General features: G+C 29.8%; 9 protein-coding genes across 13 annotated transcripts in view; 4 read left to right on the forward strand and 5 right to left on the reverse strand.

Moving 5' to 3' along the window:
- LOC123298100 (MFS-type transporter SLC18B1-like) overlaps window positions 1-2915 on the reverse strand; it is a 13311-nt gene extending 10396 nt beyond the window's left edge. The window contains exon 1 of the mRNA XM_044880008.1: window positions 2720-2915. Coding sequence (XP_044735943.1) covers window positions 2720-2830 — 111 coding nt within the window. The 5' untranslated portion in view covers window positions 2831-2915. The remainder of the gene's footprint in view (window positions 1-2719) is intronic.
- Window positions 2916-25998: 23083 nt separating this feature from the next.
- Window positions 25999-54891, forward strand: LOC123298021 (phosphoenolpyruvate carboxykinase [GTP]-like). 2 transcript variants are annotated; one of them, XM_044879897.1, is made up of 5 exons: window positions 25999-26111; window positions 51333-51596; window positions 52124-52308; window positions 52619-53013; window positions 53729-54891. In XM_044879897.1, exons 1-5 carry the CDS (start codon window positions 26083-26085, stop codon window positions 54806-54808), a joined length of 1953 nt encoding a protein of 650 aa, XP_044735832.1. In that variant the 5' UTR covers window positions 25999-26082; the 3' UTR covers window positions 54809-54891. The 2 variants fall into 2 exon arrangements, with proteins under 2 accessions (XP_044735832.1, XP_044735823.1); XM_044879888.1 differs by lacking the exon at window positions 25999-26111 and adding an exon at window positions 50254-50388.
- A 3364-nt stretch (window positions 54892-58255) lies between these two features.
- On the forward strand, window positions 58256-85231 carry LOC123297892. 3 transcript variants are annotated; one of them, XM_044879722.1, is made up of 10 exons: window positions 58256-58307; window positions 60075-60960; window positions 61723-63510; window positions 66938-67180; window positions 67625-67712; window positions 81800-82120; window positions 82186-82513; window positions 82573-82794; window positions 82918-84402; window positions 85093-85231. In XM_044879722.1, exons 2-9 carry the CDS (start codon window positions 60106-60108, stop codon window positions 84368-84370), a joined length of 5298 nt encoding a protein of 1765 aa, XP_044735657.1. In that variant the 5' UTR covers window positions 58256-58307; window positions 60075-60105; the 3' UTR covers window positions 84371-84402; window positions 85093-85231. The 3 variants fall into 3 exon arrangements, with proteins under 3 accessions (XP_044735657.1, XP_044735648.1, XP_044735666.1); XM_044879713.1 differs by having other exon boundaries at window positions 85089-85225; XM_044879731.1 differs by lacking the exon at window positions 81800-82120 and having other exon boundaries at window positions 85089-85225.
- Window positions 85232-94813: 9582 nt separating this feature from the next.
- LOC123298413 (V-type proton ATPase subunit G) lies at window positions 94814-95607 on the forward strand. The gene is made up of 3 exons (XM_044880411.1): window positions 94814-95010; window positions 95077-95276; window positions 95366-95607. Exons 1-3 carry the CDS (start codon window positions 94929-94931, stop codon window positions 95462-95464), a joined length of 381 nt encoding a protein of 126 aa, XP_044736346.1. The 5' UTR covers window positions 94814-94928; the 3' UTR covers window positions 95465-95607.
- Window positions 95608-97146: 1539 nt separating this feature from the next.
- Window positions 97147-102228, reverse strand: LOC123298008 (ATP-dependent RNA helicase Ddx1). 2 transcript variants are annotated; one of them, XM_044879876.1, is made up of 11 exons: window positions 102089-102228; window positions 101923-101974; window positions 101671-101861; window positions 101376-101601; window positions 101100-101316; window positions 100251-100430; window positions 99992-100181; window positions 99341-99672; window positions 99091-99270; window positions 98399-98773; window positions 97147-97425 (listed from the first exon to the last, which is right to left on the reverse strand). In XM_044879876.1, the coding sequence occupies exons 1-11, from the start codon at window positions 102102-102104 to the stop codon at window positions 97192-97194; spliced, it is 2193 nt and encodes a 730-aa protein (XP_044735811.1). In that variant the 5' UTR covers window positions 102105-102228; the 3' UTR covers window positions 97147-97191. The 2 variants fall into 2 exon arrangements, with proteins under 2 accessions (XP_044735811.1, XP_044735802.1); XM_044879867.1 differs by having other exon boundaries at window positions 101376-101861.
- A 4713-nt stretch (window positions 102229-106941) lies between these two features.
- Window positions 106942-113701, forward strand: LOC123298043 (probable aminopeptidase NPEPL1). The gene is made up of 8 exons (XM_044879922.1): window positions 106942-107138; window positions 109834-110007; window positions 110083-110265; window positions 111026-111337; window positions 111661-112188; window positions 112368-112544; window positions 112616-112726; window positions 112955-113701. The coding sequence occupies exons 1-8, from the start codon at window positions 106971-106973 to the stop codon at window positions 113093-113095; spliced, it is 1794 nt and encodes a 597-aa protein (XP_044735857.1). The 5' UTR covers window positions 106942-106970; the 3' UTR covers window positions 113096-113701.
- A 2477-nt stretch (window positions 113702-116178) lies between these two features.
- On the reverse strand, window positions 116179-120119 carry LOC123298072. The gene is made up of 4 exons (XM_044879972.1): window positions 119987-120119; window positions 119150-119349; window positions 117970-118804; window positions 116179-116729 (listed from the first exon to the last, which is right to left on the reverse strand). The coding sequence occupies exons 1-4, from the start codon at window positions 120072-120074 to the stop codon at window positions 116194-116196; spliced, it is 1659 nt and encodes a 552-aa protein (XP_044735907.1). The 5' UTR covers window positions 120075-120119; the 3' UTR covers window positions 116179-116193.
- Window positions 120120-121338: 1219 nt separating this feature from the next.
- LOC123294140 (histone-lysine N-methyltransferase PRDM9-like) lies at window positions 121339-122409 on the reverse strand. Its single transcript, XM_044875236.1, has 2 exons — window positions 122294-122409; window positions 121339-122221 (listed from the first exon to the last, which is right to left on the reverse strand). The coding sequence occupies exon 2, from the start codon at window positions 122209-122211 to the stop codon at window positions 121339-121341; it is 873 nt and encodes a 290-aa protein (XP_044731171.1). The 5' UTR covers window positions 122212-122221; window positions 122294-122409.
- A 7578-nt stretch (window positions 122410-129987) lies between these two features.
- On the reverse strand, window positions 129988-139031 carry LOC123297868 (serine-rich adhesin for platelets-like). Its single transcript, XM_044879681.1, has 3 exons — window positions 135505-139031; window positions 131719-134763; window positions 129988-130685 (listed from the first exon to the last, which is right to left on the reverse strand). Exons 1-3 carry the CDS (start codon window positions 138950-138952, stop codon window positions 130630-130632), a joined length of 6549 nt encoding a protein of 2182 aa, XP_044735616.1. The 5' UTR covers window positions 138953-139031; the 3' UTR covers window positions 129988-130629.
- Between the last annotated feature and the right edge of the window lie 2134 nt (window positions 139032-141165).

Consider the following 141165-nt stretch of genomic DNA (forward strand, 5'->3'; position numbering starts at 1 on the left):
GAAAATGTGAAAGTGTATTCCTGGTGTATTTTTAAAGAGGAAACGAAAGTTCTTATTTAAAATATATAAATGTTATTTTTCGATAATTATTAATTTATTTTTCGCATAAATACTTCTTACTTTTGCTTCTTCTTCAAAATATTTCAAAAACTGAACCAATTCTAATGAAGCAACATTAAAGAAATATGTATCAAACACTGATATTTGTATCTATGTCATTTTTTTTAAATAAATATGTAAATCATTGTAATTACAATCTACAAATTCGTTCAAAGTGTAATTTGTATCTTACACAATACATTGATTACACCTAATTAGCAATATAATTACAATTCTTATATTTTTTGGAGAAAAATCATTCTTTACAACTAGTGAAATTTACAAAATTTAAAAAACCCACAAAATTTTTCGGCTACGGGACCCTAAACTCGCATTTGACACATATCTAAAAATACTCTCCATAAAACTGCCTTTTTCATTAAAGTCTTTTCCAAACTGAGTCGATTTGGATGATCAAAAGCAAAAAAAAATCAAAATCAGTTTATCCGTTTAGGCGATACGATGTCGCAGACAGACAAGCACACACACGTAGCGGTCAAACTTATAACACCCCTTTATTTTTAGTTCGGGGGTTAAAAAATACAAAATAATGAATGCATTTATTTTTTGTAAAAAATTCGTCCAAGTAGACACCTTTTGCCAAGGTCTGTTCGCTTCAATATTTTAATTCCCATGAAATTTATTTGATTCAAACTTGAAGAGTCTCTATAATGATACTGTGACATAAATACTTATTTATGTGACATAAAAGTGTAGCGGGGCTCATATTTTGAAAAATTTCCGCGCGAAAATTCCATTGTAGAGTAAGGGAGCTAGCCTAAAATGTGTCTACCAAAAAAAAAAAAGATGAAGCAAATGAGGCTAGCCATCTCTCTGAACTATGTGTGATTAGACAAAGATAATTATCTTTTATTATTTGTTGCGTAACATATTTCGTTGTGGCATGAGCTAAGGAAAATAAGTCGACTATCATCAAGCTTGGGCTAGTTGTATTGCCAAAGTTAGTTATTGCTACAACACGTCAATAATTAAAATTTGGAGTGATCTTATTCCTCTATTGCAGCGTAAGAAACGTTAGATTGAATGCCGAATTTTAAGTATGAATTGGGCTTTTGTTACAAAAAGCGTAGAGTTCAGAGGGTAATAACTGTCCATGCAATGTTGGCAAAAATTTTGTAGAAATAATCAAACTATAATCAAAATATTAATTATGTTATATTTTTAAATTTTTGTTTAATAAATGCGTGACAAACAATTCAAATGACAGATATTAATATTTATTAAATTTAATATTAAATAAAATACGATTGAGCAAAAATTAATTACTATTTTGTATTGTAAGCGATAATTTTGTAAATTGTTTTTTTTTTTTTTGTGTAAAAAATATGATAAAATTGAGTAAATTCAATGACCTTAGAGTTAACCCTTTTTTTAAAAAAAAAAAAGCAGAGCATACGTGATACATTAATGTATAAACATTACTCATGTAAATGGTTTCATATAAAATTGTTTTGACTATACATAAATAATAACAAAAAAAAAGTTTTAGGAAAAATTTGCACGCACAAAATTAAGATAAGTGTAATATTTGCTCCAAGAGCGGATGTTGGAAACCAAAGAATATCCCAAAGACGCAAACATTGAAATTAAAGCTATTAAGCAGGTGTTGACTGTGAAAACAACAAACTATGACAAAGACAGCGTGATACCTTGGCAGGGTTTTTTTTAAAATGAAGGATTACACGAAAGAACCATATTTTTTTTAAAGTTTGGCAAGTTTATAAAAATAATGAAGATTTTTATCAAATGGGGTGTACCTTTGAAAAAAAGTCAGAGAAGCCGTATCCAGTGACAAAAAAGAAAGCTGTGTCAACGGAATTTAGCTATATTTATGCAAAATGATGTTGAATGATTTATCTAATGTTATAACTTGTTTCTTCCGTTAATTTTGGGATATGTTTTACTTTACAACCAGTGGGATTCCATAGTTATTTCTTGAGATCCAAATTGGTCCTTAAAACTGACTTGAGACTAGTCTCAAAACACACTAGCCTCGCATCAAAGCCTTAATCTCAAAGCAGTAGTTTCCCTTTTGAATAAAATAGCTACATCTATGTCTCATGGGGGGGGGGGGGTGTAAAAAGATATTTTCTATTCGTATATTGCTATATAATGGCGGTTTCCAATAAATGGGTAATTTTTGTGTTTGTGTTTTCTAGAACCTCAAAAATAAAATTAAAACAAACCCTGAACTCTTGCAACCGCGTCCGATCGGGACACAAAAATTCAAAACTCCAACTGTCGCAAAATACGCCAGTTTTCAATAAGTTTGCGAAAAGTTACATAAAGTTTTCTTTTATTCGGTAAAAGTTTGTGTTTTGCTCGTTTAGAAAAAAACCGTCACAATAAGATAAAATTTTTGGATCCTAAGATAAATTTGCCAAGGAAGTTTCGTATAGGAGAATTCTAGACAAAGACATGAAATTTCTTGGTTCAGTCAGGCTTGGGTGCTTTTGCCGTCTGCAATATTCGAAAATTTTCCCGAATATATTTCTAATTTCTTTCTAGTCTTGTGTTGGTATTAATAATTAATTCACCATATGGCTCACATACAACTCAAAATTAAAGAAATAATATAAGAAAATTTTTATGTTTTTACCTCGTGCGGATAAAACGGCGCTTGTAAGGATACACATATTGCGTTACAAAAATCTGCTATACTTATAACGACCAGCGTATACCATTGCCTTTTTGAAAATTTATCCATCATGCTAGGTAAACGTAAATAAAAACAAAAATCCAAAAAGAAACCGAACACAGAAAAATAAATATTACCGAATATAATAATTATATAATACTTTAATTAAAAAAAATTGTTAAAAGTTTTTATCACACACAAATAATTTTAAAAACAATATTTCAATTAAAAAAAAATGGTCACAAATCGATTAAAAATAATTTCCGTGGAATCATTTTTAAAAATCACAAAAAAATTGCAAAAAATTAGGAACTATAATGAACTATAAAAGCTTAAAACTAAACAGTTGCAAGTTTAGATTAGTATAGCTAATAATTGTAATACATAATTTGGTTTGTTTTTTTGAAAAAAAATAAAAAAACAAAATGTTACTATAGCACAAAAATTATATTTTAATAATTTATTATATTTGATTAGAATAATATTTTATATTTGAAAATAATAAATTTCAAAAATTTTTTGATATTATTAATATAATCTGTTTACATTTATTTCGTATTGGTGATTTAATTGAGCGGCAATTTAAAATGATGATATATGATTGGCTATTAAAAGAAATGGTAAATTAAATGAATTATTGAATGTTAAAGGTTATTTTTATGTTTGTGATAAGAAAAATTTCATATTGCTTTTGTCTTTTAAGGTCTTTAATTTATATAAATTTAACTTTCAAAACGTTAAAATTCGTATCGATACCAAAAGAACTTTATAAAATCCCATGGAAAAAGAATAACTAATTGATGTTAGAAAGCTATCGTCAGATTCACTTGTTTAATCTCATGTTTTTCCATGTGGCCAAATTAACGGCCCTGTCTTCAAAAAAATCATTCTTTACTTGATTTTCAATGCGATTTTCGAAGTCTCTATAACCCCAAACTTATGATGTATAAGTATTATATATTGTTTTATATAATTAGGTTTCAATTATAATTCAATTAAACATTGAAAAACATTCGATTTGCCAAGTTTCAAAATACTTAAAATGAGGAGAAATGCGATAATGGCATTGAATAATTATCTAATTAGCAAACTAATTAAGTCGAAAAACTTATCCAATGAAAAAAAAAACTTAAGTCGAATTTTTTATTCACTAATCGATACTATATATTTTAAGTCAATAATTACTGTACGTAGTCGATTATTAAGAACATCGATTTATTTCCTTAACATCGCCCATCCATAGGCATAGAAAATGAAATGCTTTCTCGATCTAGTTGTCAAATGAAGTTTTACAAAAAAAAAGATAGTCATGGGGACTGTCGACAGGAGTGAAATTTAATGCCATTGAATAACTAATTTTTTTAATGAATTTGAAAATTTTATAATTTGTAAATTGAAACTATTAACATGCAGATTTTTTGAATGAATTTGAGTCCAGCAGCGATACCACTGATCCACCACGTAGGTTTAATTTTTAGCGATTAGTTTCGAACGGAGTGAACGATCACGCGAATTCAGTGCTTTTTCCTCTTCAAAAAAGTTTTCAACGCATCTTAAATGTTTTCACTTCAAAAAGGGATCCTTCGATCAATATGTTTCAAGGATCTCCAAAAGGTAAAAAGATGGCCCAATGTGTGCGTCCATCCAGTAATACGTGACGATCATGCAAATTCTGTGCTTTTTTCCATCTCAAAAGTTCCCAACGCGTCTAAAATATGTTCACCTCAAAAGGGGGCATTGTGATCATTATGTTCCCAGGATCGAAAAAAAGGTATAAAGGTGGCCCTGCGTCTGCGTACATCCAGTTAAAATTACTGGATTGAATTATACAATTTGATGTTCTTATAACATTTAACATTAACTATTTCTCAATATACGATCGATACTTAATTCGTCTACAATCTCAATACTTAATTCAAGAAAATAAATGTTTGCTTAAAAATGTTCTTGAAACAAGAAAGTATTTACTTGCTACCAAGGTAAAAATATTTATTTATTTTTTTTGGTACGAGTACGTACTTTTTAAATATGAGAGCTAATAATGTACAGAATGTTACTATTTTTTTAAGAGAGTATCTCTAGAATATGCATTTTTCATCGAGGTTTGTTTTGATTAAACTATTTCAAATATGGATCAATCAATTCGTAAACATATATTATTTAAAAATAGATAAAATACTAGAAAGTTTATTATAAATAAATAAATATTTAAACATTGTATTATAACAGTAAATATTATTATAATAAAGATGATATAGATTACAATTTAAAACTAAAACTAGAAAATTCTAGAATTTATTATGCATTACTTATCACTTGTTTCATAGAATTTGATATTAGATAAGTTATAATTTTTACCTCTATGTGTTCTTACAAATTAAGATATAAAATAAGTTATTAGGATTGTTGAGATAATATGATGGAACCAATAAAAATGTGTTGGAACTTGCAGTAAAATTTACGTAAGAAACAGTCAAAAAAATGTCGTTCCTTTTCACCTGCCTCTAAAAAAAAAACTATCCATCTATGTTTAAAACGAGATAATAACAAAACAAATTTTCCAAGCTTTAACATTGATTTCAAGGCGAATTAATTGAAAAATAATGCCTACTAGACGCCACCAAAAGATAAATAAGTAAAAAAATACCTACTAAATATTTTTGCGTTGAGAAAATATAATTTTTTAGCTCTAAAAATTTATATTTATAAAAAATTGACCGAAAAATTCATATCCAAACATTATTTCGAATTTCAAACTTGGGAACAATATATCTTATTAGAACTATTACTTGGATCCGTTTCTGAGTTTGAAGTTTCCGAGATATAACAGCATTTTCGAAAAATAAAACCTAGGTAGATCGATTTTTCGCCCCAAGGGCCAAAAACCCTCTACATACTAAATTTTATGAAAATCATTGGAGCCGTTTCCGAGATTCCAAATATATATCTATACGTATATATATAAGAAATGCTGATTCAAATATCTAAGATAATACGTTATTAGAAACGTGAAAGTATTTAGATGGTATAGAAATAGATGAGATCTTGGGAAAGGATATAGGGTCCTTTTTGCTTCGAAAATAAAACTTGAAGGAGGTAAAAAAGGGAGGTGAAAGTTTGTAAGGGGAATCAAACATTTCTCAAGTTAAAGTTATTCACAGTATTATAGTTTATATATCGGAATAAGGTAGAGAATGCAATAATCATAACTGTAATAAAATAATCCTGTCTCATCATCTCAATCAAAGTCATAACTTCCCGAAAAAAGGAAAAACACCCCTAAAACTACCCTTTTCAATTTCTATTAACGCTAAAATGATTTTTTTCCCATTCAATGCGTAAAACTTTTTTAGATATTCGTTGCAACCCATCGAAAATGTGAAAAACACCTCCAAAATTACCCTTTTACCTACTATGAGTGATTGAATTTGCGTTTGTATATGAATTTATTTGTATAGTGAAACATAACTGTGAACCGAATCACCCATAGAAAGTGTACGAAAATTGCAAATACCCAATATATACATTATAACATTAGTTACAATTTATAAATGCCGTCTGCCAGTCTGCGCAATGACCCGCAAATAATTTGACCTTACAATTAATATTCTGACATATATATTTAGTAAAAAAAATTTTTAATCACTCTCAACTATTAATTAATGTTGTTATTACAAATATGTAAAGTCTGTTTTCATGGCCCGTAGATCATAAACAATTATATCCATAACAATTTTGGGTAGTGTTTAGCAAATTTCTCATAAGCAATCATATTCCAAAAGTGTCTAACATGGCCCGTAGATCATAAACAATTATGTCTATAACAACTTAGTGTTTATGCAAATTTCTCATAAGCAATCATATTCCAAAAGTGTCTAACATGGCCCGTAGATCATAAACAATTATGTCTATAACAACTTAGTGTTTATGCAAATTTCTCATAAGTTATCATATTCCATAATTGTCTAAATTACAATCCTTGTATCCCAAACAAGAGTTCATAAATCCAATTTGATCTAAAAGCTGGTAAATATGATAATTGTACAAAAAAATTAAAAAAAGACATTATAGAAAAAAAAATTGAATATCTAAAAAAAATCTGACCATTCAATTCCGAAGATTTCGAATAGACTCCCAACTCGAAGAATGAAAACTCTCAACTGTCTATGTAAAGTCTTAATAATACTTATGAGACTTAATGTGATAAGTAGGTTTGGCCTATCGATCCCCGGTAAAAATATCCACAAAAAATGTTCTCGCAAAAAGACCCTTTGAAAAAAAAATAGGTGAACAAATACAAAAAATAAATTATTTTTTATTACTCGATTTTTATATTCAACGCGAGGCTGTTTTTATGAAACTTTCTTTCGAATTTTTTCAAGGATTTGTAATCTTTTTTTATTAGTTAATTGATTCAATCAGCTATTGATGTATACCTTGTCCCATATGATATAGGATTTACACACGATTAATCACTAACCTTTAGTAATAGTATGATTTAATTCAATTTTTTTGTGTTTTTTATAATTCCTTGAACTTCTAGAGAATATAAATGCGTTCATGTAAATCCTGACAGGATTATTTTAATATAGGTTAGATTAAGTGAGAGTCTTTTTGGTAGGACACACTCATAAGATCCGTTGTGATACCGAAAAGAGGGTTGGCAATTCCCCGTCACTATTCTAAGAACCATTTGGTGCTGTTTAAAAACATAAATAGGGCATTGACGTCAACGGACTTCAGGTTTGGGAGGTCGTCAAAGAAAGATCAAGTGAGTCAATCTTCCTGATGGTAAGAGGGACATAGAAGATGAGACATCCTTTCTTACTCGTCCCCACTGTGTCAGCTCCTGCAATAATCGTTATACACTGGCATGCCTAGTCGTTCAGCGTGTCGTCCAGCCAAGCGAGCCTGCCAGCCTAACCAGAGATAAAAGCTACGGAACACCTAAATTGTACTTACTGTATTATACCATGTGTGTTTGTACTATCTAGGCATATACATATCTGTAGTATGACAGAATACATCCTTTTAGTAATGCATCTAAGTGAGAGGTATTATATATATATTTTGTAAGTAAGATACGATACGACAGATCTTCTGTTGTATGCATGCAGAGAGTTGGAGTTTTGATGAACTTACTAGTTATCTGTAATTAAAAAACTCCCACTCTCCAAGCATCTTCCAACTAATGTTCAATACATGTATATAATACCTTTCGCTTAGATGCATTACTAAACGGATGTATTCTGTCATTCTACAGATATGTATATGCCTAGATGGTACAAACACACATGGTATACATATAATAATGTAATGAAAATTTATTTGAACTTTTCTCTTTTCTTAAATTTCTCTATAATTTTTATTTTTAAGATATGGAAAATATTTTTTTTTAATTGAAATGTATAATAAAATTAATAACAGCTTGCGTTTTTCGGATTATTTTATGTATTCTACATAAAAATCGAAATAACTATCAAATTGTAGACTATTCAAAGAATGATAATGATACGAAGTAATTTCATATAATTTAAATTAAAATTTTTGACTGCGTAAAATGAATCCAAAAATTTTCCTTACCAAGATTGGAGTCTAATAATGTACAAATAAAAATGCGTAATGTAATATTCAAGTATATAAACAAAAATGTATATTACGCCTTATTTTTATACAAACAATCAAATTTCAAATTGATTATTTTGTCTGCACTTTTTATATTTTCATATTAATTATGTAAAATAAATCAATTAATAATAATAATTTATCAATGAGTAATAATCAATATTCAATTCTTTTTTTTTTATTTTGTTTATTAATTTTCATATACAGACTATCACAACGTAATAGGCTATTATCTAAGATCGGTAAAGTAAAGCATAAGTAAAGTTTTGGGAACATTTATATCGATTTTTTTTTTTTTTTTTTGCTATAATAAAAGCTCATTCAAGTAACAAATAGAAAAGAATAATTATTTTTTGAATAACTATAAAAACAGCCAAGATAAAACCCATAGAAGATTTGTTTGCATCACTTCTTTGCAAAACAATTTTTCATGAAGTTCTTAAACGTAGGATATGATGTTAAGCACTGTGACCGATTTCTCTGTCGATATCATCCGCGTTTCTTAGCCGATTTTAATTTTATTTCACTTTTTGTCATCACTTTTACGATGTTTTCATATTTTGTTAAGAAATGCGAAAAATGTCGTCGATACTCCCTATGACGTCCATGTTTCGGATCGGATACTGATAAGCCGTATTTTCTTTGATTATGAGCATATTTTTGTATATAGAGAAATGATATTGAGATTACGGTAGAAATTAGTAAGAAATTTTTTCCAGGAAGGTGTTATAATTATTAGGAGGTGACGTCTTATTTTTTGGATATGAAGATAAATACATATTTCTGTAAGGGGTAAATAAGGTTTTATCTGACTACACTTTGTAATTTAATATGGCTAAGCTCAAAAACTTAAATTACGCAAAATTAGTTTTGTAATTTTATGTATTATTTCTCTAGTGTTCTTTTCTCTGAATCCGCTATATCTTCCTTATTCCTATATCAAATTCCATGATTTGCCCCCCATTTTAAAGCTTATCGTGCTGGCTAATGACGAAACTAGACTCACAGTCTAATAATGATCCGCTTAGGAAAAAAAACAGGCTAAATACATAATATTAAGATTTAATTTTGTTTATTATGCAATTTGTATATCATATCTGTGATAAAATTGCCTATAAATAAAAGAAAATAAATCATTCACTTATTTCCTACTTCTCTAGCCTGTTCTTAGCCTCGAGTATCTGCGGAATTCCTCACGGTTCGAGCTAGTTAATTAAAGTTAGTTTTGTGTACTTCAGTAAGAAATGCGTTTACTTATTCAACATGCGTTAAGTTACCCCGTAGCTTAGGGGTGATCACGGCTACCCTCAATACGAGGTTAATGAACACATTTCGGATTTCTTTCGTTAAATAGTTTTAATTTCTTTAATTTTCTGTTTTCTTTTTTAGACAAATAAATGCTCTATCTAGCATATGATGTGATTTTGAAAGGGAAAAGTGAAACTAGTTCGACTGAAACTATTCGTTAGCTTCGAATGACTGTAAAATGTAAAAAACGGAAAAAAACCATTCAGCCGTTTTCACTATAACTTATTTGCGATAACTATCATAATACATTCCCTCAAAAATAAATACAAATAATGATAAAATTAATCCAATAAATAGAATAAAAAATGGTATTAAAACATGATTTACTGTTATCACAAAACTATCTTCCTCATCTAACGAATCATTATCATCGGATCTTTTCATACTTAAACGTTCATAGTCCCTTGTCAATTTTTCAATAAAACCTCCATTTTGTAAACATAATAACACACGATTAAATTCATCGTATAATGGATGTCCTTTTACCATTAACATTGTTATGGGAAATGTAAAAACTTTATCCTGAAAGGAATAAAGTAGACTTTTACCATCACGATTTGTATACAATTTTGATATACTAAACGACATGAATCGTCCACCTTTTGCAAGAAGCATTTCTCGCTTATATGCTGTCCGATTCATACATTCTAGTGCATTTAATTCGCAGAATATTTCATTTTTTAAGATTTTTTCTGCAATTGTGGAACGCTCTGATTTAATTAATGCATGTAAGGCTACATGATAGCCATATTTATAATTAGTTTTATTTGTTGCATCGATAATATTACGAATTTGTTCCTCGTAAATTGGCGTTGTTAAAATACTAATTAAATTCGATTGAAATGAACTTGTTATAATAAGCACATATAATAGAAATAACGCTAACATTGAACGTAATATTTTTCGATTTGGTTGTGGATTATTGAATGCAAGACCCAATATTATAAATATCATTTGAATTGGGTTCGATTGATGGACTTTATATTCCAAAGTAATCCAAATACTCGTGAATATAATTATTGAAAATAGTATAGTTATCCAAAGATTAAATGAAAATATATATGCCATATTTTTCCATTGTGCAATTGGTTGTGCAACGGGGGCAAACCATCCAACATTATCGACTAAATATGAAAAAGTTTCATCGAAATCTTTATTCTCTGTTACGTTTGAATGCCACATTCCTGTAAAATAAAAAAATTAATGTGAAATTTACAAAATTTAAAAAACCCCGACAAAATTTCGTTTATGGAATCCTAAACTCGTATTTGAAACATATCTAAGAACACTTTCCATTAAATTGCCTTTTTCTTTAAAGCTTTTTCCAAACTGAGCCGATTTGGAATATCATCGAAAATTTTTAAACGAAACATTAAATTCGCACTTAAAACAAAGCTAAAGAGACTCTCCATGAAATTACCTTTCAAACAAAACCAAAAAAATCAAAATTGGTTCATGTTCGCTACGATGCCACAGACAGACACACACAAATAGCGGTCAAACTTATAACACCACTTTTTTTAGTTCGGGAGTTAATAAATGGAATAGTTTATTTTAAAACGAATGCTTATTGAAATTGTTAATTGCATACGAGAGTGGAAGTGCGAACAATGCGAGTACTTTTGCATTAAAGCAGCCACGGATTTATGTTTTTTTAAGCAGAACAAGAACTTGATCATGGAGTCTTCTCTCTCCAGCGTTTGCGATAAATTGTTTATATAAAACCCACAAATATAATAAAGTATGGCATGTTTTTGTGGAAAAATAAAAACCCTTTAATAAATTAGTACTCTTTAAAATCTATTTGCTAAAAATTCCATCCTATTTTTCAATATTTTCGTGGGCATATGCAAGAAAATTACATAGAATTTATCATTTCATACATACCAATAAAAACATCAGCTTCACCATTTTGTAAAATTGAAAATGTCAGAGTGTATTCCTTATTGAATTTCGCACCCCAAGTTGTAAATGGATTGTTAAAAAATTCCATTTTAACATTTATTTGTTTCGTTATCATGCGAATTAAATCGACTTCAATTCCTGCATGATGTTCATACCGTAAATTTATTACGTAAGGTACATACGGGACAGTTAACACACGCAACGTTAAGAATTTATAATCGGTAAATTCCCGCTTTGGAAATAAACTTAACTGCAGATCAATATTTTTACATGTTCCAAGTTCTTCAATAAAACTTTGATTTGATTCATAAATTCTTGATAAATCTGTATGATTCCAAGTTAATATTTCTAATTGATGATTAATAATTATAAAATTATTAATATAATTTTCTTTTAAAAACATTTCAAAATCAATCTTAGTATTCTTTTCGTTTGAAATAAAAATAAATTTTGCACGTGGATTCCAATATGAGTAACGTTTTAATGTAGACATACGTTTTATATAATTACCATTTAATTGAATTACATAAATTGTTGGTTTAATTTCTTCTAAATTACTATTATTTTTACACGCATTGTAAGATAATAATGAATTGTTATTAAATAATATTGCCGGATAATCGTTTTCGTATTCACAGTTTTCAAGAACAATTGTATCAAAAATCGTTGAATGTATTTCTATAATTTTTGAAATACATCGGTATATCACTAAATTATTGTTTTCCGAAAGTTCTGAGTAAATTATTGAATAAATTACAGTATAAAATTGAAATAAAATCATTAAATGTTTTAGAAAATACATAATTTTGTATTTAATAACATTAACACGATATTCCATGATTTTATATGAAAATAATAATTTGAATTATAAATTAATTGAACCGCCTTTCTTTAATTTATTATAAATGATTCAAATTTATCACAAACATTGCTACTATAGTATTCTGATTCATGTATAATATAAGAATATTCGAGACAGCTAAATGTACATCGCTACGGTATGCCGAAATCGATAAGTACGTCTATTAACGAATTCATAAAATAAATGACTTCGGCTATGGCACATGCACGGATATGGTAATCAATTTCTATGCCTATACAGAGAATAAAAATGCAGAGTTAGTTGACCATATTTTAAGTATCGAATCGATTAAAAATAGCTATTGATTAATGGAGAGGGATAAATCGAGTTCCAGGTAGCTAAATGTCTGTATCTGTATGGAACTCCGAAGTACATTTTCAAATTCAGTAAAATAAAAGTCTTCAGACATGGCACATACCCGGCTATAAATTTCTATGCCATACAGAGAATAAAAATACAAAGTTAGCTGGCCATATTTTCAATATAGAACCTCTAATCGATTAAAAATTACTATTGATTCATGGAAAGGTGTAGATCGAGTTTTGTTCCATGCAATAAAAAACTATTAATCAATGTTTGTTCATATTTCTTAGACGAAGTGTTGCTTTGAGCCTTTAACACGATTTTTCTTTCATTTATAATTTATAGATAAGCACTTGTTTTTATTTAAGGGTATTCCCAAAAAATTACGTTTTCTTGGGATTATCTTTAAATCGTGTATATGCATTCTCATTAATGGCCTTTATAAGTTGGCCAATTTTCTTAAGATTAATTTGGAAATCTAATATTCATTGGTTAAAAGCATAACAAATATTTTCCTATATAGAAAATTATAACAAGTGTCACTCGTTTATCCATAAAATACATTTAAAGTAATGAAATGAATGGCATTTGTGTGTTATTTCTTCTATAAGTGATTTTCTCCAAATCTTTTGGCATCAATAATTCAGAAACTATAAATTTTAGAATTAATTTTCCTTATTTTTTCAAAATTTTAACAGAATCCCACCATGAAAATTTGTCTCAAATATCTTCATTCACTCTTTTTTTTTTTTGTGAACGTCCATAAGTGACTTACAAATTGCTTCGTAAATTGTATTAGGGATAGACTTATGTATATTTAATTTATATGTTCTCTATTTGTAAGGATTTGCATTCCTTATATATTTGACTTCTAAGTTGAATTGATAAATAATTTAAATTATATTGCTTGATTTTTATTAATGATTTTTTTGTTTTTATGACTTATTAGTTAGTTTGACTGATGTAATGTACAGTTTGTTAATGTTATAATTTTATGTACCTTATCACACATCCTTAACCGAATCACTTTACAAGTGATACTCGTGAGGGCGTATTATCATTAGTACGAGGTACCGACTATCCTGCCTATGGTTTTCAATGGGTTTTCATTAAGTTTCATTTCCCCTAATCCACTTTATGACATGTTCTGTACAATGAATTAATTGAAGTGAATTGTCCATTTGAATTATTAAAATAAATTCTAAGGGTTTATTTTATTTCTCGTCGGGTCATCGGGGGTTCCAAGTCCAACCCCCAGAACTACGTTTTTTGTTTTGTTTGTGTTGACAATCTACGGTTTGCTACAATCAAATAAAGTAATAGAACTACTTCTTTTTTTGTTTGTATCTGCGATGGAGAAAGTTTTCATACAAAAGTTTTCATTGGATATAGCTTCAGTAGTGTCTGAAATTACTAAATTAAATTTTATAATTTAAAGACATGATAGAATTTACTAAAAGAGGCAAAACCAATCATGTTGATTTGCCATTTGTTTTTGAAAGATTTCGTACTTTGAATTTGATCGAATTTCTATCGTTCGTTAACGAAATTTATGATTACTACTTTGAGTAGTGGTATCGGCAGACGTATTCGTTTATTTTATTTTTATTAAATTATTAAAAAACGTTACAAAGTACGGTAACTAATAATTTAAAATAAAAAAATTCATAACCAATAATTAAAGTTTTTGTTAATGTTCACTAATACATTATTAAGTCACGAAATTTAATACTACAGGATGATCCAAATAAAAATAACCATAAAACGGTTGTTTGGTAACAAAACAACGGTATCGACCCTTTAGGATTTTTATTGTTTAAATTATTATTTGGTTTGCTACTTCAATCATCATAGTCTTTTACTTTGGAACATACAATCAAATTTTTCGATTTACGAATCGAGCCAAGTATATGGCGACCGTCAAATGAATAGTAGTAAAATACAAAGCAAAGTTATTTACCTCAGCTTAGAGTGAGTGTATTTGGGTTCATTTGGCTTAAATTCACCTTTAAAATAATAAAAATAAATAAAAAAGCACGTATTTTTTATGATTTTAAGATGTACCTAGTCGCTCTATTAGCTCAGTTGGTTACGGCGTAACCAATTCCGATGGTGGTGTGTTGTCCACGAAGGACACACTTAGGCTATAGAGCCCATGTGATACCATATATGTGTTTTACCACCTTCCTGCTGATAAATTCTTTTATTAGCTCCTTAATTTCAGAGGCCGAGTGCACCTCCTTCATGCATATACCATGCACTACACCAGCCTATCACAACTATTAATTAAGTTAATTTTGTTGCGACGGCGGGAATCGAAATCGCTACCCTAAACATACCGCGGCCGGAATTGGTTACGCCTTAAGCAACTGAGCTGATAGGGCGACCGCGAAGGTATTTACAGCATAATAATTTACAGCGAGTTTGAAACGTATTAAACTGAAATTGGATCACCTTTTAATTCAATGGAAAAAAAAACATACCTAGCTATAATTAAATAATTTTTTTACAAATAATAACATTAGGTAAATAAACATATTAAGCATAAAAACAAAACTTCGTAAGAATTTATTTCACCACAAATAGACCCATTTATAAGATATATAGACAGTGTTGATTACTCTATCACATTACACATACATATATGTCACACATATAAGTGATATACCCATATAATACTACAATTTGCGCATAATATGCGCTCTCACGGATAAACAGTGATGTTTACGAAAAAATGTTTCAATAAAAAGAGTTGTTTATTTTTTTATAAGGAAGATTTTTTATATTTAAACTTTTGTTCTATCTCTAACGGTTTACAAGATGGGTCCTACGAACTCAAGACCCAATTTACGTATGTTTCACATTAACAAACTCGACCTCACCTTTTACGTCCTCAGCACGCTATAAAAATTTCAGCTTGATATCTTTTTTCGTTTTTGAGTAATCATGTTGACAGACGACAGACAGACAGAACAGACAGACAACCGGATATGGACTAATAAGGTGATTTTATGAACACCTATACCAAGATTTTGTTCATAGCATCAATATTTTTAAGCGTTACAAACTTGGGACTAAACTTAATATACCTTGGTATATTTCATATACATGGTATAAAAAGAAGAAATTAAATAGTTTAGAAATAAAACTTTAATTTGTGATATCATAATAGATGTTTATGCAATACAAAGGTTCATATATGCAATATTCATTGCATAAAGTGATTGCAAAATCTGTCGAAATCGTCAACAATAACAAAATGATAATCATAACAATACTAAACTTTTTACAAACTTTTATTTATTTTACCTGATCGTCGTTTGTAATTAAATTTCAAATTTGATCCCCTTCCCGATATTCCAACTAAGCTGAAATTTTTCATGCATGTGTTATTTACATATCGCTATTTGCCCGTCGCTTCCACCATATTATATATATATATATACGTTTTTTAATTTTATTGATTACAAATAAAAAATACTTTTTTAAAGGCAAGCTTATGTTGTACTAAAAAGTAGAAAATAATTTTTCACAGAGTCATACTATGTTTAAAAGCCTTAGGGCTCGAGGCTTTTTTCAAATAGTCATGTATGATTCATATCACACGTGTTACATAATAAAAATCATTAAGTCATTCACAAAGTAAACTTTACTATGTTAAGAATTGAAAAATTAAATGTCATTGCGTTGTAATTAAATAAAGTTTATATATATTTGTGTCAATTTGAAATAATTACAGTAATTACATTAGTAGAAGTAACATATTTCTAATATAAATTTTTAAACCTTCGACTAAAAAGAGGAATGTTATAATTTTAACGTATCTGTATATATTTGTATCTGCGTGTCTGCCTGTGATATCGCGATGAGCCTATTTTGAATTGAATCTAGAGTGTTTTCAGCTATGTTTCAAGTACTAGCTTAGAATTCCGTATGCGATAGCAATTAGAAAAGAGGTGATGGTCTTCTCAAATTGCAGAGCAGATTTTTCTTGAAATATAGCTAAAACCGTAAAATATAGCTTTCTTACCTTTTACATTTTTGAACAGCAAATATGAATCACAAATATTTAATTATATCAATAGAAACTTTATCATTAAATACTAATAAATAAAGCACAAACCTTCGTCTTCAATACAAAAAAAAAACTTACTTGCATTAACAAACACAGCAAACGTAAATTGAATGACACGGTAAATCGAGAGCAAATATAATAATAACATGCATCTGTAATAGCAGGTAGATTGCGGCATACAAAACAAGCGAAGGCGAGATAAAGGTAACTCAAATGACCTGTTTGTGATGGAGTTATTTAACTACACCAAAAAACAACTTTCAATGCAAAACAAAAGAGTTGAGTTTTCTGACTTTAGTCCAGAAATTTGGTATAAATACTCCTCTGTGCGATGACCCGAATGAGTATGCTACAAATGAATAACTAGATACAAATCTATGGGCGTATAAAGAAAAATATAAACTAAAGTAATAAGTTAGTAACTAAATTACTAACCAACTTGCATAATGTTGAAGGCCAACTTGAAGAAAAACATTAACAAGCAAAAAAGTTAAAACTAAAAGCAATAAAGTTTAAGAGGTAAATCTTCCTAATTCCACGGCTCATATCGGATTTTTACCCAAACTTCTATTTTCCAAATTTTAAAAAATAAATCCTTTCAAAGATAAAAGCAATAACCGCAAATACTAAACCAATAAACAACATGAAAAATGGAATTAAAACATGATTTACTGTTAGTGCTAAATGATCTTCATCATTTAACGAATCATTATCTTCAGATTTTTTCATACTTAAACGTTCATATTCCGCCGATAATTTCTCAATAAGCCCACCATTTTGTAGCCATGACAGCAAACGATTGAACTCATCATACAACGGATGCCCTTTCAACATTAACATTGAAATTGGATATGAAAAAATTTCCTTCTTAAAAATATAAAATAAACTTTCACCATCCCGATTTGTATACAATTGTGATATGACATACGTCAGGAATCGATTACCTTTTGCCATAACTAAATCACGTTTATATGCTGTTCGATTCATACATATTTCAGCATTCATTTGATTACATAATTCTTCCCGTTTTCTTATTTTTTCTGTAATTGAATTACGATCAGATAAAATTAATCGTCGTAAAGTTACATGGTAGCCATATTTATAATTAGTTTTGTTTGTTGCATCGATAATATTACGAATTTGTTCTTCATAGATTGGAGTTGTTAAAATACTAATTAAATTCCCTTGAAAAGTATTTGAGATAATTAATATTTTCAATAGAAATAAAGCTAACATTGAGCGTAACACTTGATGATAGGGTGGAATATTATTCAATGTGATACCCAATATTAAAAACATTGTTTCAAATGGGCTTGATTGATGTAATTTATGTTCCAAAATAATCCAAATAACTGCATAAATAATTATTGAAATTATTGTCGCTATCCATAAACTAACTGAAAATATATATGCCATATTTCTCCATTGTGCAATTGGTTGTGCCACTGGAGCAAACCATACCATTCTGTCGAATAGATATGAAATAGTTTCATCGAAATCTTTATTTTCACTTACGTTTCCATGCCACATTCCTAAAAATCGTTTTTATTATTAAAATTTTATTTGCTGAATACTGAAGCTATGAAATGAATGACGATATATTGGACTGAAAAACTGATATAACATGAGTCAAAATTAGTGGGTTTCATATGAAAAGAATCAAATTTTCAACTTTATCAAAATCCAAAAAATTTGATTTTGTTCTATGTCATCCAAATTTTATCCTATTTTGTTAAATCACGGATGTATTTCTACTAAATTTGGGTCATACTTTTCAAATTTTTGATCCAAATTGACCTAGCTCTTACAGGTTTCAAGAATGTGGAGCCCTGGTCCCGGAATTCAGCACATATGTGATAGCTAGCGAAAAACTGACATAACAGCTGAAAAGAATAGCCCAAAATTAGTGGGTTTAAAAAAAAATTCCCATAAGATTCGTTCAAATTTACCTGTCTTCAAAATCCAAAAAATTTGATTTTACTCTATCTCATCCAAATTTTATCCTATTTTGATAAATCAAGTATGTAATTCTATTAAATTTGGGTCATACTCTTCGAATTTTTGATTAAAATTAACCTAGCTCATAGGTTTCAAGAATGTGGAGCCCTGGTCCCGGAATTCAGCACATATGCGATATTTAATGAAGAACTGACAAAACAGCTAAAAAATATGACTCAAAATTAGTGGGTTTCAAAAAAAATTCAAATTTGATCTACCTTCTTTTAACGAGGTCGCCCCTCCCCCCAATTTGGGCAAAATTTTAGTATGTTTTTTAAAAAAATAAAAAAAAATTTATACATACCAACGAAAACATCAGCTTTACCATTTTGTAAATACGAAAAAGTTAGAGGATATTCTCCATTATCTTTGTCACCCCAATTTCTATATGGATTATTTAAAATTTCCATTTTCACATTTAACTGGTTTGTTAACATACGTGCTAAGTCAATACCAATTCCAGGACTTTGTTCAGATTTTTCGTTAATTGTGTAAGGCAGATATCGAAACGTTATCACTCGCAACGTTAAAAAATTATAGTCTGTAAACATACGCTGTGGAAATAAACTTAACTGATCAATATTTGTACATGTTCCAATTTCTTCAATTTTACTTTGATTTGATTCATAAATTCTTGATAAATCTGTATGATTCCAAGTTAATATTGCTAATTGATGATTAATAATTATAAAATTATTTATATAATTTTCTTTTAAAAACATTTCAAAATCAATCTTAGTATTCTTTTCGTTTGAAATAAAAATAAATTTTGCACGTGGATTCCAATAAGAGTAACGTTTTAATGTAGACATACGTTTTACATAATTACCATTTAATTGAATTACATAAATTGTTGGTTTAATTTCTTCTAAATTACTATTATTTTTACACGCATTATAAGATAATAACGAATTGTTATTAAATAATATTGCAGCATAATCGTTTTCGTATTCACAGTTTTCAAGAACAATTGTATCAAAAATCGTTGAATGTATTTCTATAATTTTTGAAATACATTGGTACATTGCCACTGCATTACTATTTTCTGAAAGTTCTGAGTAAATTATTGAATAAATTACTGTATAAAATTGAAGTAAAAATATTAAAATTATTATAAAATTCATTTTTAAACTGTGACAATGAAATGTTTACCGATACCATGATCTTATAATTTTATAGGAAAATTTTGAATAATAATTAATTTATAATATTACTAATTATTAATAATTTAATATTAAAGAAAGTTTTAGAATAAAAGTTTTTCGCAAATAAATTTTTTTAAGATGTATATTATACAGGATGATCGAAGACGGTCGCGGTAGCGTGAATGTTGCTATCCTTCTGTTTCAATTGACAATTTACATAGAGGCGTGGCTTAATAAATATGGCCGACTATAGGTTGCAAATTTAAGAACTAGATAACATGTGTTTTATATGAGATATGATATTATTTACAACTCTTTTGTATAGAATATTTAACCACTTTCATTAAAATGCAATGAACAAACCCACATTCTGAGAAATACATCCTTTAAATTCAAAGCATGTTTCCATGCTTTCCTTGATTTTTATAATATACTAATTTTTAAGAGACTTACCTCCAAAGAATCTCAGCACAGATAAATGTAGCTATAGAATGAGTTCGAGCAGTCTGGGGCACTATTTCCATTTTATTTTAATTGATTTTATTTATAATCATAGAATAAATCTTATGTATTGACAGCATTTTATGCAACTTTATTGTAATTTGCACCTTTCAACTTTGATGATGAATTTTGTTTTAACTTCATGAATGTGGATGAATTATAAGAAAAAAATTTTTCGATATCGGGCAACTCCCTCTATAATTTTTAGAATTGATTTCGACTTTTGTTATCCTGGCGCTCGTGCATCCTTAATGTATGCTGTGTTGTTTCTAGGTCTTTAAAAGTAACGATAAATTGAGTACCTGTATGTATTCGTTACTAAAATATTAATCAGTACCCGTTACTATCGTACCGTTACGTTACTCGTTACTTTTGATTCATATTACTGTAAAAAGTTTTGGGACATACGACCCCTGACCGAATGCCTACCCTAGGAATAATTTCTAGCTACGCTAATGAATATAATTATCACATTAACCATCAAATAAAAATATTAGGTACAAACAAAACTTGATAACATCAAAAATATATTTATTAAAAGTTTTAGTTATAAATGTTTTTGGCTAACTTTTATTATATAATTATATCATCGTATATAATTAATTTCAGTAAGTATCAAATAAAAACATTTATAGCTAAAGCTTTTAATTTAAAATTTAGGTAACTTTTATAAGATAATGATGTTTTACTAAATAATTATTACTTTATTAGTTTATTTTAAGAAAGTTTGGTTTTTAGATTCATTAATTTTTTATTAGTTTTATTTTATATGCAATTTGTAATGCATAATAGTGGAAGCAGTTGCCTTTATTGTGCAGTATACAGAATGGATCAAACCTTTGAACCAAACACAAATTGTGCATTCGTGATGATGTGCTAAGAAAAAAATCCTTTAGCACTTTTCGATCTGTTACTTGTATTAACGATTATCAATCCTTTAATTATCACTCTTAAGCTTAATTTTTAAGCATAATTGTAAGAAATAAAGTTTACAGTAAAGTTTATTATCAGCAAGAGCATAAATTTCTCTGTAAAATTAAACATACCGAAATATGGTTTGATGATAAATTGTAGTAAACTTTATTTCCTATAATTTTAATTATTATTGAAATAAATTTTCTAATACTAATTGAGATTTTTTTAAATAAAAAGCGATAATTAGCTTTACTAACAGAAACTTTACAAAAGAGTATGTCCTTCATCCGACACCCTAAAAATAATTACCTTTTTAATAATTTTTGAAGGTACTTGGCCTTTCGTTTCGTTTTTTCCTTAAAACGCATAAAAGTTTGATATTGATTCAGTTTTTATGATATTTTTAATAATAGAATTTTTGCAAACAAAAAATGTGTTTATTCTGTTCTTATCTAATCGCATGGGTCACAATAATTATATGTAAACTTTACATTTATAAGCTGATTTTGGTATTATCTTTATTTTTACGTCAAATACTAACTAATTCTTAGAAAACTCTCAGGTGATAAAATATATCTCAAGCCAAAAAGATTTGCAACAATTTCTGTTGCATTTGTTAAAATCAATTTAAGAGAAAGTTGATATTAAAAGCTAACAAAGAAAGAAAAGGTAGATTTATACTAACTTGTTGCAAAGGCACGACTAAAACAGGCCTAATGAAAATTATTTTTTCAAGAGCAACCTTGGAAGCAGTTTAAAAGCCCCTTTTTGCTACCTCGTTGCACAATTGCGTGCAAAACTACTTTTAGTCTCTTGCCATTAGATGATATATTATATGGTATATACATCTTTTGAGAGACAGTTTGAATAATGTCTGGACGACACGAGGTGCCAGACTGCTATATCGGTCAAATAAAAGTTATTATACTATTCAAAATACAGGTGATCACTTCAACAAGGTCATCGTCTATTACCATACTAAAATATTCATTCTTGTTTAACTTTCGCGCACTTTTTACTAAATCCAATAAAAGAAAGAAAAAAAGGGTATGCATTTAGGTAAAACAAAATTCGTTAAGCCTGCAACTAAACTGTGTATTCAAATATCTTTAATAACAAGTATAATTTCATTTTTACCAAGTATTTTACTTATAAACAACTAACAAGTAATATAAATCCCATGCAGCCGCAAGTACCTAGATATGTCAATATTTGTAAAAACTTTTTAGAAATATCGCCATGCAAGTAAATCAAAAGATGGTTTATAGAAATGGCTGCCAAAGTGGCGCTTACAATTTTCATAAGTTTCTTTTTAAATAAATGAAATCAATTTCAAAAACTTTAACTTTTTTAAGTAAGGATAAAAATTATGGTGGAAGCGCAAAGAAATGCAGATCTCATTGTAAGTTGTGATATATTGAGTAACTTAACTGCGTTTCCACCATTTTTTTTCAGCTACTTGAATTTTGTTAAATATAAAAATTACATAAAACAAAAAATTATTTTGCGCTTAAACTATTCGAGAAAAATTTACGCAACGCTGAAAATCACATGGTTATTAATTTCGTAAAACAGAAATTTCTAAAACACACATATGCCATTGGAATAGTACATTATACCTAGTTTTCGATAGCCTACCGATTACTACTTTACCAGAAATTTCAGTATTGAGAAGGTCGAAGAAAAGAGCTTCCAGTTATGTGAAAATTGGGAAGAATATGCTAAATGACTGCTCCACAATGTCTCGTACCTTGAGCTTATAAATAACAGCGGATTAAAGGCTGTGTGTGTTCAGTATGTGTCGTTGACACCGCCATTGTGAAAATAGTGGCTTAATATAAACTTTAGAGACTTTTTTAGAATAAATTTGTTATTTTGAGAAAATATGTTTCAATTAGGAATTTAATCAAAATGCGTTCTATAAAGAACATTAAGATACTGCGATTTACTGCTTAAAATCACCACAATTAGGATAAAACATCTTTTTTTATAAAATAATTGCCTCGCATATTACCTCTTATCGTAGAATAAGACCACTATAAACGTACAATTTTTCCTTCACAAGAGATGAGTGTTTTATCTACGGACCCGATTCCAACAACATTAAAATCAACAACCAAAGAACAACAAGCCAAAAAAAACTTGTTTTCTTTTTGCCATTTTAAAATCCAAAACTGGCATGCATCCATCCTCCATCTATAGTATCAAATCCAATGCATTAAAATAATTTTTTTTTAATATAAAATTCTACTAGATTGACATTATTTCAACTTTAGACCATGAGCACATAATGAAGCGAAATTTCTATGATTCTTTTTGCGTACCATTTGTAAGAATGATAAAGGTAAGTTTGATAATATAAATGGTGATAGGTCAAACCTCTGGACCTACTGCAGCAGTTTATTCGCAGGAGGTAATTTTCCATGACTTTTCGCAAGTTACGGGGAGTTATTTCGACTTTAACTTGGTGGATGTTAGCTTTAAGGTGCTTCAACATTACTGGTTTGTTGATATAGACGCGATTGTGGAAAATGGACTAATTAGGTGATTTTATGAACATCTATACCAAAATTTTTTTGTAGCGTCAATATTTGTCAGTATACCTTGATATATGTCATATACAAGGGCGTATTTACGGGGGGGGGGGGGGGGGAATAGGGGTAACTACCCCCCCAGAAATCATCAGGAAACAAAAACGAAAATCGGGTCTCAAATAAAATTTGAAGTTTGACAAAAACAATGGAATAGATGAATCTTAAAGAGAAAACAAAATCAAATCTTCGGTAGTAGTTAGTTCCCAGAGTCATAATTCAATTATTGTATCGAAAATCAGATTTAAATATCCTTCCAAGTCTGTTACGAGAATTCCGACTTTCCCATTCCGCGCATTTACAAAATTACGTTTATGTTACTTTATTATTAATAATTTTTAATAACCATTATGTTCCTTAAAACCCTAAAGTTTATTTTTGTAAAGTGTTTTTATTTTACATAGAGATTTAAAATTACAAATAATAAAGTGTTATTAAAAAAGTGTTTGTTTTAATTTTTTTTCCTTTAACCCTCTCTTACAGTTACAAGGCGACTTCTTGAAGTTATTACCCCCCCCCCCCTAAGAAAATGTCGTAAAGACGCCACTGGTCATATACCCATTTCATAACAAAGCATAAAAACAATTAACAGGAATATAAGGATAAATTTTTGTTGATTTTGAGTGAGGCATAGTTATTGAAATAAATACCACGATACTCGAAATAAAGTTATATCGACAAATATCGATATTTAACGAAATGTAGCAAAAAGTTTGCAACTGTACAAGAGGTCGAAAAATTTCATTTTTCAGCCCCTTCAACAAATACTTTTCTGCCATTTTTGCCAAACGAAGTCATCAAAACATAAAAATCGAAAAAATATATATTTTCATAAGACGTTTGTGAATCGAGTCACATTTAAAACCTGATTTCTTCTTTATTACCAAAACCTACCTTTATCAATTCTCCAAATAGTGAAATTTCGCTTTGTTATAGGCTCACAGTCTACTTATAAACGCTACAATTTTTATACCATGTATATATGAAATATACATAGTATATTAAGTTTAGTCCCATTATACCATGTATATATGAAATATAAGTATATTAAGTTTAGTCCCAAGTTTGTAACGCTTAAAAATAATGATGCTAGGAAAAAAATTTTGGTATCGGTGTTCATAAAATCACCTAATTAGTCCATTTCCGGTTGTCCGTCCGTCCGTCCGTCTGTGGACACGATAACTCAAAAACGAAAAAAGATATCGAGCTGAAATTTTTACAGCGTACTCAGGACGTAAAAATTGAGGTCAAGTTCGTAAATGAGCATCATGGGTCCATTGGGTCTTGGATCCGTAGGACCCATCTTGTAAACCGCTAGAGATAGAACAAAAGTTAAAATGTAAAAAATGTTCCTTATCAAAAATTAAATAACTTTTGTTTGAAACATTTTTTCGTAAACATCACTGTTTACCCGTGAGGGCGCCAATTAGGCGGAAATTTTATAATATGTACTATACTTGATAATCAGTTATGTATATGTGTCACATGTATGTATGTATGTGTAATGTGATAAAGAAATCAACACTGACTATACATGGTATTTCAACAATTAACTCAGTCAATTATTTGTTTTCACTTGTTTACTTTAAGACGACCATATTGTAATGCACTTATTCAATGATGTTGTCTTCACCAATTAGTAATAATAATGTAAACAACATAACTGTTAGTTTATTATTGACAGTATACACATAAACAACAACGTTGACTCCCATTTTAATTAAATGATAATAAAGTATAATTATTTTTTATAATATGACCGTCTATTCGGAGCGCATTATTGGTACTCACTACAACATACTAAGTATAAAAGATACGAGACTGATAATGTGTACATAATATGTTTACTAAAAGCACACACTAATATATTTTTATTAAACTTGAATGGTTTCATTGAATTTAATACAGGGAGCTAGCTGATGTGTTTAATAACAAAAATATTTATTATCACTAAAATAAATTTTTTATGAAATCGTGCAATTAGTATAAAAAGAAACTCATTTTTTTTGTTTTTTGAACATTTCACAAATCCAATAATACAACAGTGTCTTCAAAGTGTTTTTTTTTTTTCTGGAAAGTGAAGTGATATAGAAATAATGGCATTTTTGGTAATTTTATCAAGAAGGTATGTTTAATTTTGTATAATTATGTAAATAGCAAAAAAATTTATACCGGTATTGTGATCTTTGTTTGTGTTATTGTATCAGATAAAGATGGTTGTCGTCATATTTTTTAAAAAGATGAATGTCAAATATGTTAAATTAATATGATTATTGATACTGTTGACGTAATTTCATCTCTATTTATAACAATTTTCGTTAATAATTTCTAATTTTATTTACAAATAATAAAATAAACAATTTTAAGGAAAAGTACAAATTATTACAGATAATTCACGGGACTGAGTATGCACAAAAATTTGAGATCGTTAATTTTATTTGAATATGGAATTCCCCCCTTTCCCGCGTTACAGTTTCTCATAGCTGTCTTTTATTACTAGTGAAAATTCTGTAATCATAAGTTCAATTCTTTCTAGAAACATCTATAATCATTTAAAAATACTGCATTTAATAATAGAGCCAGATACGTCAAATTTTAATCGTGTTAAAGAATTTTATTGTGCTTATTTTCAAAACTTCTTGTATCTTGAAAATATCGCTTGCTACATTATTCTCAATAACATTTAAGATAATATTTATTTTAGCGAATCACAAATTCTAATCTATCGCTAGAAACTTCTTGATTATCTTTTGAAAACATAGATAGCAATTAATTTTATCTTCGAGCTTTTCAAAAATCACTTCTGGTTTCACTACCTTTTGGCAGCCTCGCTTTATAAAAAAATAAAGACAATTTTTAGGGACAAGCTTTTATTGTATACAGCTCCGTTTAAAATATCAATGATTCAGAGCGACTGAAAAATTTTTTGTACAATAAAAGCTTGCCTCAACAAATTATTTGTTATTAAAATTTTTTATTTAAATCTAAAAAACGTACATATATCAAATATGGTGGAAGCAATGGGAAAATCAGGTTATACTTACTCAAAAGTGTATTATCATCCCACTTATGAATACATGTAAAAGTTCAGCTCAATCGGAAACCAGAAAGTGGGACAAATTTTACTTGCAAGATTTAGTAACAACAGACAGGTGAAACTAAATAAAAACTTGTAAAGAAGTGGAAGTTTAAGATTGCTTACTCTACAGCAAAATTCATAACACCTAAAAACAAATGAAGTGTTACTGAAACGTGTTTTTGTCCTATTAATGAATCCCTGACATTTTAGATGGATGATGAAGTCGTGAAGGTTGATTAAGGCTTAGAACACATTATATAAATTTATTTGAATCCGAAATTCTTACAATTCTTACATACTTATTCTTTTAAACATTTGTTTTCTAAGAAATTCTTATAATTTTTTCTCCGAGTGGTTTGTTGTGATCTGATGAAATTGGTAAAAAATTTGGAGGCGCTGAGAAAAGTAACAGATTAAAATTTTTATATTTGTAAAAACTTGAATTAAAAGATCCAAAAATATTAATTTCAGATTAATAATTATTCGTTAAAAAAATTTTCCAAACAGATTGTTATTGCCATTAAAATATAAATATAGCAATTTGAAGAAAAAAACTAATATTTACTTTATAATTTTAGACAAAATTAATTATAAATAAAATATTGATTTTAGTAAATGTATAATAAGTAAAAATATTGATTTTAGTAAATGAAAACTATCGAAATAACTGACATCTGGCAACGGAGCTCGATTAAAAACGCGAAATAAAAAAATTTGCTTACCATATTTACTAAATTTTAGAAATGTACTTCAATAAAATTTAATTCAAATTGTAGATTGATTAATTATATTATTTTATATTGTATTCAAGAAAAAGTAATCTATATTTCTCTCCTGAAAGTTTTAATCGATGGACAAGTACATACAGACACCACCGCTTTATATTAAAAAGTATCGATTGCATAACGGAATATATTTATGCATAATTGAACAGTTAGTTCAATTGATTGAGATAAATATGTTTGCAATTGATAAACAACTATGTATTGATATTTATAAAAGAATTAAATTTTTTTTTTTAAATTAATCATTTTGTATCTTATCTATCAAAATAAAACATAAAAATAAAATAAATTAAAAAAAACAATAATATTTAAATAAGTTTTTGTTTCTATGCTAGAGAAATCTTGTTTAATTAAAAACTATTAAACAAACAAAAAAATTATGATTTGTTTTGTTTGTTTTTGTATGTTTCAATCAAAAAAACAACATAGTTCAAAAGTTCATATTTAAAAATAGTTAAATTCAAAGTTTATTTATTTTATAATTATTATAATTTACATTGAGGTTTAATATGTGATAAAATATTAATATAATTAATTTTTATTAGTTTACGAAATACAAAAATGTAATTTATGATTAACAAAGGCACTTTTTATTGTTAACAAAAGATAAAACCGAGATACATACAACTTTTACTACAGATATGTTATAACGGTTGCCTAGTATAGTAAAAATTTCATTATAAAGTTTTGAGATGATTATTTTTACCCGACTGTCAAAGAGTGGTTATGTTTTTCACTCATATCTTTAATGTATGTATTTATATTTGTTTGTAAATATCTTGATTACCTCATATCTTTCAAACGACGGAAAAAAGAAAAAATAACGGATTTTTAGAACGAAATAGTGATACTTTTATTAAAAAAAAACTAACCAAACCATCAAGTTGGGTATAAAAATAATAAAAATTAAAAGGGGATTACAAAAATATAAATAGTTATATGTTTAAATTTTATTAAGAATAATAAATTGGTTTTAAAAGTTTTAATATGTTATAATAAGTTTTTTTTAGTGCCGGGACACTAAAAAGTCTAAAATAATAATTAAAGAAAACAAAAACCCGACTGCCTTAAATAAAATCTGAATAGAAAGAAACAAGTCCAGTAGTTTACGTAGCGACTTTAACAGTCGGAACCCATTTAAATCTAGACCGGCTCAAATTTTCCCAATAATGGACTCCGACTGTTAAAGTTGGTACATAAATTACTGAACTTGCTTCTTTCTTTAATTATTTATTTTTTATATATTCTACATACCTTAGATATGACGGCTCATACCTTAGATTTAATTGGCATTAGTTAAAATATTTTGCATAATTAAAAAAGGTGATAATGAATCACATGATACTGCACCGCATACACGCTGCAATGACGGAAAGTATGAGTGTATCAATGGGAGGGGAGATCAAGGTAACTGCTCCTTTCTGGGACTGGCATTTTCATTGATTTAGTTGGCTAAGTATGTGTTTATGACAAAACGAATTAAGGAAATTTTTTGGCAAGTTTTCTGGTTTGTCTTCTTCTCTATCAAAATTCCTACCCCCCCCCCCCTTTGGACCAAAAGCTGGATGCGCTCATGACGGAATGCATACCTTATTAAACCATTTCAAAATACATTCATACATTACTATATACATAAAAGGCATACATGTTGCATATACTAAATAGTATTTTAGTCTAGATTACCACCTAACTAATAACTTTAAAAAACTGATCATAGATGTCAGTAAAACCAATTAATTAGAAAAAGAAAATACAGTTAATCAATCTAATAAATAATGAACTTTGAAGGTTACATTATTGACGTCAATAATTTTATTATAATAACAAACAAACATACTTTCAATTTTTTATTCAAAATGTAGGCATGGCATGACGAGCCTCCAACATTTACACCAATCATATATCAGATATTAATCAGTTTATTGTACTGGGATCATATATTACAAAAAAATATAATTATTTTAATAAAATATACTTACATGCATATTATATTTTAAATAAATTTACTAGCAATATATTGAATTTATTTATAACTTTCGTAATCAAGATTGTATATTAAGTGTATGTCATATATTTATTATTTGCATAATTACTTCTATTGCAAATAAATTTATTCTTTTTCATTATTAAAAAAACTGATCCCAGTAATTATTGTGATTTTTGAATGACGAAATTTTCAAAATATTTTAAACAACTTTTTAATGTTACGTTTATATAGAATTTATCAAAATATCACATAAATAATTTTTCTTTAATATCCTTTGCCTTCTATACCAAAAAGCACTTCAAAATATTTTCAATTATTAATTATAATATTTCTAATACAAAATTTTGAATTTTTTGACACAGTGCCCATAGTAAGACAAATACCTTAAGAATAAAATATTTTTGTGTGCAGTAAATTTTTTGGTGGAAACGCAAATAAACTATATGATATATCGATTATAACTATGTTTTATTCAATTATTTGCGCTTCCACCAATTATAAGTTTTTAAAATGGAAAAAAATTCATAAATATTTCTTTTCCGAATTTAACTTTATACAATTTTTTAGCAATACTTTTTAGCCCAAAAATTTTCACGATACACAAGATTTTGATGAGACACAGGATATATAGCATAGCAGAAAGACTTAATATTGGATATTTCTTCTTTTATTGAAATTGGGTTGAGATTAAATACATCTCATGAAGGTTATAAAGAAGGAGAAAGATCGCTATGTACTAAAGCATTAGCGCACCTGTCCCTGAAAATTTGTAGAATTTATAGTTCATTGTTAAGCCACCAGCCCGCTTTTATTGATACTACTTAGTGGTCGCAGCGCCTCACTTATTTTATCCATATTTCGGGGACAATATTTTCTATAGCGATCGTTCTCCTTCTTATAAGCTTCATGATACATCTAAAACATGACAGCAGTTGCGTTTTAGTGTGTTTATTTGTTTCTTCTTGACAGGTGATAATTACTGGTTTTAAAATCACTTAAGGCTATTTTTTTCAACCATTTTTCATGTCTTTTATATCAGTATAATTACCAGACAATTTTGCCATAGGTACAAGAATACACGAGATACTATTCTGATTTCTGAATTTTAAATTTTCCTCAAATATTATTAAATGTGTATTTCGGATATAATGTATTCATCATCAGTATGAATTAGCACATCGTAATTATTATTCTGGGAAATATTACTCGTCGCTAATTTTTTGACTGTTTCACTGAGACATTGAGGCTTACTTATAATTCTCCTTTGAGATCTCATAAATTTTATCTTTGATAATTTTACTTTAAAAAAAAATTGGTTTTCAAAACAGTTTAATACGAGTGTAATTTTAATATGACTGAGTTTTATAAGCAAAGAATGTAATTTTTATTTGCCAAATAGAAATTATAAATGACGCAAGCGCTTTCAGACGTACTTCATCCCTAGCTTATTATACTGAGAAAAGGGATATCAAAAATTCAGTTGTCTTAAAATTCACACTGGATAACTTTACCAACGCTCTTACCAGTAATTAATTTTCAACAGGTATTCGGCCTCTTATACTAGTAAACAGTATCTGTAACAAACAGTACATATGAATTTATTATTGATTTTGAATTAATGTTCAAAATATTTACATTAAATTATACATATATCTAATGTAACCTTGTTTCCTGTAATTAAGTCAATATCTAAGTATCCAAATTTTGAGTATTTAATAATATTGATTTGAGTATTAATAATAATGATAAAATTGATTGCCTAAGCATTTAATTTATTAAAATTCGTGTAAGCATATTTCAAATTCAATCATCGTTTAAAACTTGTTTACAATATTGTAGGAAGACACTTTGAATGGATTTTTCGACAGATTTGGCCAATTTTTTTCGCATACTAAGAGCATAATGTTAGCTGTGATACCCACAAAGTTGCAGAATTTAAAAAACTAGTATTCTTCTAGAGATTTTATACGATACTAGTAGATACCCGCCCGCTTTGCTGCAAAATTTCTCCTTTAGACTATCACGTTACAGCTCTGACTTATCTACCCTTTTGTTCACAATTTTATGGATTTTAATTTTTTGGTGGAAAACTTTTTTGAAAATGAAGTTTTGCCCATGATACTCGCTGACATTGTAACTTTCTATACGTCCAATCATTAAATTAACCTGATTTTTATACTTTTTGGATCAAAATTACCCCATCCACCAAGTTTCATTCAAAATTTTTTTTGCTATTTTCTCGATTTTATCAAAGGGGTACCCCTTAAAAAAATTGCAAAAAAATCGAGAAATTTTAAAAGGAAAACTCAGTATATAAGGAAAATTTGAACCAAAAAATACAAAAATCGGTTGCATTTGATGATTGGTCAAATAGTTTTTGAGAAACGGACTGAAATCGAACCGATCATTGCGAAAATCATTTTGTAAATCGGTTAAGTAGTTAATTCATAAATGACGAATTTTCATAAAAACTATCATCCCCTTTTCACCACCAAAATTACAGAGTTTTATATAAACTTTCATCTCCAATTTGACCCTCTTAAAGAATGAAGAAAATTCTCTTATTAACATGGGTTTCCGATATACGAAATTCACATCCTCTTTTTAAACCCTTATAGGGATTAGAAATAAAAATAAAAATTTTAGATATTAATTTTCGTTTTTGAGATATTAATTTTGACGTAGATTGATCAAATTTGGGAACATAAGCATTATTTTGTGTTTTAAACCGTCAAAATTTCTGAAACTTTCGGATTTAAAAGTAAGCCCTATTAAGTTCTTATAATTTAATTTCCCGTTTAATTCGTTCGAATAAAATTTTACCATAGCTTTAGCATAAGAACTGCAAATACCATGCTGGCAATACCTTAATTGGACTTTGATCTGCAAGGTTTATATTTTCATAAATAAAAATTAAAACTAATTATAATTCTGACAACACATATTAATAAATTTTTTGTCATTTAATATTATTGTTAGAACAATACTTAAATGAGATACGAAGACATTAAGCAAGTCAACGTGAGACCTTCATAATAAAATCCAGTTTTTTTGATTTAAGTAAACTCGTGTGTATCTTTAAATAGCAACCAACACAAAGTAAAATCGTTTTGAAAATTGATTATTAAAAAAAAATCGTGGTATAAAGCCGTGCCCTCCACATATTTATAACACACAATGTATATACGTAATAAGTTTTATTATTATTGTTGCTATTTGCTGGTGGTAACCGATAAAATAATACAATTTCTGATGTCAGAATTGCATCAGATTTCTTGTAAATATATATCCAATATGTACAAGAAAGAATTATTTTTTATATGTATACATATTTTTATTACTTAATTTTAAAACTAGGAAATTATTAATTATGTTTATAAAAGTTAAATATTTTAATAAATATGTTAATATTAGATGAAAAACCCGTCGAATAATTTAACGGTATTCCGGTTTTTTATGCAAATTTGTTTTTTTCTTTTGCACTTCAATATCATTTATAAAAGGTGTAATGCACGAACCCATATGTGAAACTCGACTCTCGAGTGGAAAGGGTAGCAGGAAAAAGACGCCATATGGGTGAGGTCTAGTTCTCGGTCGTTTTGTGCTTTGTACTGCGCAACAAGCTGTCTTTTCTTTTCAATCAATTGAAAGTGATTGAAAACAATTTCAATTGTGTAAACATCGCTGCCTCTCTCATTCGAGAGAAAGACAGCCTAATGCGCAGTATAAATTACGCAACGACCGATGACTAGAGCCCGCTCAGATAAGCACCGTAAATTCAGCCACGAGCGCTTAGAGTTCGGCATAGGAGTTTCTCGACCTTGTTATATGGGTTCTTGGTGTAATATTATCTTAATTATATTCTATGATGTCAGCCAAATGACCGCCTCTGGACCTTATACAGAAGTTTATTCGTTCGAGGTAATTTTCTATGACTTTTTGTATGTTTTGAAGGGTTATTTCGGCTGTAGCTTGACGGATATTAGGTTTTAGTTGCTCCAAGTTTACAGGTTTGTTGATATAAACGCAACTCTTTAGAAAATCCCACAAAATGAAATCCAATGAAGTATACTCGACTGACCGCACGTTATGATGATACATACGCCTTACCCTATCTTTAATGCTTTGACAGTTTCCTCGAGCTTTGTCACGAGGATGCAAATTTTTCGATCGCTAGGACTTAAAGAATTGTTATTTCTGTAGAACAAATAAACAATTTGAGCATAGGGCTTTTCATTTTAAAATCACGATTCACATTTGTTTCGTACTAAATGATTTATAACCAATGTGATAAAATGAATAACAAATATCTTCTATCTTAGTCCTACTTATTGCTGTCAGTACGAAAAAATAAACTCTGCACTTGCGCTTATGACATGATGAAAAGGCCTATTGAGCGTTGGTTAAACGATTCATATCGTAAAAGGAATGTTTCTAACTAAAATTTGACATTTGAAACAAGCAAAAGTATTCCCAGAATTCTATTTAAATTCTTATAAAGAAGATCCTTTATATTTTCACTACAATCCTTTTTGAAGTCCCGACTCTTCCACATTTCGATTTAAAAGGATTTTTATACGCAATTTAAGCACAAATATTTCTACTAAACTTTCTTATTGTCAATGGTTCGAAGTATTATCGCCCACTAAAACCGAGAAACAGCTTTCGGCATAGCTTTGGGCTTCAGTTCACACATGCATACATTATTTCCCTTGCTTCTAAAATTTTCTAGTGGCTTTTTAAGCACTGCATGTAAAATAAATGAGCTTTTGTATTATCAGCAAGCTAGGCAAGCTCTATTCCTGTTTAGATGTAAAATTTGATTGCCTTATTTCAACTTCTTAAAATAACATCGCACATCGAATTTACAACGAAATAATATATAATAATATATGATGATTTATTTTATCTTATGTTTTGGAAAATTACAAATATAAGAGTTGATGTGGGGTCTTTATGTTTTGATAAACATTGGACTGTTGATATCAGTCCGAGCCAATGTTTTTTTTTTTTTAATTTAATATTTTAATTTATGTATTTTGACTTTTAATCTATGTTATATATGTGTTTTTATTTGTATCTTCATAATTAATACATGTTGATAAGATTGACAATTTTTAGAGCAAAATATTTAGAACAAACGCCCCTTAAATTATTGCTAAATGTAAATTATTTTTTCAATGATATTTACTTTTAACTGTTAATGATTGGCATTAATTCCAAGGAAATTCTATTATTCTTATTTTAATAAACATAATCGTAAAGATCGGAATCGGAATCGGTCGTTCTACTGTAAGAGAAATTAAAACTTAATCTCTAAAGTTATTGCCATTAACTTAAATTGCAATTTTTTTGTGTTGGAATAACAAATTTGATATTTAAGTATCGAGTTTTAGTTTTTTTGAAAGTAATACTGGCTGAAGTATGATGCTAATTGACCTAAATAACAATCTTTAACTTAAATAGCAAAAAAAAATAGCAGAGAAATTTTATTAAGTTCATTAAAATGAAAGCTTTTAAAAGCATTTTTATACCACGTATATGAAATATACCAAGGTATACTAAGTTTAGTCCCAAGTTTGTAACGCTTAAAAGTATTGATTCTATGAACAAAATTTTGGTATAGGTGGTCAAAAAACCACCTAATTAGTTCATTTCTGGCTGTCTGTCTGTCATCTGCCCGTCTGTCATCACGATAACTCAAAAACGAAAAGAGATATCAAGCTGAAATTTTTTATAGAGTGCTAAGGACGTAAAAAGTGTGGTCGAGTTCGTAAATGAGCAACATAGGTCAATTGGGTCTTGGGTCCGTAGGACCCATCTTGTAAACCGTTAGAGATAGAACAAAAGTTTAAATGTAAGATAGAACGTTAGAGATAGAACAAAAGTTTAAGCCTAAAAAGTTTAAATGTTTGAAACATTTTTTCATCACTGTTTACCCGTGAGATCGCAAATTATGTGCCAATCGTATAGTATGTATTATATGGGATAATCAGTTATGTATGTATGTGTAATGTGACAGAGTAATCAACACTTTCTATACATGGTATTTTAACAATTAACTCAGTCAACTGTTTATTTTCATTTGTTCATTTAAATTTTAATCCTGTACATGTAGAATATAATCCTCTATAAATTTATTAAATTAAATTTTCATATTTTCAAAAACTAGTCATGTAATTACTTTTGATAAAATTTGTATACACGTAATCATCAAAATCCAAAAATATTATATTTTAGCTGATTTATAAATAATTATGAATTTTGTCTACATATACAATGATATTATGAATATTTTATTATAGACTTTCGCCCCTGAGATAAATAACAATTTGTGTTCTATACACTTGTAAATATTGTCAATAATTTGGTCACGTTTTTGGACATTTGACAAAAAAAATTATGTGACTTTTAAAGTATAATATGTTAATCATATGTTTAGTGTATTTATTTATATTGGTAATAAAAATATTCTGTTCAATTATTGTTATTATTATTAATATTTCATTTATGATATATTAATTATTAATATTTCATATTTAATTTAGTATTTTGGTTTTTAGTCATAAAATAAAAACTTTCTTCTTTCTTTTAAAACATATTTTTTACTTAAATGTTTTTACACTTTTACCCCAACATGTTAAGAACCAAATTGGAAAATATGTTTTTTTTTTGCAATGTCTGCAAACAATAATACTGTTTTATAATAGCGTTCCTCCAATTATTCTATCGAACGAATGAACGAATTCGTATAAAACTTTCAAGAAACGCTGCTTTTCCATTTGTTGTTGGTTTTCAAATTAAAGTGATATTTTATTTTCATCAAAACAATAATAATGGATTTCCACAAATATCACCTTATGGCTAATTAGACTGTAGTAAATAAGTTTAATATTATTTTTTTTGAACTTGTTTTATAGTTTTAAACTGTCTACTTATAAATATAGATTAAAATTCCAATATTAAACTTTAAAGTTCAAAAATAATAACACAAGGAATATTTTTGCGCCCATTTCAACTCTTAATAGTGCAGTTTTCAAAAATCAAAATTTACTTACCCAAACCCAAACCTTTTTGACCATTAAATTTGAATCTATTTTACCTCCTGAAGAGTTACAGTAAACTGAATTTATTTATAAATATTTAATAGTAATTTTGTAAATAAATAATTATTGGTAAATACTTCTAAAAATTTTACTCACATGCTTAGCATATGACAGACAATTAATCTTTTAATGCATTTTACGGTTCTGTAACTTTTACAACTAATCAGCTTTTAAACTTAATATTAAAATTTGGAATACAAAGTAAAATATAATGAATTATTATTTATTAGCTCCTCTTATAGCTAGCGAAAACTAAAACCAAAATTGAATATTGCGAAATTAAAATATTTTTTAACTACCTGATTACATAGTTATAGTAAAATCAATATGAGCTTGTTACATATAGACTATAGAGTAATAAAAAAAGTGATAGTCAGTCATTGGGAACTATCACCAAATGTGACAAATAAAAACTTTGGAATAACTGCTGACAGTCCAGCAGTGATACTATCAATCCATCAGACAAGTTCAATTCAAATTACATTTTAAGCATTTAGTTTCAAATTTTTTGCGTGACGATCACGCGAGTTCAATGCTTTTTCCCCATCCCGAATGTGTTCATCGCGCCTAAAAAAGTTTTAACTTCAAAATTGCCTGTGGTATTTTGGCAGAATTAAATATGAAAAGGACTTTTAGAATATAGATTAATTAAAGTCTTGATAATTTATGTTATTTTAAAGTCAAAGGATAATAGTACAGAACCCCAAATGAATAGATTTGGTTAACACTTAATAGATATTTATTTTTTTAAATTTTGCAATACTACTTTACTTTAGGTAATGCAAAAATTATATAATTCTTTTTTTTAATGATTTTTGCAATGTATTTTTAACTATCTAATTATATATTTACATTGTTCGTATTTTGCAGAACAAACAAAAAATAATTAAATAGATTTAGGAAAATTCATTAAAAATAATTTTACAATAAAAGTCTGCGTTTTAAGAGCTAACGTATACCTTTAAGGAACTGATAAGCTCAACTTTGAGAATCCTTTCAATTCTTTTATAATCTTTGCTCATTAATAAATATTTTTTCTCATCTCCGTGCAGAAAGTGTCAGCTTTTGTCCCGCTGTGCAAAACAAAATTGTCGCTTTCTGAACAGGAATGATGTTCTAAATCCGATTTATAATCTATAGAACACGGTTAAGGGGATTTTAGGAATGTCCGATATATATTTTTTTACGTTTCTTTTTGGCACATACGTATGCCCTTTTTAGACCGAATGAGCTTAAATAGGTACATATAGTTCGATAGGTACACTGTCGATTTCAGTAATTTGGAGGCAGCTCATCTTACAGCTATTTTGATGTAAATATTTTATGTAATAAGAAAAGGCAAAAAAACAAAAGTTTTTATACATTTCAATAGAAAAACATAACAAATAAAAAGCCTAATGAGAGATAAATATGACCTTAGTGATAGACCTCGGCTGCTCACAAGCTCTTTTTTCACTTAAAATAGTTACTAAGGCAGAATAATATTAAAAATGAAAGCATAATAAAAAAAAATGTCTGTGAAAAAATAATTGAGAAAGAAAAACCTTCAAAAATGTATAAATATATGAGTTGGTTTGTGGACTTTGGAACACATTTAAAAAAAATATATAATTAAGTTTTTATCAATAAAAATAGTTTGCATTTATAAATCATCGCCATAATTTATTTAAATTAAGAATGATAAAAATTATGCGTAAAAATATCAAACCACGAATTGATAAATGTCGCGATATTCTGTCGTGGTATTCATGTTCAGCGACCTCAAAAACTCCCGAGTATCGAGTTTGGACACATGTATATAACGAATTTCCACGGAAACTCTGGGAGACGACGAGGGCACCATTTACCCTGAATATCAGGTATCTCGTAGATCAATTCTGACGCGTTATTCGTGATCAAAGACCCCTTAAGCTTGGAATCATTTTCATCACCATTAACCGAATTGTGAATTTAGTATATTTACGGTTAATTTAAAATGCAATTATAAAATGCATATTATTTATGCAAATTACATATTTTTAATTTCGTATAAATCCATTTAGGTCACAAAATTCCTGACGCTCTAACGAATTGAATGCCGAAAACCGCATTCAAATCCGACTTATTATTCAAATATTTTTCGAACTTCATTGCTTCGTTCCTGCGATTACTGATAAATTTTTATTATGTAGACAGGCATAAAGGAAAAAATTATGAATCCGCACATAATTTTTAAATTTGATATAATAATATAAAGAAGAACATGTGTAAATATATTTCATTTATTGTGATTTCATTAATTTATAATAAATTATTGATTATAAAACATATTTTATTATATGTAATAATAATATACAGAGTGTTTCAGGAATTGTACAGCACTATTAATTTAAGGTTTGTGTTCCTTAACAAAAAGTTAACATCACAGTTTGTGTAAACATATACATCTCAAGTTAAATTACTACCGAGATAGGAGGGACAATATAAGATTCCAACGCAAATAGTGGATGTTTTGATATGCAAAAATATTGGGTCGGTGGGTATTAATTAGAACAAATAAAGTTTGTAACCGTAAGGTACTCTTATTACTTTGTGTGAAAGAGTGACTATCTTCTTTACTTACTTACATGACGTTAAAAAACACATGATTAAGTAAACACTGTTTATACATAAAGAAATATGTCTACAGTAACACTGTCTATACGTGTATCTAGATCTTCACTTAGCTAGAAACAGAACACTTGTCCTTAGAGTTATCGGTATTTCTTTGCACTTTGTAAAATATTTCAGCCAGCCTCATACAAACCAATCGAGCGGCGATAAATTGAGAGATTCTGTTCAAACTTTTTGCAAAAACAAAAAATTTAAACGAACCTTTTTTAAATTATATGTTAGAGAACACATATCTAAAATAAGGCCATGCAATTCTGAAACACCCTATATAATAATTATATATATATATATATATATATATATATATATATATATATATATATATATATATATATATATATATAGCAAAAATTCCTAGAATTATTAATTACAATTTATTGAATATTATCTATTACAATAATTAATAATACCACAATAGATGATAATAAATATTTACAATCCATTATGGTTGGTTAGTTGTTAACAATAGTTTATTACAATTAATTTAAAAAAAAATTGATACATTAGTTTATTTGATACAACAATTATATTAACAGGCATACAAAAAAAAATCTATATGAATCCTTCAAAACCTCTGTACACATATCAAAAAAATTAACAATCATGTAATACAGGCACGGTAGCAAAGAGAAGCGGGATCAACAAGATCAACTGTGCCGAACTCCAAAAGTTGGAGAGTTAGATGTCTAAATTGTAGGCATTCTTCAAACTATGATTACAAAAAAATGAAAAACATTTTTGTAGGCATTTTTCAAACTATGATTATAAAAAAATGAAAAAAAATTTTCAAAAGATATTTATTGACATTTTAGATATATAATAAAAAATTGTAAAAAATTAAAATTTCTTCGAAAAACTGGTAGGCACGTTTTCCAGTCCTTGTAGTGTCCAAGTCCAAGGTTGAGACGATAGAGAGATTTTTAAAGAAGATTCCCACCATATTTCAAAAGAATCGGTCGAGTACTTGAGATATCATGTCAGCCATCTCGAAAATTGTAGTTTCCGGCAGAGAAACTCGGATAATAATATTACTCACTTTGGATTAATTGGGATTTGGCGTGGTGATTCCAAATCCATACATTGGGTCGTCTACTACTTCATATGTTATGCCTTGCAAAGCTTTATTTGAAAACCGAGGAGCCGTCTTTTGAAGCAGCAAAAGCTCGCAGTTCAAAGCGATCAATTCGAACTTCGTTACCAGAAAATTCGCTGTATTACCGAAAATAATTCAAATTTTAAAAAATCCATTTAAGGACATATTTTTAAGGGTCTAACCTTTAAAAATATGCGAAAAACGATTTTTTCAAATTTCTAGACCAGAATGAATACTGCCTCAAAAAATTTAGTAAACAAACATAAATAAGTTTATGTTTAAACAGAATAAATATTAAAATTCGCTGGGTTTAAAAATTTACACGTTATGCTCTTGGTATAGTGTGTATTTTTTTTAATTATCTTTAATTAAACATAAATCCCTTGTCTTTAATAATAATAATAATAATAATTAAAAATTAAGTCTAGTTGTGTCAGTCATATAATCATAGTTAGAAATTTCGCAATACTATTGAATATTCTGTATATAGATGTAAAAAATATTTTTCATTTGTTACAAAGTACATTTGTGGTATTATAAAAAGCATTGAGAAATTTCTTATCAGTTTAACTTATTCATTTTTACAATGACAGACAATATAGACAAAAAATATAAGTGACAATAGTCTAAATGAGTCTTTCATTCTTGACTTGTAATCTTTGGTCAAAGGTTTCAAATAAAAAAGATGTTTAGAGTATTTTCCTATTTACTTAATTATCATGCCTCTTTGTTATCATATTTATAAATATTCGTCAAAACATTCTTCACTTACAGACATGAAGCGGATTAGAATTATTAGTAGTATCATAGAAATATCTGCCTAAGAGGGAAAGTCGATACAAGATAAACATCCCAGTGTATTAATGAAAAAATTAACAAGTGAAATTTACAAAATTTAAAAAACCGCCGACAAATTTTTCTGCTACGGAACCCTTAACTCGCACTTGAAGCATATCTAAGAATACTCTCCATTAAATTACCTATTTCCATAGAGCCTCCAAACTGAACCGATTCACACACTTGAAATATAGCCAAGAACACTCCCGATTAAATTACCTTTCAAATGAATCAAAAGAAATCAAAATCGGTTCATCTGTTTAGGTGCAACGATGCCACAGACAGGCAGACAGACAGACACACATACATAGCGGTCAAACTTATAACACCCTTTTTTTTAGTTCGGGGGTTAAAAATACGAATTTTGTCTTTAAATTAATTAACTTTTTCTAATAGCTATTTTCAAAATTTTTAACCGTCTCTAACGCTAGGCAAAATATTAAGAATCGGCCCTGTATGACTGTGTAAAATTTCAAATCGATATTCCTATAAATAACGAATATATGCGGGTGTCTTCATCTTAAATGCGACCCACTGTATAAGATGATGGTTGATATTTCTGCCATTATTTCGCTGAAATATTAATTGTAAAATCCAATAATAAATAATTTTAATACGCATATTACTCGATATGGTTGATTAGAACTTAATATTAATCAAATATGCGTAAATTGACCTTTAATCATTTTATTGACACTGGCTTAATTTTTATCAAGGTATAAAAATTGCAAAAAAAAAAAATAATATTTTATAATTTTTTTATCCCGGATATTTATGGCTCAATAAAATTTGTTCCACTATGTTCAAGGCTCGGTTTTATTTAATATAAATTTTTTGACCTACATTGGGACACAGCCAATCAATTCAATCATTTTTATCAATCATTATTAAAAAAGTGTTCAAAACAGAATATTTTTTCTATGAAAATTTGGCCAGAGCATTATTTTCCAATCATTCGAATCAAAACTGGTTTTAACTCAAGTTCTAATCGAAACTTTTCAACTTCTTTCGAGACGGAAGTAAAAACAGGTGGCTCGTTGATCTTACAGTCATGATCTTACATGATCTCGCTCATGATCTTACAGTCTAATAGAATAAAGTCTAAATCAAACCAAAATATATCATAATTACATAAATAAAGAGTGCTACACAGTAGGCAGCGATTTTGAAAACGCTGTAAATCATATCACTTTTTTTTAGTTATTTCCAGTTCTCATATTCGCTCTTTTAATGCTTATCCTAATATATTTGCCCCGGATGTAGAGGGAGGGGGCAAATCAATATGCCGCCCTTTACACTCCTATCATATAAAGGATATTTTTTTAAGCTGACATATGCTTGAAACTCGATCCTTCGTTAAATCAACAGATGAAACCGATCTAACACGAAAATATTCAAAAGATTTGAATGCAGTTGATTTTTGCAAGTGCATTCGACCTTTAATAACATGCAAACATGACTTGCAAGAAGCTTTTCCTAATGTTAGTGTAGTTTTAAGCTACAAGCTGTGAGCAAAGCTTCAGCTAACTAAAAATCATTAAAAGCTATCTGTGTTCAACGTTGAGTCAGGAACATCTATCTGGCCTCATAATCCCAGCCATTGAATATAAAAATGCCTTTTAGGTGGAATTTAATGTGCTAATTTTTTCGCAGTGACGAAAGCAAGCCATATAAAACTGTAGTTTCCTGGTCATGTTTTCTGTGTTTAAAATTATTAGCAAACAGATATTTTATGCTCATGCTAATTTATTTAAAGGTTTTTATTTTGCCACAGAAAAATCTGGAGAGAGGGGTGCTTCAAACGGAGCTGGATAAGCTCAAATAAAAAGACTGCAAATTGTCGTAGATTCAATTAATTTATAATTTACTTAAAAATACAAATTAAGATTTAGTTAAAAATACAATTATTTACAATTAATGTCATTTTCTCATATCCCTTTTTTATTGTAATAAAGTGTTCAAAAAATAATTTGCAAAAATTGTTGGGATTTTTTTTATATAGTTTTCAAAATTGCTCGCTACTCAGTTCCACCGATTATTTTAATAAAAAAACGAGGTGTGTTTATATTATTGTAAATAAATAATTTATATTTGGACTTAGGTGTTTAAATAGATATCGATTTTATCTTGATATTATCAAACCTTCGTTCAAAGTCTAAAAACAAAATACACAATTTTATTTATAATTTTCATAGAATTTCATACTTTTATACTTTAGAATTTCATAAAAAATTTATTAGATAACGACGAGCTTTGTTATTATTAGAAACAATGCAATTAATTTCTAAATATAAATACCATTTTATAATTCACTAAAATTAATTAAATATTTTCAGATAGTGACTTAATTGTAATTATTTTGCCCTTGTTCATTTTACTAGACAGATACTTTGTGTTACTACACATGGAACTAAAAATATGATAATAGAGAAAACAGCCCTTAAAATTAAAGAAAACTTCAATATTGGGCTAAGATTTTAATTAAACACAATAAATCAGAAAATAATAGAGGCAGTATTTTGCTTACTTATAGTAAACGACTTTCGATCAAAATTTTTGAAACTATGGATTCTGGTGCTGCAAGTAGATCAGAATTTAATCACGAGATACCACCAATCCAACTTCCAAAATTTTCTTCTCTCTTATTGCATTACCTTAAAAAATTGACTGTTTCCTTAGAAACTGGAAGTCCAATTATATTACAAAAGAGAAAGTTATAGATTAAAAAGCTATATGTTTCAAATCTCTTGAAATTTGATCCAATTTATTAAAGTATTTAGATGGTAAAGGCAAAAAAACAGTTATTTCCGTCAAAGTAACGGCTTACGTACACTTTTACACAATTATTCTGTTGAAATTTACAAAAATAATTAATGAGAACTCAAAGTATTTGAAATCAAATCTAATCCACCCCAATTCTTACATCAATTTGCATATAATAGCCGCGCATTTCGGCTAAATCGTTGTCGTCATCAGCACCGATTAGATAATTATAATTATTTTCCATAGATATAGTTCTCGTTATTTCGTTTTATTGAATTCAAAATGAGTACATTTGTAATACACAAATCGATGATTGTTTTGGGGCGGATTTGAAACTAAGTAATGGAAAAACAACTAGAGCAAATTAATGATAAAAATGATATCGATGTTGAATTATTTTTGAAAAATAATTCTGATGAAAATTTGTTGTATCATTTCTCGGAATTAAAAATTTAAGAATGTTGACGAGGTTATCATGAATTTTATAATATAAAATAACCGTCTTTTATTATTTTAATATCATCAATAAAAATTTGTAAACAAAATTCATATAATTAAAGATAAGCATAAAATATTATTTTCAAAATATCACACACCCAAAATATTAGCCAATTACAAACAATCTAAAAAAATTTCAAAAAAAAAAGTTGTTGGCATACGTAATAACTTTATTGACATCGTGTTTTGATGTCCCCAATTATACTTCCAATTTACTATATTGATTTATTAGATGGAAAATTTATTTTTTGCATTTTTTGAGTAGTAAAATATGGAATTAATGTTAATGTTATGATAAAAAGTGAGAAGTTGTCAAGCGCGTCTTGTGCTATATTTATACAGTGCGTCCAATTAAATTTGGCACCACATGGAATACTTTTATTATACCATGCATATATGAAATATACATAGTATATTAAGTTTAGTCCCAAGTTTGTAACGCTTAAAAATAATGATGCTAGGAAAAAAATTTTGTCATAGGTGTTCATAGAATCACCTAATTAGTCCATTTCCGGTTGTCCGTCCGTCCGTCCGTCTGTGGACACGATAACTCAAAAACGAAAAAAGATATCGAGCTGAAATTTTTACAGCGTACTCAGAACGTAAAAAGTGAGGTCAAGTTCGTAAATGAGCATCATAGGTCAATTGGGTCTTGGATCTGTAGGACCCATCTTATAAACCGTTAGAGATAGAACAAAAGTTTAAATGTAAAAAATGTTCCTTATTAAAAATTAAACAACTTTTGTTTGAAACATTTTTTCGTAAACATCACTGTTTACCCGTGAGGGCGCCAATTAGGCGGAAATTTTATAATATGTTATGTGTACAAACTATACACTAAATGTCGGTCGGTAATGCAGAAACCTATAAAGTCATTTACATATGTACTATACTTGATTATCAGTTATGTATGTGTCACATGTTTGTGTGTAATGTGATAAAGAAATCAACACTGACTATGCATGGTATTTCAACAATTAACTCAGTCAATTGTTTGTTTTCACTTGTTTATTATTTGTTTTATGAAGAAAAGCTATTTTTCATAAAAATCCATGGCCTAGATAACAACAATATAAAATAATCAGATGTCAATTTTTTGGGTTCGTTTACGAAATTTGATGAAAAATGTAAATTCAAGAGTAAAGTGTACCTTTGTATTTTACACATTCGACAAGATTTATTGAGAAAAGTTGATCCTGATTGAAAACTACGTGTAGACAAATTGACACTACACAGAATTTGTCCTAGATCTGTAGACATAAATTATCATAAGAGTTAGTAAAACTAACAAAATCTGTTTTTTTCTTGGAAGATGGATATTTGATAATAGAATCAACTTTTTTTTTTGTAAAATATAAATATAGTTTACTCTTGATCCAAATTTACATTTTTCAACAAACCCCTTATATGAATGCAAAAAATTGATATCGGATTAGTTATTGAAATAAATACCACGATACTCGAAATAAAATTGTACATTAATAAATTTTATTTATAAAATATAATATTTAAAAACATACAACACATTTAGATTTCGCTAAATATAGATATTTCGATTTCAATGCAACCATTGCTAGTAGCTAAATTTATTTATATAACACATTACAAACATTCTTTACAAAGTTAAAAGTATATATGTAAAACATCGAAATTTCGATATTTAGCGTAATGTAAGTCTGTTGTGGGGAATAATAAATACCATCATGGTATTTATTTCAATAACTATGTCTCAGCTCGAAGTTAACAAAAGATCATCATAATAAGATATCTGATTATTGCATATTGCGTTCTAGACCATGCATTCTTTTTATGAAGAATAACTTTTTTTCTCATTAAACAAATGATAAAAAAGTTTGCCATATGGTGTCGACTTAATTGGACACACTGTATAATACATATTGGAAGTATCAACAAAATAATCTGAGAAGTAGACCACCTGAGCGTTATTAAATTTGACAAAGTGTGTTTTAATCACGGATGGATTCAAGCCTCACTTAAATAGTGCTATCTGCCCGACCGGTATATCGTTCGCTGCCAATTTCATTTTAATTTTAGCTTAAACTTTTTCGTTTTTTTTTTTTTGAAAATTTTTTGTTATTTATAGGCGGAGGTTTAGAAATTGTAAATTGATAAGATTTTTTTCGTCATTTGCTTTTAATAAGAAGCATCTTTCAAGGGTAAACGAAGATTTAATACATAAATTATTATTTATTAAATTGATATTAATTATGAAAAATTCATTTTTGGAGGAAATTTCCTTAAATATTCAATTTTTATTTATATCTTAAACGTGATTTCTGTGGTTGTTAAAGGAAAATTGTTAGATTATACAAAATGTGTATTTTATTACACTAAATTTATTATGTATATACCTACACATAAAACATAAAGAATCTCTGCCTGTCAGTCTGCCCGTGTGCGCTTATAACTCGAATACTTTGCTCGAATACTATTGATCCAATTTAGTTTGAAAGCGCTATGTGGCTAGGTTTCCTTATTCATTTAGTTACAACAAGTAACCTAGGGTTAGGTTAGGTTATATTGACTATCCACGAGGGACACACTTAAGCCATAGAGCCCATTTTCTGTTCTACCAACTTTCCGCTGATAATTTCATTTATCAGCTCCTCGATTATTTTCAGAGACTGAAAACACATCCTTCATGCGTACAGCATGCTCTACACCTGCCTATCACAACTAGAGTCGACAAACCTCGGGTTATTGATATATCATTTTAGTGAGAATATATGCCAAGCATAGCTAAGGAAGATCGAAGAGACGTTAAGGAGGTTCAGGATTCAAAGAGAAGCAAGAGGACGAAAATATAACACAGTCTTATTTTTCTATAAAGTTGAAACTATCCTGCGAAGCGCTCGGGTAACGGCTAATGTTTATTGAAATTATGAAATTCTAACAAAATAAAAATTATTCTTCATAATTTTCCTCGAACACCTGAAAAAATTAATTCATTTTTCTTTAAAATTTTCCTTTTCAAAAATTTTATTAATTACTGTGCAAGTAATATAACATTCATCGCGCAGGAGCTTCGTAATGATAAAAATGGAAAATATTGTTTTTTAAATACCATCGTATTTTCTAAACGGATTATCCGATTTTTTTTAAACGGTAATTTGATCAAGGGTGTTCTTAGCTATGTTCAAGAAAATCTACTCACCCATTTGAAGATCATCGCCTCTTTTCTGCTTGTTTCGCGTATGTAACCCTAAACTACCACTTAAAACTAAGCCAATAGCACTCTCGATCAAATTATCTTTCAAACAGAAAAAAAAACAAAATAGGTTCCACTTACGAGATACGATATCACAAACAGACACACAGATGCACAGGCACGTTTAACTTATAACACCCTTTTTTTTTAGTCGGGGGTTAAAAATTGATTACCTGAATCATTTTTAAACTGGAAAGTTTTGGAATAATCATCTCGTATAAGTGTAACCTTTACCTTACTTCCAGGTAAGGTTATAAAAATAGTATCTCTGTTCAGTTTGTACATAATTTTTTTTTTACATATTTTGTGGGCATAACCAAATGAATTAATTTTACCTTACTTTGGGTACAAAACAACATATTAACCGAACGGCATGTGTTATAATTTCCCCAAAATAAGCCACCTAACGGGCATAACGTCCAACACCTGTTAATAAATGAAATAACTGCCACGAAAAGTTCGTAAATCTTCCGAGAACTCATTTCTCATTTTCGTTGAATATCAGTATGTCTGATTTTGATAGGAAAAACAAGGTTTCTATTCACATCATTCTACAAAATTTACAAATTGAATCGAATTCACAAACTGCTAGAATTTAGAACTCATATTAAGCCAAAATTTCTTGCTTTCAGTCAAAGAGCTGTCTTATGTTCAGCGGTAATTGGATTTCATCAAAAAGTAAAAAATAGGTAGCTATGGTTTTGGTCTTTGTGGAACCAAAGAGGATAAAGAATTTCCTTGGACATTCAAATGATTCGAGACATCTATCAGATAAATCAAATATTAATTATGACTACTGACGAGATTTCTAACAGACTATTGTAAACTGTAACTTAGAGAATCGGATGCTTTTGAGTTTATCAAATTTCGATTGAAGGATTACTGTCTTTGGACTCAGTTTAAATTCATTTCTTCCAGGCTTGGATGTAGTATTTTAAAATTCTACCTCCTCAGCAGATACCAAACGGGAAAGTTCAAAATCAAATTACACCAAACCTTCTTCACATTTGCGTTCTTTTATGAGACCGTCTATTAAATATTTTATCAAAGAACCTAACGAGTTCAAGCTTTGATTATTTACGCTTTCACTATACCCCATACCAGAGTTTTTAAAAATGGGCGCTAGAGACCTACAGATAAAATACGAGTGATGTAACACGCTTTGGTATAGAAATAATTGATTGAGGAACTGAAAAATAATTAATTAATAATAATAATAATAATGGGGTTTAACCTCCGTTTCTCTGACATATACGCCTATAACAGAGGCCACCCACATCATTATTTGTTAATCTTTATTTATTTAATTACAAACATATTTACAATTACATTTTGATATGGGTGGAGTCGGTTACTTCGTTCTTATCCAAGCGACGACAAAGTGATCAATTCTGCACTCCCATTAATTATAAATTGTTCACACTGCCGCTGCCTAAATGGAAAAACAGACAAAGACGAACGCCTTAGACCACTCGGCAATTTAGGCTCTAAAAATAATTAATTCTCGAAGTGGACGGTAGAGAAAATAGGTTTGAGATTCTCTGCCCTATAGAATCACCGCGATTTTTATGCTTAGGCCTATGAGACTCGGCCTTTAATCTTGAGAGTAGGTCCTAAAATTCGAAAACAAATTTATTTAAAAAATCTGCAAATAAATCAAAGAAAGATATTCTTGCGCTGTTTGTGATAAGTAATGATCACATTAAAATTTAACAGAAATAAGGCTCTATTCTTGATTGAATACTGTAGAAAAAGTAAAGAGGCAGAAACTATAAATTTATCATAACATCAGCGGCTTCTGTTACATGCTGTAAACTCTTTCAAAAATATCGATAAAAATCTGAAATCAAAACAAAAATATAATTGCAATTATTTTTGATAAAATAGATACTAAAAAAAAAAATATCAGCAAAATAATATTATTTTTAAGATCCATAATAAATTTTGCTATTTATTATTGTACTTTGAAATAATAAATTTTTCCCTCTCTCCAAAAAAAAAAAATATATTTTAGAATAATAACACACAATATATATGAAGTATAATACTTTTAAAATCCAGTATATATAAATCAAGTATTACTTAGAAACCATAATTATTTCAAAAAAGGTGTTTAGTACAACATAAATACATTTTTGAATGAATACCATTGTTGAATATTTTGTTTCAAAAATTGGTTATATATTCGTGTATGGTTATTTTTTAATGTACCATAAAAGTTATACTTAAATATTTTACAAATTTTAAAATTTGATTTGAAAAATCAACTCTAACCGAAAAGTATTACATTTTTTTTTTAAATATTGAAACGCGGTTTTTATTGAAAACATTATAAATCATGCCTGATTTCGAGAAAAAATCTGAAGAAAGAGAGTAAGTTTTCGAAAATTTTTTATTTATTTATTTTTAAACTTTTTTTTTTGTTTTTGTGTTTATATTAGCCAGTTTATTACTATGCTTTAAATTTACAATTCCTTCGAACATTGTAAACAAATCTTACAATTAACTTTTCATCCACTATTATGTTTAAAACATAGCATTACATTTAAAAATTATTTTGCGCTTTTTAGACCATATTTAAAAGTAACCGTTTTGATCTTAAGTTTTGAATACGCATAATTTTTGTATAGTAATTAATAATTTTTATGTTAACTTAAGGTTATTCATTATTTAATATGTTAATTAATAGTGTATTTAAAAAATTTATTGATTTTTGAGAAAGATATCTAATCTATATGAAGTTTTGTTAGAACAGGATATTTTAGTCGCATTCAAAAATAGTTTTAAAAACTTCCAAATTATCAAAAAAAAGTATTATCACATAAAGTTTTAAAGATGTGATACAAATATTCCGTGTTTAATTATCGAAATAAGAAAATTATAATTTGCTGTAAAGATATCGAACAACCTTAAAAAATGCCACTGTTTTTAGGTTGTTCATATCTACACTAATATTATAAAGAGGAGAGACATTTGATCTTTTGTTTGTTTGTAATGAATAAACTCAAAAACTATTGGGCCAGAAAAGTTTTATAAATGTCTATTTTAAAACTCCTTTCATCCAAATAAAGCTACATTATCAGCAAGTAACATGAGCTGAATTTTATTTTAATGAAATTAGGGTTCCGGGCCAAAAATTTTAAACAGAAATTGAGAGCAAAAGGGAGCATAAGTGAGGATAAAAAGTTTTTTAAAGTTGAAATTGCCCAGCGAAGTAAATAGCCGGGTAAATGTTAGTAATGAAGATGATAGTCCCCAGTGATATATTTTAAATAAAATCAAAAATATTAATTTTTCGTTATTTTATTTTTCCACAGATATACAAGAAATGTGGGACAATTTGCCAAGAAGTTAACGCAACCGAATGTTGGATTGTATAATCATTTACGTGGTATTTCAGTGGTTAATGGTAATCTGGTGAATTTACCAACAAATCTACGTGAATTTATTGAAGAGAATGTCTCATTATGTCAACCGGAAAGTATACATATTTGTGATGGAAGTGAACAGGAAAATGCACAATTGTTGAGATTAATGCAAAAGAATGGTACAATTGAACCATTACCTAAATATGAAAATTGGTAAGTTTTTGTTTTTCGAAATATTTTATTATTTTCTCTTGAAATAGAGAATATTTGCTATCTCGTTGAGGCAATTATTCGACCTTAATAACTGAAATATTGATAAACTCGTATTTTTTTCCCATTTATTCCAAAACAAAAATGAAATCAGAAAAAACTTCTCCTTTCCTCTAGAAATTAGATTATTTTTTCGAAATATATAGAATCTAAAAATCCAATGAAAAATTTGTTTTTCTTTGAAAGCCATAAATAAGATTTCGATGAAATTTTGTGGGTGGCTTAAGATTCAAGTTAACAAAAATTGATTTGAATTTGTCTATATCGAAACTTGTTTTTACATAAAGAGGTGTATGCAATCGTTGTTACTTATCAGTTATAGCAGTTGCCTATAAACAAAATAAATAGCTTAACTTTTCAAGTATTTTACCAAAATAATTATTTTACAAAACCAGTAGCTGGAAGAGAAACTTTCTTCAACGTGTGGTTATTTTATACGCCTTAAACTAAACTTTTGAATTTTTTTACAGTTGGTTAGCACGTACAAATCCCGCTGATGTTGCTCGTGTTGAAGGAAAAACATTCATTTGTACACAAACTCGTAATAAAACAATTCCAACAACTAAAGATGGAATTAAAGGTACATTGGGTAATTGGATTTCACCAAATGACATGCAAGAAGCGATTAATTCACGATTTCCTCGTTGCATGAAAGGTAATTTGAGTATTAAATCGTTTAACATATCCCAACTGTTTACAATAATATTTAACATTTGTAATCATTTAACATTTAATTAATGATACGACGTTTCGTTTCTTTTTACAAACTTCCCCAGGATTCTTAGCACGTACTGTAGTATATTATAAGATACGAAACTTTAAAAAGTTTGATTAAAAGAATAAAACTTCGTTTCGTTACCAAATATAAGTAATTGAAGAAATTATTTTCTGAAAATTTTAGTTTGGTATTTGTCTGTTTAAACATTTGTCTGATTTGTTTTTAATCCATCCTTTTTATTGCCTAGGTCGAACTATGTACGTAATACCTTTCTCAATGGGACCAGTTGGTTCACCATTATCAAAAATTGGAGTCCAACTAACAGATTCAGCATATGTGGTTGCATCAATGGGTATTATGACCCGTATGGGTAATGCGGTACTAGAAACATTAAATAACAATAATGAAGAATTTGTAAAATGTTTACATTCCGTTGGAACACCGCTTAATGGAATAAAATCTCATCCACATTGGCCATGTGATCCAGAACGTACCATTATTTTACATAGACCAAAAACAAATGAAATTGTATCGTATGGAAGTGGTTATGGCGGTAATTCTTTGTTGGGAAAAAAATGTTTTGCATTAAGAATTGGTTCTACAATTGCCAAACGTGAAGGTTGGCTTGCTGAACATATGTTGGTAAGTAATTCGATAAATTCTAAATCGAATTCAAATATTAAGACCAATATTTCTATTTATTATAATTCAAGACAAACTATCGGCCAGAGAAAAATCTTTTTTAAGAGATGTTTAAAAAAACTACTGAAGATATCGAAATTTGATTTTTGTAATTTCTTTGCAATACTTTGATAGTCGTTTTAATCTGTATTTATTCACAACATGACCACAAAAAGTCACTATATTCAAACTATAGGCAAAATGTACTGCATTCATGTAAACTTTGTGCATTAATCTACTTGTTTCGAATCAATTGTACGATAAACACCTATAACATTTTAATTGTCCAGTATATTGAACCAAGCCCAAGCGAAGAGGGGAGGGGAGTTAGGTGTCGACAGTAAAGGGGGTTGGAAAAGTTTTTTTCTGTACCTCTCAGAATTAACTTATTCAAAAATAGTTACTGAATGACACATTTTCACTGAATAAAATATTCCACTGATTGAACAAACATAAGCCTAATAAAATTTGATGAGCTTTTCTTGAATGAAGACGAGTTAATACAAAGTTTGTTTGTATTCTTTCTTCATTTTGGAAATTGAATTTTTTTAAACGCTCTTTTCTTTGCGCTGATTAGCTAATTTTATTACTTCTAAGATATTCGGTTAATATAACTAAATTTCCATTTCCCTGCAACGTTATTATAAGTAAAAGTTAATTTATAAATTTTTTTCAGATACTTGGAATAACTAACCCACAAGGACAAAAGAAATATATTGTAGCTGCTTTCCCTAGTGCATGCGGTAAAACAAATCTTGCGATGATGAATGCAACATTACCCGGTTACAAAATTGAATGTGTTGGTGATGACATCGCCTGGATGAAGTTTGACAAGAACGGACAGCTAAGAGCAATTAATCCAGAAAATGGTTTCTTTGGTGTCGCTCCAGGCACTTCATATAAAACGAATCCAAATGCTATGGAAACTATTTTTAAGAATACAATATTCACAAATGTGGCTAAAACTCCCGATGGCGGAATATATTGGGAGGGTTTAGAGGATGAAGTACCAAATGGCACTGTATTAAAAGACTGGCATAATAATGATTGGGTTAAAGGTGAAACAAAAACTCCCGCTGCACATCCAAATTCAAGATTTTGTGCTCCAGCTAAACAATGTCCAATTATTGATCCACAATGGGAATCTCCTGAAGGTGTACCAATTAGTGCAATCTTATTTGGTGGGCGAAGACCAAAAGGTGTTCCTTTAGTTTATGAAGCATTGGATTGGGATCATGGTGTATTTGTTGGAGCTTCAATGCGTAGTGAAGCAACAGCTGCTGCCGAGCATCAAAGTAAAGTTATAATGCATGATCCATTTGCCATGCGACCATTCTTTGGATATAATTTCGGCCATTATTTATCGCATTGGTTAAGCATGAAAGAAAAATCAAATAATTTACCAAAAATATTCCATGTCAATTGGTTTAGAAAAGATAATGCTGGTAAATTTTTATGGCCTGGTTTTGGTGAAAACTCTCGTGTCTTGGATTGGATTTTACGACGTGTAAATAACGATGATTCATGCGCAGTAAAAACACCAATTGGCTACGTTCCTAATAAGACAAACGGTCTTAATTTAGATGGTTTAAAAGAGAATATTAATTTGGATGAATTATTAGACGTTCCACGCGATTTTTGGTTACAAGAAATTGAAGAAATTGAAAAATATTTTGAAGAACAAATTGGTACCGATTTACCAAATGAAATTCGTGCGCATGTGAATAATTTAAAAAGTCGTTTAATTAATAACTAAAATGTGTATTGTGATTTTTTTTTCAAGTATTGTGATGATCAATTTTAAATCTCTCCCTTAAAACCATTTTAAATATTTACTATTTTTTACTATTAATTTTAAAAGAATTGTATAAACTTGAATGTATTTTTTTATCATATTTTAATTTATCCTTATTGTATACAATATTATTAAGAAATTCAATAAATTTTATAAATTTTACAAGATTTTCTTCTTAATTCCTAATTTAATTCATTGAATTAAAATTCATTGAAAGGGCAAGCACTTCATTGTCCACTAGGGTTGCCACCTGCTCGGATCTCGATCGGCAGTGACGGGCTTAGAAGGTTTTGTCGGGTGGCCGAGTTTTTGAAAATTTTGCCGGGCCTCCGCGTGTTGGTCGAAAAAGCAAAAATAAGCATTATGATTACTGAATCGCCACCACGATGGATTTGACCTCAGCAACTAGAGTAGTGGGAATTGATTTTGTTTATGATTTTAGTGTTTATAGGACTTTTCAGCTTATTTTGTTGGTATCACGATAAGAAGTTAGTTGTAAAACTTGTTTGTTCGTTTTGTCCGAATCATGCTTATGTAAAATTTGTATGTCTGTACCTTTTGATTAAGTGTTGATAGATATACTCAAAGATTAATGCCAAAACAAACTGACTGATAATTTTCGTGCAAATAAATGCACAAATTGTGCAAATTTCTATGATATTTATATTTCTTCATACTTATATTTTTGATATACCTAGTTGAATTAAATTAAATATTACGAAATTGGACTTTTTTGAATTTTCCGCTTCTCACTACAACCTCCCCCCCATACCTACCCACTACACCACTTTCATAATGTGCCGAGCGAGAGACCTGACCTAGGTGGCAGCCCTAGAAAAGTTGATATTAAACCAAAAAAAATGTATAGTTTTCATTACTACCCTGCAGAAACGAAATTTTTATTACATTATATCAATTACAAAATATCGATTTATCGAAGCTTTAAAAAATATGAGTACTTAATTGAAAAGCAAATAATTACTAAAATAAGAATTTAATATTATTTAAAATCAAAAAACAAGTTTTAACCTTAAGGTATTTAGGTACCGAAAAAATGAAAATCGACCAAAAAATTTTTACCAATAAAAAGGACACAATTCTCATATACCGTACAGAAGAGAATCGATATGAATTTTTCACAAATACAAGGGTGATTAATTGATAAAATACAACACCAATGCTTCCAGTTATCTCTGCTTAAACCGGATAGTCTAGCATAAATTTTTAATATAATACGAGCAGTATATTTGCGCATTCATAAAAATTTCTTAAAAACATTTATGATGTCGTGAGCTGTATGTGGGCCAATATTTAGAAATTTGCCGCCCCTAGGCCCTCAAAACGAAATAATTATGGCTGGGGTTTACAAGCCATTTGAAAATTACTTAAAATAGCTAGTTGAGCTTTTTAGTTTTTTGAGGGAGTGTATCAAGAAAGTAGAAACCTAAACTTCCCTTTATCTTTTTGCGAGATAAACCTTTATTTTAAAGATTGAACTATAAAGAAAAAGGTATGTATTTATTTATAAGACATATATTAAAAAGTATAAAGATAATTAGATTTGAATAAAATGGAAGCCAAACTATAACCAATAGAGAATTATAAAAAGAAAATGATAATAATAACAAACAAAGGCGCCAACAGAGGAAGCCTTCATCTGAAATGGAAGAAATTATCAAAGAGCATAGGGTAGAGGAGAAGCAGCCCATATGAGCAGTGTTGTCAACTTAGTAGTTTTACCACTAAAACTAGTGGTTTTTTTCTACTATTTTTCTACTTTTAGTGGGAAAATAATTTAAATAATTTAATATTTTAATATCATTTCTGGCAATATTATTGCTCTCTACTTGTTTTTTAGTGGTTTTCTATCGCCTGTTTAGTGGGACTTAGAGTTGAAAGTTGGCAACACTGCATATGAGCTAATGTAAAATCGTAGTATACGAGTTTCAGCGCCTCTACCGAGTCAGGCTTTCAAACTTAATAGTTAATAGTCACCCCCGCAAAGTAGTCAAACTTAATAGTCATACCCGCAAAGGCCTACAAACTTAATAGTTGATCGCCTCAGACTCCAGATGTCACTTATAATTATACTTCTGCTTCTTGTCTATCCTATAGTCTTTGGAAATTATCTTTGTATTGTTAATCGTGTAGGATTCGTGGTAAGCAACTTTTGTTTAGTAGTTCCAATGATAAACAAAAGATGGCAGTATATATAAGACAAATGAACAAATTTTGTATAACATATACAAAGCGCACAATTTTAAAACTAAAATAATAATAAATTGAAAATATAAAAATTATTAAATGTTTGTAATCACAATTTACAAATTACAATGATATTTGTAAACAGTAAAATTATAAAATTTGTTTTATTTTAAGCTCATGAGAAATTGAATATTGTACATAATAAATATATAAAATTTTACCATAGAAAATTACAAATATTATATTACTAAAAAGTAAACAAATTACGAATATATTGAAAAAATCATGATTTTGCAATTAATGTATTCTTCATATTTTTGATGATTTGTAGATAAATCCTTTTTATATTGAAATCATTATTCATGTATAGAAAAATTTGATTAAAAAAATGATATTTTTATTCTTGACCTTATTAAAATTTTTTTTTATAAAACAATAAACTATTTTCAAATTTTCTAAAAACAACATTAAAATAACACGCAAGATAATTATAAATTTACTGATCTTTGAACCTTTTTAGAAGATGGGATATTATTTTAAATTATAGTTCTTTAATTTAAAAAATTAGTTTATTTTTTATAATTTTACTGTGTTTACAATAAAAAAAATTACTATTAATGAAAATTACAAACTTTGGAAAATAAATATTTTCAAAAAATGTTGAAACACTTGTAAAAGTAATTCATGTATAAATTAAAAATAAGAAAATAAAGTATGCAGAAAAAAAGAAAAAGTATTGTATAAAAAGTAAAATAAATAAATGTTTTAAAATAAATGTTAATTATTTAAATAAATATTGTTCAAATAAAATTTATCGTATTTCCTTCATGTTTACTATGAATTATGGGTATTGTTCTTACAATATGGCTGAAAAAGATTTCGTCGATTCCGAAATGTGTAGGAAACACATTGACATTATAATATAAGATTTTTTCAATATTTTTGTAATTAATAACAAATGAACAATTTAAATTTATAAAAAAATATGTAATTAATAAATAAATATAATAAACAAATTGTGATTAATTAAGAAATGTGTATTATTAAAAAGTGAAATGAAATACAAAAAAGGTTCAGCTGTGAATTCTTACAAAACTGATAAGGAAAAAAGTGTGTTGTTATAGCCATGATTAATTAAAATTGAAAAATTTTGTTAGGACTTAAGTGTTAATTTTTGTTTTTTTGTTTGTTTTTTGTTTTTATTTTTTGGAAAGTATGTGTATTTTAATTATTTGTACGACCATTTAATTATGGTGTAAGTTGTCAAAATATTTTTTTTCTTCCATCAAAAAATCTTGTAACGATTGAAATTTTGATAAATTTTTGCCTATTTGTAATTAATTTTAAGTGCTCTTATTAATAATCGTTCAATTTTTTTGATGCAATGATTTTTTTTGCAAGTACTTGAGTGATTATTTTTAAAGGTGTATTTTGAGTTATTTAAAAGTATTATTAGGTTAAGTAAGAAAGCCATTGTATGTATGTAGGTACTCTTAAAATTTCACTTTTGATAGTAAAAATGACTTTTCATTATATAAAAACTTTCATCTTTTTAATTATATAATGAATTTATTTTCATTTTTGTTAGTTTTGAAATAGAGGTTACGTTTTTATAATGCTTTTCCGCAATCGTATTTTTTTTTTAATTCGACAGCGCTCGCTACTTAAGCATATGGAATTTATTAACATTATTTTATAAATATTTCATATTTTCTTCCTTCTATCAAATGATAATTTTATAGCCTAGAAAAATTTTTTCATATGTTTATCAATAATTTTTGTCAGTTGCAAATTCCCATTTTGTTAAAATTAATTTTCCGGATATCATGACTAATTTAATAATAAAAACAACAATATGAATTATATTATTAATATTTTATTCTCAAAGTTGAGCTTGTTTCCTTAAGTTATTAGTTTCTCTTTTATGAATTGTAAAAACATGAATTGTTTTGAAAAAAGAATTTTTGTAATATTATAACTAAGTTGTATTTGCATATTTTCCTGGAAAAATGATCTAGTTTTTCACTTAATCACCAAATTATGTTTATTAGTTTTATAATTAACAATAATTTATAAAATGTTTACTTTCTATGCTCAAATTACATTAACAAAAATCATGGATTTTCCAAAACCACTTTTGTGATTCAAAATTCAAAAATAGCCTAAAAGATAGATAATTTTAAAACAAAAAAAGGAAAATTTATTATTTTATAGTCTATCAACGCTTCACATCCAACAAGCTTAAAATAATTAGAGTGGGCCTTTGCCTCAATCTATCAGATAACTAGGTCTATAATAGAGGCCATCTAAATTGTTCAGCCCTTAACACTATTATTATATTATTCTTGATGTGGAAAAAGAAAAGGGAATTATATAAAGACTAGGAATTAGTAAGTTGTGCGGCTATAGTCAACCTTTCGATGAGAACTAACTACACCGGCTGGAATTCGGTAGGAGTTTCCTTTTCGGCTGGGAAATGCCAGTTAATCTAATCGTTTCTTATAATTGATAAACTGTCACTGCTGGAATTATTAACCTCTTATTTTCTAATAAACGAGCAATGTGCTTTTGCCCACTCACACATTTGACTGGAAAATTAAATTGATTTCATTTGTTGTTAATTGGAAGTCTTGCTAAAATTTTTAACTGGTTAGATTAACTTAGTTGGCTTTAGGATTTCTAACTTCCAATTTCAAGTTTAATTCATTTTCAACATGATTTCCTTACCTATTTTTGATTTATTGGTGTCCAAATGTCGAACCGAACTAATTTCCTATTTCTACGTATTCGAATTCTGGATCTTATTCTTCATAACTTTGCTAGAAACGTCTACATTGTGGAAATTCAGAATCCAAAGATTTGGCTATAAAATTTTACATAAAGTAATTTTATCCGCATACTTTTATCTCTTCCGTTTTGAGTGGTCAATTGCTTCGGTTTTCGAAAGTTTGCTTGATTGATTAATTTTGAAATTTTGATTTACACTGGAAGTAATAATTTGCATTTTTCCTTTTGATTTCAGTATTTAACACTACAAAAACAAATTCCATATAATGATGGAAAAAAGTTATATTCATACGTCAACGAAAAATGATTTAAATATGTCTAAAGATGTTTCAAATCCAAATGATTTCAAACAAAACCCAAACACTAGTCTACCAACAGAACAAACTCCACAAGAAACAAGCCCATCAACTAATACAATACCGACAACGAATAACACAAATAATTCAAAACCAATACCAAGCCGCCGGTTAAGTACGAAATCATATACAGAAACACCAGAAAACGTATGTTTTGTATGTGGTAACAAAGGACACAGTGAACAGTATTTATTAGCCGTAAAACCGTCACAAACTAATGTAAACGAACCGTATTTTCCTTTTTTGGAATCACACGAACCACCCAGTGGATATGTTCCAATTAAAAGTTCAGAGACACCGGAAGAAGGTGAAAAAACTGAAAATTCCGTGGTTACAAGTTGTAATTTGTGTTATTCCTTATTAATGCAACAATGGGAGAATTACGAACGCGATGGGAGGCCACATTGTCAACGATTATATTGGTTAAAACGAGTTGATAATGGACCATATACAGGTGCTGAAATGGGATTGCAAGGTGAATATGCTGCACAAGTGCTAGGATTGAATAATGAACATCCGATTGGCGCCGTCAATTCGGCTACGCCAAAAAGCTTACATTATCCACCAACGACAACATATACGCCGCAAATTGGAGGAAATTTTATGGAAAAACCATCACCAATGATTGTTGATCGACCACCGTCATCGACAAGTCTTGTACGACCACCATCTGCAACTCGGGGTGATGAAGAATTGAGAAAAAGTCAAGACTTATCAAAGAAACCTGTTGCAAAATCACCAAGACCTTCATCGCGTCAAAATCAGGTAAAATATTTTTTAACTAAGCACCTTCTAAGAAATAAATACGTTAAAAAAAATTCAAAATCATGAAAACTTTAAAGAATTATTTTCTAAAAGGTCATTTCTTTAAATTTCATTCCACACTTCCATACCCAGGTCTACACAGAAATCAAGAATACTTCATTGTTCTCTCAATTTAGATTAATTTTAGTTTGCAAAAGCTTGAGGAAAAGATTTCCAAAATTTTTTTGTACAATATAGAGTACACTTATCGACTTGCGACCCATTATGCAATCCTAATTAGATTTTAATGCTAAGATGTCAGCGCCACGAGTAAAAAAAATATAAACCATGCCAGTTTGACTAATTTTTTTATTGAATGTAAAGGCAAAAGATACCTACTTCATTATACGTTTTAATGTGTTCTTGTGTTTTTCTTCGTTATTTTTCCAATATTGCTGTGATTTGATTGGAAATATTGTTGACAAAATATAATGGACACAGCAAGCTGTGCATTAACAAAAATGTCCTATATATGAATGTTTAGTTGTTTAGCAACGCAAAATAAATAGATTCAGTTGTAAATGTTTTTGAATACGGGTAGGTCGAAATTTAATTGAACTTCGTAAGTAAAATTGAATTAATAAAAGAAGCTACAATTGCTTAATATTTATTTAATACGGCGTGTTTTAAAAAAGCAAATTGTATTTTGGCTGTTACTTATAAAAATAGAAATAATTTTTTTTTTGTCTTAAAATAACTGATTTTCATTTGTTGTGTTTACAGGTGATTGATCCAGCAGTTATACCTCAAGTATATCCACAGTATCCACCAGGTTCAACAACATTCATCCAAACTCCCCCAACGGTATTGCCAGCAATTCCAACACCTTCATCGACAACAACCGATACACAAACTGGTGTACTCGATTTACGTCATACTCCAACACCGAAAGAACCACCGCCAAGTACTTACGTCACCACAGCTCCACCGACAGACATTTTAGATTTATCAATGCCGGATAAAAATTCAGTTACGGAAGTGTGTTATGTGTGTGGCGATGAATTCAAACGTGGTAGTTTAACTTATATTGTTGCTAAACAATTACCTAATGCACCTCATAATTTATCCACTCAACCATTTTTTCCATCGTTAACATTGCATCCGAGACCAGCTCGATCACGTCCAATGGATTCAATGGGAAGAGTTCAAGCGTGCGCCGCATGTCAACAGCATTTAATCATGCAATGGAATCATTTTACATCGCAAGCAATACCACACGTTGATCGTAATTATACGTTACGAAAACGGTCAGCTCCAGCTTTAGATACAACGACATTCATTTGTTATACATGTGCATTAGAATATCCATCGAGTTCCATACGTTTACTATACTGCTGTCCAAATCCAGAAAATGAGGCCTATTTTCCATTTATTACTACTTTAAAAGCACCTCCTGGTGCAAGTCCAATTAGTCCACAAGGTATGGTGCAAGTATGTTCGATATGCTATAAATCCATACCACAAAAACATCAAGTGTTCGGATCTAGTGATACATTAGCGAATAATCATAATTTTTCGATGAACGATATACAACAATCGCGTAGCGTTAGTCCACAAAAAGATATACGTTTTAAACCATACGAAATAAATAACTCAAAAACTGTTATAAATAAAAAGAAAATGGCGGCAAATGAATATCGTTTACAACAACAAGAAAATAGTCGAACATCATCACCAGAAGTAACAAATAATCATCAGAATGGTACATCAGTTACATCGGCAACAAGTGTATCAGCTCCAACAGCCCCAGCTCCAACAGCAACCCCAACAACTGCCGGTAGCACTCAAAATGGACATAATTATTTGTGTTACATCTGTAACGGTTTATTTCCACGTACACAAATGGATTGGCTTTCAACAAGTGCTGAAGGCATGAACTCACATGCAATGCATTTTCCATGTTTACGAAATGTACAACGAATATCAGAAAATGCGTGTATGGACTCACACGGTCGTGTACTAGCGTGTTCAAAGTGTGTGAATTATTTAGCGAAACAATGGGAGAATTTAGAATCAGAACGTGTACCGTTAGAACGACGTCGTTATGAATTACCAGCACTAGCTGATTCTGGTGGTAGTAATTCGGGTAGTGTATATAATGGTGTATCATCATCGGAACGCGTTATACCGACACCACCGTCAACAGCTTCGGAACGAACGCTAAGTTCAAATCCCGGTTGTTCGTCAATATATTGTTTTCTATGTGGACTTCATAGTGATTTAACATTAGCTAGAGTATTGTATAGTCGACCTCAAGGTCGTAATGCACCATTCTTTCCTGGCTTGTTGAAGCATGTTTCACCACCAAATGCTGAACAGCTACGGGAAGATGGTTCAGCATTAGTGTGTACATTTTGTTATCATTCATTATTGAGTCAATGGCGGACGTATGAGTCTGCAACGGGTACACAGGTGCCACCTGTTAAACGTGAATATAATACCAGGGATTATTGTTGTTATGTCTGTAGTATAATTACATATCGTAAACGAGTTCGAGCTCTACTTATCAAGGTAATTATTTTGAAATAAATTTCTATATAATATAGCTCAAAAATACGTCAAAATAATACTAATAATATATAGGGTGTATCACTAATATTACAAAAAATTTAATGTGGGATTCCTTTCTTCAATATAAGTTCATGTAAAAACCTTTAAAAGTCTTCAACTACAAATTTAAATGAAATTTTTTCTTATTTCTGTCAAAGGAATCTCACATTAAAATAAAGCATTATTTACTTGCTATTTTACTATTCTTATTCGAAAGTTCATTTTACATGCATCTCGAAATTGAAAAGTCTTCGATGACAGGTTTATTTAAATACTTTTTTACTCACTTTTATGCAAAGAAAGTAACACTGAAATTTTTGGCAATAGCAATGTTATTACGTTTATGTACAATTAAAATCTGTTACAAAATAACTATATTATAGTATATTCAAAGGCGTATCTAATTACCGGCTTTGTTTTCGATTACTACTAGCGATAAATGTCAGAGTCGAGGACCCTTATCCGGGGACTCTTGAATTTGAGGGAGCTTGTGAACGGCACCCTCTAGCCCTTCGGTAGCTACGCCACTAATAAGGTATATTCTGGTCTAATGTAAATGGCTTGGAAACTTAATCTTAATCGTGTGTCCTGTGCTTTAACGTCCGAAAATCGGGTATATTGTAAAATTGGGTTACCTAAGGCTAAAGTCTCAACGATATCTTAGAGTAGTTCACACAAACGTCAATTTTAACATATTTTTAAGCTCTATTTAACACTGTGCGCTCTGAAAAGCGTGCGTTTAAACTGACGATCGTGTGATTTCAACCTAAATGTCCATAGTTCGCATTAATACTTTAATAAAACTTAAACAGATTTCATTTCAAATTAATTGTATATTGGGAAATCGATCGTTTAGACCAAGGTCATATAAGTGTTAATATAATCGATTTATTTCAACGCTAGTTGTAACAGGTAACCATTATTTACTCTTCGAAAGAAAATAGGAATTAACGTGCTTTGAAATCGTTCATTAAATATTTAAAATTTAAGATAGTCGATTTTTTATTTAACCTAAATATATTTTACGTGCTATTTTTTCAAATTCTTTAAAATTATTTTTAGAATTTATTTTATCAGTCTGTTTATTTATTAAAATAAAACACGTGATGTCTTATATTGAGAAGTGAAATGCAATTTTCTCAAATATCAAATGATAAAATATTTTGAATGCAACCAACATGGCCGCTGCAAATTGTAAAAGCATGTTAAAAATAAACAAACTTGTGGAACATTATAAATGTACTCTTCGATCCGTTATAATATTTCGAAAATTGCCGTAAGATTCTGAATTTGTAATAAGAAACTAATATGTTACAAAATGTGAGCGTCGCAAATAAATATCTTTTCATGGTTTAAGCGAGATACTTACCTATTGAAATTAGACGTCCTACAATTTTTTTCTATGGAATAGATAGATAGATCTATTCGGGTATGGAATAGATAGATAGATCTATTCGAGACTCCAAAATACTTAGCTGACCTCTACTGACTTAAATATGAAATGGAGAGGAGGGTGTAAACATTGTCTTAGAAAATAAAATTTGACATAAAAATATATTATTTCATGTTCTATGGTTTTTTGCTTGTTTGTATCATAGAGATGATCTTCTATGGATTCACGAATATAATAGAGAATAAAGTGTTTCTTCTCATGTCTGACAAATACGAGATCTAAGACATTCTTTGCTTGTTCCCGTCGTGTGTAAGCGGCAACCTCGTTTAGCACGTAGACTTGTTAGCCCGTTCGTCTAAGAAAAAACGAATGTTTAGAAAAATATCGAGCATTGAGGTTACTCAAAATGTCTCAATGTCTCTTATTTTCATGTTCTTTGTGCCCCCTATTTCTAGTTACGTCTGTCTACGGAACTGATCTAGACTCATATGTTTAATCATTTGTATTTAAAAAATTTTGTATATGAAAATGTCTGAGTCAAGCTATTTTTGATCCTTGCTTGGATTGAATCAATTTTCTTCCCTCGAAGAATTAGCATAGAACCTAAACCTTTGACAAGTGATAGTCTATACCAGGGATGGTGAATCAATGGTACGCGACACAATGCTTTGAGTAGGCCAGCAATCACAAAAAAAAAAAGAAGAAACAAGTGAAAACAAACAATTGACTGAGTTAATTGTTGAAATACCATGTATAGGCAGTGTTGATAACTCTGTCACATTTCACATACATACATATCTGACATATTTAACTGATATTCTCATATAATGCGCAAGTGTTGATGCGCACTCGTTTGTTTTTTTGACGTCACGTAAATAACAAAAGATACTCACTTTGATATTAATACATACTATAAAATTTGTACCTAATAAACGCCCTCGTGGGTAAACAGTGATGTTAACAAAAAAATGTTTCAAACAAAAGTTGTTTATTTTTTTGTAAGGAAAATTTTTTACATTTAAACTTTTATTCTATCTCTAACGGTTTACAAGATGGGTACTACGGACCCATGACCCAATTGACCCATGTTGCTCATTTACGAACTTGACCTCACTTTTTACGTCCTAAACACGCTGTAAAAATTTCAGCTTGATACCTCTTTTCGTTTTTGAGTAATCGTGACCACAGACGGACGGACGGACGGACGGCCGGACGGACGGACGGACGGACAACCGGAAATGGATTAATTAGGTGATTTTATGAACACCTATACCAATTTTTTTTTTGTAGCATCAATATTTTTAGGCGTTACAAACTTGGGACTAAACTTATAATACTATGTATATTTCATATATACATGGTATAAAAAGAGATACATAAAGATTCGCCACCTTTATATGACCTAGACCTTTAATAAACACTTATTTATCAAACCAATAAGCAAAGACCATGTTTTTATTTATTTCTATTCTTTAAATCCTCTTTAGAATGTCATTTTTTGATTAGATGAATTGTTGATCTACTGCCGCTAGTAAATATTTCTTTACTGGCTTACGGTTGTAATAAATAATTCGAAAATTTCCATTTATAGATCTCGATTTTCCCAAGAAAGATTCTTGAAAGAATTTACTTTTACTATACGCCATAATTCACCGTGTACTTATTTATCGTTAGATTGTAGCGCTGTAAGAACTGTAAACTAATCATTAATTATAATTATTACGAATAAATTTTTACAAACACTAATCTTAAGAATTTATTCACTAATTTATACTGCATAATATGTTTAACAATAAACATGCAAATCAGATAGTGAAAAAATGTACACATTTCAATACAGCAACTTATTTCCAAGTTGATAAAGATCCCCGGAGTGATAGATGTGTATAGTTTTTTATATCTAATATTAGTGGTGTAAAGTTGAACTTTATATATCAAAGAAAGTTTTTATTATACAAGGAATAAACTTAAGATATTTTTGTTTTGTTTATTTAGGATTTTCCATTTTTACGAGGCCATCGACAATCTGAACGGTCTTTATTATTAGAAAATGGTGATTTTGCAGTCGTATGTTTAGATTGTTATGAAACACTACGTACACAAAGTTTAGAATATGAACGTTGGGGCCTTCCAATTGATAAACGTCAATATAATTGGATTACACAACCACCACCACCAGAAAATAGTCCGGAGGCAACAGTTGGTCGGTTGCCATCAGGAATACGTAGTGATAAAATGGTAATAATTTTATGATTTATTAATTCAATTGAATCGAAATCAAAATGACCGGTGATTTAAAAAAAACTCCGACATCAAGGAGATAATGTAATCGGAGGTTTATCATGAAACAGAAAGTCATGTTTGATCTAAAATTTATACTGCTTTATTGAAGTGAGAAATACTAGACAAAAAAAGCAGAACTCTCTTGCGATCAATTACTACACAAGCATACAATAAACTGCAAACTCAATTTATCCCTTTGAGACTAGAAAATGAGATCGAACTCCATTTAAACAAATGCCTGTCACAAATAAAATGTTAGTAGCGTTCCTTTTGCACCGAGGTAGAGAAGGGAGTGTGAGGCACGAGTTTGTGATTTAAAAAAAAACCCGTCCACGCTTGGCTGTGGGACATTATGGTTACATTTATTCTGAGAAGTTTACATTTATTCTGATTTTTTAGGGTCCACAAACTCCTATCGTTCGTCCAATTCGAAAAAATTCATCACCTAAACCAGATAGGAAAATAAAAAATGATCCATCAGCAAATGGTAAGTTCTTAAAAAAATTATAATTATAAATTAAAATTTTATCCTCTATATCATTCTGCTCTTCTAATGCGATAGTTTTTAGCGCCCTGTATGCCAATATTACAGTTTAAATTTATTTTTATTAATATTACAAATCAAATTCGATGCAGGTATAAGATGTGCGCCTTTGAAACTAACACTTTTTGCTTGAAGCATTTTCCTCGATTAAATTTATTTATTGAGTTTCGAGCATATGTCAATTTGTTTTGTAATAAAGCGGAATACAAACCCGTAAAAACAATGGGCTATCGCAACCCTTCCAGAATGGGGGAGGAGGGGGGAATTTTTAATACCATATTGAGATGCCAACCCATAAGATAACCGGATAATTTTCACATGAAGTTATAGCTTTCAATCTAATTTTTCAAGATATAATAGGTTGCCAACCTTTCTTCAAAGGTTACTTTATCCACAAAGTTGATCTGGCAACCTATTATTTCTTGAAAAAGTAGATTGAAAGCTTCAAACTTCACGTGAAAATTACCCGGTTAACTTATGGGTAAAATTTGTATCCCAATATGATTGATTGCCGCTTTATTACAAAGGTTGAGCCGGTTACCGATGGGTCAAGTGATTTTGCAGTCCGCTCACGGACCATTATATAGAGTAAACTTTATTGTGTACAGAACTTGTTATTACAGTCAGTTTATGTAGTATAAGACTTAACACTGTAAAAGCATACTGAGTGTCAATAGTGTAAAATTTTCTATTCTATTAATAATTGTTTTATCTCACCGATACCAATTTCCAGTTTTTCCAAATTATTTATTTATGATTGAAATACACTTTTTCTTTGAATTAAAAAAAAAAAAAATTACTGCAATGTAATAAATGAAAAGTCATTTAAAGTCATCCATGAAAAACAATTTGATAAATATCTATTTACAGATAAAAACTACAAGAACTCTTGAAAAGGTCAAATAATAAAGTTAAATCATAATTTTAATTCCGGTTAAATTTGAATTCCGAAAAAAAAAACTTATAAATGTTGTCGATAAACAATATTCCATTTATTTACATAAAATTTTTAATTAATTATAGAATTTTTAATTTCCGCTGATTATTTAATATATTTTGTAGATAATTAAAAAAAGAATTTTTTTTTAATGATCTTTGTACTATCGATAAAAATGCACTTTAAACGTGTTAGAATTATTTATTTTTTTAAATTATTAATATCGTTATATTTACGATGTTATGGAGTTTGTTTAATAAGAAAATTGATATCATAACTACCAGATTGAAACCGCGTGTCTTATTGGTGGATTCTTATGCGATAAATTACTACTAGCAAGACACCCTAGGCAAAGATTCAAATTTTACTTGGCGCTACTTTGAACAATGTAATATTCACAAAATATTATTTTCAATAAAATAATTTTATGTAAATTCAAACATTACGAATATAAAATAAAAAACCATCAAATCAATGCCATTAAATATGTACGAGTGCCAGGGAAATTATGGATAAAAGGCTTGATTTTTTTTTATATGAAGTTGAACTAAAACTGCACTTGCGTCTGAAGAACGGTTCTTACCTTATTTTTATTGTTTTTCATCTAAAATAGCCATACACTTAACCTTTCAACCTCCCCCACTCCTATAGTAAGCAAATAATAAGGGTGACAACCCTGAAGGTAACAATTTTTTTCTCAACATCTATTGAAGATATCGTCATGAAATTGAAAGTATATATGACTATCGATAAACTAATTATAATATTTTTTTAGAGTTTTTGTAATATTAGAAACTGTAAAAAAGAGAAAAGTATGTTTTTTGGGGGTGGTTTTTTATACCAACCCCCAAAGTGACAAAAAAAAAAAAAAAACATCTTATTATACCATGTATATATGTAATATATATCAAGGTATACTAAGTTTAATCCCAAGTTTGTAACGCTTAAAAATATTGATGATACGAACAAAATTTTGGTATAGGTGTTCGTAAAATTACCCCTAATTAGTCCATTTCCGGTTGTCTGTCTGTCCGCCTGTGAACACGATAACTCGATAACGAAAAAAATATCAAGCTGAAATTTTTACAACGTACTCAGGACGTAAATCGTGAGATCGAGTTAATAAATGAGCAACATAGATCAATTGGGTCTTGACCTATGGGTCCGTAGGACCCATCTTGTAAACCGTTAGAGATAGAACAAAAGTTTAAACATAAAAAATGTTCCTTATATAAAAATAAACAACTTTTGTTTGAAACATTTTTTCGTAAACATGACTGTTTACTCGTATCAGTTATGTGTGACATGTATGTATGTATGTGTAACGTGACAGAGTAATCAACGCAGTCTATACATGGTATTTCAACAATTAACTCGATCAATTGTTTGTTTTCACTTGTTTATCTTTAAACTGTTGTTATGTCTTTTACACTGACATGGGATTTTTTTTGTCACAATGCACTAATGTGTCATGATCTATATCAATAAAAACATTAAGTAGCTAAATATAAATAATTTCAGTTAAAAATTTTCCAATGACACATAAATAACCGTAATAATTCCAAACATTTTTAATCCCTTAAATATTATGCTAAATTTTGAACATATAAACATTTATTATTATTAATATTATGTATTTAATTATGATTTATGATAACACAAGTTATTATGTTGATTCATTACATTTACTTTACTTATACTTATCAAAATAAATAATTCGTAAGATTTTTGGATTATAATAGTTATTAATCTAAAAATTTTAATTTAACATATAATAATAGGAAACAAATAATCTACTTTTATATTGTATTTATTATTTACATTTTAAATAATCTTTTATAAATATTTATTGAAATTTAAAGCACACAAAAATCATTTTATAAAGTCGTAGGACTGTCAGGTATATTATGTCTGTGTACGGTAGTTTTCTGATTTATTTTATACGGGTTTGATAAAAACATAAATAGGTTCTAAAAGATAAAATCAATGAATTGTTAATTTATATGTTTGCTAAAAATTTAAGTTTGAACGGTCAGTGTATTTATTAGATATATACCAAGATTCAAACCAGCCAAATTTTGATCGTAAGTTATTCTGCGTTTAAGGAATTTCTATCGAAGTAAAAAGAACGAGAAATCTTAGAAAGAAAAAAAATAAAGTTTTCCAAATAGTAGTTGTATTACTTCAGTAAATCTGTCAACGCTACAACGAATATCGTATTATCTTGCTCATCTGTGTACACAGTGGTCAAGCATCTCGTTGTAACATAACACAGATTAAATTGAACAACCCAATTTTGGATTAGACATCTGGATTGCCACTTCTGAATTAGATTAAATATTCATCAATTATAGCCTATTTAGACCCAAAGCATCCCTAATTTGTTTATTTACATATATCTAGTTTTGTTTGCAAAGTTACTTTCTGTAGCAAAAACGCAAACTTTACGTGTTAACTATCGACAAATTTGCGATAAAATAAATATTGATAAAAATGCGTTTGGGCCTGTTTTGGACCTAGGGAGGAAATAAAAAAATTATTGGTAAATTTTGGGCACCCTTAGTCTAAAAAATTTTTTTTTGGATATCTTAGAGGTTGTAATTTTGGATTTATACAATAATTTTTTATTCTCTCCCTAGGTCCAAAATTGGGCCCGGGGCAGGCCCAAACGCATTTTTATCAATATCTCCTATTTTAGATAAAATAAAATTAATCGGCCGGCCCAAAAGTTGTTCCGTGGCCATCACTAACAACGTGTAAATTTTGTTCGATTTAGAAAATTCTAACGACTTAATAAAATTCTATGATGTTAAATTTTCTACCTTATGTATGATATGTTTTATACGCGCAACAAATACATAATTTTTAATAAGTTGAATTTTTTTAAATTTACCCTCCATAAATAAATTAAAATGACAAGCGCGGTAAGACATTAAGGGTTAAAATATATATTCAGACATCCTTCACACAATCAAATAAATTTATGTATTTGTGTATATGTCTGTTCTTTTTGCTTCGGTGAATTGAGTATAATTAGAAAAGGATAGTGCTATTACATATTATTATAGTATACATATAATTTTCCTTTTCTATTTACAGTCAGTGAAATAGTGTATATGTCATCGGGTTTATGTAAAAATCGTTAGTCTACAATAAATCTAATCAGATGGCTTTCTGTAAAACTTTTTCTAACCCATCTTAAAATGTTCTTTGGATCATTCTGATCAAAAGCTCTACACCACAAAAATTTTTAACGAGTAATATTCGAGCTACGGGCGATTAAAGCTACGAATATATTATAGTTTTAGTATATGACTAGGAAAATGACTTTCAGTGAAACTTTTTCAAACCGTCTACGAATTTGTATAGATCAGTTTCAAATAAAATTTATCGCAAATTTTATGCTCGACAAGTTTTATAACGGATATGAATATCATTGTGGCAATAGAAACCGATATAATCGCCAAAAACTTGTTTTTTTTTTTTAAATCTTTGATCTTGTAATAACTTAGGACACAGATATAAGATTTTATGAGACTTTTGAGACAACTTTTAGAGTGCCAAAATGAAGTTATATACGAAAATTCAGCTTATTATCTCTCATTCTGAGGTGGATTCCTAATAGGGTACTTTCGGTAGTGAAAAATAATAAAATTTGAAAAAATTAAAATTTACGTAGAAATATACTAAAATATTCTGATTTTGAGTCATAAAAAAAACACATTATTGTTTTATTATATTAAAATTAAAAATCGTAATTTTTAATCCGTATATCACCTGAACTAAAACCAAAGAGGTTATAATAACATAGAAAAGCTTAGGAAATGCAATAAGTGAATTATTGACCGCTAAAAGAAAGATCTAAAAGGGAACGTCTTCTATCTTTGTCTCTCTCTATATTAATATTTTAAATTATTGTATAAACACATGTTTGTGTATTTCATAGAGGTAAGACAGACGAAGACAGCTATACCCGTACTTTGTTTAGGTCTCTTCCTATAACGATCAACCGTTTGAATGGCCACATTACGGTTCTATGTTATTACTTCTAAACCTAAAACACGCGCCACCATGATGTGACATCATATAGGCAAAAATAATACGCATTAATTACTAATTTGTTGATGGATTTCATAATAATTGTAGGTTATGTTACCATCATCATTATTTATACATATAATAATTACATACACGACTGTTGTTTTTACCAATATTACGTCACCAAAATGGCTGACAGCGTTTTTGCGATAATAAAAAAGGTTTAAAATTTAATTTTATTTTGAAAATCAACATTTGGAAGTACTTTTTCAAGCATAGCAGAAAATCCTATTAGTCTGGGCTAGACTTAAAATCGTTATAAACTGATACTAGGCCATTTTTGGTTTATAATCTAACGAAGGTAAACACGTTAAATTGTAAATCTAATAGTTTGTTGACAATCTTTTCAATCTGCCTAGATTTATTATAAACTAACGATTCTTACAATAAAACGGTAACATATGCACAATTATACAAAAAGAACATACCCAATACGTTCGCCATATATCGTCGTATAATATAGAATATTCTGCTGTAATGGTTACTTGTGATTTTACGAAATATATACACATATCGCTATCTTCACCACACCAATTATATTCAAATATATACCTTTCTCAACTGCATAATAAACAAAACTCGAATCGTAAAAAAAAAACCAAGAGGGATGATATTATGATGATGATTATGTTGTTAAACATGAAGTTAGGGGTTGTTTTGCAAATTATAAGTAACTAAACACATATACATACACAACTGAGAACCCAACCCTGTTTTACCTACACAAAACGTTAGTATTAAAATTTGTGTGTATAGAAAGTCATTGACATTTTTTCCTCGAAATTTTTTATCTGAAAATTTTTTGGAAAAAATTGGTCAAATATTTAAAAAATTATACTTTTTTTTATTACAACTTCGATGGTAACTTAAAAAGTTAGTTTTTTTAGTTTATTCTAACAAAAAAAAAAAAAAAAAAATTATTGTCTGAAAAGGAGTATTAGAATTTTAGTGATTTTTTTTCTCGTGTTTCGTGTGTCGTGTAATAATTAAAAAAAAAAAAAAAAACAACATCGTGGGGGTAGGAAAATGATGAGGAATCTTGTGATAATAATGGTGACTGTGACGTTAATGACAAAAATTATGACAATGATAACAACGATGGATCATCATTCATAAGAAAATTTTCTTTTGTTCAATTTACGGTGTTTTCAAATTTTCTTTTCACAAAAAAATAAAAAATTATGGATTATGGTCCACAACATCCACCACAAGCTACATCTATGGTACAACCGTTTTATTATCCAATAAATGGTAAGAGTTGTACAAATTTTTTTTTGATGTGTGAAATTTTTAATAACTCCATGTTTATTAAGTAGCTCTACTTACCTTCCCCCCCCCCCTCCCCCGTCCTCTCCTACTCCTTCTCTTTTTATCATCACTTCTCGCCATGGAGTTTTTTATCAATAATTTTTTGTTGAGTTTTTGTGTTAATTCAGTCTACCTGAAAAATACTACACAAAAAAAAAATTATCGTGGGGGGTATACAAATTGTATAAACCGGAAATGTCTGCCTGTTAAAATATAAAAGGGATTTCGTATTTTATCTTTTTTTTTTTAGGATGAAATATTTAAAATAAGATTATTTTTAATTAGTGTCTCTAAAACTGATAAAAAATATTACCTGAAAGAAATTTTTTGAAATATTATGTAAAAATATTATCTTTCATACCTGTAATAAATTTTCAATTGTTGGATATTTTGGTTAGCCAATATTTTTAGTAATAGACGGAAATTATTATATTTTCATTTTACTTATATTTAACGAATTTTTTTTTAGCTAAGAGTCAGAATCTTGAAAAGCAATAATTTTTTTTGTGACCCTTGACATTTTGTTTCGTATCTCAATATCAAGGTTGACCCCCCTTTGATGCTGTAGACAGATGAAACTTATTAAGCCTGTTATGTAGGTACAAATTGATTGACGTGAAACTTATTTTTTTAAGAATTCTCTTAAATATTCATTTGTGGAAAAAAAATTTATAAAAGACGTTTCCCGGTGAAAGAAAAATTGCAAATTTTTAATGGGAGGGTATTTTAACCTACCCTGGGACTAAAGAAATTTTTCCACTGTATATACCTGGATGTAAAAAATGAAAATTTTAGGATTTTCGAAAAATAAAAGTACCTAGGGCAGCTCAGGTAGAATATGAATACCCATAACATATCCAAATTTCAAATCGCTAGAGTAAAGGGTATAATCGCAGTGCTTGAAATTCAATTGTAAATTATACATTCTTATCTGGAAAACCGCTTTTCTTTATAAATTTTATTTTTCCATCAATGAATATTTCAAAGAATTCTTAAACAAATTTTTAGTTTCATGCCAGTCAAAGAATGCTTAAAATTTGTGCATAACAGCCTTAAAGCATCAAGGGATGATGAATCTGTTTTCAATCTGAAGCTTAGCAACCTTTATACCAATTCAAGTGGAAAAATTAATATTTTTAAAAGGTGGCTCAATTTAAATTTGTCTCATTAATAATGAGTACATTTTTGCTTTTCTAAAATTTTACTGTAAGTATTAAATAAATATAAGACATTGGGGGTGTTATAATTCTTATCAAATGTGTCTTGTTAAGTGGAGTACAAAAGCAAAAACTTACTTCCGAAGAGAAATTATCCGAGGAACGAGAAATTATGTGAAGAATGATCTATCTCATATTTTGAAGGTCAAATATACAAAAATGTATAATCCACCTCCCTTTCTCTCAATTGGCTACCTTGGGATCTCAGGGTGCTCCGAAGTGATATCCCCATAAAATAAGAGAGAGACAACTGAAGGGGTAAAAGAAAGTTTCCAAGAAAATACTAGGTCTTCAGAAACTTCGAATACATCGATAACAAATATCTGAAAATCTGACATCAAATTTGAGAATGTATTTATTTTACTAAAACTTTGCCCTCTTTGATTTACCTGGTTGCTCGAAGGTCTCGTCTTTTGAGATGTCAGGAATATTTTCAAGAATATCCAGACTGACACCGGCAATTCTTTGTTTACTTCATCTTCGTCTGGCAAAAATCCAAAAAAAATACCCTAAGCAACTTTTCCTAATAGTTTTTTTCGATATCTCTAACCATCTCTGACGCAAGTCAAAAAAAGTATCGATCCTATTTTTGAATTTGTAATAGGCTGAGTTTTAAAGTTTTGATTTCGGTTAAGTATCTTAAAAATGTGACCCAACATACATAAGTATGACTGTGTAAAATTTCAAATCGATTTTTTTTTAAATAACGAAAATATGAGGGTGTCTTCATCTTAAATGTGTCTGTCTGTGTCAAAGTCTGTCACTCAAACTGTGTTACATCGAAAGTTAGTAGATGAGTTAGTTATTGTTTTTTCTTTATTTCTCTGGTTTTACTTAAAATACGAAAGAACAAGTGAAACAAACAATTGACTGAGTTAATTGTTGAAATACCATGTATAGACAGTGTTGATTACGGAATCGTTTGTTTTTTCACGTCATGTAAGTAAAGAGAACTAGCCAGCTATACATACATGTCACACATACGTGACTGATATTCCCATATAATACATACTATACAATATTCGAACCTAATTTGGGCCCTCACGGATAAACAGTGATGTTTTCGAAAAAATATTTGAAACAATAGTGGTTAATTTTTTGTAAGAAATATTTCTTACATTTAAACTTTTGTTCTATCTCTAACGGTTTACAAGATGGATCCTACGGACCAAGACCCAATTGACCTTTGTTGCTCATTTACCTCACTTTTTAGGACCTGAGCACGCTGTAAATATTTCAATTTGATATCTTTTTTTGTTTTTGAGTTATCGTGATGACAGATGGACAGACAGACAGACAGATTTTGTTCATAGCATCAATATTTTTAAGCGTTACAAACTTGGGACTAAACTTAGTATACCTTGATATATTTCATATACATAGTATAAAAATTTACTTAGTCATAATAAAAATGCACATTGAAAAATTCTATAAGGGTTTCATTAAATATTTTCAATCATACGTTTGGTAAAAATCTTTTTAGGAGTCTTAGTTTTGCAGATTTACGTCTTTGTCTTGTACAGTTGGATTTTGATCTTGATCTTAATTCATATAGATAGCTGATTATTAGTTTGTAAGAGAGAACTTTAACTTTTTATAGAGAACGTTTTTTTTCGTGCCCACAATTAAAAATTTTTATTTTAAGGAAATTGATACTTGGATCACTACTGTTCTACCATCATAAATTCTATAAATTCTCAACGACAAAATTTATTGTTATAGATGCCACCACTATTGAAAACAAAACACAAGCATGGCCTCTTTAAAAATATATTTTATGAATTAAAATTGTAAAACATAATAACCTTCTTTAAAAAATAAATAATAAATTTCGTGAACAAAATAAAAATCTGACTTTATTTAAAAAAAAAAAGAGATTATTTATTATTTTTAAACGTGATAATAATTTTATGCTGCGGAACTATTGAGCCCCACACAATAAGTATAAATAAAATAATGTATATATAAAATAATTTTTGATAACGCAGTCAGTCCTGGGTCATGCCCCCTATACAAGAAAAGATCAAGACCTTTAACCTCGCAATGTAGATTTTTTTTTCCATTCAGTATTAATGATGATGAGACAATTGACCTTTAAGATCACCTTTTTGATTCTTTTAAATCATAACAATTTTATTAAATGATTATTGAGTATTTTAAATATAAATAATATTTTGTTTTTATAACATAGAAAAACTGTAAATAACTGGTTTTGTCGTGTTATAAAGGTTCGTTCACATTGAACCCGTGATTAATTTTTATGCGTGCTTTTATGTTTATCAATAAATTGAATAGATATGCGAAATTGAATTAGCACAGTTTTAGCTAAACTTTTTTTTTTTATGAAACAATTTTTTTTTCCAATGTGGTTCTTTTGTTATTTTAGGAAAATTTTTATGATCTTTTTCAATATTCCCTCCACAATTTTTTGGCTACCAAGTTCGATAATTCGTTATTCGATAACAAATCTCTGATCAATGGTTAAAAAATTAAAGCTGCGACTATTCCGTCACAGTTTATGCATATCACGCTGCCCATCAACTCTACGAGGGTTAAATTTCGGTTCATCAACCCTGCAAGTTATAAATAAACCAGGTTGGCCTTAAACTAGAGTACAAACAACAGGCGTTGCAAAGTCGCATATATCGAATGTACAAACATGCGATAGAAACGCAATTGCAATGTCGTTACAGAAAAATTCCATCTCAAAAGTAGTCATGTCATATAGAACTTTATGCTAAAAGCATCCTTTCCTGTTGCCATTATTGAATTCGGGACCTCTGCAACACAAAATCCCAAACTTAAGGAAGGTTAAAATATTTTTTCTTGGCTTAATTATAATATTTTATTATCTATAAAGTACAAGCTTTTATTTTAACTATGAAGTAGAAAAGAAATTTTGAGTTTGTCATTTTTTTTTTGCATCTGTTCCGAAGGAATTAACCAAACCGCCTTATTAAAACTGGATCATATCTGAAATTTATTTATTGTATACACAAACCTTTAGACTTTACAAAATTTTTCAACAAATTTCAATGTTGTTTTTAATAATATTTCAGAGAGATTATTATGACCCCACTTGGTGGAGAGATAAAACTTGCAGGAAAAAAAAGTTAATTAGTTGAAGTACATATAACCTTTAAGTCATGCGGAGATAACTATGATAATTATCACTCATTTAACGAACTTAGAATGCACTATTTTTCATGGACGCCAATTTTTTTTAATGTGTTAGTTAAATAATCGCGTGGTATTTTAATGGTAAATTTAATCAACCTAAAGTGCAAGGCAATGGTCGGGATTGAGTATGCAACAACCAATGAGCGTATTGTTTTTCTGTATTCTATAGTCTCGACATTAAAATCTTTTTAAAAGTTCCCTTCACTGAGTTTTATAGCTGTTTTAATAGCTTTCTTAGGGAATAAAAAAACAAGAGAGGGATACTGCAACTCTAACCTATAGACCGAAAGATCGTCTGTGTTCACCTGGAATCGAAGCGTTTCCTTTTATAAACCAAGGAAAATACAATATCAGAAACGACGCAAAATGCTACGTTTTTGTCAATCTTTTCAACATGCCTTGGAGGAATCGTAAACGAAAAAATATGGACGACAATCTAAAAGAGAGCTAAACTTAACATATACTCAAAATTTTATTTCATTTTGTAAAAAAATCTGTTTACGGGCATTCTACCTCAAATAAAATTTTTGAATATTTAGTAAAAAAGTGTTCAAAAGTAATAAATGAAAGTCTAAATAAAATTAGAATTAAAATTACGTGACCATACGCACAAAATACTTGTACTTATTCAATATTTGACCTCTATGTATGGCTACAAAGGACCCCACACGATTAGATAGGAAAATGGCTTTTTTTGTGAAACTTTTTCAAACCGCCCCCAAAATGTTCTTCGGGTCGTTCTCATCTAAAGCTCTCACGGTCACAAAATTGTTTAACGAGCAGTTTTCGAGAAAAAAAATATATTTTCAATTAAAATATTTTAACGTTCGATATTGATAAGAATTTAAAATTACTGACACACGTCTAAAGTACGATATTAATATTTTTGTTAAGAATTTACGCATATAGAGAAAATATTTGGGACCCGTAGGCTTAAATACTATTTAATTTCATACCATGATGAAAAGATGCTCCAAATTTTAGCCTATTATTCCCATTACTTCCAGAAATAAAATTATTATTATAAGCTTGTCACAAAAGAAAAAAAACTTGCTTAACCAACAGGAGCGAAGAAGGTTTGAGGCCATAGTTTTTTGTGAATATTGCAGATTTTAGTATTTACTGTAGTAAGTACCAATACTCAGTTTCCTGAAATTTAAAAGTTGTTTTTCGATAAAACGTAAAAAGTGTGCCAAGGACGAAAGCATCACTAACTAACAAGTGAGAAACAATTACTAATTACAAATTTCGCCGCTAGTCGCAACACCTGAGATCATTCAAATGTCTTAATGTACAGACTAAGACCAAAAAAATTGGCAATACCCTGCCTAGGATACTGTACAACTGAATAAATATTTATTATAATTATTTATTTGATAACTACTGTTCTTCGTTAGGTTCATAAAGATTATCAATTTCAAAAATAAATTTGTAAATAATATACAGTAATTTTATATGAAAAAAAAAAAAAAATTTAATAAAAAACTATTTCAGCAGATAAACTAATAACACTTGTTTGAAAAAAATCTTTATAAAATTGTTTATTGATTTATAATATGAAGTAAAAATTTTTTAATATATTTTGAAATTATGTTGACCTAGAATTATTTACAAAATTCTATGTTAAAATGACTTGGGTATTTTTCAAACAATTCTTTGTTTATTTCATCAGAATCAAGCTGGTATTTTTTACATTACGCGATCAATATAGTAAGAGATTAAAAAATTGTGGGTTCCATAAAAAAATTCAAACCAGTATTTGATTTATTCTTAGAAATTTTTGCTGAACGCCTGGGCCTGGCAGTGTATCACGACTACTGCAGGAGCTGTCACAGTGATGAAGATGAGGAGACTATGTCTCATCTTCTCTATCACTGCCCAGCTCTTGCCATGAGGAAATGGACTTACTTGAGCCAGCCTCTTTTTGACGACCTCTCGGACCTAAAGTCCGTCGACGTCAAAGCACTTCTGCTGTTCTTAAATAGCTCCAAATGGTTCATGAAGTAGAGGCCAGGGATGGGCGAACCCTTTTTCCGTATCACAACGGACTCTATGGTCTAAGTGTGTCCCACCCCAGGACAGCTAACCTAACCTAACCTAACCTAGAAATTTACAATCAATTAACCGCTGCCTTTTGTGATTATTTTAACACCCTGTAGGGGCTTGTACTTGCAAAAATACTGAGAAAAAGATTAAAAATTTTGTTTTAGTCAACGTTTGACTTTGAATAAAAACTTACGGCGTCTGGATTGCTATCCAAATTTGCTTTTCGCCTTGTCGATTAATTCAGTGTCCTCTATTCATTTCTTGTGAACCCTAAGCATGAACAGGCCTCTTAGCCTTGCGTCTCTCACGGTTGATCAATTATAATTGCCTTCAATATTTTTTAAAATAAGGCGCCGTTTCCCTCTTTGTAAATTTAATATCTTTATAAATTTTCGCTGTAGTAAGAAAGAGATAGATTATGTATGAAATAAAAAACACGATCACTTTCTTAGATCGCGCATTTTCATTTTTTCAATTGAATACAGCCATAGTTTTGGATAGAAACGGGAAAAATAAAGTATTTTAATATTGATCCAATTTCTGTGCCTATCAGTATGCAAGAAATTTCAAAAAGTTTAAGGTTATATGTATACAAGTTTAATCAAAAATGTTTTCAATTAAAATTGTAAAAACTTTCAAAGAATATTCTGATAATAGTCACAAATTTGCGTACTTGCATATTTTATTATTGAAATATTTTTAGACTTGTAAAACAATGTAAAAATTTAGTACATAGGCGAGACGATAGAAGACTAAAAACGCCGGAGATTGTTTTTTATGGGCCAAGGTACACCGAGAAATATTTTAGACATCATATTCGTGATCAGCGACCTCAAAAACCCCTTCAGTAACAAAATTTTGCCGATTTCGTCAATTATTTACCAAGTAATACATTTTTTTAACGTCATAAGATGTACTTACGAAAATGCATCCTGGCGATGGTAAAAAAACGTTCATAGAATCAAAATAGGTTACAAATATTATAACTTACTTGCCTGAAAAAAATCGATTTAAAATGTTCTATCATCTCGCCTAACATGACAGTGGTTCTATAACATTGCACTTATTTGTAGAATTCGTCGAAAATAAAGATTAAAATAGCGTTTGCATCATGGCCCAGTATCATTTCTTTTCTCTTTTTTTTTAAATAAATCCCTATCCTAATAAATATGTCGGGCCATTATTTTAATTTTTTTGATTGAAAATTATTTATTAACAAAAAAATATTTGTTTGTTAATTAAAGGGAGTCCTGCAAAGTTAACTTCACGACCTCTGTTACCGTCATCACCATTGAATTCGTCACATAAACAAAAATCTAGTACTGGCGGTCATACAATACCAGGTCCAGGTCCTGGTGGCGCGCAAACAGCTGTCATTCCACCAGCATCACCTTTAGGTGCTACAATACCATCACCAGTTGGTGTGGCACCTGGTGCGGCACCACCAACTGCTGGTGGAAGTCGATCTCAATCATTTGCTGCTGCCTTACGATCGTTAGCTCAACAAGCTGGGCCATCTGCGAACGAACGCGAATATACTACCAAAGAAGAATCACGTAATAGTGGTATTAAATTTACATACAGATTATTTTTTGAGTATCATCTAAATTTTGTTTTATTTTATTAATAGGAGCATCACCAATAACTGAAAATAAACCTAAATCAAATGCAGATTTATCATTATACCCCCCTCCTTCGGGTAGTTCGAGAACAGGAAATGTTAATGAACATGCTGCTCATCGAACTACAAATGAATCGTCGTCAACAGCGGCTCGATCTGCTGCTACGGATATGTCTGCACATCACAGATCGTCTACAGGTCCAGGAGGTAATTCTGCTGCCCCTCCAACAACATTAAGTAGTTATTTGCCACCAGGTGTTTCACCATCTGTTGCTGGGTCTTTGATTGGAGATCAAATACTTCGAAGTGGTTTTCAACCTTATCGACCCGAAGACAGGTAAGTTTTTCATAATTTTTTTTTTTTTGCGCTAATACTAAAGGCCAAAATTTTATTAGATTAACACATCCTGGGATACCTGCAACACTTGGAGCACTGGAACCACCGCCAGGATATCCTCCATCACCATTTTTTGCATCGAATTTAGCAGCGTATCGATTAGAAGAACAATTATATTTGGAGCGCTGTGGAATGTTACGACCTCCATTATTTCCAGCAATGCCTCCTGCCTATCCCTTATACGCAATGCTGCCAACACCATTAGCAATAATGCATGAAAGGTAAATCTTTAATTAATTTTTTATCGTCGAGATCTACTGTAAATAGTGAAAAGCCATTTTATTAGTAAAAACTTGCACAAATTTTCCTATAGGGGAAACATTTTAATTTGCTTATTTCTTTAGAATCAAATACGAAGAGGAACAACAAAGAGCACGCGAAGAAAGAGAAAAAGAACATCGTGAATTATTACAACAACAACGTGAACGTGAACAAAGAGAGAAAGAACGTCTGGTACGTGAACAACGGGAACGTGAACGTGAGCGAGAACGACAGCGTGAATTAGAAAGAGAAAAAGAGCGACAAGAGAAAGAACGTCAAGAACGTGAACGACAACGTATGTTAGAGCGTGAGCGACAAATTGAACGTGAACGACAAGAGCGTGATCGTCAACATCAACTAGAAAAAGAACGACAATTTCAATATGAACGAGAGCGTGAACGATTGTTAATGTCACAATCATCACGACATATTCCATCACCTTTACATAGGCAATCACCAATGGATGGACATGCAGCTGCAGCCGCGATGCAATCAGCACACATGCAACGTCAATCCCCGTTAAATCATAGTAGCCTCCATCATCGGCAGTCACCTTTAGGATCACATAACATGCATCCTTTACATCATCGGCAATCGCCGTTAAGTTCCCCACATTCAAATCAAACACATCCATACGTTGTACCATCAATCGGTGGATATCCACCTCCTCCGATGTTCTTACCACCAGTTCCTGTATCAACAGCGCATGCTCTATTTGGAAATCCACATTTATATCATCCAAGTATGGCTGCACATATGTCAAGTTTAGCTGTTGCACAATCACAGTTACCTCCACCACCGACAAGTGTTGTACCACAACGTGAATCACCTAGAGAAAAGGAATCACGTCAATCACCTAGAATGTCGACAACATCAACACCTAAAGACTCGCGTAGCGAATTAATGCAATCGCCAAGATCGTATAATCCACCTGGAGCATATTTAAATTTATCGCATCAACCACCACAAAATGTTAGTAGTGTAGATGTGGTTAAAAGTAGCAGTTCTCCTAGAGTTACACCTAGTCATGAAGATGCTATGAAAAAATCAATGCCGTTACTAATTGATGATTTATCAACACCAAAACAAAATGTGGATGATAAAAAACTTGAATTAGATGAACGAAATTTAGATAATAAAATTGATTTATCAAATTCATCTGGTGATGACCTTAAATCGAATTTACCACCGGGACCTCCTGGTAATGCAAGCGGTATACAAAGTATACCGATTGCTTTGTCAACTGAAACATCGTCAACGGAAACAACCTATGTAAATACAACTCCAGTTTGTACTTCGATGATAGATAATGTAAATGGCCCACCAGGTCCACCAGCGCCTTCCGCTACGAATTCAACCTCTAAAGATGGTTTGGAACAATCGAATGTAGTTGTTGGAAGTGGTGGTGGATTAATTCCTACATCGTCTGAGGCTAATAATGATTCAAATACTGAACATTCAATACATATTGAGAAAAATTCACAAACAGTTTTAGAAGAACAAAATGCGAAAAAAATTACCGAAGCTGATTCATGACATTGTAATACGTGGCAAACAGATAAAGAAATGTGAGTATTATTCTTCTGTATTATCATTTTGTATTTCGATAAACCTTTTCTTTTTAAAATATGATTCTTTTTTGGGCAGAATATCAAATAGCACTGTTTTACAAAGATGAAATTATACTTTTTGTAAAAAAGCGCTATTTGACAAAGATAATAGATGTTTGGTATTTTTAAATTGATTAGTTTTTTGATATTCTGCTCAAAAACATCTCTCTTTCGCTGTTTGAAATTATGAGTCTGTTAGTCAATTCGATATCCTTCACTCCTTCAGTTCGGTCTACCTAACCTAAAAGGTAACACAGGACTGCCGAACGTCCTTAAATGAGCTGACGAAACAAGTTTAGATACTGGTACACAGTAACATTCCAGGAAATTGTGAAGCCGATGAGTAGTCTGTAAGATACGGTACAAGGCTGTCTGACACAAGCATCATCTGGGAGTTTCGTTTGCGAACTGCAACCTGCTCCTTAAAGAGGATATTTTTAAAAAGACCAACCAAGAAGATATTTTTAAAATTTCTATTATTCCTAAGTTCTATCAAATTTGAATCCAACAGTTTTAATGACAACGTAAGACGCCAGTTTATTTTTTATATAAAACATTTTCAAGATATGTTTGAAATACATTTTTTGTAATAAATCCTTACGTAATAGAATTTAACAATACGCATGAACTTCGTTTTGTTTCAGCCAGGAAGTCGCACATAACAGAACTAGAGAGTATAAAACCACAAATACTGGATCCACCACCTGTGCAACATCAAATACATCCATTGTTGGAGGAATCCGAACATCTACAATATCACCAACTTATGCCAGTCATGAAACAACACCATCCGGTGGAACAACAACAGGTGGAGCATCATCTGCAACACCCACAAACACATCTTCCAGAACCAATTCCACACCCCCAGCAATCCACAATAATCACCAACAACAATTTACCAATTGGTACGGTGCATAATCATACATCACCAATTCCAATTACGACAACAGCAACTCCACCACCTTTTTTCTACAATCCCGTATCAATTGATCCAATATTAAATTCTGATGAAGCATATAACGATCACGTTTTAAAGCCAACGACAGCACAAAATTTTCAAAATATACATCCTTTTAATGAAAATACTACCACATACATTGATATATCGAATAATACTGAAGATCAAGTGATTATTTATAATACAGATTATAAAAACACTGTCTATGGGAATCATCTTCAGCAGCAGCAACAACCTCCAATAGCAAGTGGTGATGATCAACACATACCACAAAATCATCCAACAATTGTTGAAAATAATTCTACGACAGGTGATGATGGAATAAAACCAGTATCCGAATTACACGAACAACAAATACCAAATAATCTTGTTCCTAATCAACAAAATTCGACATCAACAACAAATGAAAATTTTAGTAATAATAATAAATTGTATTATGATTTAAGTTTAAATAAAAATGTTATTGAAATTACCAATAATTATTCTTCTATATCATCGTCTGAAAGTAATAATACGCTTGTTAACAATTTAGTGACGACAACCAAATGTGATTTACCTACAATACCTACAATATCGACAACGACAACATCGTCAATCTTACCCTCTCCTGTAAATACAACTGTTGTTACAACGGCACCGTCAACAATACCAGCAACTGTACCAAAAACAAATCAAAAACGACAAATCAAAAAGTGTACAAGTGGTGTGAAACGTTTAAAAAAAGATTCTTTAAATCATCATTCCATTGAAAAACATAATAATAATAACACTATAAATATTAATAATAATAATAAAAATGTAAATAATAGTAAAAAAATAAAATTATTAGATAAAACAACATCAACGCTTTTAAAAACAACAGGCACGACTACAACGACCTCGGCAACTGGTAGCACCTCAGATAAAGATGATTTTGAAAATTTAATACGTGCAAATGAAATAATTAACAAGAAACATGTATCATTTATTCAACAAAATTCAACGACAGTATCACCACCAGAAACGACCGGAATAACAAAAAATGAGGAACCACAACAACAACCACCACCGCAAAAACAAACTAAAAAATTATTATCAAAAACAAAAAATAAGAAAACATCACCGAAAATATATCCATCATTTACACCAAAAAATGAGATTATACAACAAAATCAACAAACCGAGCAACAACCGATTACAACCAAATTAAATACTGTTGATAATAATAATACAGTTATTAAATCAACAGCTACACCAACAATTAGTAAAAAATCATATAAACATGTTTTAAAAATACCTACATATAGTAAAAAATCTGATACAATTGTTAGTTCAATTGATTTAGCGGTTCAACAACGAAAACGGAACCGTGAAATGAGGAAAAATCAACAACAACAACAAGAACAACAAACGAAAATTAAACATGAAGATGAGAAAATAGTAAAATTGTTGCATGAAAATAATTCAAATGATGAAAAAAAAGTATTGTTTAAACAGAATTTTACAGAAATATCGACTACAACTAGTGATGATGAAGAAAATAGTTCCGGAAATGATGATAGTAATACAACTTATTATAATAAAAATAAATTATGGATTACATCTGGTCCACCATTAAAATTGGATACACGTAAAGATAAAGTGGATTTTTTAGAAATATTTAAATTGACGACATTTTCACGAAAAAATGGTTAGTATTTATTTTAAAGAATATTATTTTAGACTGTGGGTAAACAATCCACTGTAAAAAAAAAATGTAGTTCATTTGAGAAAGAATAATATTTACGAAATAAGAAGTATCGAAATTTACAAAATTTAAAAAACTCCCAACAAATGTGGTTTTTTCTTGTATTTCTCTCCAAACTGAACCGATTTTCTTGAGACATGGCTGAAAACATCATTAAATTACCTTTCAAACAAACAAAAAATCAAAATCGGTACATCCGTAAATTTTCGGGATAAGTAGTATCGAACAAGTGAAATTAACAAAATTTAAATAAAACCCTCGACAAATGTGGTTTTTCCTTGTAGCTTTCGAAACGTAGCTAAAAACACTCTTAATAAAAAAAATCAAAATCGGTTCATCCGTGTGGCTATGATGCTACACACAGACACGCATAGCGGTCGAACTAATAATACCGCCCTTTTTGATTCGAGGGATAAAAGAATATCACTCTTTAACAAATTAGCTTCTTTTTTTTTACGTTGACACTCGGCAAAACCGGGATGATAAATTATAGTAAACTTTATTTCCTATAACTTAACCTAAAAACGATAATTAACAAAGCCTTAGAATTTAGTAAAGAAAACTTAATGTCTGTTTTTTATGAAATTATTAAACAGGTTTTCATAATTTTTGAAAATACAATTTTTTTTTAGATTATAATTTACAACAATTGAATAAACGTAAATGGCGATCAAAATGGACACCAATTTTATATGAAGAAGAAGAAAAAAATTGTTCATTTGATCTTCCAATACCATTAAGTCATCCAGAAGTATTAAATAATAGCCCAGATTTTCCAGAGAAATCATGTTTTTTACGGGAATTGGGTTTACGAAAAATTTCAAACACCTATCGTGATGGTAAGCAAATTTGAAAGCATTTAATTCAAATTTTTTCAAAAAGAAAACTCCAAATGTATAAAAACTAGTAACGTCTTGTTCTTTCCAAGACGCCTGAATTTTTGATGTTTCATTGCTTATTTAAACTGTGTAGAGATGGAGTAGACGCAAGGATGGCGAACCATTAGCACGCGTGCCATTGATATTCCGCACGCGCGCTCGTTTGTAATTGTAGTTACATTTTGAAACAAATCACAAAAACGTTAGTCAAAAAAGCCAATCCAAACAAAGTGAATTAATTACAAGTGCAATGAAAGGCAGAAATAAACAGTTGACGTCTATTATTACTCGGCAAATTACTCAGCTTTTCAAGAGGGAGAGTTCTTAAAGGAAGCCTGGTTAGCGTGGGCGCCCTCACTTTTTGAAGATTTAGATTATAAAGATAAGATAACGCAATAAAAGAAAAAATCTTAAAATTGACCGGAAATGTAACAGACCAACAAAAAATTGACATAACTCCGCTCCTTTTATATCGCTATATCTTGATGAAAGTATCGACGTCACTAAATTTGCATGTTTAGCCGTTTTTGCACGATATTGCGTAGGAAACGTCATTAAGGAAGAATTAATTGCGAATCCCAATAATCAAGTTAAAATAACTTAGAAAAAATGGTACGTTGATACAAAAAGGTTCGCCACCCCTGGAGTAGAAAACTCGATTGTGTTTACTAATGCACATCCCCACTATACAGTTAATTTTAAAATCATTTTAAGGTCGAGACTATAATTTTTCAGTGAAGTATGTAATTTATATCCTAATTTTTGTTTTTTAATTTACAGAAATGGAAAATGCATGGAAAACAATAATCGATGATCGTCTAAAACGTGGTTATTATTCACCATTAACATTTTATTTCGTAAAAACAATTGAAAAACGACAAAATCAATTATCAATTGAACAATATAACCATAAATCACATTATCATCTAAAACAACAAAACAATAAATATTATCGTAAAAATTCATTATCATCTTCAATATCGTGTCATCATCAATATCGTTTAAATAAAACATTATTATCATCATCGACATCGTCAAAACAACAACAAAGTGATAATACAATCGGTGATAATGCCAATGATAATGTATTTAAACATTCAATATGTCAAAAAACAGTATTACGTATACCAGAACGTTCAATACAATTATTATATTCATCGGCAAATCAAAATCATAATTTAATGAACGGTGTTGTGAATTTAAATCATACAAATAATAATCATACTACAAATATTCCAATAATTATAAATTTTCCAACAAAAATTGAAAGTGGTCCAATTATAAATAATAATACGGTTGTAACAGCAACAGCACCATTAATACATTTTAATAATCAAACCGCATCCGAGGATTTATTAAAACAAAATGTTATTTTTTATCCAACAAATGTTGTTGGCGGTCAATGGATTGAAGAGAAATCATCACAGTTTAAATGGCCTGGCCTTGAAGCTATTTTATCATCTTATAAAGAATATTCAAAAGGTACGTTTAAATAATTTATTTATTAATCAACCCTACAACTTCTATCATTTTTAGCGAAATTTTCAAAAAGGAAACTACTTTTTCATTTGATCCAAATTTTCATTACCAATATATTTTTACTTAGCCAATGCTTGTTTCTTGGAAACTCAAAGTCAGTTACAAGTCCCAAAAATGCGAAGGTCGATTGATATCACACGAAATTATGTATTTATCTGAGATATTCTTTCAAGCCATTGCGTTCTTTGCAATGACCATTAATGATATGCATGCATTTAAACGAATGGAACTGGTGAACCATCAATTTTTCTAACCACTCTGTTTTCCAAGACTTCCATGCTTTAAATAGCTATGACAAAATCATAGCGATGAAACAACTGACAATGTATAGTATATTTTCTATGATGTGATGTTCACTTAGATTAACCTTTTCCTGATTTTCCTCTACTAAATTTCATATAATATTATATTTTTCATATAAGGGTATTCCACTATTTTTGAAAAAGTACTTCAAAAAACCTTTTTTAAACTGTCAAAAACGCGAGCATCCAATTTGATGACGTAATATGGGTATCACTATACGAAATAACACAAATAATTTTGACAGATATATTCATAGACATCTGATTATAATATAAATATAAATACTTATTATCTATGTATATATTATACTCAGCTGTCTACACTGAACTAACTGATGGTCTATGACTCATACCGCTATGACAAATATGTAAATTACGATTTTTAATTTTAATATTTTAAAAGAAAAATGTGCTTTTATGACTCGAAATCAGAATATTTAAGAATATTTTTACATAAATTTTAACTCTTTTCAAATTTCATGATTTATTTTTGACTAACGATAATACCCTATTGTTTCAGAACGTGAGATCAATATACAACATGAAACAAATCGTTGTAAACAAATATTAGACGAAACAAAGAACTATCAAATGCAAATCGAATATTTAGATCGTCGTCTACAATATCTACAAAATATTCATTGTTTACAAGAAGAAAATCGACGTACATTAGATAAGGCAATTGATATTTATAAAAAATTTATCGATACATTTAGATAGCGAAATATCAATGATGATTCATCTTCTACACATTTAATAAAACCATAATAATGCCAAACAATATAATTATATAGGAATAAACATAAAAAAAAAAAAACAAATTCGGGAACAGATTAATAAAAACTTATTTTTTAATATATCACATGGTATAAAAGCTGGAAACATCACGAAAAATTGATTTCAGGTCGTATGAATTTTGGATATTTATTTCGTTTAATAGTGTTCCATCCCCTCTCTAAAGGTGAGAATTGCTGATTCTAAAATTTTTGTATTTAAAAATCATTTTTCATGTCCTTTTAGCAATATACAATTCGTTTGATATAAGAGAGTGTATAAGAAATGTGTATAAGAGAGATACTTTTATAAGTTTGCTTGTATGCATGTAAAAGCATACTGAACTACTGTTTAGACACCATGTGCATTAGTCAGTTATACAACTTTCACTGAGCAAAGCTTCAAATACATACATGGAAGGGTAAAATCAAATATATAATAGTATCTTTCTTATACACATTGCTTAATGTATATGATGTACTCTCTCATATTCATGGATGTAGCATGCGAAATGATTTATCAGACGTATTGCAGATGTACACCTGCCAGATTCTTCTTATTAATAAAAAAATGTTTCAAATCATTTTTGTATGGATGTAATTTTAATTTGCCAGACAAAAATTTGATTGCTTTATTATCGCGCATTCTACGTTAATTAACGCAGGTGCAAGGCTTACTTTATTTCTAATTAATTTCGATAAGAGACAAAAATACAAAATTCATCTGTCTTGAAATTTTCCGTTTTCGAAAACGTGGCCAGCTTTCGTACTAACAGAAAAACACAAAAACCGTAGACTATTTTGGACCACTTTTAGCAATAAGAAAATACTGTTTTACAATTGATATGTGGTAATTTCTGGAACTTTTTTCTATGTCAATGAATAATGTGTAGTTAAATTATTATCTTTATAGGGTAAGTGTGTGGAATATTTAAAAACAAAAAATATTTTTGCTTTATTCAACATTTAATTCAGTTGTCTCGTGTGAGTTGTTGGATGATTTTTCTATGTCAATTTTTGATTGAAAAATAAATGATACCTAAGTGAAACGTCACAAAATCGATAATAACAGTCAATAAAATATTTTCCGTGAATTACAAAAATGATATTTAAGTATTTATAGGCACTATCTTTTTTATTTCAATGTGTGACGTAAGCACTTACGTAGTCGATTGAGGTTGTATTTAATCACAAACAAAATTTTTAAACTGTCTCAAATTATATTTTTTTTCGTGTAACAAATATAGGAAAAAAGCAATACAGATATTTATTAATTTTTTCCGATAATATGATCGTAATTTTTATAGATAAGTATAAAATTATTATCAGACACTTTCATCCCAAAATAATTCCATTTTGGATTTATATCCAGATTTTAAAACGAAAAATAACTTTCAGTAGAAATAATTTATTAACCAGTTATTTAAAAAAAATATTAAAAGGTCGGTTACCTTCAGTTACCGTCCTTTTTGAGACTAACTTTGGTGGATTTACTATAAAAGTATTACCAGCTTCGTGGTTGAATGATATTAAGTTATCTTCTAAAATATTCCACTTTCAATTTGATCAAACTTTTGTGAGCATGTAAAATAGATTAGGCATCTTCATTTCCGAGTATCTGCTATCAACATTTTATATGGCACCGATTAAAGCAGTAATGATTACCAAAACAAACAAAAAAAAGGTATAAATTTGATAGTACATCTATTTACTGTGCCAAAATAAACGTGTTTGGTACTGAAATTTGACTTTATATTCTTTACTTGGAACTCGCCTCCTTTAGGGTACAGTCTTTCATTTAATCAAAGTATTTAGGTTAAATTAACTGCTATCCTAGTGTGTAGCATCATCAAATCTGGATCATCTTGAATTATTAGAAGATGTTCCAAGGCCAGAAAAAGATTTTAAATATAAGCATATTTTAAAATACCGAAGTCCTCCTGAAAATGATCGTGGTGCACTACTTGGACTAATTATTCAGAATTTCTTCTCTCAACTATATAAAAATGCTTATATTGGAAAGTTTTGTGCACGTTTTGGCGAAATCGGCGGTTATATAATTCCCCGAGTTGATACTTGACAAAAATTCATTCAAAGATACTTTTGCATTTACTTAAACATTATATTTCCAAAACTAGAAAATTTGAAGCTGAAAGGAGGAGCGCATTGGCGAGCATATATCCAAAATGATCAGTTTAACGTTGAGAGCTTAAAAAAATCGTTCGAAAGACTTATCCTGTGATTGGAGAAGTTTCGTCTTCTGTTTTTAGAAAAGAAAGAAATTTTGTCATTTTAAAAATCGGAGTCACGACAAATGGGCCAGTGAACTTGTATAAAACATAATCTCTACTTCAATAGTTATTCCAAAAGTGACGATCCATATAATTTAAAATTTTTGGATGAAAGTAATCATAATAAATTATTTTATCTACTGTAAATTTTCTAATCGGTCATTGGGTAAGATCATTATTAATGGATATTTTTCTTTTGAAGAAAAAAATAAAAACAAATGATGTTTCAAAATACATATTAATTTTTGTTTTATTTTGAGAATTGTGGGTAATATTCGCATTATATATACATATTATATATATTTGTATGTTGTTTTTTGAATGTACATAAAAAAATATAGAGGTGTATTCAGACACTGTGATAAACAAAAACATGTATGGATTTAATAATTAATAATAAATAAATAAATAAAAAAATAAACGCTATGCATAATAAAAGAAAATGGAAAAAAATTAAAATAATCAAAAAAAAAAGTTCATTGTAGTTATAATATTTACGTAAAAAAAAAAAATATAACACACACATGCATTCGTGTTTGAAAACGAATTGATTTTATCATTACTTGATATTTGTAAATAATATTATAAATATTTATTTATAAAAAAAATTCTCATATTAAATATTGTATATTTGTCGTGTTTTTGTTGCCCCTCCACTCTCCACCTTCCTTCAAACAAAGCTGCTGTGGTGCAACTGTACAATTTTTAACACGTTTTAATTATTTACCGAATGCTTTATTCTAAATCATAGATAAAATATATGTTCTAAATTTCACTCCACTAAACATAAGGTGATATTTCTGAAAAAAGTGACGATATGATGATTGCAGTGTCCTGAATTCCAAAACTCAAAAATTTTGCAGAAAATTCTGTACGAAAAGCTATTATTCTGGAGATATCTCGAAAAAATACTTATCTATTGTCAAAAGAGCTGGATTTGGTTGTTGGGGCTCTAATTACTCTAACTAATCCAATGAGACAGACAATTTTGGTTGATTTTGGGATTAAAGAAAAATTTTTAGATATCGACAGAAGAAATTGCCTCGGAACATAACACGTCGTATACGACTTTAATCGCCGTTTTATTTTTTTGCCCGTAGTGACTTTATAAAGACAATAAAAATTTCCATTTTAATTGCAAGCTTTTCGACTACTTATAATAGGTAACTTTCATACTCTTTCGAGGGAGTTTTTGCACCGAATCCTTCTCTCTGGATGAGCGCTTAACGTTTTCTAGCATTTCTATATGCAACTAACAAGAAAACTTGAGTTCAAATTTCCTAATCATGCTTCGCTCAAAAAACTTCTGCTTTTATTTAGTTTCTCCTGCCCGTTATTTGTAATCAAATCTTGAAAGATAAATTTGACCCACTTTATTATAGTAGGGGAGCCCAAGAAGGGATTTGTGTAGTTATTCGAGCGCGTCAGATTAAGGCATGGGGGTTCCTTGGACCTTCCTCAGTACCTCCACCAAATATTAGCCTTAAATATGGGGGACCCACGTAGGGGAGGCGGTCAAATTAGTAAAAACAAAATTGCAATAGGTAAATTAACTCGAGCGCGTTAGATTAAGATATGGTTACAAACTTGGGACTAAACTTAGTATACCTTGCATATTACATATATGCATGGTATAACAATAAATATAGCTACACAATAGAGTGTATTTCTGAATTTCTTTTGGGAATAGATCTGCGTATTTCTTAATTAGGTAATTAAGAGTCAAAATTTGATTATTCTTCCTTTAATGAGTAATAATATAATTTATAATTTCAAATTAAAAGTTTTCCCAATGCGCAAAGAAATACGCATAGACGCTACTAATCATCTAATGATAAAAAAGAAATCGAAGTTATCAACCAAAACATATCCCTCTGGTGACTAATTAATAATTTAGTAGGAGATCATATGATTTTACTTCATTGATCCAAGGCAATTTGAGAGGTGTTCCATTAAATACATTAGTCGTCTGGATTAAAACAGTTTTAACTCAGGCAAATATTATTTAAGTCATAAAATGGCAAGTCAAACGCAAGGTATTCAACAACTATTAGCTGCAGAAAAGCGGGCAGCTGAAAAAGTAGCCGAAGCTCGTAAACGTAAGTCATTTGACAAAATTAAAGGGTGTAGTCAACAAAAAATTAATTTCATATTTTTTTTAATAGGTAAAGCAAAACGTCTAAAGCAAGCAAAAGAGGAAGCCCAAGAAGAAATTGAAAAGTATCGTGCTGAACGTGAACGTCAATTTAAAGAATTCGAGGCAAAACACATGGGATCCCGTGAAGATGTTGCCCAAAGAATAAACTTAGAAGCCCGTGGTCGTATTGATGAAATCAACAAAAAAGTTGACGCCAACAAGGAAAAGGTAATGTTTAAAAATTGTACTATTTGTTTTTTTTATAAAACAAAAAAAGGTTCCAAAAAAAAAAACAAAAATTTTGTTTGTTTTTTCAGATTATTAATGATATCTTGACAATTGTTAACGATATCAAACCCGAATTGCATCAAAATTATCGTGTTCAACGTGGAGAATTAAAATTGGGCCACAATTAGTTTGTATTTATCAAATACTTTGCTTGTTATAGAAATTAGGTCAAATTAATTGGTTTGGGTTAAGAAAAAATAAGATTTAAAAAATATATATATAATATATTATGCATTATGTTATTGTACGTGTCATTCAAAAAGAAAATCAAAAGCGCTAACAATTTTAATTATTTGAAAAAAAACTATCATGTATATTTTCATTCCAGTTTTTAATTATTTTAATGTATTATTGAAAGTATTGTATATAATGTAATAAACATATTTAGTGTTTCAAAAATATATCATTGAATGTTGAAAGAAAAAATAAATAGATTTTCCGAACCGAAAAAACAAAATGATTAACACCTTTTCCTTACTACCTGGTTTTGAATAAATACAAAGTGGGTGTTACAACAACAATAGGCGCTACAGCCCGACGTGTGCCTTGGCCTCCTCCACTACGCGCCTCCAGACGTTGCGGTCCTGGATCTTGGTTCCCCATCCAGTGGCTCGCATATTCCTCAAATCATCCAGCACCTGGTCAATCATCTTTTCGGCATCCTGGCGTTTTCCATTCTCTGGACGTGCCCAAACCAACGGAGTCTTTGGGATTTGATAAACTTCACAATATCTTCACCGTCCAGGATTTCTAATATCTCCCTGTTGTTTCGGATACACAATTTTGTCTCATTGATTTGTACCGCTCCATAGATTCTTCTGATTATTTTCCGTTCGAACCTTCTTATCTTCTACCTTGAGTGTCCAGTTTTCACTCCCATAGGTTATTATTGGTCGAATCAAACTCTTGTTTATTTTCAACTTTATACTTCTTGTAATCAGCTTGCTTTTCAAGAGCTTCACATTTGCAAAGTATGTTCAATTGCCTCTCTGGAGTCTTTCTTTTATCACTGTGCTAGTTTTTCCTTCGTTATTTACATGCTCTCCGAGATAGGTGAATGAAGAGACTCCTTTAAATATTACATTTTCAATCTGAAGGTCTTGGACTTTCCTCCGATCGGGTGAGGCTGACATATAAATGTAGACAGTTTTCTTTTCGTTGACACTCAATCCTAGTTCTTTACCGTTCTTTTCTATTTCCTTGAACACGTCAATCAGACGGTCCTTAGTTCTCGCTATTATGGCAATATCGTCCACATATGCGTATATTTGGGTGGTCTTGTTGAAGATGAAAGTGGGTGTTATTGTATTAAATAATTAACTCAACCCAACTGAGATCTGGTTAAATAGGCGGAGTCACAATAATCCACTCATCTTAGTTAAAAAAAAAAGGCGTCAACCTACGAATCGAAAAGGAAAAGCTGAAAATTTGTACAAACTTTTATTTTGATAGTACAAATGTTGTCTCCTAATTCCCATGATCACGTGTCAGCGTCCTTAGATATTCAAGGTCAAAGGTTACAAAAATTAGTCTTTTGAGAATATCTCGTTTCCTTTGCCTTCAATCGTATTTACGTTTATTATAAAAGTTGTAGAAGATAAAATTCTCTACAAATTTCATATGCAACCATTTTTATACGTTGACCTGATTTTGAAATAGTGGAGAAGAACGAGTATGACTTGATACTCGTACAATGATTCACCAAGCAATGCAATAAGGGAACGAAATGGAATAGGAAAGGATAGTAAGTGAGCAAAAAAGTTTAAAATATGCAATCATATTATAAATTATTTTATTATTATTGTTTGTATTTATTAAATAAATTAGCAAAAAGATAGAAAATAATATGTTACATTTACTTAGCTTCAATCATATTACGTAAAAATATACTCTGTGCATTTGATTCTAATGCAGCTAATTGTGTGACAGTTGGAGCCATTTGAGCAACATGTCCCACATAACCGGATCCACTTTGTTTTAATTTCTCACCATAAACCACTTTACCATCAAATTCATTGAGCGGTACTGATATTTCTTTATCTACTTGTTCTATTGTTATATTTAAATGATCCTCAATTTCAGCTAAATACTATAAACAAAATTTATTTTAGAATATTTTTCTGGTTGAATAGAGTATCTTAAACCCTTATGGGTTACACTCAATTGGCCCAATAAAATGAAAAAGAATTCTACACATTGCGTCCCCGCAATGTGAAAGCGTTTTTTGTTTACAACAAAATGGCCACGAATTTGTAATTTTAGCTTAGCAAAAATAACCCACATTACGGACAAAAACGAAATGACTTCTTAAAATTTCAAAATTATTAGAGCTTTAATAGCCTAAATCTCGTGAGATATTCATGAGAAGAAATATTATTTTTTTTATCGAAGGCCGAAAGTAAGTACTTGTAGCTTCTGTTGAGAGGCCGAAAATCCCAAATTTATGCTTTAGTACCAAACAGAAGCAGCAAGTACGTACTTTCGGTCGAAAATAAAGAAACATAGTATACATCACACGAGCAGAAAGTTTGAGATCCCTGCCCCAAACTTTCTGCCTTTGCATAATAATATACTATTGACATATTTTAACGATGCCCTACACAATGCGTTGAGTGGGAAAAAAAAGTTTTTAAAGTCAATGGTTAATTATGTGCGACTCTCTCCTTATAATTAACAAATTGTAAGAAAATAACTTTCGATCAAAGTTAGTAAAATCCAACGGAAAATATTGTTTGTACGAAAAATTTTACAGTTTTGATCAACTGAATAAGATTATGTAAATTCCAAAGAACAAGATTTTCTATTTCCCTTAAAATCGCGTTATTAATCAAAAGTTATCGAGATAATTCTCTAGAATGAAAGATGATAGGGTTCAACAAGATTTTTCCCACTTTTCAACTATTTTAGATATCTAAGCAATACTTGAAATCAAAATGGATTGCAATTTGACAAGAATATAAATTTAATTTTTTAATTTTTAAGAAATTGAATATCCAATTTTGAATGGATTGATTAACGAAAGCTAGAATGGTGCTGGATCAGAAATGACTAACGTTACTTACTCGAACTTCGTTATACCAAATACAACAACCCTTTTCATCGGTTAATCGTGTATTCCAACAGTTTCGACCACGTGATGCACACCATTCACCATGGTACCATACTTTTTCGGGTACAGTGCTTACAAGACTAATAGCAAGACCCATACGTTCAGCACGTCCGACACGACCAATACGATGAACATAATTTGATTTTTCATCTGGTAAAGTGATATTAATCATAAATGGTAATCCAGTTATATCCAAACCACGAGCGGCAACATCCGTACAGATTAAGAACTTAGCTTCATTACGTTTAAACTTTTCCAAATTCGCTTTTCTTTCATTTGGTTTACGGTCGCCATGAAGACAAACGCATGAATATTTGTTCCCACCAATCTGGAATTTAAAAGAAAGACAGGTTAGTAGGGGAACCAATATCGGACAATAAGAAAACGATTCCTCTTGGTCAATATGTGACGGTTTTTCGAAAGGTTACAGTGAGACACATATCAGCATCTTCTCAGATAGGCAGGCCGCTCTTCGGGCCCTAGCACCGAATACCACAGTCAAATTGATCTAAGGGTACCGGGCCACTCTGGCGTTAAAGGGAACGAAGCAGTGGACAGCAGGTGTTTCTCAAGGAGAGCACAGAAAACCTAGGATCCTCTTTTGTATTATTAATAATATCGGTAATACAATAGTTGAAAATTTACCTGCTTTAGATAACGTTCTAAATTATCACAATCTACTTTAGTACGGCAAAATATAATTGCTTTTTCCATTCGATGTTTTTCTATTGCACGTACACAGTATTCACCTTTCAACATTTTCACAGCTTCGCTTAATGTTTCTGCTGTATTGTTACCAGGTCTAACATCGTCTTGACTATGCACCTAATAATAAAATAATTAGTTACGATTTGTTCCAATAAATTTGTGGAAATTTCCAATCCAAATTTCATACCCCATCTGTTTGAATATGACGACGTAAATTTTTCCAAGATACATCTGTTTGTGGATCAACCATACAAACAACATGATGTACAGTTTCTGGAACAGCATCTTCACCTTTTAAATCAACCCATGTTGGGAAATGCATTAATCTTTCTGCTAATTTTTTCACTTCAAAATCATGAAGGGTTGCACTACAAACGATCATTTGTAAACGATGACCGTCCGATGTGATCTTTGGAATTTGTTTATGTATACGATTAATTAAGTCAGTATAACCAGATTTTAGCAAGCCATCAGCTTCGTCCAAGACGAAAAATCTTACATTAGTTAACGCCAAATGTCCTAAAAAATTTTTCTATTTAAATAAAAAGGATCTAAGTTTGTTAACAAAGTGCGTTAATAAAAAAATAAGTGATTTATGGATTCATTGCATGAGGAAAATCAAAACAAAAGGGATGATTTTTGGAATCAGCAGGTTTTCTTCCAAAGTTTAAATTTTTGGTCCCAAAAACAAGTTCTAAAGCAACAAAAATTATACAGAAGGGGGTGGGGAAGGAGACTATTGTCATACAAAATAACAATCAAAATAATTTTTTAACCGACTTCAAACAAAAAAGGAGGAGGTTATCAATTCGACTGTATTTTTTTTTATGTTTGTTACCTCCTTGAATTAAATCTTCTAATCGACCAGGTGTACCAACAATTAAATCAATACCAGAATTCAATGCACTTATTTGATCTTTAACACTTACTCCACCAATGACAACCAATTCCTTTACTTTCGGAGATTCTAAATATTTAGAAAATTTCGCCAATTGATTTGATGTTTGTTCGGCAAGTTCTCTAGAAGGCTGTAAGTAATTTTAATCATTAAAATGAAAATACGTTATAATATTTAGATTTCCTTTAAATAAATTTACCTCAATAATGATTGCTTTGGGAGCATTTAACGCAGCTTTTGAAGAGGTAGTGGTTGAGCTTGATCCTCCATTTGGATTTACAACAACTTTATCACTTGGAGCATTACATACAGCCACATAACCACTGGGAAGATCATATTTAAAAGGCGTTGTTCCAAAATTAAACGACATTTCTGCATTCTGTGTAATAGAAGGTTCTTTTACTATCATTTATGGATACTTAAGTATCTATTGTGGAAACTAACAAGGCCACAATCTAAATAAAGTTATCAAGATGAACGGAAAAACTTTTTACCAAATCGATCTGATTCCTAATAGGGAATATTCATGTATTTTTATACCATGCATATATGTAATATGCAAAGTATACTAAGTTTAGTCCCAAGTATGTAATGCTTAAAAATATTGATGCTACGACTAAAATTTTGGTATAGGTGTTCATAAAATGACCTAATTAGTCCATTTCTGGTTGTCCGTCCGTCCGTCTGTGGGCACGATAACTCAAAAACAAGTTCGTAAATGAGCAACATAGGTCAATTGGGTCTTGACCTATGGGTCCGTATTACCCATTTTGTAAACCGTTAGAGATAGAACAAAAGTTTAAATGTAAAAAATGTTCCTTATCAAGTGAGGGCGCAAATTAGGCGTAAATTGTATAGTATGTATTATATAAATTGCATATGTATGTGCAATGTGATAGAGAAATCAAAACTATTTATGCATGGTATTTCAACAATTAACTCAGTCAATTGTTTGTTTTCTTTTGTTTTCCAATAAGATTATTCAGGAAGTAGTAGTGTTCTACAGTCAATTCTTGAACACCATGTATATATAGATGATAGAAGTTACCTTTAGTACTACGGCAGGAAAATATGGACCAGATTTCATTTGACCATTCAATTTAAATGCAAGACCTAAATCTTGCCCATTCTTTGTAAATTTGATTTCTCCATTATCTAAATCAAGTAGATTGCCTATGACGTCACATTTTCCAAACGCCTCCCCATAATTATCAAACTGTTTATTATTTGACTTTTTTCCTGTACCACCAAATCCAAAACCAAATCTACATAAAATTGGATTCTTTAAACAGATGTTGAAAAAAATGCTTTTGAATTGTCTTACCGGCATGTTCCTAGGTCTAGGTTTGCTTGTGGCATACTCCAACCAACTCGACACAAGCCTTCATCGGTTACAGTTGCTTCAAAATAATATTTACCAGCATTCTGAACACCCCGCGTACATCTTGTACCATGCCATTCACGTTGTTCGCGAGCTTGACATCGTAAGCCATCTGGGGACACAGCCATAGCTGCTCCCCGATCATGAAAGGACATAGTCCAAGGAGTACCTGATATTAAATTTAAATTGAATACGTCTTTAAATATAAATAATGTATCATAGTTAAAAGTTAGCTTACTGGTTGCAGGTTTTCCACCTCCAGATCCTCCCCCTTTACCACTTTCAATATCTCGTAAAGTCTCCCAGACAATTTGTAAAATTGGCAAACAAAATGCACCAGTTTTTCCGCTACCTGTTTCTGCTGCCATCAAAACATCACCTCCACCAAGTATGAGAGGAATAGCTTCGGCTTGTACATCGGTTGGTAACCTTAAATCAATAAATTATTTTATTAATACAAAAATATATATTTAAAATAGATAAATCTTACATCCAATCCATTTCCTCGACAGCTTTTCCAATTTCTGGCATCACACCAAATTCTAAAATCCATAAATTATTGGTTAATAAAATACCGGTTGATTTGTGTATAATATGTTGTTTTAGAAAACGGCAGACATAATAAGATTAAAAAATAAAAAACTAATAAAATTTACCTTCGAATGCGGTCATCTTTAATTAATATCTAAAAATATAACTGAATTAATCGAATTATTAAAATAAAATTTATGATTTACACTACTCTTTGTTTGTGTCAAATTGTGTCAGATTGTGAACATCTTTTTCTAGACCCACGACACAGACTAATTTAAATATAGACCAGTTTAATCTTATTATTTGCTTGTAAAGGTAATCGGTAAAAATAGCTCTGGAAAAAATAAATCCGGAAAAAGCAGACCTAGAAAAATAAATCCGGGATCTATTTTTTCCTAAATTCGCTTGTATAATATGAATGTTATATAGCATAGAATAATATGATATATAGAGTAATATCGAATAATATGATATATTATATATTAATCACGTTATTCGACAAGATTAAGGATAAACAGCTTATGATTTTAAGAAAATTTTGTTTCTGGGATAGATGGAGGCAGGATAGTTAGCACATCAGAAATTAAATTGGCATTATTTTTACGTTACTTGATAGTAATTTACATGGAGACTACACAAGTTTTTTAGGAGTTTTTTATCCCCCACAATTTTTAACCTTTTAACCTTCATTAATCCATCATATGACTCTTTTATGGGCAACCATATCAATCGGCAACCTCAATCAAGTTGTTTTCATTTTCTATCAACATTTCCATCATTGGCGGCTCACAATTGCATTTGCTACTCTTGCTATATGGTTATAATCCACTACTGGCTACTTGAAATACTCTAGTTCTCTGCAGGTTGAGAATACTTCCAATGGGATCTTGTTAACACGGGTCTAAGGACTTTTTGGCCATCGCGTTAACCTTGTGATTTCAATTACATGACTAATTCGACCCTATTTGAGGCATGATCAACCCGTAGCCTGGGTAGTTCAATCGCAGAGTTAACGCAGGGGTCAAAGAAAATTTCTCACAGACCCGTATTACCTCGACCCTATGAGAAATGACCAGCCCGTCTATATATTTTAACAACAAAATTATTTTGAATTATTTTATAAGCAAAAAATTGTCAGTCTATTTTTAATAAGTCTGTATCGTGTAAGTATCTTAACCAAAGATAATTGTAATAGTATTGTCATTTTTGGTCTAAAGCGCAAATAAAATAACTCTTGCAGTAAAATAAGTTCATAATCATGGAAGAAAATGTAGATTGTGTATATTGTGCATTTGACCTTCTACCGCGTCTAGGGGAGTGTTAGCCCCTTCGGATTGGTCTGTCTTTTTTAATATTGACTTAAAATGGTCATTTGAACACTCTGTGTAAATTTCAGCTTTTATACTTTAACGTGAGAGAGCTCGGGTACTGTGCCCCTGATTACCTGATACCTACCGAAGGCAGCGTTAGTCAAGGTTTGTAGCACTCATTGTTCCCTACCCCAGTGAGAATACGCAAAAAAAAATTTGCCGAGAAAGAGATAGCCTTTTGCCGAAGAAATAACCTAACGATTTTCATGATTGAGAAACAATGCTCAATCTAGAGATTCTGAATCTAAAAAACGTCGTTTTATTTCGGAAATGACGAAAATATTCATATTTCATCAGTATGTACTTAATTCGTATCTAAATATAATTTCCAAAAAACACGATTTACCAAAAATAAATAAACATAACGATCAAAATTCGGTCATCCAAATACTTTATACTAAAGAGGAAAACTCGGTCATCCAGGTACTTAATAATAAAGACTAAAGAGCATTCATTATACTAAGCGTGGTTAAAATGGCATATAGAATTCAGAAGAAGAGATAGCTTTTTGCCGAAGAAATAATCTAGCGATTTTCATGATTGAGAAACAATGCTTAATCTAGAGTTTTCAAATTTCAAATAAAGTGCATTTTATAATAAAAACAACGTGACACATTGACATTTTGTTACATAACGTACCTACACAAATAGTCACGTGAACATACACTTAATAGAAACGTTGTAAAATGTAGGTATAATTACATAATCATGGAAAATTAAATCAAAGAATACAGATTGTGTTGTATATATCTGTATTCTTTGATCCAATGAAAGATTGAAAGATATACAACATTCTTGTTAATTCGCCTTATACAGTATAGTACAATCTCTTTGCCATTTGATATTAGACGCCAAGATTTATGCAGGCTGTAAATAAATATAATTAAAGTTAACATAAACAGTAATTAAATACTAAACATGTAATTTAGTCATTTTTTTCTTTGAATAATTTATGTGTTTATATACATAATTTATGTGTTTTAAATATACAATAAAAAAATTAAAAATTAAAAATATACCAAACGTAAAATACCCATAGACAAATAAAATAAAAAAGAGAGCTTGTGACAATATTAAATATACACATTTGGATTTTTCGAAATAATAAAATTTAAAAATGTAAATTCTAAAGACGTTGACGATTTCCAAAACATTGATTGTCGAAAACTGTCTTTCATATATTTGATTTTCGGTGCGATTATTGACTTGTAGTTCACGCGTATTGCCTGGCCCAAGGGTGGCGACCCTTTATGTATCAACGTGTCATTTTTTATGTTTAATGAGGCCATAGATCGTATGCGTAAACAAACTATGCGTCATTAGCAATTGTAGTCGCATCACTCGCTTTCTTAACAACAATCTGAGTTCAGAACTACAACTACAATTTGAGTTCGGGTTGTGAACTTTGTGATCGGTGGTGCGCCCACAATATTCTGTTACGTACCATCAATGACACACGGACTATTGGTTCGCTATCCCTAGCCTAGGCTATCCGACCCTATATCTTATTTATACTTCCTATTCCTACAAATAAGTTGAAATGGGTCTAATTATCTTACGAATCAAAAATGGATCCATTTATTTTAAGGATTCTATTCTCTCTTTAGCAATTCCCTCTTTGGCTATCCTCTTATCAATTGTTGTCTGTGATGAATGCGGCCTGAGCTGTGTTCTTTTAGTGGGCTAAATGAGATTGATCTAGAACGATTATTATCCCCGTAGATACAGATATCTATACATTTCGTTTTATGAGAAAATGTTCCTAATAAAACTGTTGCTTCCTTCAATAAGGTTATGAGGCGTCAATACTTAGATCATGGAGGTTATAAAGAAGGAGAACGATCGCTATAGAAAATATTGTCCCCAAAATATGGGCAAAATAAGTGAGGCGCTGGGATCGCTAAGTTGTCTCATTAAAAGCGGGCTGTTGTGCGCTAATTTCAAATGATCTATCAACGTTTACTATACGTGTATATAATATCATTCAAAGGAAAAAAAAAGCAAATAATGAAATTATTATTAATTATTATTATTATTTACTAATAAATAAATTATAAATTATCTATTCTACTTTATAAATTTATCTATCCTACTTTATAAATTTGAATGGTACTAACTTCATCTACTTGTACGCATAAACAGCTAACTTCGCAGATACTACTTACCGACGACAGCGCAGCTGGTGGCTAAAAATTAACTATAAATTCTACAAATTTTCAGGGACAGCCGGGCTAATCCTTTAGCACGTAGCGATCGTTCTCCTTCTTTATAACCTCCATGACTTAGATTGAAACAGAAAGATAAGAAAGACAGAAAGTTAAAAATGTAAGGTTATGAGAAAATAAACCAACTAAAATAGTTTGCTTTCGTCAACATGGTGTCAATGCTTAGCATGAAACAAAAAAGTGAGAGAATAAGTTAAAAATGTAAGGTTGTGAGACTAAAAACTGTATAATATGTAATACTCCTACATTGCTAGCAGAGTGAAAACAACAAGGTGCAGACGATATATTCCTCTACCTCTCTCGTTGCAGGATCGTGACTGTTTTGCGCATGCGACAATTCATGGCCAATATTATTGCGAATCCTGGTGTAGGCGCATAACGCAAAAAGTCATTTTACTCTGTCTCGCTTGTTTTCGACGAACATAGGGCGATGGCAATATAAAAGTATTATGTATATGAATAAAACTGTTTGCTTTCGTCAATATATGAGGCGGCAATGCTTACAATTAGACTTAGAATGAAAAAGAAAGGTGAGGGAAACAGTTAAAAATGTAGGGTCATTGTTAATGCTCTATGGTCAAGTGTACGGAACATAGAAGAATGAAGTCTCATAATAATTCATTGTAGACAATCACTTGCTTAGAGCTCAGGTACATAAAATATAATATTTTAATAAATTAATAAGCCCATTGTGATTGGCTCGTACATAACTAAAATTGTAATTAAATAATGATAATATATATTATGAATATATGAATAAAAATAACTTGTATTACAAGTTTGTAATATTTATCATATTTATTGATTTAAAAAAAATTAATAATTAATATATTTATATTTTATGAAAACAATGAAATTATCTGTTAAGGACTTATTTGATATAAAAAAGAAAAACTAGTTTATTATCTTATAATTAAAATTTCGTCGCCTTTCTACTTTTTTTCTGAATTAGATTTATAAAAAAAAACTTGTTTCATAGTACTTTTATAGGTTTTTAAATGCATAGACAATTAAAAGATTTGTCTATGCGGTTTAGTATTGGTAATGTAATTTAACAAGGAAGATGTGTTTTAGTCGATTATTTTTATTAAAATGTATTTATAAACAATGCAGTTTCTTATTGGAATTTTAAATAAAATTATTTCAAGTGGTCAAACTTTAGTGAGTGTATCTATAAATAGTTTTTAAGATCATCACTACAATCTAATACTTGATTCGTACTCTTTGGAAGTCACACCGGTTGTGTTAAAATGTTTTGGAAGATATAATTTTCAAGAGTCATATTTATCAAATCAGATTACTTTTTTTTTTATTATTATTACAAACTATTTTTGTGAATTCTAGTGCAATAATAATATAGAAAATTTCAATTATGTACGAATGCATAGTTGCGATAAGCAGTTATTGAAATGGCGTTATACTGTGTGACAATGTGTCGAAAAGGGATTACCGACAAGTACGGTAGTCATATTCGGATAAAATCGGAAAATCTCGATAAAATTTGGAGTTTGAAATTTTTTTATAGGCCTGTTTCGCACTTAGCTATTCAGGGTATTAATCATCTAAACCGACGAACGGTATGCATAAATAGTTGTAATTACTCTCTTTTGTAACCAGTTACAATAAATTATGGCCAAATTCCGAACTAAGTCGAAGGTCAAATAGTTTTTTTATTACCTCCACCTCATTGAATCTTTTTTAGAACTGTATATGTCGTATCCAACTAGCTTAATTAGCACTTCAGTTAACAGAGTTAACAGCCTAGCCTGTTTATAAACAGCGGTGTAATCTTATTCAGCCGTATCGTAAAATACAACATTTAATGAACTGGCTGGCTGATGCTTAGACCATTCGTCAAACAAACAAAAAAATATCTGAAAAAATTGTTCATTTTCCTAATTTAAAATATAACATAATGTTATTTGGTAATCATGAGATCAAATAGCGTAACTCAATAACAAAGTACACATGTAAGTACCTAAAATATTATTTGTTAACGCAAGTTAAACTTCCATGGGATTTGGATCCACAAAAAACTGTTTGATGTGCCTTAATACAGTAGAAAATCCTTCTCTCTAAAATTCAAAATGAATAACGTCTTCCTGAAATGAAGGATTTTTTTCGGCATTCTCTATAAGTCTATCTACTCTCAGGGGAATGGAGAATCGTATCAATAGCGTAAACTATAGATAGAGAAAGAGAAAAAAAAAATGCATTTTTAATATTTGCTGACGTCATAAAAATAATCTTATACAAATAATAAAATAAAAATAATTCAAGTAGAGTGTACATCTATTTATATGTAAATAGTTATTAAATTGTATAAACATTACATTAAATTTATAATATTATTTCTATAAAAATATTTCCACTAATTATATTTCATATTTATTTGTTACATAAATAAAATTATAATTACTTTTCGAAACCTATTATTTTTATGTAACTTAATACATGCATAAATTTTAATGAATCTACAATAATTTTTGTTGATAAGCTGTATTATTAAACGATTCTAAAACAGTTTATTTTTTCATAATTTTGTTTATGATAATCATAATGAGAATATACCGCTATTGAAAAAAATAGACTTCAGAAAGCCGTGGAGGTCCATCACTAAGGTCATATTTCTCCCTAATTAAATGCTTTCTTATTACTCTAACTTTTTTATCGTACCTTAGTGAGGTTATATTACTCTATGGGTTTTTATTGAAGTGAGATTATTAATTTTATTTTTTGTGTTTTTAAAAACATGGAATATTTAGATTAAAGGATGGGAAAGTGGAGAGTCGACACTACCGCAATAGGCACTTCCTTAACATCAACTCAATAGGGTATTCCACTATTTTTGAAAAAGTACTTCAAAATGTTGATTTTGCTAATAAAAAGCCACCAAAAATTTATTTCGGAAAAATACACACGCTTTCTTGCCAAAAACTGAAATTAAATTTTAAACCTTTTTTAAACTGTCAAAAACGCGGGCATTCAATTTGATGACATAATATGGGTATCACAATACGAAATAACACAAATAATTTTGACAGATATATTCATAGACATCTGATTATAATATAAATGTAAATACTTATCTATGTATATATTATACCCAACTTTCTACACCGAACTGACTGATCATATTATTTCGTTTTTTAAGGCTTTGCATGTCTCTGCAGGCCCTTCAAATTTGTATGTAAAATGAGTTACCAGTGTCAAGGGAGTGTCTTTGGAGGTGCCCACTTTCCAGCTCTTTCACCTCCTTTTTTATGTTAACATTTCATGTTTTTTGGCGTTTTTAAGGCTGTAGAAATCCTTACACACTCTCTAATTAGTTAGAGCCTGCAGAACTTTAAATTTGTATATCAATAGGGTATTATCGTTAGTCAAAAATAAATCATGAAATTTGAAAAAAGTTAAAATTTATGTAAAAATATACTGAAATATTCTGATTTCGAGTCATAAAAGTACATTTTTCTTTTAAAATGAGTCATAAACCATCAGTTAGTTCAGTGTAGACAGTTGGGTATAATATATACATAGATAATAAGTATTTATATTTATTATAATCAGATGTCTATGAATATATACGTCAAAATTATTTGTGTTATTTCGTATAGTGATACCCATATTACGTCATCAAATTGAATGCCCGCGTTTTTGACAGTTTAAAAAAGGTTTAAAATTTAATTTAAATTTTTGCAAGAAAGCGTGTGTATTTTTCCGAAATAAATTTTTGATGGCTTTTTATTTGCAAAATAAACATTTTGAAGTACTTTTTCAAAAGTAGTGAAATACCCTATCATTAGAAACTTTTATACAACTGATTTATTCTTAGTAGACAAAAGCGTATTCTCTCCGTTGATATTTGGTATGTTGAATAAGTCTACATTTTTGGGTGAAATATGATTTAAAAAAGAGTATAGTACGTATCTTCTGCGTAGAGTCTAGAGCTGCTTTTAAAATCAGTTGTCTTTTGTCTGTTATATTATTTTGTTGATACCGATGTGTAGTAAACGCTAAAATAAAACCCGATAAATAATAATGTTAAAAGTACCGTTATTCAAATAAAAAAAAATTGTGTTTGTTTTTTCGTAATAAAACAATTAATATATTTTTTATAAGGTTATTTAAATATCTTTATTTCTGATTTAATTAATCTTATCTATTTGATGACTTTTTAATCTTATCATATATTGTGTTTACGAGAGTACGAATAATAGGCATTAGTGACACAAATATAACCACACATAGAATGATTTTCAATTTTTGAATTAGAATTCTCTACAACATAGAAATAAAAAAATGGGTGTATCGTTGCGTTTTTGTAATGGATTATCAACAACTGATCCACAAAATCATCCAGTTTTAATTATTGGCCAAGTGAAACATTTAAATCAATTGAAATATTCACAAATTAAGTGTAAACTTGAGCCTCGCGTTACTGAAGAGGTTTGTTTTTCTTCTTTTTTTTTTTTGGGATCATAAATTAAATGTCTTATTTTATATTCGATTTTTTCTTTCTAGATTTTCAAAGCTGCTATTTCTAGTTTACATCCTTCACCTACCGATAGTTGTTCATTGTATTTAAATTTAGCAACTGTAGCTGCATTACCAATAAAATGTTCCCGTCACAATACCCCTTCAAGATCGCATGCAATTACAAAATTAGTTAAAAATTGTACGGTTGGCGTTGATGAAAGTGTTGTGGTAAGTTTGCTGTAATAATAAGCCAATTTTTTTCTCTTGTATTTCCATTCGATGCAAATATGGGGTGATTAAAATTTGTGATTCAAAATTGGGTAGATTTGATAAAAAAAATTTTATCTCAATGTTTCATTCTTTTTGGGGGGTTGCAATTGCGTTTCGTACACCCCATGAATTAGCCAAAATTCAAAAGTCGTTGAAAATTACATCGACGTTTTTCTTTAAAAGTTATAAACTAAAGATAGACAAATTTTATCTTAGCTTTGTGGGACAGATCTTATTTCTTTTAAATCTTGGATGGTAATAAATATACACTTTTGGTGACAATAATAAACCGGTATCGGTTTGTCGGCTCAAATTTTGAACCGTTCGTCATATACATTTGCACAATCGGGGTGCTCGGCGTATAATAGAGGAATGAATTCTTAGAAGAAAGTTAACTTTGCAGTTTTTGAATCCGATGTTCCATTAAAAGGATAGAGCGTTGTTAATCACCGTTCTATTTTGTCAATTTCCCGATTTAATTCGCTTAAAGATACAATATATCGTAAACTGTTAAGGAATTTCCTCTCCGGATAAATACAGAAAAAATAGTTTGACCCAGGAATGAACTTCGTGTCGGTAATATTTGTCTGAGTGTACTCAAATGTCTCATAGCCAATTTTCTTGCCATTTCGATTGAAAGTTATTCGTAATTTTGCATAGTAATGAATCGAAAAACAATTATTTTCCTTAAAATTAATGCTTAATAAATTATTTACAGATTTTATGCGAGAAACCGGATTTGTATGCTAGTGCTTGTGCAGTAGCTCGTGCTTTTCCCACATACTCAAAGAAATCATCATCAGGTATTTCTCCAACAAAAGGGGACAACAGTCCAACAACGACAAACGTGAACATTGAATTTATTATTATAAATGGAAATCAAGATGACGCATTATCAGGACGTGGTGATGTTGATCATTTAACTGCTGAAGATTTAGATATGTTAAATACAACAGCAAGTGCCATACGTTTAGCGGCATCCATTGTAGATACACCTTGCAATGAGATGAATGTTGATCATTTTTTGCAAGTAAGATAACTTTTTATGATTATTCTAACGCCAATTGGCCTCAAATCCCGTAATTTTTAAAGGTAACGATAGCGAAATTCCTAGTCATTTGTTATGACGATCGTTAATAGGTCGAATTACGTAATTATTGCAAGCAAAACGATAATCATAGCGCTTATTTGTTATTTTAAATGACCTGCGACCACGCCCCGGCAACCATCTCTGTGACCATCGTTTTCCTTTCAATAACTACGAAATTCAAACAATTAACGGTCGCCATACTTAAAACAAACGACTTAAAAGTTAAAACCATCAATAAAACATAATAAAATGAATATTTTTAGGAAGTGAAAAAAATTGGAAATGAATTAAAAATAACACCGAAAATAATTCGTGGCGAAGAATTACGTGAAAAAGGTTTTGGTGGCATATATGGGGTAGGAAAAGCTGCACGTGTACCACCTGCATTAGCTGTACTTAGTTTCAATCCACCAGGCGCACAAAATACTATTGCGTGGGTTGGTAAAGGTATTGTTTACGATACTGGTGGTTTGAGTATTAAAGGAAAAACTGCAATGCCTGGAATGAAACGTGATTGTGGAGGAGCTGCAGCTATTTTAGGAGCATTTTATGCAGCTGTTAAAGCAAATTTTACCCAAAATTTGCATGCTGTATTTTGTTTAGCTGAAAATGCTGTAGGTCCTGATGCAACTCGACCAGATGATGTTCATACTTTATACTCAGGGAGAACTGTAGAAATTAATAATACGGATGCCGAAGGGCGTTTAGTTTTATCAGATGGAGTTGCGTACGCACAAAAAGATTTAAAGGCTAATATTATTTTAGATATGGCTACTTTAACTGGAGCCCAAGTAAGTAAAGCTTTTAGAAAGTGAGAGTCCTTTGTCAAAAAAGAATCGGTTAAAAAATTTCTATTTCAGTAATCAAGTATTTTGTCCATTTTGGTACTTTGATACTTTTTTGGCAAAAAGGATTTTTTTCTAAAACTTAAAACTAGATTTAATAATTAAAGTGAAATTTTTGTTTCAAGGCTGTGGCAACTGGTAAATATCATGGAGCTATTTTAACAAATACTGCTGAATGGGAAGATTTAGGTGTACAAGCTGGATTAAATTCCGGTGATTTATTGTTCCCCATACCATATTGTCCTGAATTACATTTTAGTGAATTTGCATCAGCTATTGCTGATATGAAAAATTCTGTATCTGTATGTATTTTTTTATTGTACATTTATTTTTAAGAAAAATTCTAATAAAATTTGTGTTATGTTTCCCACAGGATCGTAGTAATGCTCAATCATCATGTGCTGGATTATTTATAATGGCACATTTAGGATTTGATTATAGTGGGGCTTGGATTCACGTTGATATGGCCGCACCTGTTAATTGTGTAAGTAATTATCCAGTTAAGTTTTAGGGGCTAAGGCAGGCCCATGCGCAGGAATTATCCAAGGACAGTCAAACTTTTGTTCTTCGTGTTAGGTCATAAAGTCAATAAAAACAAGAACCTGTTTTTTCGAATAAGATAACATTTTATTATGCCCAAATGTGGTATTCAGATACTATTCGATAAGCTATTGAAGTGTATGTGATTTTTTTTCTTAATAATCTGTTTCAGGGTGAACGTGCTACAGGATATGGAGTGGCGTTATTAACAACTTTGTTCGGACATTATACTAAACATCCTTTATTGAATTCAGTTAGTCCATTATTCTCGGAATCTACTGAAAATGTCACAAAAAAACAACGCATTAATTAATATATTCCTAATTATTATTTTTTTTACAAATGCTACAATCTTTTCATATCACTTTAGGATCATTAATAAATACGATTCTAGTCGATGATGATTTTCGACTGAAAAATTTGGCCCAAAATATTATTTTAGATATTAAATTTAGTGAAAAAAAAAAATGTTTTTTGAAAATGATAATATGCTTTTATGTTATGTAATGTGTTGATCTTATAGTATGAGAGCTAGCAAAGACACGTTTTCAAAACGGGTAGATTTTGATTATTTACTTGGTAGGAATAAAGTATGTCTGGCATCTGAGAGCGGTTTCCAAATTTAAAATCAATTTAAGACAATTTTTATCAAATTATTTTTCATGCCGTTTAAGCAGTAGCAATTTTAATTGCCAGACAGTTTAACCATTGCTAACACTGCGCCAGATATTAATTTAAAAAAAACGTATTTAAATCACTTTAGTATGGCTTTAATTTTAATATGATTTAGTCATTAAATTAAAGAATTTAATTTTAATTTGCCAGGCAGAAATTCGGTTGCTTTACTGGAGCGAATCTATCATTAACACAGCCACTCTCAAATGTAAGATATATCTCATACCTTCCTAAATTCAATAAAGAAAGAAATATTCGAAATTCAACCTTCTTAAGATAAAGTCTCGAAAACATTACCAGCTCTCGTACCATTAGGCAATCGAACTTAGCTTAGTGAGGTAATAAGCCTGATAATTGTTCCCTTTCGTTTGTCTTGGAACTGTACGTGGGTGTACAAGTCTATTAGGCTTAAAGGTATGCCCATCATGCTCAAAACGATTATTTCGTGCTTGGTCCGCCATTTTCTGTGTGAATTTACTGATAGAGTATGCATTCTGAACATTCACATGAACTTTTTGTCACTAATGTCGATAATAAAAAGTCAACGTTTTTCATACCTCAAGTACCAAGTTTAGGTGCATTTTTTTCTTGTAGAGATTTAAATTATGAATTATAATCAATTTGTACCCTTCTTCAGTTTTTTAATTGGTTGCGTTCATGAAATTTAAATGATTTTATAACTTGATATTTTAATAATAATTTTTGGGTGTCGAATGAACGCGTCCAGAATTATAATATTATTTGTTCTACTTGTTATCTGTAATTATTATGACTACAATGAACAAGTTAGTAACAAACAATGGCTGTTTCACAAATATTGGTCACAAATAATTTTTGATTAATTAATTTTGTTACTTTAATGTTAGTACAAACTGATTGCGCTTTCAACATGTTTACGTTTCGTTTTGCTTATATAGCTTCTGTTCCTAAATACATGTCAACATGCTGTCCATCACGGTTGGAGATTTCATTCTATGTATTTAACATTATCAACGATGTTATCATCATACTGCTGCTGGCCAGTATGATTTTGAAACGCTAGAATAATCATTCGAAAGTTCAAACGCACTTTGGATCTAGTCGGGTCGTACTGATGTAATATACTTTATGTATTATATAATGTAATATGTATTTAATGTGTTTACTTTTTCTCTTACACCTCATATAAGACCACTTTCGAATTAGATCGAGGTCAGCAAATTTGCGCTTAGTTGTAAATAAATAATTTTGTTTTATGAACGCTACCATGATTGTTTTATATTGAAGTAAATTAATGTTTTTGTAAGGTGGCGCCCGCAATTAAAAAAACTTAAAAATTTAGCTTTTATGGTAAGATTGATATTTAAAAATATTCATTTTTTTGAAACCTACTTATAAATTTTAATAAAAATTTTTTTACGATCAAATTGTTTTATTCATTTTTTTATCAGATTGTTTGAAAACGAAACTCATAAGATACTTAAAACTTTGCCGGTTGTATTATCATGCTCTTGGGCATTCAAAGCCAAAAGATAAACCAACAGGTAGACAGATTTAAATGAAGACGTTTACTTTTAGACCATCTTTAAATTCTCTGAAGTTTTAGATTTGCAGCTCTCTTGGTTATACCTCTGGAATTATTCAGTTCGGGAGGATTTGTGGTGAAAATGTAAGTTCCGAGATATAAGTTTAAGGAGTATTTTTAGAGAGACTTCTAGAAGGCTGATTTTTTTCTTTTGTTGTAAAAAACAAAGAAAGGTAGTGTTTTGGTTCCGGAACGTTCCGCACGAACTTCTGCACGCGGTTTGGAAACAATTTTTCTCTACATTACTTTCTTTGGTGACGTTTTCGTGAATATCTTTGTTTCTATTAATCGGATTGATACGAATAAAAAAGAATTGTTTGTTGTGAATGTCTGCATCGACTTTGTCTGCTATCGAAACCGCAGTAACCTCATATTTTCAACTTTCTCTGATAACTTTTCGAAAAATGAAGAAATTGAGAAATTGAAATTCTGGAAATAGATGTACCTAACTTATGATCATATTATTATAATTTTTTGAGTGTTTTCTAAACACATTAAATAATACAAAAATATCAATTTTTGAAACTGAAAAAATCCTTTAGAACGCATCGAGTGATTATCAGTTATCTAAAAAATATGTGATTCACAGATTTGGACTCTATTACTGACATCTAAGTGTTTATTAGACGATGCGTTATTATTAAAAACACTGTAGTGACACGAAGACAGTGACGAGATCGACAGCGTTAGCCAATATCGACTATTCTCGTGGAAAGGAATTATTTCGCTACAACGCCTAATTGTCTACTAGCGGCGACCAAATTCGAATATATTTGGTTTTAATGGACGCCAGCTGGACTGCAACGTGTTTTAAAAAGGACCGGTTGCTAATAAAGCACCTGATTCATCTCAAACTGGCTTCTCCCAGAACTTATTAACTGGAAGTCGTTACTGGGCTCGGCTCAATGTTTTGCACATTGGCAATCCATTAATATATCTACAGTAACACTATCAACAGTCCAGTCTTGGACCATCGTGTGCGATGTGAATACACTATTACTTCCCGGTGATTTCTACGTGTCTACCACTTCTAGCCTCATGATCACTTCTCTGAAAATGAGCGATCAAGAAATTTGAAACCGCTGCTAAATAATTTTTACAAAACTTATTGTTAACTTTGTATAATATATTTCTACGTCTAGATAAAAACACATTGTACAAATTTAGTCATTCTAGAACTCCGGCTCATGTAAACTATCGTTATCGTCATTAGTACTGACATTAAACGATGAAGTACTTATTGTAGCTGTTGGAGTTTTTATGTCACAGCCACGAGGAATGTTCAATTCACCACTATTTACAGTAACAATATCATCTTCCGTTTGTAAAAGTGGCTCTTCTTTTAGTTTAGAATCTTTTGTTGAGTTTGGTTCTTCACCAATTTTCATCGAATTTAAATTAATTGTAATATTTCGAGTTCCGGTGTTCCTAGAACATTTACGGCAATGTGTTTGTTTCCAGGGTAATGTTGGATGAAAATTATCCCCAATTCGTGGAATTTCTATAACTATAGTGGTTCTTTCAGATGGATTTTCTGATAAATCTAATGTTGTAAATAAGTGATTTTCATTTTCTATAACATTCTCATCTTTTGATTTTTTTTCGACTTCTAATTCTGGAACACCTTTAACATGTTGTTTATCACCGTGACTTGATTCGTGATATTCTGCAGTATTATTGACTTGATTGTGACTTGATTCACTGAAATCTGAAGTAACAAAATAATAAAGTTGAAAAAAAACGGCACCCCGGTGTAAAAAACCCTGGAATCTATTTTATTATCGTTTCTTATATTTTTATCTCCATGGTGTGATTCAGGACCATACACACAGAGGGGGGTTTGGAGGTCTCAGCCCCTCGCCCCATTGAGAATTTCTCTAGGTAAATTTAACTAATAATGTAGTCCTGTTAAATGCATTTATTTTTGAAAAGTATTTCCACTGTTTAGTCAGAATATTTCGAGCCCGATTATTTCTTTGCCTTTGAGTCGAGTACTTCAAAGAGATAATCTAGATCTTGGCGAGGATATCGAAGTGGCTGATGCTGCGAAACAGACTGCGTAAAAGGGAAAGATTTCAGAAAAATATCCAAATCGTACGCGAAATCTGCTCCTAAATACGACATTGAATTTCTCACGCCAAAATAGACTTAACGCTCGAATGTACAGACCAAGAATTTTTTCAAAATCCCATATATCCAATCCGATCCGGTCTATTTTTGGTATTCAGGGCCGGATTTAAATTTCTGCCGCCCTGGGGCACTTTAGAAAATGCCGCCCTATGACTGAAATTTTATTTTAATTGTTTTGATATCTTATTTTTTTTTAAATAGAATAACTAATTAATTGCAGAAAATTTATTATGTATTACATATTATTTATTACTGTTCTTTTAAATTAAAATTAATTAGTATTATTTGATAATTCTCCAATTTTAGGAAAATTCATTGATCAATTAAAGTTTCTGTTATCAAAAAGACATACATAATTTGAAAATATTTTTAATTCTTCAAAAAAAGTATATTAATTTATCAATTCCAGAAAATAAAAATATGAAATTTTATTTTTGCAAACCTTTATGGAAATAAATTAATTAAACTATTTTAATAGTTTTCACTTAAATTTTCCATATTATAATATACAAAATTTTGATTTGATACATAATGCATAAATTATATTTCTTGAAAAATAAAATGTTTATTTAAAAGATTTAGTTAATTATATATTGTATAGAAAATATTTTCTCACATTCCAAATTTTGCCGCCCTAGAAAATTTGCCGCCCTGGGCACTAGCCCCGACTGCCCCTAGTGTAAATCCACCACTGTTGGTATTCAAAAGAGCAGCTTGTATTATTAACATTCCATTCGTTTTTGTTAAAAACGACCGATATATTATCAAAAATAATAGCGAATATCTTAAATTTAACTAGAAATTTTATATTAACTTACGATTTTCCTCCATTATAAAATTAATATCATGGGACAGCACTTGGTCATGAATTGATTCATGATTTTCTGAAGAGCTAATATTATGGGATTCGATTTGATCATCACTTGATTCCGGATATCCTGAAGAACTAATACTACTGGACTTGACACGTTGACTGTGACTTAATTCATGATATTCTTCTGCCGTACTAACAGTATCTGAACGATAATTTTCATTTTCTTTTGTATATTCATCTACAGTTCCCCATTTAACAAAACTTTCACTTTTCGTATATTCATCTGTTATGTTACCACTTCCTTCGTGTTCGACGGTATCTTTTCCTTCGCTAATACTGTATTCATTTTCTTCGCTGATTAAACTTTTAACATCAGTAAATGGTGTCCTTTGGTATATTGTTTCTGCTCTATTTATTGGAGTATATTCTTGTTGTTCACTATCTATATCTGCTCCACCTCCATCACACAATATACCCGGACATTTCCATTCAGCCAACTCTTTAGGATCACTAAATGTAGCGTTTGGATTACAAGCTGCACAGACACGACCATCTTCTATACGTGTTTCTGGACTACATAAATTACACAAATCAGTTGTCACCGTAAAAGACTCTCTGGGTACTCTAGGTTTAACTTTCTCATTTTCTTTTTCTTTACGAACTTCATATTGATCTGTGATATTTTGTGACACTTTCTGTGATGAATATATCGTTTGTATGTTTCCTTCAAATGCATCATCAGGGCGAATTATCTTTCTAGTTTTATCTTTATGAATTAAATAGTTTTGATGTATTTCTGGCTTAACATCACAAATTAATTGTAAAATATCTTCTATTACCTAGATAACAAATATTTTTTAATTAAATTTCCTTCTTATTCGTAGGTCTGTGGCCAATCTTAGTTTTAATGAGTCATTTCAGAAAGACGAAATTTAAAGTGATTTTAAGCCCCACGCTCTAAATCGTAAGCCTATTCCGCGTTTGCAAAGTGGAGAGCGTTGGCCATAATAGAGTACCAAGGATGTAGCGCCTGTCTCAAGTTTAAACTGATTCCAGAAAAAGTAGAACCGATTTTAGATTCGAGGTGAGATCATTCTCAATGGTATAGGGGTTAGCTATAGTAGGTAGCCATTGAATATTTGAAAAAGGGCATTTTTTTATTATAACACTTTGAAAAAATTTACCTTAGACCTGTTTCTATTAGCTTTATGCTCCAAGTCATCCATCGCTGCTTTTGCAGCTTTTTCCACACGTAATTCCGCATCTTTATTAAGACTGATGGCTTGCTCCTTAAATTTATTAAATTGTTCTTCACGCTCTAAACGTAACTTTTGAACTTCTTCCTTAGCTTCTTTTTCAGCTTGTTTTAATCGTAAAACTCGACCTTATATTAATATTTTAATTATAATTCAATGAAATAAGGATTTAACTGAGCTGTCGCAACAAATTAATGTAGATCTGGTATGAGTACCGGGATATTCCAGGAATTGTGAAGCTGACAAACTTGTATGAAATGGGACAACGCTGCCGAACACAGACATAGATAATCGGGAGTTCCGTGTGCGAACTGCAAGCTACTCGTAAATAAGGATATCTTAAAAAAAGTCCAATCTTAGATGGAGGGAGGAACGCACTTGTGGTACTACAAGACAGATATGATGTGATTACAATCGTAAGCGTTCTGAAGATCTAATATAGCTTCAAATATCTCTATTATCAAAATTGTTGCGGCTATTACAGAACACTGGCTGGGTGGAAGAACACCTAAGCCTGGCACCTGTCCCAGTAGAGGGAGGGGGGAAGAACGATATCGGTTCTCTGCACCTACACAATTCTCTACAATTTCATTCCGAACTTCTGTAGTAAAATTCATTTTCTACAACTTTCTTAATATAAAAATTCCAATTTTACTCTATCAATATCTCAAAACTTCTACACCTTTCGATGTTTACCCTATTTATTGCCTTGTTAAATTGAAAAATAATACAAAATAAAAATATGTAAAAAAAATAAATAATTACGCTGTCGTGCTTCTTCTATTTTTTGTGCTGCGTTCTTTTCAGTTTGGATTATCTGATTTACACCAAACGAAGCTGCTGATTTTGACATTTTTTATAGTCTTGAATATTTAGGTAATTCAAAATGAAAAACACTGTGTATGAATAAATAGCTTTTGAAAGTTTTTACTCATAACTCTAGATCCAAAAAATATATTTTAAATATTATTTGATGTATTGACATGATTAAAAAAATATGGTAAAATATTTGTAAATAGATAAATATTAAAAATACAAGACAAATCGAGCAGTAAGTGTGTAAAATGATTTTATCTGCATATTTGTAATAATATTTTTAATTTTTCCCATTTGCGTCTATTGGCCACATTCCCGTGATGACATCGGTCAAAAGTGTACGGATCTAGAAGTTTGAATTTGACTAAACAAAGTTTTTTTTTCTAATAATTAAGCGAACAGTGATTTTAAAAATTTGTTGTATTTAAGCTTATCAACTGTTCATAATAGGTTTACGAACAAGCGTAGTTTTAGTGAATCGTTTCAGAAAAGCTGAAAATTTTATCAACTGGTTATAAATTTCAAATTAATTATAGTTATAATATGTCTGCGGCCAAGCGTAGTTTGAGTGAGTCATTTCAGAAAGACTGAAAATTTCATAGGCGTTATAGTCAGCACCGTGTCCTCAATTTTAAGCCTATCCCGAGTTATCAAAGTGGGGGACTTAGGCTTCAATAGAGTGTCTGCGAAAGTGTAGCGTCTGTCACAAGTTTGAATTGATTCCAGAAAGACTAGTACTGGTTTTAATATATTTAATAATAATGGATTTGATTGAAACTATAAAATAAAGCTCATACATCAGACTAACACATGGGCTATAATTTATAAAGATATATATTTTCTAAATAAATCAATTAATTAAATTTAGTCTGACATTTTCACTACGCCTATCTATGAGCATCATTTTCAACCATTAATTAAAAAGTTTTCTGTAAAAAAAGAAAACGTAAAACTATTTGACTATTGAATGACTATTTTACATTTAATAAAAAAAATTGAAAACTGTACATATATTTTACCTGTGTAAAACAATCCCTATTCCTATTTCGAGTGTTATGGAAGGGGGGTAAGTGAGATCGAGGGAAGTGAAGGCTATAACACGGTGGTCCTTACTAGTCTTTACCATTACTTTTATACCCAGTGAAGCGGGTTTAAAAATTACTAGCTTGATATCCGAGCTAGTAATTTTTATAAATCTAGCTAAATATTTTTATTCTGTGTCCTGATAATACAGCCCACAGAAAGGTTCATCTTAATTTGAATAAACTCTACAATGTTGATTATAAAAAAAAAAAATATTTTTATTTATGAACATTTTTAATATGCATCTGTAAACTGGTTTTTGTCTCAAAAATTAGATCACAATTATTATATCGACATTTATATGGATACGTATCCACTTCAAATAATTTATCAGTCTTACTAATTATGCGATTTAATAATTTATTTTCACCATTATGCATATTTATATGAGCCTTTAAATTCATCTCCAAACTAAAACCTTTATCACAAATTGAACAAATAAAACTCCGATTTTGTATATTATGTGTCCGTTTATGTGCGTTTAACAGCGTTAACGTTTTAAATTTTCGATTACACGTTTCACAAACATAATTGAATGTATTATTTAATTCTTTCTTTTTACATTTATGCGATATTAATTTACTTTTCGTTGTAAATTTTTCCAAACAATGTACACATGGAAATTCGGTATTTAACGGTTCATGAATCCGTTCATGTACGATTAAATCGAAACGATTTGTAAAAAAATGATTACATTTTTTACATGTATAAGTTTTTTTCTCTTTTATAGCCGGTATTGAAGTTGATTCATGTTCGGCGGCAGTCATGATTGTAGAATAATTATCATTTGATTCGATATGAATTATAAATTTCCCACTTGTGTCCGAAAACGGTACATTTGTCATTGTTGCATAGCTAATTTGTTTATTCGAATCCGTTTCAGTAATTGTAATAGGTATTTCGAAAGTTGATACAGTATTCGGTATATAATTACTATAAACAATTTGTTGATCACTAATCACTGTTACAGTTTTCAAATGATTATCGGAGGTATTTGTAATTATCTCAAATGGCTCATTATTTATTTCATGAAGTGTATGTATTTCTTGATCAAATGATGTATCAATACATTCTTTATTTGTATCATTCATTTTGGTTAACCTGTACACATAAATAATTCATATAAAATCAATTTTTATTAAAAGTTTAATAATTTCATTAATTATTATTTACCTTTTTGTTTAATTAATTTTGTGGATTTGTCCTTGATGACGTAGTCAAGTATTTTCGTTTTATTTAAAAATAATTACACGCGTCAAATTAAATCCAAATTTCTTTGAGAGGTGGCGCCAGGGCCGGATTAACAAGTAGGCAGAATAGGCAGTTGCATGGGGACCCCGATCATAGGGGGCCCCCGAAAAATGAAAAAGACTTCTAAAATTTTCTTACAAATATAAAATTCTAGAGAATGAAAGAAAAATATAATCAGAACTGAAAATAAATTTTACTCAAATAAATAAAACTCAAACGACGTGCGAAAGTGTATATGGAAGTTTCAGAAAGATTTGCATTTTTCATCAACTTTTTTCTAAGTGATGGAGACCTCCACGAAGCTAAAAATAACTTAGGTCGTTTTTATTCTAGAGATTTGGAAGAATTTTTCATTGAAATGAAATAATTCCAAAGTTACGTGAACTCCAGATACACTGATGCACAAAAAACTCTATAGTCATTTGTATAAGATTCTAATGGAAGATGAATTAGCCGATGTATTTCCTAACACAGAAATAGCTCTTCGGATTTTTTTAACATTAATTACCACAAATTGTTCTGCCGAACGACCCTTCTCGCAATTAAAAAGAATCAAAGCTGCTGAAAGAGCTACAACAAGACAAGAGCGACTCGAGATGTTAGGTATACTTTGCATTGAGTAGTGTCCGACCGAAGCTTCGGCTTCGGCCACCTTCGGCTAAAAAAACCACCTTCGGTCAAACATTCGGCTTCGGCCTGAACTCAGGTCGAAGCCGAAGTTTTGGCCGAAGGTTCTTAGCAAACGTCGGAATTGAACGAATTGTACTAAATGTTATTATTTTGAAATAAATTTCAAGGTAATTTTTTTAATCATCTTTAGATTGACTTTTAGATCAACTTCTCAAGATCATAACCTCTAAATCAACTTCTAGAGATCAACTTTAAGATTAAAGTTTTAAAATCATGTTTTTAAACCTTCGGCTTCGGCTCGGCTTCGGCTTCGGCCGAAGGTTGTGGCGATAGCCGATTAATCGGCTTCGGCTTCGGCCAAAAATCGACCTTCGGTCGGACACTAGCATTGAGTCAGATTTATTGAACAAAATCGATATTGATGATATAATTGATGAATTTGCCGAAAACAAATGTAGAAAACGACATGTTTAAAATGTAGATAGTAATTTTATTGATATTATTACATTGTGACAATGAAATTTTTATGAAAGATATAAGTTTGTATTTTTTAATCGAAAAAAGAAGGGAACGGACGTGAAAAAGGGCCCCCAAATTGATGGTTGCCTAGGGCCCCGTTGAGGGTTAATTCGGCCCTGGGTGGCGCATAAATTTAACGCTATACTAGTTGTCGAATTTAAAAAATTTATCTCTAAACTAGATGATCCGACAGACTTCGCTTCACCTACAATTTATTTGATTATAACATCTGATCATCGATTATTAATATTGAGCTTTAATTCATTAATAGTTATAATATGCTTTGCTCGCCCGCTAGTCTGCCTGCTAAACACAAACTTTACTCCTATCTCTCGGACAATTAGACTTATTTCTTGGAGCTCGCATGCACCCCATGTCATTAATAGCTATATTAATCTTGGCTCCGCTTAGTCCACCCGCTAAACACAAACCTCCATCTTTCATGTCAATTAGATTACCTTTGACCTGACTAGAGCCTTAGACCATGGAGCTCGCTGCGCTGGCACAAAGTCACTTGTTGGTTCGTTACTCAAATTTTTTATTTGGAATATACAGTGTGTCGCATTTAAGATGAAGACACCCTCATTATTTCGTTATTTATAGGAATATCGATTTGAAATTTTGCACAGTCATACAGGGTGATGGATCACAATTTTTGAGATACTTAACCGAAATCAAAATTTCACTCAGCCTACTACAAATTGTCAAGTAGGGCCAATTCTTAATATTTTGCCCAGCGTCAGAGACAAATTCGAGATCTTGACTATCGCTGCTCTTGTGGACCCACCATGGTACTAAAAAAATTTATCTCTTCGTACAAGGGTATTTAAAGTAAACAAATAACAAACACAAATTTATAATCAAATTTAAATATTTTGTATTAACAATATATATTCAATCAATAATTTTTACATATAATTTAATATTATTCTATATAACCTGTCCACAAAGTTTTTTTTGCAACTTACTAAATACAAATAATAATATTTTCGGTATATTCAATTATATAAATTTTTTTTAAATGTGTGTATGATTTATGCTTATACAAACATAATTATCTGCATTTATTCAAGAGCATTACATAAAATATACAGAGCGGGATTTTTTTACTTTTTTTATATTTTTTGTTTTTGTTTTCACACGATGAGATATTTTTAATAATTATATATTCTTTTTTTTTAATAATTATACAATAAACAAATAATTAATAAAAATTGTGAACACTAATAAAATTAATTACTGCTTATTAATTCTTTTTTTTTATAAACATTGTCATTATAACACGAAACGCAACGGGTAGCGCGCGCTCACCTTATACGCAAATATATATAGAAAAAAATTGAGAAAAAAAACAACATACTTTTCTAATTCATTTTTTTTTTTTAAGTTAAAAACATTTAAAATTTAATTTGTAAAAATATTACAACAAAAAAGAAACAACAAAGAAATAATCATTTATACACAGAGTGGTTTTTTTTTACGGTACAACAAATTTTGCGGTTTTAACTGCAATACTGACAATTTAGAATTAAAGATACAAAGCCAATATTTCAATAAAACTTTTTATCCTCAAGAACAGTTTTAAAATGTTGAAAATGCTTGTTTTTGAATATCAAATAGCCAGGCGTTCCACAAGGATCAGTCTTATGTCCTCTACTATATGTTGCATGACATATTCTAGGTACTTTGTATATAATTTAAATATTAGAAGCCAGAAAAGATTTTATTGTGATATTTAAAAAAAATTCATGGATTCGTAGTTTTTGGACACTATTAACGATATAGAACTTCGTTAATTATTGTTTGTAATTTGAAGAATTTTGAAGTTGAAAATAAATTTTATATAATTTATCAGCTTTTGTTTAAGTATTTTCAAAGATATTTCAATATTCTAAAATATAAAATTTGATTTTATGTCGAAAAATTTCAAGTTTTGTGTTTAAGAAGACTGAACGTAAATCTCATATAGATAAATTTTAGTATAGTTTATTTTCTACAACTTTGAAAATCATCAACCATAGTTATTTTTTTTAAAAATGTATAAAAAGGAATAAAAATTCCGTTTTTTCTGAATTATAATTATGTTTCTGATTTCAAAAAGAAGCATTTTCAATTAAGATTGTACTTGAGAACGAAAAGATTATATTGTTCATTGATTCGACTAAAATATCTGATTACTTGGGATTATGTGTGTGTGTGTGTGTCTGTATGTGGAAAATAATTCAGTCGTTTTGAATTTTTCTAAATAGTTTCGAAAAAAATTTACACAAAAATCATCTCTATATATTCGTTTTTTTTATGATGCTTCCACAATAAAAAAGGACCTTTTTGTTTAATTTTTTTTAATACACATTTTAGCGCGAACATTTTGTTTAAGTACATTTTTAGCTTGAAAATTTATTTATTTTCATTATCAATATTAACATTATAAAAAAATATTTTTTATTATTATTTAAAGTTATTTGTTTTAAATATTTTTTTTTTCTTACAAAAAGCTCCCAATTTTTTCTTTTAATAAATTTTTTCTAATGCAAATAGAGAGTATTTTTTTATTACAAAATATGAAAATATTTCGTTTTTATAAACTATACTTTTTTTTTACAGTTTTATACATAATTTTTATTTTAAAAATATAGAATTATACGGTCCTTTTTATATTTAAAATGAAAAAATTTTGGACGCTTTGTTTTAGACGTCAAATGTAATTTAAAAAAAACGTTTATTCAAAAATACAAAATAAAAAATTGTTTTCACGTAGTGAACTTTCCTATATGATTTTGTGCAGCGAATTTGAAATATGATGTGTTGTTTAGACTAGAAAACATCTTCAAAAACTTGTATAGTAGTACTGACCAATATCCATTTCCAGCACATCTCTCTTTAAAAAAAAAACTATATTTCGCTGCCCAAATTCAAAGTACTCAACCATACAAGTTTCAAAATAGTGAAGTGGCATTACATAAACAAGTAAAATAATTATACACTTTGTGAAGAAATCAAACAATTTTTAATTTTGTTGGTACGTTGTATGAGCATGATTTTAAGATATCGAGCTCCCTTCAAATAACGCTTCCAAACTTCAAATCGATAGGGTAAAGGGTATAATCGTAGTGCTTGAAATTCAAATGCAACTTTAACCATTCTTTTCTGGAAAATGGCTTTTCTTTATAAATATTTTGTTCCACCAATGAATGTTTAAGAGAAGTCTTAAAAAAAATTATAAAATTTCACGCCCTTGAAAAATGAGTGAAGAACCATCTTAAAGTGACCCAATATCTAAAAAAACTTTTTCATCTAATGTACTAAAAATGATAAAAATTTTATACTTTCTTCACACAAAGTGTACAAATTTATTTTGTTATGCCGTCCTACTAAAAATTAATATAAAAAAAATGATTAATTCAATGAAGTTAATTATTATTTTTCAAATTTGCATTTTGTTTTTTTTTTGTGGATTTAATAATAATTATTCGTGTGAATTATTTAAAAACTATAAATATTATTATTCTTTGTATAAAATTGGTATATTTTTTGCGAATATATTAAATATCAGAGATTATTTGTTTTTTTTTTTTGTTTATTTTAATTTTTTTTTTCTTCAATATTTACATTACTTTTTTTTTAAATGATATACACAGGTTTTTTTATTTTTGTAAAATTAATTTTTTTTTTTTTTGCAATTTTTTGAAAATTTTTTCTTATATGCATTAATAAATCAAATATACAAGAATTATTTTTAATGTATTTTTTTTTTAGTGTCTAATAAATAAGCCTACTTTTTCTTAAATTTTAAAATCATTCTGCAAGAAAAAGAGAAAAAAAAACATAAAATCGTGGTGTATTCAAAAAACTAAATTTAAATCTTATCTATATATATATATATAGAATTTTTATATTACAAATATATACAAAATATTTCATATTTTCTAGGTAAAAATTTATTATGTACAGCTTTTTTTTTTTAAATATACATTATGATTACTTTAAGTTTAGATTCAATTTTAAATATTTTTTTTTTTTTTAGTTGAAAAACACTTTCAATTAAAAATACGGTAATCTGTAAAAATTCAATTATGATAATTTTCTATTATTGCTGTTATCAAATATAATAAAAAACAAAAAATCGAATAACTTAATTATAGGATGTAAAATTTGTGAAAGAAAATTTTAAGACAAATAAATTTTTAGGAACAAAATTTATCTGATATATTTACAAAAATGTGTGTTATAATTAAAGATTCATTAAAATAAAATTTAAACTTGGCCTATATTTCGAACTTTTTGTTTCTTTCTTTTTGAATCTTACATCTATTTTGTTCTTTTTTTATATTAAAATTATACCTAAACTTTACTGAATCACCCGTTACATCATTATCATCGTTTACTTTAATTTACAGCAACTTTTTCTATGAAGTTTTAACAGCTATATTAAAAATTACATTTTTTAATATATATTAATTTTATTTTTAGAAAAAGCATATATTTGTTACAGCCAACTGTATTAATTAGCCGGTTAATTTTCATACTAGCTCAAATGCTAAACGGCGCCATTCAACTAGCGGTCTGAACAATATTCAGTCATTTAATGAAAAAGCGAGATATGACTTAGATCGACTACGTTTAATTACTTGCCTAGCATGGTCTTTGGAATTTAGTTCCATTTTATCCCACCTGGCGCTGAAAACCACACACTGTCAATATGTAGTGACAAAAAGTTGGAATTAAGTATGGTATTATTAAAAACTGGTTTTTTACGATAGGAGTTGCAATACTGAGATACAAACTACGGCGACGAAATTTCAGAAAATTCAATTTCTTTGAGAGACACTGTACTGTGGCAAGCCAATCAAGTTTTGTAAGCTAATCACGCAATAATATATTTGCTTGTTTTAAAAACAAAATTTTTAAAAAACAAGTTTTTTGCGGATCCAAATGACATGGAACTTTTTCGAAAATACACAATTTTAATGTCAGATATTTAATCTTTTTTGTCAAATGTTGTCAACACTATTGTACAAATGGTCTAAGTATAAGGCAGTCACTTCATTAAATATTGTATTGGACTCTACGGCTGAATATCATTCAAGCCGCTAGTTGAACGGCGCCGTTTAGAAAAAAAACTATGCTATTAAACGAACGGCTAATGAAGCTAATTGGCTGCGACGCATGCATATACACAAATAAGATAGATGATTACATTATTTAAACAGATTGTACACTGAATAATTAGCCATTATGTAAATAAATTTGGTATGGAACGAAGATGAGTTGATTTATCAATTTAGAAAGAGTTCCAGATAAGTTTATTAAATTGACCGTAAAGTTTGGAAAAACGATTCTTTTAAATATATCTTAAGAAAAGACGAGTTTCTTTTGCTATAATTTTCGTTACATGAAAATATTGGTCACATGGATCAAGAGGTGGTCGCAAAATTCTCAGGATATTTGTTATATTGAAGGAAACCATCAGGAATGATTTTATTATAAATAAAATCGAAAACTAAGAACTTTTGAGCTCTATATGGCCATTGACTCTTTTTTTCTACTGTTTTTATTCTACCAACACATTTCTCAAATTTCCAAAAAATTATTTCAAAAGCCACTTTCTATAAGAATCCTACGGGGTACTTCTTAGTTAATAGAACTTGGGGGTTTTTGATTTGCATCGAGAAGACACAAATAGATTCTCTAAAAAAATTAGTAAATATTTCCTGTTTTAAATTCGATATACTGGACTTGTGTCTAATTTATTCAATCAACAACCAGTACATATTGTATTTTTTAGAATTGTATAATCATTTTTAAAGCGTATATGCAGTTATAAAAAATACGTATTGTACAAGTCCTATGTAAGCAGCTATATTATGTGTATATTCATATTTATGTATTGCGGAAAGTATAGAAAGATTCTTTGATATACGCAACAAAATTTTTCGGAATAATTCTTCCTTAATTTCTCTAAAACAAAAATATTTCTTCCGGTATTAATTTCTCTAAACATTCAGTCCATGGAAGATGATTCCTTCCTCTAACTGCATTTTCCATATTCCAGTTAATAGATACTCTATGAAAAACACTAACTAAAAAATTCCAGCTATTATTATAATTTTAGTCTCTTTAAACCCGTTTTAGTCTTCACTTCCCACTTGCTAGATAAAAAATAGCAGCATTATTCGAGTAAAATTTAAAATGAAAATGATATAATGACCGTTATTTGAAGTTTACTCCCTATCGATGTAAATTTATGAGTAAGATAAAATTGGTTTACAACCACCCTTATACCTCGTCTAGCCTCAACATCGATATATCCTGGGTTCAATTCCTAAAGAATGTTTGCATCTAAAAATGTAATAGAAAATCATTTGACGAATTCATTCTTTAAACTTTCGTTACATATGTAAAGAATCATTTAATCTGATAAAATAAAATAAAAATTCTTACAAGATGGAATATCACAAAAAAACATTACAATAAAATTTCGTTTAGAAAAAAAAACATGAAAAATCAGCATTCAAAACATCCTGGGGATAATTAATCTTATAACAAAATTATATGAATTAAAAAAAGAGAACTATTTACAAACAAAAAATAGTGATAGTACAATGTAATGACGGCGCGGCGGTATTATTTATAGGAATTACTTAAACAAAAATATTTCGGGCACCATTATCTTGGTGTATATACAACTTATATATAAGTATAGTTATTATCGCACTGTTATTATCACACGAGCTACCTCCAAAAACTAACGAAATTTACACAGTTTTATTTGATGGTCTTGAAATGTACAACTCTACCTCATTTTCAGTACAATTATTTACACAAAAATTAATAGGTACAAACTTTTCAGTATTAAATAAAGTTGTTCCTATATTTTCATCAACTTCATCGTCATCATCATCGTCTTCTTCATCGCCGTAATCTTCTTCATCATCGACATCATCCACATCAGAGATATCTTCTGAATCATCATCATCATCACAATCAAATTCATCTTGAGACGTTTCATCATCTGACTCTGAGCCTGAATAATCTTCTTCGTCATCATCTTCACAAGTTTCTTCTATGTAATGTGGTGCTCCCGGTGAGGAGTCACAATTAGCGTATTGTCACTTACCATCTTTACTATTTCGTCGTGTTCGTTTTTCTTGTACAGATTCAGTTACTGAAAATATTAAAATACAGTTAAAGCAAGAAGACAATTTATTATACCTAATTATTTATACAGGGTTCGCCACTTTTTATGTCGGTATGTAAACATGTTTTTGAAACGCCAATTCAGTAAATTTTAACCATGCATCACTACATGCCGAAACAATGCGCCGAAATAGTGACGCTGTATAGTCGTTCATTTGTCTTAACTCTGACAACATTATTCGCCGTTCAGTGTCCAATTTTTTTGAGCAAAGGATATTAGGAGATAGTCAACAAGTTCGGTCCAGACCAGTTTTGCATCTTCACCAAACAGTCGCTCGAATGGTTGACACTGAACCTGATTTTTTTAAGCAAGTTTTGATGACCGGTGAGACGCATTTCACATTCTGTGGCGGCGTTTATAAACAATAAAAATTCCCAAATTGACGCATTTGGGAACGGAGAATCCACACGAGATCCGTGAATCATGCCAAAAAAGTGACTGTTTGGCCCAAAACGCAGCAAAAAGGCCATATTTTGTTTAGGCCAATAGAGGCGGTCATTTGATTGATGCTGTATCCAAAAACTAGTCCAAAAAAAATTACAAAGAACCAAATTGAATAAAAATACCTCATATACAAAAATCGCTTATTTTTTTTTGTCAAAGTTATTCAATGTTTACATACCGACATAAAAATTGACGCACTCTATATACTCGAAGTATTAAATTTCTGAAACTAGAAAAGGCGGGGGTACTGATTGGAGATATAGAGTCGGAACATTTCTTGAGAACTTTTGAAATAGTAAGTCCAAAATAGCCCCATAAATCCGATTGGTTGTTATCCTGCCAAGCTTAAATTTCAAAGCTCCGACCTCAGATTAAAAACAAAAATTTTACACGTTAATATAAACGAATATTTAAAGATCGAGCTTAAACTTTTGGATTGTTGATAGTTTGGAATGTTGCCTTTAAATAAATGGCCTGGGGATAATTCACCGTAGATTATTGGCTGACCCTTTTATTTAATTAAAATGCAAAAAGGAGCATGAAAAATCTAATTTACCTGCACTTCGTGTTTTTCTACGATTTGCGATCGATGAAAGTGTTGTAGTTGAATCTGTACTAGTTAAACTCTCCGTGGTAGCTGTTGTTACATTTGTAGATGTAATCGAATTATTCGTAGGTTGTGTAACCGTTGTATTTAACTTACTTCGTGTTTTTAACGTAATTTGATTGTTATTACCACCCAGATTACTTGCAGGATTATGTCGTACTGATCGACGTATACCAACAGCGACCTTTTGTTGTTCATCATTTTTTTGTAACGATGGTGTAGTTGCTGTTACACCTGACGATGTTGTATCCACTGTCGTTACTTTATTTGCTACCGTTGAAACTGGTGATGAAGATGCCGTTGATGTCGTCCCCGGCGTGGTCGTACTAGCCGTTGTTGGTACGGTTGATGTAGCATTTGTTAATTTATTTCTAGTTGCCACAGTTGTCGTTACATTCGCCACCGGCGTAGAGGATGTTGCAACTGTTTTATTTGTACTATTTACGACATTCATATTTCGAACTTTGCCTGCAATTTCGATTAAGGGCTCATCACTATCCGATGATTCTTCAATACATTTACGATTTGATGGATTTGTTGGTTTATTTTGTGGTTGTGCCTGTGGCGGTTGTTTATTGACGGTCACTTTTTTCGTTGCAATTGTTTTATTGGCAACAGGTGAATTTTTTTGTTCCAGATTATCTGAATTACGTAATTTTTTTCGTGTTGCTAAATTTGGTGAATCATCTACACTTTGAGTACTTTGTGTTGAAGATTCACTTTCACGACGTTTTCGTTTGACACCTTTAATTGGTTGTGTTGTTTTTGGACTGGCACGATGTGGAGTGGTTCCTGATACAGCTGGAGAATTTGCTCGACTATTTGATTCATTCACCTTTAAATTTACACTTGGACTATGTTTTGGTGTACGTAAATTATGTTTTTCAACAATTTCCGATGGGCTATTTAATTTTGAACTAGCTGAACGTGTCCGGACTGTTGTTTTCGGTAAACTTTTCTCAGATATCGCTGGTGAATGTGAAAACGAATTCTTATCTAAGAACTCACTGTTTGGTATTTCAATCAACAGCTGTTCTAATAAACTTTTTTGTTTGTTATCGATACACAGCGTGGAGTCATTGGATGAAGATCGTACGCAATTCCCAACAATTTGTTTACGTCGACGTAATATTGATAATTTATTGGATTCATTCGATTTTACATCAACATCCAATAAATCATTAAAATCTTCGGATGTAATATCCGAGTTATCTTCAAAATTATCATCGATATCAGATAAATCAACGAGTGGACTATCTGTCTCATTACGTGATAGTTGTTTGTCTGGATTCGAATAGGTATACAAAGGTGGGGTGCGTCGTATGGGTAATGGATCAAAATCATCTTCATGATTCAAATCTAAATGATCATTGTTATCTTTAAATGTAATACTATCTTCACTTTTATCACTGTTGTTATCCATTTTAATCGCTTGTGAGGGTGTGGTTTTTGATTCTTTTACATCCTCCTCTTTTTTTACGATTAATAATTTATCATCGTTTGTGAATTCATAGATTTTATCATCAATATGTTTTTCTTCTTTTTTCGAACAACATTCATCAGGCACATTTGTATCAATTTTATTTTGATTTTCATTTAAATCTTTAACATCGTTTTGTTTTACTAAAAAATTATTATCACTAAAGTTTTTAATATGTGTAAAAATATCATCCTCCGTTTGTAAATGTGGTTTATCGGTTAAATCAACATTAAACGATGATTCTAGTTCAGATTTTAATTGTGCAACAAGATTTGAATCATCTTCATGATGGGATAACACCTGATGTGTTAAATCATTTGTTGTATTATCACCATTTTGTCCATAACCTTCCATTTTAGCTAGTTCCGCTTCAATATCACCCAACTCAGTTAAATCTTGTGATGATTTTTTTAATAATCGATCAATATCACTCGGTGTTTGATCTAAATCTTTATTTGTATTTACCGTATCTTTACCCGTAAGTGTATCCACTAGATTGGATATAATTTCTGTATGGCAATGTGGACTTTGACTGGATTGATTATTTGGTGATTTTTCACTTAGCGCATCCATACTTTCGATACCACTATCCTCACCTTGTCCCGTACTGTTTGATAACGGCGGTGAACGATTCGGTTGTGTCTGTTGCGATTGATTTGATATTTGCGATTGTTTTGTACTATCATCGTGCTCTTTTTTTGTATCTAAATCGGTATCAGTTAATATTTGTGCTAAATTAATATCACCTAATATTTCTGTATCAACGTTTCGTTCATTTGATGGAACTTCATCTAATAATTGCCGTAGATTATCTTCAAGTTTATCCGTTGATGATTTTTCTATTTTATTCATTAATAATCGATTATGTAAAATTGTATCATCCATACGATTTAAAATTACTTTTGTATTTTTTGTACCTAAACGTTTATGCTCTAATTGTTTTTTTGTTTTATCATCAATAAAATTACGTGGTTTTGTATCTTCGAGTAAACGTTGCTTAAATTTTGCACCCATATCTATTTCACCAGCTGTGGGTAATGACAACGAACTTATTTTATTATTTTTTAATTTTTGATCGTTTGTTAATAATTTTGATTTCAATGTTTCCTGTTGATTTAAACGTTTTTCAGCAACGATCTTGGAATACGTTTTATCTCGATTTAAATCTTTACTTTTTGAACTAATACCAGTACGATTTGTTGCGTAATTATTTGTTTTACTTTCTAATAGATTGTCCTTTGCTTTCATATCACTGATGTTGTTATTACGTTGTTCTTTGTCTTTGTTGCGTGAAGCTATTAGCGCCGACGAAGATGACGATGATAAATTTTGTTGTACTTTTGTTATATAATTATTTTTTGTTGTTAATAAATCTTTCATAACGGATGATATTCCACTGTTGTTGGTTTGTGGAATGGATGACGCTGATGATGAGGTTGGTATCGTTCCAATATTTGTTGAACCGATATTGTTCATACATACAACGGTTGTTGGTATTATGGGGCCACCAGTATCTGTAAAATTTTAAATAAATCATTTCATAAATATTTAATAGGAGTTTAATTTTTGGGTTTAGTATACTTTTATTGTGAAAATTTTTTTATTTACTCCATTTTCAGTCAAAGAATTAGAAAAACAAAATATTATTCTCTTAATTGTATTTGAAGGGAACCGTCATGAATAACTCGATATTTAATAACTCTGGTCAAAATCACTCGACCTTTACAACTCCGGTAAAAACAGCTCGGTGTCAAAAGAGCTCCGGTCAAACAACTCTATACAAAAACAATTCGCGTTAAAAAACAATTGGCTATGCCTTCAATGAGGTCGAGTTAACAATGGCCTGGGGTTTTTTTGGCTCTTGTAATAACCGTGTAATTGCGTTAACTCAAATGATTTTTCCAATGTCCGCATCCATACGGAGAAATACTTGCCGCAATAGTTTTGGTACCGAGTTATTTTTATTTGAGTGCTTTGACCGAGTTTTTTGTGTATGTGACCGTATTTAAAATATATTCTGAATCACAGATTGCTATATTATGATCAGGATCTGGTTAGTGTCTCTAGATTTATATTCGCGAGAAATGATTATACTACTTTTTTTTTTTTTTAATTGTTTTAGAGTGAAATGAAAATCTAGATATGAATAACTTTTTCATTGAAAATTTAACAAGAAATATATCGATCTTAGCATAGAGATTGTAACATCAGAGGAAGATACTTAAAAATTTAAAAAACACGGATAAACAACTCACCTAAAAGCGAATCAGATAATTTTCTCTTCTTAGTGTCTGGTGAGTTAATTAATCCATTCATTGAAACTGGAATTTCAGTTAAATAACTGCTGGTAGTAGTTCCAGTTCCAGGTGGCGATGAATGAACTCGTTTTAAATTCATCGATTTAATTTCTTCAATCTTTTTCATATCGATTGAATCTAATTTACTTTTATTTTTATCAATTTTTGATTTAAAATTCAATTTACTTGATGAAAATTCTGATTTCTTTTTATGATTTTTGAAATCATTTGACAATAAATCAGATTTTTCACCATCGCTTGGATTCATAGACAATGATGAAGATGACGTTAACGATGAGGATGGCGTCGTTAATTTTTTACTTAATTTCGATTTGGAATCAAGTGCTTTTAAATTTGGCATGACAATTTCACCAGGTTCTCTTTGATACGTTGATAGCGAAGTAATATCATCTAACTCTTTTGCTTTCATTTTCAGTGCTGCTTGATCATAATCGTAATTATTTTTTCCACTAATTTCTTTATACAGTCGATTTTTTAGTTTGACACCATCTTTATCTTTACGAATTTTCGACTTTTTCGATTGTTTTTCATCACAGTTCTCAATAATTTCACTACCACTTTTTAATAAATGTTTTTTCGAACTTTTATTCGATATTACAACAGAATTACGACCACGTAACGATATATGCAAGGGAGGTACACGTGGTTCTTCTGTATTACCCGCTGTCATACTTGATATATTTGTAAAACTACCACCTCCAGGTGATGTTGAAGATGTTGGTATTGTTTTCATTGTTGGTGATGTATTTGCACGTTTTGGTTCTTGCCTATTCACGAACGATACATCAACTTTATATGCTGAATTTACTGGTTCGCTTTTCTCTAATTTCAATCGTAATTTTATCTTCTCCGTGGGGGTCTTTTCCTTCAAGGTTTTGCCACTTTTTAATAAGTTCGGCGATTCTCGTCGAGCTTTTACATAATTTTTCTGCCGATGTGACTTTGTACTACTACTTTCTGATAATTTATTTTCTGAGTCACTTTGATCAGTCATATCGCCTCCGAAACCACGCTTAGATGCAGCTGTTGAATTTGTATCATCATCAGAATATATAGAATTTGATTGTTCATTTAATTCGCTGAATACATCCATGATACCTTTTTTACGATTCTTTTTGATTTCACCTTCTTCGGTCTCACTTTCATCGCTTGAACTTGACTCCGATGGCATGGGTTCTAGTTGACCATTTGCTGGATTGATTAAGAATGTACGTTTCTTACCTTTACTATTTAATTCATCAGGTATTTCAATCGGAGTTGGTTCAATTGTTGATGCTGGAGCTGTATCAATATCAAAATTATCGACAATATCTTTTGCAATGTCTGATATTAAATCTGTGCCATCCAAATCTGTTAACGTGGGTAACAAACTATCCAAATCTGTTTTAGATAAATCTGTTAGACTCGGTGTAATATTTGAAAGTGATGAATCCAAATTTAATTGGTTTACAAGTCCTAAATGTGGCATCGGTTGGGCAATTGGTTGTAAATTAGAGTTGGTTGCCAACGATTGGCCAAAAGGTAAAACGCTATCAGGCACATTTGTTGAGGAGAATTGATTAAAACGATTTTGATGAAAGTTTGGTGACGTTCGTATATTATTTTGTTGAGGTATATTACGATTACCAGGATATGGTGGAGGTTGGGGAACAACACTATTTATGGCTGGAGTTGAAGTAAACGGTGCTGTGCCAGAAGATGCCACTACCGTTGGAGGTGTTCGATAATTCGGAGCAGCCGCAGTTCGAACCGGTGATGTACTTTGTAATTTTTGTTGATTTGTCAAACGACTCTGTTGCTGTTGAATTAGCTGCTGTTGTAAATTTCGTAATTGTTGGGTCTGTTGTAACCGTGGATTTGGAACAGGTTGTTGAGGTACTGCAGTGCTTGCATTTGGTGGTACAATTATTGTATTCGGTCGCTGTGGTTGCGGCGTTGCTTGTGGTAATTTTTTATTGATTAAATGTGGGGTAGAAGGCACGGTCGTTGAGGAGGGTGTTTGTACATTTTGAACAGTCTGAACAGTATTTACTACCACGGGTGAATCGTAAGGTGTACCAAGAATACTGTTATTCGAGGATGATGTTTGAGGTAATGGTGGTACCCGATTAATTTCATTTTTAACAAATCCTGTTGGATTGCTTGCGACATTTTGGATAATTGGTGGTTTATTATTAATCACAGGTACTTTAACAGGTTTTGTCTTTTCATTCTTCTGATTTTGCGACGCACCTTCATTTTGCAGTAAATTTACTAGTAACGGACTGGATATTGCAATATTTTGACCTGATGTTGTTATTGATTGTTGAATGTTTGTCGCAACTTTACTTGGATATGGCGGGGGAGGAGGTGGTGGTTGAGGTTGTTGTTGCGTAAACGTATTTCCACTAATCACTGTCGACTGACTCGGCGTACCTGGCGTAGGTGGCGCCACAACATTCTGTTGTATTGCCGTTCGATTATTGGCTGTGAAATTATGGAAATCTTGTTGTTGGGTACGATTTTGTATTGCAATAGCAGCCTGCTGCATACTAGCAAATGGGAATGGTCGATTTAGTGGCTCATGTGGCCTGCCAGCAACATTCGCTTGTACAAGATTTGAGGATACTGTTGTTGCTTTAATTGGAACTTGTGTATCACTTGGACACACGACGTTCGGAGATCGAAATTCATTATTCTGTGTTCCATTTGATAATGGATTTGTTGGTGGAATTGCTTGTTGACTTGTGGATGAGGAGGATGAAGATGACGACGATGCTTGTAAAAATCGTGTGATTTGATTATTTGAGGCACTTGACTGTTGTTCTGAATCGACTGTAACTGTTGTCGGTACTGTTGTCAATGTAGATGATGTGTTTGCGATTGATGGTCCCGATGTACCCCCCGTTGTATTTAATACAATTTCTTGGGTTTCATTCTCGTTACCAAAGCGCGATGCTATCCTTAAACTAATGACTTGATCACCCTCTACTTGAACACTTAAGATACCTAATTGTCTAAGTTGTGCAGATCCTTCATTTGCCATCTGCCTGAGTCTAGCTGCCGCTTCACGTGGTATTGATAATGTTACACGCACACTATTCCACGGTTCTAATTTCGATATTTTTAACAATCCGCCATTTTCACTATTAGTTTGTTCACTTTCACTACTAGAGTCTGTTGTCCTACATGGGCTATTTTTTAAAACAGGCTGATTACGCGGTTCATCGCACAATATATTTTCTAATTTTCCAAGAGTTTGTTTGAATTTGTCATGGAATTCTGGATCATAATAATCACCTTCACATGTTACGATGGTTGTCACACTATCATCGTCCGCATGTGAATTTGTTGCGGATTCATTGATGTTTGGCTCATTTGAGCCACCATCAGAATCTGCAGCCATTTTTGAATAATTAACACTAGTTACGAGAATATTTGAAATGGCATAATCGTAGTACTTCGAAATGATTTGAAGTAAATATTACAGTTTTCTTTTTAATTAGAAAAACGTGTGTAAAAATGGTGATCAACCTGGAAAAATTAAAACATATTTTTCAATAATTTTCTAAATTTAATTCTTGCTATCTTTTTTTTTTAATTAATTTTTCATGAAAAATTGATCTCTTCGTGAAATGTTGATAGTATTTAATTGAACTCTTCTCGGAGTAAAAATAATAATGGTTTTGTATTATTTTTCAACGGAATGGATTTTTCATGAAAAATCAACCTTGATTAAAACTACAAATTAAAAAATGATCCCGAAAAGCTCTCTATTATGAAATTCGTAAATATTCGACTAATTTGTTGTTCAAATGAAATGATACATTTTATCAACAATAAATTTTTGTGAGAAAAATATCGTTTTTGGCTTAAATTGTAGGTTTCAAGTTCATTTGTGGAAATCAAAACTAGCCCTTCGGCTGCTTGAACGGCAAGGGTTTTTTAAGGCAAATTTATAGTTTCCTTCAAATTGTATTTACTAAGAATTACGGTTTTTCGTGTCGTTTAAGAATTGACGATTTAAGCTGTTATTTAGTTTAGAAAACGGTAAGATTTGATCACTTTGAATCTTTTGATCATCTACAACTGTTTTTATCATGAATACAATCCCATCGAATATTTAAGTACGAATTCAAAAAATCCTTGTTTTTAAATTTATTATTAATATTAAGACTACGAAATTCTACATTTGATCAAAAATAAAATAAATGTTTTCGAAAATTGATTTCACTACGTCTATAAATTTTTTCAACTAACCAAAAATCAATATTTTCTACAAATTTTTAATTAAAGCTACCCTTGAAAAGTTTCAAATTATGAAATTCTTTAAAAAAAGTGTTTTATTATAGGGCGTTAAAATTTTTGCGTTAAATAAAGAAAAGCTTGAAATTGAAAAATGCAAAATATTGAAGAAAAAAAATCCCTCGCAATTTACATTTCCGTATGCAATTTACAGATTCAAAATTTAATTGAATTTTAATTCAAACAAAAAATATAAGATAAATTATAGATTACAAAAAAATAAAAAAAACACAAAACGCTAATGATCCTAGAAAATTATATAAAAAAAAATAGGCAATTAAGAAAGTTTTTATACAAAAACATATTCATCATAATTGAAAAAAAAAATCTCTAGAAAAATTAAATTTTTACTAATTTTCTAAAAACAATAAATTAAAAAAGCCAAACCAAAAGCTAAGAAATTAATAAAAAAAACTACCTTTTTTTATCTAAATAATTAATGGGCCCTAACAACATTGGAAGACATTTGAGTGACAGTCAACATAAAGTTCTTCCCAAAATGTATAAAACGCGTAATTATCATATTACGATAAAACAAATCGTAAAAAATATTCATTCGAATAAATTACAACACAAAAAACAATCGAAACGAAATGAAAACAATTGAAAAGCTGAATATCATATATATTAAAACGACAGCCATTTTGTAAGGAAATACAACCATAGGCGATTACCATGGGGGAGTGTGTAGTATACAGAATTATATACACAACATGTGAAATTTTGACATCTCATGACTTATTAATATGCAAAATAACATTAGAATTGATGAAAAATGAATAAAATCCTCATTATCGATACCCATTTAATACATTATGATCGATATCTAATTAAAATATGTAGTTATTAAAACTTATATATTTATCATTAGCTTACGATCAAAGTTGTTTCCAGTATCCATTTCTGCTATACTGACACACTTTTAAAACTTTTATTTTATTCACGTATTTAATAAACACATAACACCAATTCAATATTCACATAAACACTATACTTGATTTATAAACAATTATCATGTAAACTGTATATCAAATTTATCATAAATAATACAAGATTTATAATCATTTTACACAAAAATTATGGAGCTTAGAACAATAACAAGGGTACTCCATTACATTATACCAAATAACGCATGCGTGTAATTCATAAATGTTCCTAACAATTATTTATTTTTAATGTAATTATTTATTAATTTTATTAAAATCTTATTTCATTTATTGTATTTTTCTATTTTAAAACTAAAATCATCTTAATTTCATGTCTTTTTTATAATTTTCATACATTTTTCATGAAACATTTAAACTTCTAGGAACT

This window comes from Chrysoperla carnea, chromosome 1 (genome assembly GCF_905475395.1).
Source record: "Chrysoperla carnea chromosome 1, inChrCarn1.1, whole genome shotgun sequence".
Taxonomy (NCBI): domain Eukaryota; kingdom Metazoa; phylum Arthropoda; class Insecta; order Neuroptera; family Chrysopidae; genus Chrysoperla; species Chrysoperla carnea.

Bases quoted from the DNA above. Each gene is read 5' to 3' on its own strand.
- LOC123298072 (XM_044879972.1), bottom strand. From the start codon at position 120,074: ATGTCAAAATCAGCAGCTTCGTTTGGTGTAAATCAGATAATCCAAACT. The intron at 118,805-119,149 runs GTAAATTTTTTC...TTTGTTATCTAG, and splicing joins CTAATAGAAACAGGTCTAAG to GTAATAGAAGATATTTTACA. The intron at 116,730-117,969 runs GTAAGTTAATAT...TTGTTACTTCAG, and splicing joins TTTTATAATGGAGGAAAATC to ATTTCAGTGAATCAAGTCAC.
- LOC123297868 (XM_044879681.1), bottom strand. From the start codon at position 138,952: ATGGCTGCAGATTCTGATGGTGGCTCAAATGAGCCAAACATCAATGAA. The intron at 134,764-135,504 runs GTGAGTTGTTTA...AAAATTTTACAG, and splicing joins ATTATCTGATTCGCTTTTAG to ATACTGGTGGCCCCATAATA. The intron at 130,686-131,718 runs GTAAATTAGATT...TAATATTTTCAG, and splicing joins TAGAAAAACACGAAGTGCAG to TAACTGAATCTGTACAAGAA.
- LOC123298413 (XM_044880411.1), top strand. From the start codon at position 94,929: ATGGCAAGTCAAACGCAAGGTATTCAACAACTATTAGCTGCAGAAAAG. The intron at 95,011-95,076 runs GTAAGTCATTTG...TTTTTTTAATAG, and splicing joins AGTAGCCGAAGCTCGTAAAC to GTAAAGCAAAACGTCTAAAG. The intron at 95,277-95,365 runs GTAATGTTTAAA...TTGTTTTTTCAG, and splicing joins TTGACGCCAACAAGGAAAAG to ATTATTAATGATATCTTGAC.
- LOC123298021 (XM_044879888.1), top strand. From the start codon at position 50,354: ATGCCTGATTTCGAGAAAAAATCTGAAGAAAGAGA. The intron at 50,389-51,332 runs GTAAGTTTTCGA...ATTTTTCCACAG, and splicing joins AAAAAATCTGAAGAAAGAGA to ATATACAAGAAATGTGGGAC. The intron at 52,309-52,618 runs GTAATTTGAGTA...TTTATTGCCTAG, and splicing joins ATTTCCTCGTTGCATGAAAG to GTCGAACTATGTACGTAATA.
- LOC123297892 (XM_044879722.1), top strand. From the start codon at position 60,106: ATGATGGAAAAAAGTTATATTCATACGTCAACGAAAAATGATTTAAAT. The intron at 67,181-67,624 runs GTAATAATTTTA...CTGATTTTTTAG, and splicing joins GAATACGTAGTGATAAAATG to GGTCCACAAACTCCTATCGT. The intron at 67,713-81,799 runs GTAAGTTCTTAA...TGTTAATTAAAG, and splicing joins AAATGATCCATCAGCAAATG to GGAGTCCTGCAAAGTTAACT.
- LOC123298008 (XM_044879867.1), bottom strand. The intron at 99,673-99,991 runs GTAACAAACATA...AAAATTTTTTAG, and splicing joins AGAAGATTTAATTCAAGGAG to GACATTTGGCGTTAACTAAT. The intron at 97,426-98,398 runs GTAAGTAACGTT...TTTTGTTTATAG, and splicing joins TTTGGTATAACGAAGTTCGA to TATTTAGCTGAAATTGAGGA.
- LOC123294140 (XM_044875236.1), bottom strand. From the start codon at position 122,211: ATGAATGATACAAATAAAGAATGTATTGATACATCATTTGATCAAGAA.
- LOC123298043 (XM_044879922.1), top strand. From the start codon at position 106,971: ATGGCGTTATACTGTGTGACAATGTGTCGAAAAGGGATTACCGACAAG. The intron at 110,008-110,082 runs GTTTGTTTTTCT...TTTTCTTTCTAG, and splicing joins AGCCTCGCGTTACTGAAGAG to ATTTTCAAAGCTGCTATTTC. The intron at 112,727-112,954 runs GTAAGTAATTAT...AATCTGTTTCAG, and splicing joins TGGCCGCACCTGTTAATTGT to GGTGAACGTGCTACAGGATA.